A 144,179-nucleotide genomic window follows, 5' to 3' on the forward strand; every position below is an offset into this window, starting at 1 on the left:
TTGGGAGAATTGAGGAGCCAAAACTCGAAAAGGTTTCCGGCGAGATTCCGACCCCGTCGGGTCCGATCACCGGAAAGTAAGACCGAATCCGTGATCCTCATCACGCGAGCTTCGATTCGGTATATAACTCGTAACCCTTTAGATATCGTTTGGTGTTCGCTCCCCGGGTATCCATTTGGGAATTACCCGAATAAAATATTAATATTTTTGGTTGGTACTCTGTGGTTGTTTAGGTGCGCATACGAGTGGTGGAGTTGATCCCGAGGAGGATCTTAGTTGATTTGCGTGCTCAAGGTGAGTGACCCACCTTCAAAAATTATTTTGGGCAATTAATTATATTTAATTGGTATTTAAATTATGCTCATGTGGTGTGGTTTAATTATGGTTTTATTGTGGTTTAATTTATTTATTATGCATGAGCAAGGTGTATTTTGGTAGTATTTGTATGTGGTTTTAAAATAATTTTCCGGGCATAATTGGGTTAAATATTTTACGAAAATATTTGTTTAAATTTTATAAATTATGCACGCGGTATTTTTATGGTTGCATCTCGTACTTCGAGGAAATTGTGGTTTGTTGGTTATCAATGTTTCGTACCGGGTTATTAAATAAAAATATGTGGGATGGTAAGTGTGAGAATTTAATGTATTTCCCACGGTAATTTTGGAAAACGGTACGGTTGGTTATTAATGTTTATTTTTAGACGCACTCATACAGTATTGGTGTTCTGGTGTATGGTGTATGGACACGTGGTAGCGCGCGGTTATTACTTCACCCGTGAGTTGCCATTGGACCGTGGGCAGGCAAGGTTATTGTTGTGCACAGCCGCCCCCCTCCTTGGCCGGGTTGATGGTTTTAGCAGCGGTACTGTCGGGACGCCGAAATGACCGTTGCAGGTTTCTCTCTTTAACCCCCCGCCAGTCGGTGCTCGGGACGCTGGGTATCGGAGGGCATCACCGGTATATGGTGTGGTGCGTCGGTGTAAATTGCAAATAATGTTTTAAACCCCAAAGGTGTTCAAAATTATTTACTAAAATGTATTTAATTATATATTGGGGTATGTATTTATTTAATTATTGTTTATCGAATGGTTTAATCCCTTGGTTTTCGGGAGGCATGTACATTGGGTTTTGCGAAAAGGTTTTAAAAAGGGAACATTTCAAACGGAGCGATTGGTGAGAGTTTTGAGGGAAATTATTATTTTCCAACCGCTATTATTATTACTTATTTATTAATTGTTGGTATGTGTTCTATTCCTTAATTGCTATTACTATTATTTTTATTATCACAAAAGGTGTTCAGTAGTTCGGGTTACTCACTGCGATGATTAGCATCTCACACTCTTAAATTTCGTTCGCTTAGGTGCAAGTGGTGGTAGACGTTCTTCCGGAGCGAACCAAGTTTTCCGCTGCTGTTGTGTTTCGAGAAGTACTTCTGTACTCTTTCATTTCAGTGTATTATTTCTTTCAGCCTTGTTGTATTTCTGTTGTTTAGCACTTCTTAAAGCTCTGTATACTATTGGGATACTTCTGTTTTATTTATGCACTGGACTGTTGTTGTTTTTGAGAAGTGCTGAAATTTGTGGAACAATTTGTAGTTTGTGGGAGGAATAAGGGGATATTTATAGAAGTGTGTTTTCAGTGCAGGTAGTTTGTGGTAAGTAAATCCCTTAGGGGAGACTCTGCCGGATTTTCCGTTGGAGGGTCCGGTAGGGTTTCCCTGGGATCAGAGCTGGTCTAAGGTTCCGGAGGAGGAATTCTGGACGGGTCCTGACAGTTGGTATCAGAGCCTAGGTTCTTGTAATCCTAAGGGACTGTGCATTGCTGTACAGCCCATCCGTAAATTCCTTCCTTTCGTAATCGTGCTTAAGTGTCCCTGTTTCTAAACTCTTGTTTGTTTCTTCAGAATCTACTACGATGAGTCAGCGGGACACACGTAGAACTCGGGAACGCTCAGCTGAGAGTTCCGGAAGTCGTTCTAGCCTTAGAAATCTGGTCTAGATACAGAAAGAACCCAAAAAAAAAAAAAAACTGACTAAACGGGAAAAAAAAAAAAACATGTATATCTGGAAGATTCAGAATTTTCAGACAGAGCTTCCTCTATGTTTGGAGCTTGTGACACAAAGTTTGTAAAAAAAGACCCTTTTTGAATTTTAGCATGATTCTTAAGACAAAAAAAATTAAAATTTGTTTTTTGGGGTTGGATATCTAATGGGTTGTGGGTGGATTTTTTGGGTTTTGTTTTCTGGTTTCTTTTCGTTTTTTTTTTTGGCAGCCATTAGAGGTGCCGATCAACAATTGTCGGAGACGACAAGGGAGTACTTGCACGGACAATCAGAGTGCTGGGGGAAAACTTGAAGTGAAGGCCATGAATTTTGAGGAATTTCACTAATTTTTCGCACGTGAATTTGCAATTCAATCGGAGCCGTCCGTGATTGTTGTAGAAAATCCAAAGGCTGCGGTATTTTGCACGTTTTTGGTCAGGAAATTAAACATAAGGACCGACCACATTCTAGACTCCCTCTATGTATATGTACATATATATATATATATATTGGGAGCTGGAGGATTGGAATTTGGGTCATTCCTTGAGGAAGCAGTGATAAAAACCACTGTGAAGGGACAATTATTGCATACATTAAAATAGCAAAACAAATGCATACATTAAAATAGCAAAACAAACATGTCACATCAATTTTTATTTGAAACAGAGTGATAGAGTGATAGTAGTACCCAATTTATTCAGTACTACAATTACTTCAGGGTACAACTCACTCATTCATACATATAGTGGCAGATCATTTAAACATGGACATAATCCAAAATAGCAGATTTTTAAAACTAACATAGTTTATAATGAAAGAACTGTAATTACTCAGAACATCATAATACCTAGACCATATCATCACACCTCCATACTTTGATGTAGTTTTTATAACGGGAAGAACTTGACTATTCAGCACATCAGGCGGGAGGTACCCCCCACTAGATTCAGCATCTGGTGACTCCGGCAACCCAAGAAACAGCTTCCCTGATGTAAGAGACGAAGTCCATAAAGTCCATGAACTTAAAAGTAAACTGACACCAGAGTCAGCACTATATTGGCAAGGAGGATTGTTATAGAACTGGATCCAAACGAAATCGAAAAGCCCCGTGTTAATGGCTGTCCCAAGATAATAATCTGGATAAGGACACTGAGGAGTAGCTGATAAATAGTAAGTGTTTGCTGATTGTTGGCTGTATAATTCCTTCAGGTAAGCTGCAAGATTGTCATAGTAGAGTGGGGATCCACTCTCTACGTCGAAATCTACACCGTCCAAAACAGCATCGCCAAGAGGCGTACAGCAGATGAATCATTGCCACCCAGATAGGAATTCCATATTTGGTCTGCAACCGTTTTGGCATCCTCAGCAGATGATAGATAATAGTTTCCTCTAGCTCCTCCAAGGGAGAGTAAGAGCTTAATACCCAAGCTCTGGCAGGTCTTTATTTCTGCTGCAAATTTGGTGCAAGTATTGGACGCTTGGTCGCAGTGACCTGCAAGGTTGATACTGAGTTGTTGGCCACCACCAAAATAGTTAACAAAGGCAATGTTTATGTAAGTATAGAGCCCAGTATTACAGGCCTCTGCTAGAGTCCCTTCGTAGAGGTTTTGACCCCAGTAGGTGACTATGCCACCATCAGCCTTACATGTCTGGATTAAGGCCAAGCTTAGGAGGAAAGCTACTACAAGTTTTCCTACAGGAACCATTTCTTCTTCTTTTTTTTTTTTTGGAATTTTGGAATTTTGGCTGCAATACTACCAATCAATCGCCCAAACTATGTTGTCTGACTGATGGGTGATATGTTATTTTGCCAAGGTTTGGCACCCTTTTATAGAGAAGTTTTGAGTGCCGAAATTGTAATATTATTGAAATGTTAGGGTCAATTAGAAGGAAACAGAGCTAAAACAAGGACCCTTTGGTGATCTTCCTGGTGGATCCCATGAATGTGGAGAATGGAAATTGAAGAAGTACAGAGGGATAAGGTAAGACATGTGCTTAAGTAGTTGGACTTCATATGCATTGCATATAACGGAGACAGTGTCCTAATTGATTATTGGACTATATATATCAATAAATATTATATTTAATATCCACTTCAAAAGATATATGTATTTAATATCTTCAACAACCCTTCTGGTAGGGAAATTCCTTATTCTGTACTATTAATTAAATTCCCACTAAACTACTGTCAGTGTGCCATTTTTCATCCAGTTCTCTCTTCTTCTTCTTTTTTTGTCTTTTTATTTATTTATTTATTTATTTTTCCTTTTGGCTTTTCTTACAGAAGTAATAAATTTATTCTACGACTGTCTAATTATATATATTTATGAGGTCAAATTAAGTATTTTCTAATTAAATTTCTAGATATTCTTATTTCTTATACATGCTAAAAGCGCTAAAATTGACCTTTATATGCTTGTCTGAAGAGTACAATACATGTGAATGCGGAGAAAGGCTAACTCACAGGTGGGCGGATGTCTCAGTTTCATTGGGCTAGCTGAATTGTTTAAGGGGAATTTGGCCCAATACTCTCATAGAAACGAGGTTAATGATTTTTGCCCCCTCACTTGATATCTTTTTTGTTCTACCCCTCAATATCCATCGTAACCTTCAAACAAAAAAAAATTACTTACATATCCTATTATATTTTAAGCAAAACAAAAATCAACTTTTTCTAAACGTCTTTACACGAATACACACAAATACAAAAAACCAAACCAAAGTTGCCGTGGAAAAGCCAAACATTAGGATCTCATCTCAGCACTGTCCGAGGTAATTGGTTGAATATTTTTGTTTATTTGTTGCCGTGGGACCGGTGTGGGTTGTTTTTGTGTGGATTTGTCTTTGTGTTTATTTGTTTCGTTGCCGTGGAGTGTGCGTTTTTATTTTTATTTTTTGTGGTTATTTGTTGCCTTACCTTACCGTTAAATACTTACAAATTTAGTACAATGAGACATTGAAACTTGTGATTTGTGTATAGTGTTTAGAACCGGTTTAAAATGTGGAATTTTTGAAGATTTAGGTTTTCGTATGGAAGTGATTATAACCTAGGTTTTAGGATAGATTGATATTGGGTATTAGTAGGAAATGAAGAGAGGAAAAAAATGGGACCGGTTTGGCCTTGAACGGTGGCCGGAGGTGGAAGAAATAACCGGGTCAAGAATCGGATCGGGACTGCTTTATGCGGGTTCGGGTCGACCCGGACAAGGGTTGAAGATGGATTGAACGACATGTCGTCTAGGATGAACGACACCCGACGACAAGTCGTTTTTAATATTTTAAAATTTTTATAAATTTTTTTTTTTCGGTTCCATCGACAGACATCCCTGAGCATGGAAAATAAATAAAGGATGAAGGCAGGGAAATCAATGAATTTGATGAAGAATAATGTTAGTTTATAATAATGTTAGTTTGTAATAAAAAAAAACATAATATATGTATATATATATGTATTTGTTACAACTTAGGGATATCAGGATTTTTACCCTGATCAAAGTTTAAATCCTTAAGCTAAAGGTGTTATCTCACTAGTGCATGATACTCAAACTGATGTGATTCCGCCCGAGGCCGCTCAACCGATAACCCGTTGGGGTGCTGACTCGACACGGATGAAGACTAGGCCAAACCCAAGAGCTCAAATTAAGAGATTTAAGGACAACCTGGGAGTATATATACAGGGGATAATCAATCTCAACAGAGCTTGCCCATACGTGAAGATACAAAGCCTATTCTAAGCATCCAAGTGGTGGAAGCCGATACGGACCCGGGTGATGGTTTTGGTACATTTTTGGAGTCCGGGAAGTATGAAATGGTTCCAATGATTTATGGGTTCAATACATATGCCTAAGAGGTCATGGAATCAAGTTAAAGCAGCCTCAAATGCAATCAAAAAGGGCTTGTACGGACAGCATCAACAATTTGGCCGAATTTGCTGTATTGCTTGCTGGCTTTACTGTATTTTACTGTATTAGCCTTTTCTTATTTTTCCAAGCATGGGAAACGTGTGGGACTTCATATTCAGCTTATTTGGCATCCTAAAAAGAATCTAGAAGCTGATTTGAAGCTCAAAGAGGTCAAAGATTGATCAAAGTCAACTTGATAAAAAAGGCTAGCTTTTTTAGTTTCCTAATTTGTTTTTACTTTTTGTTTTAGGAAACTACCATTACTTTTTGGCTTTTATTTATTTATTTTCTGGAAAAATAACTTTAGGAAGGTTTTTATTTTATTCTTTCCATTGTAAATTAATTAATTCCTAATTTAATATAAAGGAATTAATTAATCAAACTTAGATTAGGAAAGGAAGTATAGTTTCAGCCAACTAGGTTTCTTTATGTGTGGTGGCTGGTTTTTCTTTATTTTTAGGGTTTTATTTCATGGCTTTGTAGCCTATTTAAAGGCTTATTTTTCAATAAGAACACAACTTTGATTGGATTAAGAAAATACTTGTGAGATTAATTATCTCTTTGTTCTTTGAGAACACCTAAAACACCATTAGAGAATTGGTTGTTTTAGCTTGACTTATCAATAGGTTTTCCATCCCCTATTGTGGCGTCTACATTATACCAAGGTTTCTAACCACAGGTTGGTTAGGGGTTGAGGTCCATTCCATTAGAACTTGAACTTAATTAGGATCCTGGCTAATATAATACGGGTTTAGGAGCAGGTCGTCCTAGGTTCGTATCATTTGGTATCAGAGCTAAATTTTGTTCAGGTTTGATCTATCTTTATTTGCTTTATTTGTTTTTGTGTTATTCTGCAATTTTAGCATTAGGTTAAGGTTGCTTCTATCCCCATACACGTTCTGCATTTTTTAAAAAAAATAAAATAAAATAAAAATTCATTCTTAGTTGAATTAGGTTTCCTAGTTTTACCGTATTTTTTTTTGTTTCCTAGTTTGTTGGTTGTCTATTATCATTGTTCTTGTTAATTTGGTTTTTGTTGATTTTTCTTTGCTGTTTTAGTCTTAAATATTTGCATTCATATATTCAAAAAAAAAAAAAAGAAAAAAAAAGTTTGCGGCAACATTTAAAAGAAAAAAAAAAAAACTGCACATTTTGTTTATTTGGAGGTCACGGGTTTGGTGTTTGTTTTGGATTTGGAATTACAATTTTGGTACTTACTCTTGCTACTGCAGTGTTTATGTTCTGTGAGTGAAAAAAAAAAAAGAAAAAAAAAAGAAAGAAGAGGTAAAGCTGAATATAAAAAAAAAAAAAAAAAAAGAAAAAAAGAAAAACAAATATTTCGGTTTGTTGGAGTTTGATTTGGTTGCTGGAAATTTGTTGGAGCTGCTGGGTTTTTTTTGATTATTTATTTGAGTTGCTGGGGAATTATTTTTGCTGCTGGATATTTGGATTTTGGGTGCTTAAATTATTTGGATTAAAATTAGTTAAAGGAATTGATACAAAACTGGAATTACAAAGAACAACAACCAACAACTTTTCTATATTTTTGTTCTCTTTGATTCTTGTTCGTATTTGAATTTCTTTTTCTGGAATTTTATTCTTGAACTCATAATCTACTACCATCTAGTGCAGTTTTCAAAAATTCCAATATTTTCCCATTATTTTGTGTTTTCTTGTCTAGAAAGCCGAAAAATTAGGATTTGTTGGATTCTTTCGGTATTGCCTACTTTTTGCTACTGTTTTGTTGATAAGTTTAATTAAAACATATTAGTGATCTAATTGCTGTTTTGTGGGTGTTTTAATTAGAACTTTGAGATAATTCATTGAGTGGAAAAAGGCAAGAGTGTGTGAGCTTAAAAGAGGGTAAAAAGCCGAAACAAGTGTGCAAACACGAGTGTCGAGTCTTCATTTGAGTGAAACACGTAAGGGAGTGAAATTGGTAAGGTCCTATTTTATTTTTATTGTATTCTTACACTAACATGACAGAATCAAGAATGAGGAGAGGAGATCCACCTTTGAGGATCAACGAGGAGGAATCCGTAGCATTCCATGGCGATGCCCCAGCTACCAGGAGTGGAGACCAAGTGGACATGAGAGCTATTTTGGAGTCAATACAGCAGGTTAGTGCTCAAGTTGAGCATGTGAATCAAAGGATGGGAAGGCTAGAAGTTTCCCAAGGAATTCCGAACACAATAAATAGGCAAGAATTCCATGGAGGACGAGGCCGAGGACGAGGAGGTCGCGAGAGACCGAGAGAGGAATTTGAGGAGGAGCCATTCGGTGGAGACTATGAGGAAGGTCTGGATGAAACTTTTGCTGTCCAAGATAGATCTGGCCATGGAAGATATAAGAGGGAAGAAACAGATGACAATCATAGCAATATCAAGATCAACATCCCACCATTCATGGGAAAAAGTGATCCCGAGGCATATTTGTAGTGGGAAGAAAAGATGGAGATGATATTTGACCGCCATAATTATTCAGAGGCTAAGAAGGTGAAATTGGCAGCAATGGATTTTGGCCATTATGCCCTCCAATGGTGGACCAATGAGCAAAACACCCGAAGGAGAGTTGGTGATGACTTGATTACTACATGGTGACAAATGAAAGGAGCCATGCGGAAGCGATTCGTACCATCACACTATCATAGGTTGCTGCATCAAAGACTTCAATCTTTATCTCAAGGACATGGATCCGTGGAGGATTATTACAAGGAGATGGAGATGCTTATGATGAGATTGAACTTGAATGAAGATAGGGAAGCAACCATGGCAAGGTTTCTTGGTGGTTTGAATCGTGAAATAGCCAATCAACTAGAATTGCAACAATATGTGGAATTGGAGGAGATGTTGCATGTGGCTATTAAATTATAGCATCAATTCAAGAGGAGGGGTGTAAGATCATGGTTTGGAGCTGTTTCCAACAGTGGAAGGTCCAATTCTAGTGGCTGGAGGAACAATCCCATCTATGAAAGCAAGCCAAAGCCGAAAGTCAAAGAAGAAAGTTCAAACTGGCCAAGGAAGGAGTCTAGAACCAAATCTGTCCAAGCACCAAAGAATGAGGTAAAATTAGATCCTAAACCTTCTAGAACTCATGATGTTGTGTGTTTTAAGTGCCAGGGAGGAGGACACATTGATAGCCAATGCCCGAATAGAAGAATCATGGTGTTAAAGGGCAATGACGAGCTAGAATCGGAATGTGAAGAAAGTGAGGATGAAGCCAAGCAAGAGGAGGAGGACTTGAAGGATGAACCCGAAACCTTGCAAGCATCCAATGCTGAAGTAAACTTGCTTTCTAGGAGAGTACTTGCTGCATACAAAGATGAGGATGAAATTCAAAGAGAGAACATCTTCCACACCCGATGTGAAATTCAAGGTAAGATTTGTAGTATGATTATTGATAGTGGAAGTTGTACAAATGTAATTAGTAACATTGTAGTTGATAAATTAGGCTTAATAACTATTAAACATCCAGAACCTTATAGATTACAATGGCTTAATGATGGTGGTGAAATAAATTGAATAAACAAGCCAAAGTAAAATTTAATATAGGTAGATATGAGGATGTAGTTTTATGTGATATTGTACCCATGATTGCTGGACATATACTATTAGGTAGGCCATGGCAAATTGATAAAGATGCTACTCATTTTGGTCGAGAAAATAGTATTGTTTTTAGGTTTAAAGGAAAGAAGGTCAAACTGGAACCATTATCTCCTAAAGAGGTTTACAAAGACCAATTGCAAATGCAACAAAGGAGAGAAGCCGAAAAGCTTAAGGAAAAAGCAAGTATGGCACCAACGGCTTCACCATCCTTTCAAGAAGGTAAGAATGAGGTTGCTGATCAAGGTAAGGTTTCTAAAACTCATATTGAGTGGAAAGATCAAGGGAAAGTCGAAAGAGAGGGGAAACAAAGTGGCAAACCCGAGAGCTTGGAGAAGGAAGGGAAATCCGACGCTTTGCGCCAATCCAAGGGGGAAAATAAAAAAGAAAGAAAAGAAAGGTTAAGTAGCAATTTTTATTTGAGTTTAGGGGATATTAATAAGGTTATTGAGTGTAAGAAACCTTTGCTGGTCATGATTTATAAAGAAAATTATTTTAATGATCAAACTAACTTTGAAGAACTTGAATTGCCAAGTTCAATGATTTCTCTTTTGAAGGAATTTGGAGATGTCTTCCAAAATGAAATTCCAAGTGGACTACCATCCAATCAAGAGGGAAAAGGTGAGCTTGCTGTCCAAGGTAAGTCTTCTAATACTCAGGTTGTGTGGAAAAATTTTAATAAAACCAAGAGTGAAAAATTTGGTGCAAAAGCCGAGAATGAGGAAGGTGAGATGACCGTGAGTGAGAAAGGAAAAGGAAGACAAGAAAGGAAAAATATAAATTTTTATCTTAGCTTTGGTGATGTTAATAAAGTAATTATGAATAAGAAATCATTGCTGACCATGAATTTTAAGGATACTTATTTAAAAATGTCTTTATTGCATAGAACTTTATCTGCATTGTTGAGAGCTTTACTTAGTGGCAATTTGAAAATTTGGGAAATATTGTTTGCTAACTTTAAAAAGTGTAATTTTTACCATAATGAGCATGTATTTCTAGATTTTGTTGTAATAGTGTTTGACCCAGGAGAATTGGTTTGGTTGCACTTACGAAAGGAAAGGTTTCCTAAACAAAGAAAGTCAAAGCTCATGCCGCCTATGGATGGACTTTTTCAAGTTTTGGAGCCGAATAACAAGAATGCCTACAAGCTTGATTTACCGGGTGAGTATAACATGAGTGCTGCATTTAATGTTTCTGATTTAACTCCTTTTTATGCAGGTGATGATCTTGATTTGAGGACAAATCCTTTTCAAGAGGAGGGGAATGATGTGATTCCGCCCGAGGCCGCTCAACCGATAACCCATTGGGGTGCTGACTCGACACGGATGAAGACTAGGCCAAACCCAAGAGCTCAAATTAAGAGATTTAAGGACAACCTGGGAGTATATATATAGGGGATAATCAATCTCAACAGAGCTTGCCCATACGTGAAGATACAAAGCCTATTCTAAGCATCCAAGTGGTGGAAGCCGATACGGACCCGGGTGACGGTTTTGGTACATTTTTGGAGTCCGGGAAGTATGAAATGGTTCCAATGATTTATGGGTTCAATACATATGCCTAAGAGGTCATGGAATCAAGTTAAAGCAGCCTCAAATGCAATCAAAAAGGGCTTGTACAGACAGCATCAACAATTTGGCCGAATTTGCTGTATTGCTTGCTGGCTTTACTGTATTTTACTGTATTAGCCTTTTCTTATTTTTCCAAGCATGGGCAACGTGTGGGACTTCATATTCAGCTTATTTGGCATCCTAAAAAGAATCTAGAAGCTGATTTGAAGCTCAAAGAGGTCAAAGATTGATCAAAGTCAACTTGATAAAAAAGGCTAGCATTTTTAGTTTCCTAATTTGTTTTTACTTTTTGTTTTAGGAAACTACCATTACTTTTTGGCTTTTATTTATTTATTTTCTGGAAAAATAACTTTAGGAAGGTTTTTATTTTATTCTTTCCATTGTAAATTAATTAATTCCTAATTTAATATAAAGGAATTAATTAATCAAACTTAGATTAGGAAAGGAAGTATAGTTTCAGCCAACTAGGTTTCTTTATGTGTGGTGGCTGGTTTTTCTTTATTTTTAGGGTTTTATTTCGTGGCTTTTTAGCCTATTTAAAGGCTTATTTTTCAATAAGAACACAACTTTGATTGGATTAAGAAAATACTTGTGAGATTAATTATCTCTTTGTTCTTTGAGAACACCTAAAACACCATTAGAGAATTGGTTGTTTTAGCTTGACTTATCAATAGGTTTTCCATCCCCTATTGTGGCGTCTACATTATACCAAGGTTTCTAACCACAGGTTGGTTAGGGGTTGAGGTCCATTCCATTAGAACTTGAACTTAATTAAGATCCTAGCTAATATAATACGGGTTTAGGAGCAGGTCGTCCTAGGTTCGTATCACAAACTCTGTCTAGAAAACTGCTTTTGTGGGTTGAAAAGAAGAATTTTTTTAAAAACGTACTTGACCCTTAGGAAACTAATTATATTTCTTTTTGGATTTGTATACAGATAAAATAAATATGAAGTGAATGATTTGTATAGCATATATAGGTGTCGGTAGGTCTAAGCTTTTATAACCAAATCAGGTTAAACACAAGCAGTATGGGGAAGAGATGTCGCTACATTAGTTGACATACTCATATAGAAGTGGTGGACATGTTGCAGTCCAGCTTAACCTATATGTTCAGATTATAGTCTGCAACTTTCTGTGCACATTTTTTAGACATATATTGTATGGTAAGAAATAATTAAATATAACATGAATATGATATGTATATATACAGTCTAAGGACTGCTTTTGATTGGCTTATAACAATCTGTCTGTTGCGTTGCTTCTATCTAGTCTTCCACCTCTATACTTCACTTTCTTGTTTTTCTATTTTGGGTGAATTGACTACTTCCTCTCCAGTCATTTCAATATTTCACTTTATCTGCTTCTGCATGTAGCATCATAATTGGCCACAATTGTGGGTTGCTCTATTAAAACCCCACTTTAGACTATAGCTGCATTAGAAATCTTAGTTGCTTTTCAGACCTTCTTTTTTCTTTTAAGTTTTTTCTTCTTCCTTTTTGCTAGGGTAATTTATTACTAAAAATCTGTACATGGAGATAAGAGAAAAATACTTTATGATTAATTAGAATTGAAGTTGAGAATTCCAGAGTTAGTACTTTCTAAAGGTATAGATATATATATATATAGAGAGAGAGAGAAGATCGATGCATAAAATTTTAGGTACATGGTTAGCTAGAAGCAAACACGCAAACACTTTATCCCCAAAAAAGAAAAAAATAAAAAATTAAAGAAGAAGAAGATAGAAAGATTTAGAAGTAAACACACTGCTATACAGTAAATGTTCAATAAATGTTTTGTAGATGGCATACACAATATCCTTAGGAAGAGAGCGTATGAAATTGAGGATTACGGATATTTATATATGTATGTATACATAGTTGACAATGTTGTTAAAGGTAGATAAAAGTTTATTAATGTTGTCAATGTACATTTGTAGGTTGTACTTTATAATGGCACCAAAGAGGAACTTGCGACGTCAACCGAAGAAGGAAGTTAAGAAGGTGGAAAGTAAGAGACGCGGTGGTAGCACAGCAACACCCGACTCTAAGCGTCGACGAACTACTAGGCAGAAATCCAAAGCTGAGACGGAAAGCACCAAACTTCGAGGGCACGTTCCATTTTCCTCTCCCCCATCTGATATGGTAAGTTTTATATTCATTTATGTTGTTTTGTGCGGTAAATGATAAGACATCTGTCAGTATTTATTCATGAATGTGAAAACTCAAGAAAAACTTCACCCGATGGCCATCGGTAATTGCCGATAGGCCATCAGGCTTTTTTTTAGTTCATTGTAGGTTGATTACCGATGGTTTCATCGGTAATTACCACCTGTGCAAAAATGTGAACCCATATGTCTTAAGATTTAGTTGGAAATTATTATTATCAAGTTAGGGTGGAAAAATAGGGTATGATTAAATCGTTGATGTCAGTTCCATTTATGTAATTCATTTTGCAACCCATCGATGCTCCAAAGGAACGGATCTTGCAGGATGCTGATATAATTAAAGTTAGGGCACATTCATTCGGGAATCCAATAGAAGCGAACAAAGTAATTACAAGTGTCCTCACAAGTGAGCAGCTGGAAAAGTATAGACAAACATGTTTTGGACACTTACTTGACATGAAGAACCTCCGGTTCTCTGGTCAGGTAGTGCATCACCTACTTTGCAGACAAGTTATGTCCAACAATCCAGAAGTACTGGAGTTTAACTTCGGCGAATCTGCAGTGCGGTTTACAAAGTGGGAATTCGCACTCATTGGTGGCTTAAAGTTTTGTAGGTACCCTTCGATGTATGATATGCAAATTTCCAAAGGAAATGAGCTGCGCACGAGGTTGCTAGATGACAGGAGTGATTTGAAAACGCCCGAACTGGAATGAATATTCAAGGATACACTTTTTGTGGATGATTGGGATGCTGTAAGAATTGCGTTACTATATTTCTTAGTTCATGGTGTACTCGAAATGGATCTGAAGGTTCAAATAAATAAAAAATTCATTGATTTGGTTGCTGATCTCGACATATTTAATTCCTACCCTTGGAGCATTCTGAGCTACAAGGAGACGATCAACTCATTCCACAATGCATTCCAGCAACGAGGACGAGGACGTGCAGTAAAGAATAAATCACAGTATTATTACCTAAAAGGTTTTCCATTGGTGTTTCAGGTACGGTAATATATTTAATACATGTAGCGTTTACTCAAAAATTATATTTAATAACCTATAATTTATATTTTGTAGCTGTGGGGGTTTGAAGCAATCCCTGATTTTGGTAACCAATTTGCCGACCGGTTGGAAACCCGTTGTCCGAGGATCCTTGGATGGCATACTCCAAGGCAACCGAACCATTTTGCTGTCCATAATTGGTTCACCTCAAATAGCAATGTAAGGCAAATTTTTTTTAGACTACATGGTACGACTACATTCAAGTTACATTACCATAGTCAGTTTCCAAATTTACTTTTTTTTCCTTTCTTCATTTCATGTAGTATGTTGTGCACTGGAGGTTAGATGCTACCGATGAGGAGAAGACTATGGATTACTGGCGAACAATAGCAGTTGACATACATGAAGTTCGCTACACGTCACCTCCACTTGTAGCACCAATAGTTGGCGCTAAAGATGAGTCCAAAGCTGAGAAGCATTCTAATGGCCCTCCAGGTGCTAATTTCAGGGTATGTAATTGTTACTTGCACGCAAATTTGTATTTCATATGTTGTACTAATATATGTTGACTTATGTTTTGGATATTGATATTGATTAGCTTGCTTGCTTGGAGGCAAAATTTGATGAATTAAATAAAGAGATGGCAGCGTTAAGGAAGATGCTTAGTTCTGTTATTGACCAATAAAAGCATCAGGTATCATTTAGACAACTTAGTATACTTTACTTTAGTGCTTCAGCATTATTAAATTATATATTGTAATTCAGCAATTATTTGTTGTTAGAGTTTGGGAACTGCAAAAATAACCATTGTGTTTTGCAGGCCGAGCATCATATGCACAGCCATTCACCGTCATCTTCGGTTAGACCATCATCCCCTGTGGCACCGTCTTTTGGAGAGCAAGCCGAAGAATTTGATGCACCCATAGATGGTTCCAATGGTAGGAAGGAGGATGATGATTGTACTACACCATTTGAGCCTATCGTACCTGGAGGACCCTATGTGGAGGATTCCTGGGCTTTGGTGCCATATCGGCCTTTGCATTTCGGGTGGGATATCGGTGCTTCAGCTCAGCTGACAGTCCACATCATGACCAATCAGCTGAGATTGAGGTGGAAGATCGGACGCATAACGTTGGTGATACAAGCCGATTCGGTCGAGTTTACCACCAGTCACATCACGTCATCTCTCCTTACACCGACCCGTGTAAAAAGAAGGTCAAATTTAATCTTAATCGACCTATTGATGCATCAAAGGAGAGGGCGTTCGATGAGTGGTATAGGGTGGCACCGAAGGAAGCAACCGTGTGTACATCTTATATGACGGTGGGAAAGAAATTTTTTGCTGAGCTACTTACCTCTGAAGGATGGTTGAATTCCAATGTAAGTTATATGCTTTATGTTCTTGTAAAATCATTGTGTTCCTACGTTTGGAATGATGTTTTATTTATCACCTCGCACTTGTTACTTATTTCCTTTAATGTGGTTTTGCAGCATATTGACACTATTTTGTATTTCATACGAAAAAGGCGGTTTGATAATGAGAAGATGTTCACCAACACCTGTGCCATATTAGACGTGTTATTTTGGGTAAAATGATGGGATGTTACTGCGTTGCTTAATGTTATATTGATGATATTTTATATTGTATATATTTCATTATTTGGCAGTCATCCATCAAAGGGCGTTATCCCATATGGAGGGCATCTCATAGCACATATTCATGTGATGCGACCCTTTGTAGCTATGTGCGTGGGAAGTCACCCAAACCAAGCGTGTCGTGGCGGATATGTGATTATGTAAGTCCCTACATATATTGAAAAAAATTCTCACTAAGTTTCCCATTTTGTGGATAATGAGGTTATGTTCTAATTTACAGGTGTACATCCCTATCAACAATGGAGGCACGCATTGGTTGGCAGCATGTGTGGACTTGAAGGCCCGACATATTGATTTATACGATCCAAATATGGGAAATAAATATGTTCAGAATAGAGAGTTGAAGAATGCGGAATGCCTTACGTATATGCTGCCTTACCTATTGAGGGATGCGGGATATTACGAGAAGAATCCAGACGTGCCTCCCACTTTAGATCCATTCACGATGACCATGATCAAAGATGCACCCCACCAAGATAATGGGTATGAATGTGTTGTCATTTCAAACAACTTGTATTGCTGCTGTTTTATTGTGGTTACGTGTGAAAATACACGTGGTTGGTTTTCATTAATGCTAATCATTAATGCTATTCTGCAGGGGTGATTGTGGCGTCTACGCTTTGAAATTTATTGAATACATGAGTAGTGAGGAGAATCCTTCATTTGGTCCGCAAGACATTATGTTTTTTAGAAAAAAATATGCTATTGATTTGTACTTTAATAAACTTTCAATGTAGATCGTATGTTTAATGTTATGACACTCTATACTAATGTTATCTTAATATGCTGAACCTATCTTTACTAATGACAACCGTTGAAAAAAAAAAAAAAAAAGAAAAAAAAACCCTCAGTTGTGGTAAAAATTAAAGCAAACACTCAGCTAATGGAGTGTTTCCGGCAATAACATGCAAATTATACATTCATCAATGCCCCCAAATGTTTCGAAAACGTTCTCCAATTGGCAAAAATATTTAATTACCGAAAGTTTCGTCGGTAATTACCGAAATCCTATGGTAATCACATTTTACCAATTTTTTGGGCCCCACAAGTCCCATAACGTGTGTTGAATGCAAAAACATGCAAAATATGGATTGTCAAATTATACTAAGGAGAGAAAATCCCAAAATTTCATAAAAATGTCTCAAATTTTCCAAAAAAAGAGGATGACTGTACACCCTCGGTAATTCCCGAGGAAACCATCGGTAACCAACAAATACCCCCTGAAAAAATTACCGACGGTTTCATCGATAATTACCGAAACTGTACAGTCAATCACATTTTACCACTTTTTTAGGCCCCACAAGTCCCATAATGTGTGTTGAATGCAAAAACATGCAAAATATGGATTCTAAAATTATACTAAGGAGAGAAAATCCCAAAATTTCATAAAAATGTCTCAAATTTTCCAAAAAAATAGGATGACTGTACCCCCTCGGTAATTCCCGAGGAAACCTTCGGTAACCAACAAATTTTCCCTGGAAAAATTACCGACGGTTTCGTCGGTAATTACCAAAAGTGTACAGTCAATCACATTTTACCAATTTTTTGGGCCCCACAAGTCCCATAATGTGTGTTGAATGCAAAAACATGCAAAATAGGGATTCTAAAATTATACTAAGGAGAGAAAATCCCAAAATTTCATAAAAATGTCTCAAATTTTTCAAAAAAATAGGATGACTGTACCCCCTCGGTAATTCCCGAGGAAACCATCGGTAACCAACAAATTCCCGCTGGAAAAATTACCAACGGTTTCGTCGGTCATTACGGAAAGTATACAATCAATCACATTTTACCAATTTTTTGGGCCCCACAAGTCCCATAACGTGTGTTGAATGCAAAAACATGCAAAATGTAACACCCCGTCCCGAACCATGTCGGAATTTTTGCACGTTGACCGAGGTTGACTGTTGACCGTTGACCCAAGGGGTCAAAAGTTGACTTTTTGACCCCGTTGGAATTCTAGGTTGACTGAGGTACCGTTACAAAGTACACATTGGCACGAGTTCGTAGACTGGTAGCACGTCGAAAACGGAGCTACGGTTTGAAAGTTTTGAGCAAAACAAGTTGAGGTCCAAACTGTCCAAGGGGTGCCGGGGTTGACTTTTTATTCATGCAAGGTTGAGCGTTGACTCATGCATGGTTGTGAAGTGCTCGTCGATACGAGTCCGTAGACTAGCGGCACGTCCGATTTGGACATGTGGTTTGAAAGTTATGGACCTGTAAAGTTTTTCAAATACTGTATTATTTTAATATTATTTTTAAACGCGTAACGAGGTGCCACGTGTGACTTAATGAAGGTGACCATGTGTCACCATGTTGAGAAGCCACATGTCAACCATGTGTTTTATCAAATTATTTTTATTATTATTTTAAATAATAATATTTTTATTTAATTAATTTGAATTTATTTGTTTTATTTTCCCTTTTCTTTTTCTTTTTCTTTTCTTTTCCCCACGTGGGAAAACACCATTTCTTTTTTTTCTTTTTCTTTTCTTTTTTCCTTTTTTTCCTTCTTCTTCCCCGAGCCCGTCAAAACAAAATGCAGAAAATTTTTTCTCCCTTTCTCTCTCCTTTGACTCTCTCACCCTCTCCCTGTTGACCGACCGGTTGGCCGGATTGCAGTCGCCGGAGTGCCACACGCACTGGCCACCGGTGTAGCCCGTCCCGCCGCAACCTCAGCCACCAAATGTCCCGGCCAGCCGCCACCAGACGCGCCCAGATCGGGCCGGCGAAGTCACGGCGGCGAGGTGAAATTTTTCCGGCGATTCTCACCGTTTCCGACCAACCCAGCCCGTCCCATACCTCTATCCCACTATTTTCGACCCCTCTAAGTCCATTTCCGGGGTTAGATTGCGCAAAATCCCCACCATTTGAAAGATCCCTCAAGATCAAAACCGACCGAAGCTTCCCGACCAAATTCCGGCCACCTCCGGCGGAATTGGGGTCGATGGAGACCGGATTTGTGATCCTCGTTCCACGAGCTTCGATTCGGTATATCATTCGCCTATTTTGGTTAAAGTTTGTGTTTGACCCCCCGGGTACTGGGTATTATTTACCCGAATAAAATATTAATTTATTTGACTGTCTGTGAATTTTGTTCTAGGAGCACCGGTGAGTCGTAGAATTGATCCCGTGGTGGATCATGGGTTAATTGCGTGCTCCAGGTGAGTGACCCACCTTTAAAAATATTTTTGGGGTAATTAATTGTATTTATGTGGTATTAATTTGATATCTGTAATTGGTGCTATTGTGGTGTATTTTAAATATAATCGGGAAAAATATTATTTTATATATATATTTATCCATTGGTAATAAATGGAAATTTTGGGGTCATTAAGAAATTCCCGATTATTATTTTATCGTGATTAAATAGTATTTATTACACATGAGCAAGTATTTTTCAGAAATTAATTGTGTCTGGATTTTATATCATTTTTGGGCAATTAATTATGTTTAATTGGTATTTAAATTGGTATTTAAATTATACTCATGTGGTGTGATTTAATTATGAATTATATTGTGGTTTAATTTATTATGCATGAGCAAGGTGTATTTTGGTAGTATTTGTACGTGGTTTTCAGTATTAATTTTTTTTCGGGCATAATTGGGTTAAATATTTTATGAAAATATTTGTTTAAGTTGGTGGTTTAATTTTATAAATTATGCCCGCGGTATTTTTATGGTTGCATCTCGTATTTCGAGAAAATTGTGGTTTGTTGTTATCGCTGTTTCGTACCGGGTTGTTAAATAAAAATATGTGGGATGGTAAGTGTGATAATTTAATATATTTCCCACGGTAATTTTGGAAAACGGTACGGTTGGTTAATAATGTTTATTTTTAGACGCACTCATACAGTATTAGTGTTCTGGTGTATGGTGTATGGACACGTGGTAGCACGCGGTTATTATGTGGTTTAGCGTGCGGTTATTACTTCACCCGTGAGTTGCAATTGGACCGTGGGCAGGCAAGTTTGTTTGTGCACAGCCGCCCCCCTCCTTGGCTGGGTGATGGTTTTAGCAGCGGTACTGTCGGGACGCCGAAGTGACCGTTGCAGGTTTCTCTCTTTAACCCCCCGCCAGTCGGTGCTCAGGACGCTGGGTATCGGAGGGCATCACCGGTATATGGTGTGGTGCGTCGGTGTAAATTGCAAATAATGTTTTAAACCCCAAAGGTGTTCTGAAATTATTTATTATAATTTGTTACAGTTTATTTATATTTGGGGTATTTATTTATTTATTTATTTATTTGTTGTTTATTAAATTATTTGGTCCCTTGGTTTTCGGGAAGTACGAATATCGGATTTTGTGAAAATGTTTTAAAAGGGAAACATTTCCAACGGAGTGAATAGTGAGGGTTTTGAGAGAAAATATTACTTCAATTGTTTATTTATTTATTTATTTAATTGTTCGGTATTGCTTAATTAAATTCTTTTATTTTTATATTATTATTATTAAAGGTGTACAGTAGATAGGGTCACTCACTGAGATGATTAGCATCTCACACTCTTAAATTCCGTTCCCCTAGGTCCAGGTTGGAGAAGTTGATTGTCCGGGGCGAGTCCAACGTCTCAGTTCGTTTGCCGAAGGTTCAAGAAGTTTTTCTTCCCTTTTTCCTCTCTATCTTGTACTGCTTCTTTATCTATCGTTGTATAAATTCCGCATGTATCTGTATAATGCTCTGTATACTGTATTGGACGTGTAGTTTTTATTTATGCACTGGACTGTTGTTGTTTTTGAGAAGTGCTGGAATTTGTGGAATCAATTTGTAGTTTGTGGGAGGAATAAGGGGATGTTTATAGAAGTGTGGTTTCAGTGCAGGTAATTTGTGGTAAGTAAATCCCTTAGGGGAGGTGCTACCAGATTTTCCGTTGGAAGGTTCGATGGTATTTCCCTGGGATCAGGGCTTGTCTAGGGTTCCGGGGAAGGAATTCTGGGCTTGTCCTGACACAAAATATGGATTCTTAAATTATACTAAGGAGAGAAAATCCCAAAATTTCATAAAAATATCTCAAATTTTCCAAAAAAAGAGGATGACTGTACACCCTCGGTAATTCCCGAGGAAATCATCGGTAACCAACAAATACCCCCTGGAAAAATTACCAATGGTTTCGTCGGTAATTACCGAAAGTGTACAGTCAATCACATTTTACCAATTTTTTGGGCCCCACAAGTCCCATAATGTGTGTTGAATGCAAAAATATGCAAAATATGGATTCTAAAATTATACTAAGGAGAGAAAATCCCAAAATTTCATAAAAGTGTCTCAAATTTTGCAAAAAAATAGGATGACTGTTCACCCTCGGTAATTCCCGAGGAAACCGTCGGTAACCAACACATACACTCTGGAAAAATTACCAACGGTTTCGTCGGTAATTACCGAAGGTGTACAGTCATCAAATGTTTTTGCAAAATTTGACACTTTTATGAAATTTTGGGATTTTCTCTCTTTAGTATAATTTTAGAATCCATATTTTGCATGTTTTTGCATTCAACACACATTATGGGACTTGTGGGGCCTAAAAAATTGGTAAAATGTGATTGACTATATACTTTCGGTAATTACCGACGAAACCGTCGGTAATTTTTCCAGGGGGAATGTGTTGGTTACCGACGGTTTCCTCGGGAATTACCGAGGAGGTACAGTCATCCTATTTTTTTGGAAAATTTGAGACATTTTTATGAAATTTTGGGATTTTCTCTCCTTAGTATAATTTTAGAATCCCTATTTTGCATGTTTTTGCATTCAACACATGTTATGGGACTTGTAGGGCCCAAAAAATTGGTAAAATGTGCTTGACTATATACTTTCGGTAATTACCGACGAAACCGTCGGTAATTTTTCCAGGGGGTATGTGTTGGTTACCGACGGTTTCCTCGGGAAGTACCGAGGGGGTACAGTCATCCGATTTTTTTGGAAAATTTGAGACATTTTTATGAAATTTTGGGATTCTCTCTTTAGTATAATTTTAGAATCCATATTTTGCATGTTTTTGCATTCAACACACATTATGGGACTTGTGGGGCCCAAAAAATTGGTAAAATGTGATTGCCTGTACACTTTCGGTAATTACCGACGAAACCGTCGGTAATTTTTCCAGAGGGTATTTGTTGGTTACCAACGGTTTCCTCAGGAATTATCGATCGTGTACAGTGATCATATTGTTTTGGAAAATTTGAGAACTCTTTAAGCAATTTTGGGATTTTCTCTCCTTAGGATAATTTTAGAATCCACAGTTTTCATTTTTTTGCATTCAACACACATTAGGGGACTTGTGGGGCCCAAAAAATTGGTAAAATGTGATTGCCATAGGGTTTCGTTAATTATCGATGAAACCTTCGGTAATTTTTGAATGAAAAACAAATTGAACGTTGTCATTTTTTAATGTTGTTTGATCACTTACTTTGTCAGAATTTATCATTAATAATGCTACATTTAGCATGTTATTGGTTGGAACACACATGATTGATGTCAGGACCCGTCCAGAATTCCTTCCCCTGAACCCTAGACAGCCCTGATCCCAGGGAAACGCTACCGAACTCTCCAACGGAAAATCTGGCAGAGCCTCCCCTAAGGGATTTACTTACCACAAATTGACCTGCACTGAAAACACACTTCTAAAATTGTCCCCTTATTCCTCCCACAGTACTACAAGTTGGTTCCACAAATTTCAGCACTTCAAAATAAATACAGTAATCCAGTGCATAATAAATACAACAAGAATGAAAGAAATAATACAACTGCAATAAAGAAGAACAGGGTACTTCATGAAGTAAAACAGCGAGGAAGATCAAGTCCGCTCCGAATGAACACCGACAACCTGGAACCTAGAGGAACGGAATTTAAGAGTGTGAGATGCTAATCATCTCAGTGAGCGACCCTACTACTATACCATATAATATCACAGTAATAAGTATAAATAATAATTACTTGGAAATAATAATTTCTCTCAAAACCCTTACAATTCTCTCAGTTGGAAAGGTTTCCCTTTTAAAACATTTTCACAAAACCCTTTATTCATATTCCCCGAAAACCAAGACATCAAATAATTAAATATCGGAAGCAGTAATAATTAATTTTATTTTTCCAATACAGTTTCCAAACATTTTATTTTTAAAACACAGTTCTGAAAATCATTTGATGCACCCACTATATACCAGTGGCGCCAACAGTACCCAGCGTCCCGAGGTACCGCCAGACAGGAGGTTATAGAGAGAAACCGGCATACGGTCGCGTGGCGTCCCACTGCGCCGCTGCTAACCTGGTGTCCCGGCCAAAGGGGGGTGGCCTACCCTCTCCGATGGCATCCACAAGACACCCTCATAATATCAACCGCGCGCTACTCACACCCACCTGCGCGCTAATCACATCACCTGCGCGCTAATCACACCCACCTGCGCGCTAATCACAACCGTGTGCACACTAACCATATCACATATACCATATCACATAATCAGAACACCAGTACGTGCACGGTGCATCTAAAAATCATAAAATCCATAAATTTAAATCATAAAACAAATTTCACATTTTTCATAAACATAGCGGGCATAATCCATCCGCTTGAACCGGGAAATTCTCCACAATTTCTTTATAATCAATGCCATAAATCCCATGATTTCCAAATCCACCAACTCCCAAATCCATCAATTCAAATATCCACATTTTTTCCAAGCATAAATAATTCTCGAATATAATAATCAAATCTCAAAATATTCCATGGGCATATTTTATAAAAATTGAAATCACCAACATAACCAAATATTTTCCTTGAAATATTTGAAATTCAAATCGTGCCCAATTTAACATTAAAACCACACCAATTTCAAAATCCTCAAAACCATAAATTAATTTCACATGGCATAAATTTGTAGAATTCGCATTTTCTTAAATCCAATAAATTCATAAATAATTCTACAATAAATCCAATAAATATTTGGCACATAGAAATTAAATTCCAAATATTTAAATCACACATTATATATTCACCAATTAAATTCCCAAAATTAATTTGAAGGTGGGTCACTCACCTGGAGCACGCAATTAACCCACGATCCACTACGGGATCAATTCTACGACTCACCGGTGCTCCTAGAACAAAATTCACAGACAGTCAAATAAATTAATATTTTATTCGGGTAAATAATACCCGGTACCTGGGGGTAAAACACAAACGTTATCTAGAATTTACGAGTTATATACCGAATCGAAGCTCGCGTGATGAGGATCACGGATTCGGTCTTACTTTCCGGTGATCGAACCCGACGGGGTCGGAATCTCGCCGGAAAGCTTTTCGAGTTTCGGCTCCGCAATTCTCCCAAACCGTCGCGAATTGGCGAAAACGGAAGTCGGATTTGGGTTCAGGAGGTCGAACACTGCGGACTGGAGCTGGCCGGAATTTCGGGTACTCGCCGTAACAGTATTTTCCGGCAGGCCGCCGCGGTCACCAGCAACCGTCGACGGCGGCGCGTGCGTGCGGTGGCCGTTGGCTGTGAAATTTTGCAGACTTGTAGATCGTGAGGAGAGCAATCCAACGGGACCGGCGGTGAGCAAAGCGGAGGTCGAACGGCGGAGAAATCACCGTTTGAAGATTTCCGACCCCTCGCCGGAAAACGCTCCGATCCCGGCGCGTCGGTGGTCCGATGGCCGTGATTTTTGGTGGGTAGGCCGGACTTGAGGAGAGGATCAAGGCTGTCAGGTGCATGTGGCCGGAAAATGGCCGGAACAGTGCCGATTCGCGGTGGCCGGCAGTGGAGGGGGAAAAATCGCCGCCAAACTTCGGAAGTCCGATCCGGGCGCGTCCGACGGCCGTTCGCCGTGAAATTTGGAGGCTTTGCCGGAAATGAGGTGGGCAATCTGGATGGCCGGCGTATGTACAGTAACTAGACCGGAAAATGTGAAAATGACCGGCGGCCGGTGACTCTCTCTCTCTCTCTCCTCTCTCTATTTCTCTCTCCTCTCTCTCTTTCTCTCTCTTCCCCGAGTGTTTTAACAAATAAAACCCCTGTGTGACACTGTTCATGCCACGTGGACCAATCAGAAGCTGACACGTGGCGTTTCACTGTTCACCGACCCAAAAACATTAAAATAATACGGTATCCGGTAAACTTCAAACGTCCATAACTTTTTAACCGGATGTCCGTTTTGAGCGTGCCGCTAGTCTGTGAACTTGTATCGACGAGCACTTCACAACCATGCATGAGTTAAAGCTCAATTCCCCATAAACAAAAAGTCAACTCCGGCACCCCTTGGATAGTTTGGACCGCAACTTGTTTCGTCCATAACTTTCAAACCGTAGCTCCGTTTTCGACGTGCTACCAGTCTACGAACTCGTGGCATCGTGCACTTCGCCACGGTACCCTAGTCAACTCAAAATTCTCACCGAGTCAAAAAGTCAACTTTTGACCCCCTTCGGTCAACGGTCAACCTCGGTCAACGTGCACGGATTCCGGTGCGATTTGGGACGGGGTGTTACAGCCTTCCCCCCTTACAAAAATTTCGTCCTCGAAATTTCCGCGTGTCACTGGAACAAACAAGGGTTCTGATCACGCACCTGCGCTTCGGGCTCCCATGTCGCTTCCTCGACTAAGTAGTTCCTTGCCAACCAATCCATGCCCAAAACTTACTTCAAGTCCGGATAGATCCAACAGGATCAGGTCCGCTTCCATCACTTGATCTTCGATGCAGAAGAAACATTCCTTGATTAACTGGCTAGGCCACAAGGATTCTCCTGTAAAATCGTCGGGCGTAGTCCTGGCTCCCTGCTGCTTCATAGCAAACACCCGGCCTTGACTTGTCTGCTGGAGTCTCCTTCCTCTACCTCGACTCGATCCTGCAGATGGCTGAACTGATCCCGAAGAAACTCCTACTGGCTGACTCCCCTGGGAACTCTGTCCTGGAAATACCCTTGTATGATGTGTCCGTCGACCTGCTTCTAGCACACTACCACTACCATAAGGGCAATCCCTCCTTATGTGACCTGGCTGCCCACACCAAAAGCATAAACCATCCATCTGACACTGCCCAGAATGATTCCCCCTACAAAGTGGACAAATCCGCGGAGAACCAATGCGTGACTGCTGATACGAGCTTGCATCCACACTGATCGAATGGCGAGCTGGCTGGGGCATGCGATAACTATCTCTCCTCTGGAATCTGCCTCGTGGGCTTAACCCATCACTGTCTGAGCCTGAGCTATGGCTCTTCTTAGCTGCCCCTTGTCGAGGTACTCCGCTATACGAACCTTCGAATGATCTGCGCCTCGAGGGTCTGTGTATCTTCTCCTGTCTCTCTAGCTCGAGCGCTGCATCCCTGGCGGACTGATAGGTGGGATGTACTGATCCAGAAAGGGTGTAGCCGATACTCTCTTTCAATCCGTCTATGAACCTCACCTTCTTCGTGTGATCGTCGGGAATTAGGTGCATGTAGAATTCTGATAGTTCTCGGAATCTCCTCTCGTACTCTGTCACCGTCATGTTCCCCTGTCGTAGTTCCTCGAACTCTCTCCTTCTTGCTTCACGGTAGGCAGGAGGACAAAACTCAGTAGAGAGGCCATCTTGAACTGATCCCACGTATGCCTTGCACGAACAACTGGGCTAACTTCTCGGGTGAAAAACGTTCTCGTACCGGTAGGAAGTGTGCCGACTTGGTGAGACGATCAATGATTACCCAAATGCCGTCGTACCTTCTAGGTGTGGAAGGATGCTTGAATACGAAGTCCATGTTGAGTTCTTCCCACTTCCACACGGGAATCGGTAAAGGTTGGAGTAGTCCCGAAGGCTTCTGTCTTTCTGCTTTCACTTGTTGACAAATCAAACACTTTGATACGAAGTCTGCCACTTCTCTCTTCATACCAATCCACCAATAATACTTAACAAGCGTCCGGTACATCTTGGTACTCCCAGGATGCATCGCATACATCGAGCTGTGCGCCTCCTCTAAAATCTCCTTCTTGAGTCCTGGGGTATCCGGAACACAAAGTCGTCCTTTATACACGAGGGCTCCATCCCTCCTTATGGAAAATTCCGGATCAAGACCTTCTTGTAGCTTGCCCTTAATTGTCCTCAACTTAGGATCTTCCATTTGGGTCTCTACTATACGATCCACCAACACCGGTCGTACCTGGAAGCTAGCCATAAGAACTCCTGAAGGGTGCATATGCATTAACACCCCCATCTTCTTCAACTCCACCATGAGAGGTAGTTGGACGACTTGGACGTGAGCAAGGGATCCAGTAGCCTTCCTACTCAAAGCATCTGCCACTACATTCGCCTAATAGTGACTTTAACTTCCCTCTTGTGCAACTTTCCTTCTCATGCCCACTAATTAAGGATAGTCAAATTGGTCCACGAGAACACGATCTGCAAGTCTTGGTCATAGTCGAACGCTAACCATAAGGTGCTTCTAAAGCATGCATCCTTAAACCAACAACCAACTCTCGTGACTCGATCAGCACTTTAAAAGGTTAGATTAGAACTTAAGTCTAATTTCCTCAAATACTGGTATCACCAAGTTAAGGTTGAGATTAATTCACTTGTCTTCGATTACCCTCTTAGTACTTACAATTATAAAACCCTTGCTCCTCATTGATTAACCAATAGTCTTAACCTCGACAAACATCAATCTTTCTTTTAACTAAATTCATCAAGGTCATGAATAAAATTCTCAACATCCAAATACCATTCTTGAAAACCCTAAGTTTCCCTCATTTCAAATAAATTCCATGAATCCACACCTCAAGCAATAAGGAATTTAAATCTTAATTCTAGCATCACCACCAATACTATGAACAAATCACTAGATCCTTAACCCAATAAAGTATTCCACACTTCTTAAATTCTAACTCCGTCCCAAAAATCATACTCCTTATCATTGTAAATTATCACCAACAATATCAACCACCTTGAATCGATAAAGCACCACCAATACGAACCTTAAATCTCCAAGGAAATAAGATATCAAGATCTTAGCTTCTAGAATGAAAGTAACCATGCTTAAACATCCAACCATGCCTAAGGAATCATCCTCATCTTATTAACCTCATCAACCACCAAGTAGAACTTTAGTCGCTATCCGGAGCTTGCTTGATTCTCTAAACGCTGTCGTACCTTCTCTTTGTGAATGATAGTTTAAGCACGAAATCCATGTTTACATCTCCCTACTTTTACTTATCGGTGACCTAAGTACCTTTATTCGGATCTTGCAACTTCCTTTATCGTGCCAAACCACCATGTCATCCAGTGAGCATTCCATACGTCTTTATACCCTTGGGGTGTATCGCATACATTGAATCACATGCTTCCTTTAGGATCTCCTTTTTGAACTCAACGATACCCTGCTTTGGATTCTCGACTGGCAACACTTAACCTTAAGTCGCTTTTGGAAAAACCATAACATAAAACAAATCATAAAATATATTTTTCAAATATACCTAACTTGCATAGGCAATTGTTAAAACTCCACATTGAAATTCATATCTTAAAATCCATAGCATAAAATAAAATATGCACGCTTGTAATGGAGGTACGTACGACACCTTCTACATGTTACGTAATCCATGATTCCAACTGTCGCTGACACTCTGCTACCAATACAAACCAGGGTGGTTGCCTATATTGGCCGTCCAATTCCCCGGGCTCGTAGGCAACATGATCATGGGGCTAGCTCTACATGGACCACATTGGTTCGCCGCCTCCATATGGTGCAGTATAATATCAAACAATATAACATACAGATACATGTATGAACACAAACCAAAAATACTTGAATAAAACACCTTGAAAAGCATTTAAACTTTGATAATCGATCGGGAAAATATTTTGACGCCTTGAAATCGATCGACACACATCCTTAGGCAATCATCCTTCTTCTCCATGAACGAAACGGATACCATTCACAATGATAAGCTTGACCTTCAAAAAGAAAAGGCATCCTCGACCATCGACTAGGCCATAGGAATTTCCCGTTAGGCTAGATGATCCTAATTGACACCCTCGAAGATTAGAGTTATTCAAACTCGGGCAACAAATTTACTTCGAGACAAACAGAAAGAACGCTTCCACGCGGGTAAAACGAGAGACTAGACATGGATGGGACACACAACAATGCACAGTCCCTTCGGAATACTAGAACCTAGAACTCTGATACCAACTGTCAGGACCCGTCCAGAATTCCTTCCCCGGAACCCTAGACAGCCCTGATCCCAGGGAAACCCTACCGAACTCTCCAACGGAAAATCTGGCAGAGCCTCTCCTAAGGGATTTACTTACCACAAATTGACCTGCACTGAAAACACACTTCTAAAATTGTCCCCTTATTCCTCCCACAGTACTACAAGTTGGTTCCACAAATTTCAGCACTTCAAAATAAATACAGTAATCCAGTGCATAATAAATACAACAAGAATGAAAGAAATAGTACAACTGCAATAAAGAAGAACAGGGTACTTCATGAAGTAAAACAGCGAGGAAGATCAAGTCCGCTCCGAATGAACACCGACAACCTGGAACCTAGAGGAACGGAATTTAAGAGTGTGAGATACTAATCATCTCAGTGAGCGACCCTACTACTATACCATATAATATCACAGTAATAAGTATAAATAATAATTACTTGGAAATAATAATTTCTCTCAAAACCCTTACAATTCTCTCAGTTGGAAAGGTTCCCCTTTTAAAACATTTTCACAAAACCCTTTATTCATATTCCCCGAAAACCAAGACATCAAATAATTAAATATCGGAAGCAGTAATAATTAATTTTATTTTTCCAATACAGTTTCCAAACATTTTATTTTTAAAACACAGTTCTGAAAATCATTTGATGCACCCACTATATACCAGTGGCGCCAACAGTACCCAGCGTCCCGAGGTACCGCCAGACAGGAGGTTATAGAGAGAAACCGGCATACGGTCGCGTGGCGTCCCACTGCGCCGCTGCTAACCTGGTGTCCCGGCCAAAGGGGGGTGGCCTACCCTCTCCGATGGCATCCACAAGACACCCTCATAATATCAACCGCGCGCTACTCACACCCACCTGCGCGCTAATCACATCACCTGCGCGCTAATCACACCCACCTGCGCGCTAATCACAACCGTGTGCACACTAACCATATCACATATACCATATCACATAATCAGAACACCAGTACGTGCACGGTGCATCTAAAAATCATAAAATCCATAAATTTAAATCATAAAACAAATTTCACATTTTTCATAAACATAGCGGGCATAATCCATCCGCTTGAACCGGGAAATTCTCCACAATTTCTTTATAATCAATGCCATAAATCCCATGATTTCCAAATCCACCAACTCCCAAATCCATCAATTCAAATATCCACATTTTTTCCAAGCATAAATAATTCTCGAATATAATAATCAAATCTCAAAATATTCCATGGGCATATTTTATAAAAATTGAAATCACCAACATAACCAAATATTTTCCTTGAAATATTTGAAATTCAAATCGTGCCCAATTTAACATTAAAACCACACCAATTTCAAAATCCTCAAAACCATAAATTAATTTCACATGGCATAAATTTGTAGAATTCGCATTTTCTTAAATCCAATAAATTCATAAATAATTCTACAATAAATCCAATAAATATTTGGCACATAGAAATTAAATTCCAAATATTTAAATCACACATTATATATTCACCAATTAAATTCCCAAAATTAATTTGAAGGTGGGTCACTCACCTAGAGCACGCAATTAACCCACGATCCACTACGGGATCAATTCTACGACTCACCGGTGCTCCTAGAACAAAATTCACAGACAGTCAAATAAATTAATATTTTATTCGGGTAAATAATACCCGGTACCTGGGGGTAAAACACAAACGTTATCTAGAATTTACGAGTTATATACCGAATCGAAGCTCGCGTGATGAGGATCACGGATTCGGTCTTACTTTCCGGTGATCGAACCCGACGGGGTCGGAATCTCGCCGGAAAGCTTTTCGAGTTTCGGCTCCGCAATTCTCCCAAACCGTCGCGAATTGGCGAAAACGGAAGTCGGATTTGGGTTCAGGAGGTCGAACACTGCGGACTGGAGCTGGCCGGAATTTCGGGTACTCGCCGGAACAGTATTTTCCGGCAGGCCGCCGCGGTCACCGGCAACCGTCGACGGCGGCGCGTGCGTGCGGTGGCCGTTGGCTGTGAAATTTTGCAGACTTGTAGATCGTGAGGAGAGCAATCCAACGGGACCGGCGGTGAGCAAAGCGGAGGTCGAACGGCGGAGAAATCACCGTTTGAAGATTTCCGACCCCTCGCCGGAAAACGCTCCGATCCCGGCGCGTCGGTGGTCCGATGGCCGTGATTTTTGGTGGGTAGGCCGGACTTGAGGAGAGGATCAAGGCTATCAGGCGCATGTGGTCGGAAAATGGCCGGAACAGTGCCGATTCGCGGTGGCCGGCGGTGGAGGGGGAAAAATCGCCGCCAAACTTCGGAAGTCCGATCCGGGCGCGTCCGGCGGCCATTCGCCGTGAAATTTGGAGGTTTTGCCGGAAATGAGGTGGGCAATCTGGATGGCCGGCGCATGTACAGTAACTAGGCCGGAAAATGTGAAAATGACCGGCGGCCGGTGACTCTCTCTCTCTCTCTCCTCTCTCTATTTCTCTCTCCTCTCTCTCTTTCTCTCTCTTCCCCGAGTGTTTTAACAAATAAAACCCCTGTGTGACACTGTTCATGCCACGTGGACCAATCAGAAGCTGACACGTGGCGTTTCACTGTTCACCGACCCAAAAACATTAAAATAATACGGTATCCGGTAAACTTCAAACGTCCATAACTTTTTAACCGGATGTCCGTTTTGAGCGTGCCGCTAGTCTGTGAACTTGTATCGACGAGCACTTCACAACCATGCATGAGTTAAAGCTCAATTCCCCATAAACAAAAAGTCAACTCCGGCACCCCTTGGATAGTTTGGACCGCAACTTGTTTCGTCCATAACTTTCAAACCGTAGCTCCGTTTTCGACGTGCTACCAGTCTACGAACTCGTGGCATCGTGCACTTCGCCACGGTACCCTAGTCAACTCAAAATTCTCACCGAGTCAAAAAGTCAACTTTTGACCCCCTTCGGTCAACGGTCAACCTCGGTCAACGTGCACGGATTCCGGTGCGATTTGGGACGGGGTGTTACAATTGAAGTTGCCGGATGGAATTTTCGTGAGTCTTTTACGACGGTGTACAAATGTCAATTACCGATGATGCATTGGTCATTACCATTGGGCAGTAAGATCATCCATGCAATAGTAAGAAACATACAAACAACTGAACCAAAAACTGAAGACGGAATGATATGTTATCAAAACAATGCGACAGATGAATTTGACAATAAAAGAACACATAAAGCCAACGTCTATTACGCCAAAACACATGTTACGCGATTAAGCAACTAATTGCATTCCTGACTACATTTCATACACACGCATACCACATAACATGGCCCCATTGTCTGAATATAGCATCATGCGATTGATGGGCCTTCGTTTCAGTGGTGCTGTTGGTTGTTAGTGCTATCAAGAGGTACAGCGGCGGAGCATGATCGGCTGCTGTGACCAACCTGTTTGCACCTCCCGCATCTATATTGATGACGCTCCTCTCCTTGAGATTGAATCCTCTTCTTTCTCGGTCTTCCTGACTGTTTGCCAATTTGAGGTGGAAGTACAACCTGGTTTATGACATCATCTGGAGCATGCCACTGACATTTATCTCCAAGTGGATATATGGTTTCCGAATATGCATCACGGAGTGAGTCAACTGAGTAATGCGCCGAGCAAAGGAAATATGGAGAAATATGTCGATGCTTACATACTGCAATTGCATGGACACAAGGAAATCCATCAATGTCAAATTCCTTGCATGAGCACGTCTTATTTTCTAAGTTAACAACTCCAACGAACATGCCATGGCCAACAACTTGAAACTCATATAAGTTCATTGGCATAACACGTAAGCCTCTGCCATTATTTGAGCGGTCCTGCATGATTTTTTCCAACCAATTAGTAACAGGAGTTTGCATTGCAGCAGCGTTAGTTCGACGTTCATACCACCACCTTTGCAAGACATCACGAATGTGATCTAGTAATGGCAAAACAGGTTTATCCCTAGCATCAATAAGCACAGAGTTCATGCTCTCTACAATGTTATTTGTCATTATATTGTCTCTATTGCCCGAAAAATGTGATCTAGCCCATTTTGAAGGACTTGCATCCTTGAGATATTGTACAGCTTCAATACTAACCCCTTCTAAAAGCTGCATGGCCTTATCAAAATCCTCAACAATATATGCTCTAGCTGCATCATTAAAAGTTGATATAATCGCGTTGACATTACCTTTAAACTTCTTAGCACGTAAATTTGTACCAAGATGATATGTGCAGTGGCCATGGTGATTATTAGGGAAAACTGTACGTATTGCTTTTGCAATGCTCTTGTGTCTATCTGATATAAAAGCTATATTCGGATCATCCTCAAACGTTTCTTTAAAGCTCTCAAAAAACCACGTGTAAGCCGCATCCGTCTCCCCAGGGCCTATTCCATAAGCAAGTGGATAAATTTGATTGTTCCCATCCAAACATGATGCAATATATAACAAACCTCTATATCTATTCTTCAGTGTAGTTCCATCGACAGCTACGACTCTTCGCATATGCTAGAACCCTCTAATGCTAGCTCCAAGTGCCATGAAAAAATATAAAAATCTGTTTTGATCATCTGTTTCAATTCGAGTAAACGTGCCCGGATTTTTGCTCTTCAAAACGTGACTCCATAAAGGAAGTTTTGCATATGAATCTTCTGGCGTGCCCCACAAACCTGATAGTGCAATTTCCTTAGCGGCCCATGCTTTGTTGTAGCTTATGTTTACTCCGTAATTAGAGCGAATGTCATGCACAATATCTCGAGGTTTGTATTGCCTTGAAATCCCATCAAACATTGGCTGGATGATGTCTCCGATAACTGAACTTGTTGCTTGATGATGATCCCTTTTCATGATATTTAAAGAGCAAATATGCTCATCCTTGAAGGCCCTAATCATGAAGGCCTCTGTATTATCACCATGTAGTTTGGTAGCACGCATTCGCCACATGCAATTGTCGTTTGCACATACAACCTCATATCGGACTCTATCCGACTTCTTGACCTTGAATTCAAAATTTCTCCTTAGTGCATAAAGACTAATCTTCTTCTGTAGCGCATTCTTACTCGCAAAGATTTGGTTGATTCGAATGATTTCATGGGCATTGACAGATGAGAAGCGATGGTTAACCCTAAGTTCAGCCATGGTTGCGGTAGAATCCTGTCGAATGTCCAAATGGTTTTCGGTACAAGGAGAGGCAAGCACATCATCATTCACATTATCAATTGGACTACTACCATAAGGAGACTCACCATGTCAACTATCACCAGCTGAAAGTCCCGAATGTTGGGTCCAACAAATGTCTCGTAACCCATCTTCACTACGATCAGTGTTGACCTCAACCTCAAATTGTTCATCTTGATCATAATCATGTCCACAATATTCATTCATATCATTAATGTCGAAGCGCTCATTATCATGATCATGTTCCACAGATTGCACATTGTTTTCACAAATTTGATTTTCAGAGAATCCAGGTTGAGTTTCCGGCACATGATGTTCGGTCGCTGGGGACTGCATGTCGGCATCAGAGGTACAAGTAGCTGTCTCGGGAACTGCAGATAGTGGGGCAGTAGTCATAAATCCTGAACTTGTAGGTATCCTATTCACAACACATCCAGCAGTATTAATACTCTTTGGAACCCTGGATAACACATCACCAATAATTGGAGATCTGTCTTGAGGTCTGTGTGAACTATACTCTTCTATAAAACTTTGTAGGTCTTCATCATTTTCCACAACGTACGGCTCACATGACAAACACACATGGTATATGAACTTGAAGATTAATTGATGTTGTGTAGAATCTAAGTTGAGAGCGTTGTAGACAACATCTTCAAGTTCGGCCAACGTACAATTCCTTTTGATACGTATAATCTTCGTTCTTTGACGTCGGTATCTCCAGGTAGCTTCAGAACATACACTCCATGTTCCATCGTAGAACAGTAAAACTAAAATTTGTGACATTGAGCACAAAGAGTTTACCAATTCAAAAAACACTAAGTATCTACTTCTGCAATCGTAGAATCTTTGCTGGAAGGTTTAACTATAATCCTGAAGCAAAAGTAATGAAAAAATACAAATACATTTTTAGTAAATGAGTACAGAAAATAAGCCAAACAATTATGTTATTAATGCCTAGTGGAATAGCATTTTAAATACAAATACAAATGCATTTTCAGTAAATGAGTAAAGATAAAATACAAATGCATTTTATGTAAATGAGTACAAATGCTGTTTAAGGGAAAAATGTTGCCATATATGTACACATATTTATATTTATAACACACCCTGTGAAAGCTGATAGAAGGTACTAGCTGCTGAATAGAGAAGACAAACGAGTTTTCATAGTTGGTCAATATTTTCCCTTTCTAACCATGTAAATGTTATTTTTTTAATACAATATTGACTAATTAAATTCTTATTCTTAGGCTAATATATATATATATATATTTATTAATTAAATCGATCCATTGAAAGGTCTAATGCTCTAAATTTGACCTCGATATCATCTTTCTATGAATTCAAACAAAACATTTTTGATTCATTTTTATAATATTATATTTAATTTTTTGTTTATAGTTTATAACGCGTCCTTTGTTCGTACCAATTCATACTTTTTCCTCACTGCTAGTATTGTTCTAAGGCTAAGTCATTATTTGATTTTGACTTTATCTAGCACCTATACGTAAAGTATATTTTAGGAAATTTTTTTCGTAAAATCAATTAACAAAATTAATATGAAGTATATTGTATTTATTTTTTGGCTTAGTTATTAAGCCATTTATGTTTACTATTGGGAGATCATGATTTCAAAACATTAAGATGGAAAAAAATTATTATAAATGATAAAAAAAATTATGTAAAGAAGTAGCATAAAGCCAAATTATGTATATATATATATATATATGTATATATATCCACATACCAGGTAATCGTTAACTCCGATCTGAAGAAACGTACAATTTAATTACATCCTTTTGAAGTGTATGGGCTCCACAATGAAGATTTTCAGATGATGCAGGGAGAGTGAACTGAACTGAAGAGATTTTGGGATTTTCTGCAATGTTCGTCAATGCAAAGAAAGGCTGAAAGGTACCTAACCAACAAAAGAGAAAGAGAGAGGAAGACACAGTATACATTTAATGTGGTAGCAGGGACAGTAAGAGAGAGGGACAGAAGTTAATGAGGGTAGATGAGAAATGAGGGATGGTCAAAAAAATTGTTTTAATATTTTCACCTGTATTCGAGACAGTCAATGAGAAATGAGGGTAGAGGAGAAATGGAAAACTGTTATTTTTATTTTACACTTTCATATCCATGTATTTAAATAGTTTACAAAAGCCAGACAATTAATTCCCTCCTAACAAGTCTCATTTGGACATACTACCATGGAGCCGTTCATGTAAAAGTGATTGATACCATCCATTTAAATTATCATCCTTCTTATTTATTGCTTCTCCACATATCAAATAATATGGAGAATTTAATAATGAAATTGGATCCTTACACATCATATTGACACGAGAATCATGTACAAAAACTAAAAACAAAATCTGAATTAGCAAGAGGAAATTGTACAAGTGTTTTATGAATAAAAACAATAGAATATTACACCTCCTAGAGAATATTACAGCTCCTAGAGAATATTACAGCTCCTAGAGAATATTACAGCTCCTACAAAAGCCTCTGTTGGTATCAATCCCGAATTGACCCAATGTTCCCCATCAATGTCAAAATCTCGAACACCCACTGGCACCACAATTGGTATAATGCCAAACTTTAGTGACACTATTAAAAGCATATGGGGCACCTCCACTAAAACGGAGACAGATTTGATACCTGGATGAAATCAAACGAAATATCTGCAGTTAGTTACAATATTTAGCATACAAGTTTCAAAGAAAATAATTATTGTAAATAATTAAGGAAAATTACTAAAGCATTTTGTTTTAAATCTCAACCTAAAAAAATGACTAACTTTTTTTAATACTTGACAAAAAAGCATCTCTGATTTAATAAAATAAGGGATTCCCTCAAAAAAATTTTAAATAAATATAATGAGAACTGAAGACCTTAGCTGTCCTCATATGCGATAAATGCTATATGCAAACTGTGAAGAGTAGAATTATTGGTCTAGACATCAACAAAGGAAGAAAAATATCACAAAGCGAGTCATTATCAAACTGTCTTGTAAGTAGTAAGTATGCATGTAACACCCCGTCCCGAATCGCACCGGAATCCGTGCACGTTGACCGAGGTTGACCGTTGACCGTTGACCGAAGGGGTCAAAAGTTGACTTTTTGACTCGGTGGGAATTTCGAGTTGACCAGGGTACCGTGGCGAAGTGCATGACGCCCTGAGTTCGTAGACTAGTAGCACGTCGAAAACGGAGCTACGGTTTGAAAGTTATGGGCAAAACAAGTTGAAGTGTAAACTGTCTAAAAGGTGCCGGGAGTTGACTTTTTCTTGTGATGTAATTGTGAGTTGACTCTTGTATGGTTGTAAAGTACTCGTCGATACGAGTTCATAGACTAGCGGCACGCTTAAATCGGACATCCGGTTAAAAAGTTATGGACGTTTGAAGTTTACCGGATACCGTATTATTTTAATGTTTTTGGGTTGTGAACAGTGAAACGCCACGTGTCAGTTTCTGATTGGTCCACGTGGCATGAACAGTGTCACACAGGGTTTTAATTTTGAAAAACTCTCGGGGAAGAGAGAGAAGAGAGAGAAAGAGAGAGAGGAGAGAGAAAGAGAGAGAGAGAGAGCCACCGCCGGCCACCGGATTTTGCCACTGTTCCGGCCGAGTTACTGTACACGCGCCGGACAGAAAGCTTGCCCACCTCATTTCCGGCAAAACCTCCAAATTTCACGGCGAACGGCCGCCGGACGCGCCCGGATCGGACGTCCGAAGTTTGGCGGCGATTTTTCCCCTCCACCGCCGGCCACCGCGAATCGGCACTATTCCGGCCAATATACAGTACACGCGCCATACACCCAGCATCCTCTCCTCAAGTCCGGCCTACCCACCAAAAATCACGGCCATCGGACCACCGACGCGCCGGGATCGGAGCGTTTTCCGGCGAGGGGTCGAAAATCTTCAAACGGTGATTTCTCCGCCGTCCGACCTCCGTTTTGCTCACCGTCGGTCCCGTTGGATTGCTCTCCTCACGATCTACAAATCTGCAAAATTTCACAGCAAACGGCCACCGTCGGAAATTACTGTTCCGGCGACGGTTGCCGGTGACGTGGCGGCCCGCCGGAAATTACTGTTCCGGCGAGTACCCGAAAATTCCGGCCAGCTCCAGTCCGCAGTGTTCGACCTCCTGAACCCAAATCCGACTTCCGTTTCCGCCAATTCGCGACGGTTTGGGAGAATTGCGGAGCCGAAACCCGAAAAGCTTCCCGACGAAATTCAAACCCCGTCGGGTACGATCATCGAAAATTAAGACCGGATCTGTGATTAGCATCACTCGAGCTTCGATTCGGTATATAATTCGTAAATTTTAGTTATCGTTTGTGTTTTGACCCCCCGGGTACCGGGTATTATTTACCCGAATAAAATATTAATTTATTTGACTGTCTGTGAATTTTGTTCTAGGAGCACCGGTGAGTCGTAGAATTGATTCCGTAGTGGATCATGGGTTAATTGCGTGCTCCAGGTGAGTGACCCACCTTCAAATTAATTTTGGGGAATTTAATTGATGAATATATTATGTGTGAATTAAATATTTGGAATTTAATTTCTATGTGCCAAATATTTATTGGATTTATTGTAGAATTATTTATGAATTTATTGGATTTAAGAAAATGCGAATTCTACAAATTTATGCCGTGTGGAATTATTTTATGGTTTTGAGGATTTTGAAATTGGTGTGGTTTTAATGGTAAATTGGGCACGATTTGATTTTCAAATATTTCAAGGAAAATATTTGGTTATGTTGGTGATTTCAATTTTTATGAAATATGCCCATAAAATATTATGGGATTTGATTATGATATTTCAAGAAATTATTTATGCTTGGAAAAAATGTGGATATTTGAATTGATGGATTTGGGAGTTGGTGGATTTGAAAATCATGGAATTTATGGTATGGATTATAAGGAAATTGTGGAGAATTTCCCGGTTCAAGCGGATGGATTATGCCCGCTATGCTTATGAAAAATGTGAAATTTGTTTTATGATTTAAATTTATGGATTTTATAATTTTTAGATGCACCGTGCACGTACTGGTGTTCTGATTATGTGATATGGTATATGTGATATGGTTAGTGTGCACACGGTTGTGATTAGCGCGCAGGTGGGTGTGAGTAGCGCGCGGTTGATATTATGAGGGTGTCCTGTGGATGCCATCGGAGAGGGCGGCCACCCCCCATGGCCGGGACACCAGGTTAGCAGCGGCGCAGTGGGACGCCACGCGACCGTATGCCGGTTTCTCTCTATAACCTCCTGTCTGGCGGTACCTTGGGACGCTGGGTACTGTTGGCGCCACTGGTATATAGTGGGTGCATCAAATGATTTTCAGAACTGTGTTTTAAAAATAAAATGTTTGGAAACTGAATTGGAATTAAAAATATAATTGTTACCGCTTCTGGTATTTAATTGATGTCTTGGTTTTCGGGGAATATGAATAAAGGGTTTTGTGAAAATGTTTTAAAAGGGGAACTTTTCCAACTGAGAGAATTGTAAGGGTTTTGAGAGAAATTATTATTTCTAAATAATTATTATTTATACTTATTACTGTGATATGATATGGTATAGTAGTAGGGTCGCTCACTGAGATGATTAGCATCTCACACTCTTAAATTCCGTTCCTCTAGGTACCAGGTTGTCGGTGTTCATCCGGAGCGGACTTGATCTTCATCGCTGTTTTACTGCGTGAAGTACCCTGTTCTTCTTTATTGCAGTTGTACTATTTCTTTCACTCTTGTTGAATTTATCTTGCACTGGATTACTGTATTTTTGTTTTGAAGTGCTGAAATTTGTGGAACCAATTTGTAGTTTGTGGGAGGAATAAGGGGATATTTTTGAAGTGTGTTTTCAGTGCAGGTAAATTTGTGGTAAGTAAATCCCTTAGGGGAGGTGCTGCCGGATTTTCCGTTGGAAGGTTCGGTGGTATTTCCCTGGGATCAGGGCTGTCTAGGGTTTTGGAGGAGGAATTCTGGACGGGTCCTGACAATGCAAGTGGATATGTTGTCCCAAAGATTGAATTGGATAATCAAAATAATTAAGTCTTCCATCTAAATATCCTATTTCCATTCACTGACTTCGTATCAGAAATTCTAAGGAAATTTCAAAAATCATGAAAGCAACAAAGTATTTAAAATGTCTATAAAACAGATGAAATCAGAAATGGAAAGGCTTGAAATTGTCACAGCAATTAAACATCAGCCATGGTAGTCAAGGATCACCTGCTGACAACACGATTAACTGTTGGTTGAACAAATATATGAACCCTGCAGAAAACAAATAGCTGTCAATAAGCAAAAAATACTATCTAGTGTACATGAAAAGAATCATGAAAAGGAAACTCCATATGAATGATAAACTTTCTAAGTACCATTTTCCAGGGAATCATGAAAAGGAAACTCCATATGAATGATAAACTTTCTATGTACTTTCATGATTTTCTTCATTTGGAAAATTCTCCTTCCGTGTATCAGACTTCTTATTTGCAGAAACCTATATGAACAACATAAAATAAAAGTGAAAACTATAATGAGCACTGGGAAATAAAAACCACCATAGCTGAATATATTACCCTCGGTAGAAATGGAGGTTTCTGTTAACGTATATAATGTGCAACCATGGAGTTTAAACAGTAAATTTCCCTTATGATTCTCATGTTGATAATGAAGTAAATGCAATAACTGACAGTTTGCATTAAACATTAAGGAAAACAAGAATTATACATGACAACAATAACTGATAACAACGAAAGCAGTTATATTTAATCACCAACAGCAATTATAGTAATAAAATAACTATAACTACAATTATATTAAAACACAAATAAGCGTGCAGACAATTAAATTTAATAAATAAGCAGCTTTCAATAATGGAAAACACACAAGACCCAAAAAAATAATAATAATATAAAACACACAATTACCATCTTTAGAATAACCTCCACAGCACCTTTGCCATCACCAAGAGCTCCATCTATTTCATCAATCACCTAGAGAAAAAGTAGTAACTTGTTTCTTCTGCATACATTCTAGAATAAGAAGGGTAACCATAAAAAATAATGCCAACCAAGCACTTTAGCCTCGAGTCAACAGTGACAGAGTTCATCTGCACTACATCAAGAAACTAAATTGTTGTATAAAGTAACCTATAACACAAAGCAATACATTGTAATAGCTAAGGAAAAAAAAACACAAAGTAACTTTATACAAAATTTCCAATCTTGAAAGAATCTAATAGTCAGCAGATAAGAATTAATGCAGATCCATGTGAAAAAAAACAAAAATGAAAAAAAAAAAAAAAGAAGCATATATATACAAATACATACATCAGGGACCAAACCCATGGATTTCATTTGGTCAGAAAAGTAGAAAGCGTCCTACAAGCAAGAGCTTTTCATGGTTCCAACGATGACAGAATGGAATGTATCCCTAGTTGGCTGTACTCCATCCAGCATCATATCATCATACATATCTCTCAGCAAGAAATGCCTACCAACACCGTTATTAAAAAAAAAAAAAAAAAAAAAAAAAAGAACACAACTTTCACAATTTCTCCCAAAAAAAAAAAAATCCCAAAACCACTAAAAGAAAATCAAAATTAGAGACACTGCTTGCGTAGTTCCTCCGTCCCAATAACAATCTAAAATATATTATTTATTTTTAAAAAAAACTATTTCATTATCAGCGAAACAAGTAAGAAAATGTCTGGGGAAAAGCTTAAGAATTTGAAAATGGAGAGGAGAAGATTACCAGTGATTGATCGAATGAGCCTCATGCTTTCCTACTTCGCTGTTGCCTACCTGTTGCTTCTGCTTCTGCTCCTAGGGCTCTCTAAAACACTGCAGTTTTCTCTCTGAGTCGCCTCTTCACCATATCCTTCAAAACGCACAGTCTCCAAGCTTACAATCCGACCGATGCGAAAGGAAACAAAGGGCTCCTAATGGTCTGGATATTGATTATAAGGAGGAGAAAAGTCGGAAGAAGAAAGGAAAGAAAAAAACATAAGGGTATTTTGGGATTATAAAAGATTGAAGGGGTAGAACAAAAAAGATATCAAATAAGGGGGCAAAAATCATTAACCTCATCCTTATGAGGGTATTGGGCCAAATTCCCCATTGTTTAATTATCTCTTGATTCTTCTTAGTTTGGGCCCCAAACACACTTTTTTGATAAGGAAACTTGGACAATATCCTATTTTGGTCCAATAAATAAATAAATAAGCAAAATACACTTCATCTTCCCAAGCTTGACATGTGTTTTACTTTACCACCTAAACTAAAAATTTTCACATATTACCACCTATATTATTATTTTGTTGTCATTTTGGTCCAATTTGAAACAGTATTAAAAAAAAGTTACAAAATACCAATTTTTTTTTTCTTAATAAAAAAAATGTTTCATGTAGTATCATAAGCATCATACTATAGTCCTGCATCATTCAGCATGGAACCATCCAAAACAATAACCGGATTTGCCAAGACTTGAACCTCAAGTTCCAAAACCACAAATGTGAAAGTTGCGTGGCTTCCTACCACCCTCGGTACCAACTCAGTGGCAATTGAGAGAAGAAAAATAATTTAGGTTTCCATGCTGAGAAGTAAAATAAAATACGTCGAAACAGAGTCATTTGGTAATTTTCCTTCCATGCATATAGTTTCTTTGACAGAAGATTTTCAAACAAAGGATTAGAATAATAATTTCTAAACTAATAATCGGTTTTTGATTTATTTTGTTATTTTATTTTCATTTTTTTAATGTCTGTGTTGTGGATTACCATATATAGCATGTTATACAATGTTATGCGAGAGAGATTCCTTTAGATTCGTCTGCCAAAAGCTATGTTCTGAATTTTTGATTTTGCTCCAAAAATTATTATACTTTAGCTTTCAAAGCTCCTCTCTTTTGAGTAATCTCTATGGATTTGTTGCTTATTTTTCTTTTCCTTTTTCATGAGCTTCTTTGATTATAATTGATTACTGTTTTCGTTTTCTTAAAGCAACCAATGAATTTGTTGAAGATGTTAGAGTGTTTGTAAGTGATATTCCAGTTTTGCATTTCCATTTATGAAATTCCTTTCAAAAGTGAAAAGAGAATTCAAATAAAGGATTTGGATATCCTCTCCTCTGTTAAAGAAAACATGAGCAGGGGAAGGAAAAACCAAGATATTTGTTGGTAAATACCCAGATGCTGCAGCCATGGAAGCTGCTGGAAGCCCCAAAAAAACCCTCCCTGTGTCTTTAGCAAAGCAATCCATCTGTTACATATACTTATTCCCACCATTATTACTAGCTAGCTACTAGCATGTAGGTATTTGAATGAAGGATTGATGTAGAACTGTATCCAAACGAAGTCAAAGCCACTACGTGCTTAGGGCATATTCCCGAGAAACCCATCAGGAAATGGACATTGAGGAGCAGCAGTTAAGGAGACAGTTCTTGCTGGACTGCTTTATGTTTCTTGCAAGGTCTTCCCAGTAAATTGTTAAGCCCAAGCTCTATCTTGAAATCTATGCCGTCCAAAACGGCTTGCCTAGCTAAAGGACGTGAAAATGATTTCCCACCCAAGAAATTGTTCCATAAAATAATCTGCTATTCCCAACTTGTAGAGATGCTAAGAGAGAGTAGCTCCTGATCCCTTCTCCAATTGAGAGCATGACCTTGATTCCTCGGCTTTGGCAATACCTTATGACATTGCTGATAATGGTGCAAGTGCAACCATTGGACCGTGGGTTGTAATTAATGGCGGGAGAGATTGATTTCAGGGATTCTTCCATTGCCAAACATAACGAATATTTTCCAGTAGCACATGCTTTTGTTAAGCTTCCCTCTAGCCGGTTTGGCCCTAGTAGACCGCTACGCCACCAGCTTTAGAGGCTTCAACTAGGGTTAGGACTAGAAGAAAATAGGAGTGCTGAAAATATTGTGGGTTTGGAGTATTTTATTGCCATCCAATTTTTTGTCAGTAATTTGAAGCTAATTATTCTATTTTCTTGAAAGGAGTTGGCCCTTTTTATATAGTATGTCACAATTCACATGTAGAGGGCCAAGCAGGGCACAGAAGGTTTATCAATTAATTAAGCAGCTTCGGAGTACTTGGGGTTAATCATAAAATATGTAGTAAATTTAGTGTTTAATCCTCCAAAAGAAAGAGAAAATTTTTAGTGAACCATAAAATTTTGTTTTTCAATTCCAAATACGTATGTATGGAAAGGAACTTACTTCAAGTACTCTTCCCATATAGTATATAAAACTAGCTAGATAATTAACTTAACTACTATATTAATTGTTCGCTTGGTTAAAAAAAACAAAACAAAACAAAAACTAATATATTAATATATTGAAGCTTAATTTGTTATCCAGTTATCAATATTCAATAATTATTTGACGTGCCATTACCTTCTCGATCACTAATAAAAGAGAAATATGTATAAATTGAGTGCTGAGATTGATTTCCAATTATGGCATTTATTATTATTATTATTTTCAAACCCTGACATACAGTAACTAAGACCAGCCATATATACCGGCGGCCAGGCTAGTTGGTGGTTTGTTTGGAACTTTAACTCCACTTTTACAAATAAATAAAAATAAAAAAAGATGATCGATCGAAATCGATTTTAAATTTTAAAACTAGAGGGTTAGCTTAGCGGTCCAGAAAATATTTCTTCATCACAATAATATTTTTACCAATCTTGAAAGGTAAAGATCACCAACTCCTATTCCCCAATTATTTACTCTTCTAATATTAGACCTTGTTTCACATACAAGATTGAATTGTATGTTATTCAACCAAAAACAAAAAAAGATTGAATTGGATTTTATGTGAACACAATAATTTGATTGAGCTGAATTGAATATTATTAACATTATCATGCTTTTCATACAGTGCAGGATTGGATTGGATTCCAATTAGTAAATTTATAATTTAATATAAAAAAATTAAAAAGATATTTAAGCAATAGAATATTAAATATGATATGAAAATCCATAGCAATGCTAAAATAATTAATATCAAAATATTTTATAACTCCATGTCGATGCCCATAATTAATTAATAATTTTTTAACTAGTTAACTACACATAAGAATTTCAGCAGTCGAAAAGGGAAAAGAATTTCTTAATAGGCTTGAGAAGGTTGATGTTGGAGGGGTTTAATTTGTGTTGGCCCATGGAATTTTCTCAATCATGTGGAAAGTAAAGAGGATTAATAGATCCTGCGTATCCCACTCAAAAATAATAAATAAATAGGTTTACATATCCCACGTTCACCGCATATCCTAGAGTAACCAGCACCAAACCCAATATTTGGGTTGAGCCCAAACTAACCCCAGGTTTTGATTCCCTTTAAAATGTTGAATTAAATTGGATTAGAATAAGTTTGAAATGTTGGATTAAATTGTCAGGATCCGTCCAGAATTTCTCCCCGGAATCCTAGACAGCCTTGATCCATGGGATCAGGGTTTGTCTAGGATTCCGGGAAAAGAATTCTGGACAGGTCCTGACAAAATTGTACTACTTTTTTATTTTTGAGTTGGACTGAACTTGAAATAGTACAATGTAGTCCAACTTCCCAGACAAGTTAGTCCCCATTCATAAAAAGATTTCATAATATTTAGTTAGGTCGTCGCCTCTTTTTCATTTTACTTTTAACACTATACACAATTTCATATTATCTAATCCATGGTTTATCAAATTAATTTAAACATGAGATATATTTAAATGAATAGGATGGAATCATTCTTATAAAAATTAAAAATTAATAAAATTCCGCATAAAAAATGTACATGAGATGCAAAAGTTGTAATTTTTTAAATTTAAAATAAGAATGAATATATATATATCCCCTCCCTTTTAATTTAGTATATATAATAATTAATATTTGTCTAAGAGAATAAGAATGAGAAAAAAAAAAAAAAGGAAAAATTGGATGATAATTTTTATTTTTTTGGGTCAAAATTTGATGACAATTTGATGAGGCAAATGCAACAAGTGCTGCTTCTTAATTAATTTGACGATTTTTTAATTTTTTTTAATTTTTAGAGTAGAGATGTAATAATGAAAGACTTTGACCATGACCTTCCAACCCTCACCAATAATGACTTAGTCCGTGTAGTTTTTATTTTCCAAACCAAATTATTTTTATTCCACTAGATTGTTTATTATTTTTAATTTATTTCTTCTTTAAATAAGAAAATGTTAGAAATTATGCGTATACTTTTCCGAACCAATTGAGACTTTCTTTAAATTAATCTACCTACTATTCCGGACAAAATACAATATTTAGTGGATATAACGACTTTACTGCAAACAGTGAGAATCGAAAGAGATGGATCGAGCCATATATTTCCGGTATATACAATACATGTATCGGTATTCAAATTATTGGTCTGCAACTATAATTAGATTAAAAAAGTGAAAACAAAAAATATATGCGTTCTTATATAGTTTTTTTTTTTTTTTCTTGGACAAATTAATTTTTGTGTTTTGTTTGAGATATATGCAGAAGTAAAAATAGTACCATTTATAAAAATAAAATTAAATACCACGAAATTAAATATACTCAAAAACAATAATCATGCTTTAATTTTTATTTAGTATCATAATGATTCATGCTGCAATTTTTATTTGGACACTTCCTTTAATGGCGTTGCTATAGTCAGTATCAAACTGTTTGCTCCAAAGCATAATTCCTCCATACTTGGGAGAGCTCTTAATGGTTGGAAGAACTTGAGAGATGAGAACGTCGGAATGAATAAATCCACCACCCGGAGTCGCCTCAGGCGCCGCGGGTAGCCCCATGAACAATTGTTGGGTTGGGGGAGAAGTCCATTGGTACCAATAGCTTAAAAGATTGTTAGTGTCTCCACCATATTGGCATGGACCGTTGTTGTAGAACTGAACCCAAATATAATCAAAAAGCGCAGTTTGGATGGCTCCGCCAAAGTGGGCATCAGGGAAGGGACACTGTGGTGCTGCAGACAAATAAACTTTACGTTCGGTGTGACCCCATAGGGACCTAGCCAGCTCATCCCAGAATTGCCCGGAACCCGCCTGGATATTGAAATCGATTCCATCCAATACCGCATCACCGAGCGGACGGGAACCGGACTGACCGCCGAGGAAGTTGTTCCAGAGGTAATCGGAGACCTGCTTTGCGTCCTCGGCAGAGGAAAGAGAATAGTTTCCTGCACCGCCTCCGATGGAAAGGAGGACTTTGATGTCTTTGTCTTGACAGGATATAATGTCGGAGCTTAAACCGGTTCACGCACCGGCGCTTGGATCGCAATGCCCAGCTAGGTTTAGCACTGGGGTTTGGCCATTGCCGAAGGTGGTGAGGAAAGCTATGTTCACGAATCGGTAGTTACCTGAGTTACAAGTATCGGCTAATGTACCTTCGTTGCCGTTTTGGCCCCAATATATGGCGATTCCTACAGCTTGAGAGGGCTTGAAAGCGGAGAAAACAATAAGGAAAAGGAATAAAATAGAGGAATATTGTGTTTTGGTTGCCATGTCGATGGTTGAGCATATACTAATACTGTAATTGGTTATTGACTAATAGGTGCGGGAGTCAAGTGAGAGCAGGAAGAAAAAACTATACAACTACCATATGAAAGACGTGTTTGGCGTTAGAAAAATGAAGAGTTAGAAAATTATTGTTGCCGTTGTCTCTGGGATTAGAAAAGAAATGAAGAGCTAAATATTCCTTAGTTCAAACCTAATCAGATATTCAATTACACGCGTAATCCCGTCAAACACGCTAGAGCCCAGGCAGATTTGAGAGAAAGCAACAAAAAGATATTTCTATTTCATTTGAGTTTTAATACAGAAAGCAAAGTGATGATGGGAGATGATGTAAAATTACTATGAATCTACTCCATATTTTTCAACAAAAAAACCTTTATAATATCGTTAATTACTTTGATTGATAATAGAATACCCTATTAAAAAGTAAAGGATTAACGAAAATTAATACATATTCTAGTTCACTAAGATTAAATATAAAAGAAAATAGTTTGGAAAAGAAAACTTAACACAGAAAATTTAAAATTTCTTTATGAAATGGAATGTAAGATAACCGCGTTAAAAAAAATAAAATTTAGTAAAGTTAATTTATTTTAGTAAAGTTAATTTTATTTTTCAAGTAAAATGATATGTTATTTTATTATTATTTTTTTTTGTCCAAATGTTAAAAATTCAGTGGCTATATGTACTGTGATGTGGTACACTTTTTGACCGAAGGATTCCTCCAAAAAGAGAGAGAGGTGTTTGATATATTAATTAATTAATATATACTATTTAGTTTTTTTCGATCACGTAGAAAATTTTTTTTCTTTCTCTTTCGATTGTGGATATTCTCATATTATCTCCTCATCTATATTTTGTTTATCAAATTATTATAATAGTTGCACTTCGTTAAACTTAATATCTGCAATTGGTTAAATTACGAAATATATGGGACTAATATGACTAAAATGACTAATTCAATCGTATTTACTTTTTGAACAAGAGTGGACCAAATTAATAAACGCGAGCGAATTTGACCTTTTCTTTTCTTCCAAAATAATTAAATATATAAGCACACACGGCTTTAGCTGGCAGTTTGACTAAAGTTCATACTTTCCATACACGAGTACCCCAGCATCTGCGTACTATTGCTATTTGGTTTCCGATACGTACGTGGCATTCGAACATTGGTTACTTTCCATTACTCATCCATCACAATTTCTTAATTTTCGAAATCCAATAATCATAGATTTTGGTCTGGAGAAATCCATATCCATCAAATTAAAGTCTACTTCTTTATTATTAATATATATTATATTATTTTTAATTAAACAATAGGAAAAAAAAAAAAACATACAAGTAAATTTAATTCTTTTTTAGCTAGTCCATTTGAACTTCTAATTTCTTTTTTATTTCACCGTCACGATAATTAATTCCAGCAGAGGTATCTTTCAAGAATTAAAAAAATAATAATTATAATTTAAATAATATAGTCAGTGAAAGATTTAATTAATCAAATATAATGGCAGCAATGAAATCTTTTATTAATGTATAATGACTATTTATACAGTAACAATTAGATAGTAAAGCCGACATACACGAGTTGACAGACATACGTAAGAAACAACAATATGTGATAAATATTTATCTAAGAGTTGGACTCTTACAATTATCAAAAATAAACAACCTGAGATATCATAAGAGACTAACCTAGGATTATTCTATACTTCTCTAATAATCAGAGGTATATAGACATGAAGTGTTCCTAGCCCAATAACTACCAATTGATCTGATATGTAATATTAAAACATCTAAATCTTGGGCTTCATAAGAGGATAATCACTCGGTTTGCTGCATGCTAGTTGATTATTAGAATTTTATATGGTGTCACGTCTAAGAAAGTTTATTTAACCCAAAAAAAAAAAAAAAAAAAGAAAGAAAGAAAAAACAAGCAACAGACACTATGATGGATGTTTAATGTCATGTTTAATTTTATTTGTTGAAAGATTAAATATAACTTAAATATGAATTATTGATAAACATTCATATTCATATATATATATATATATATATGTATATATAAAATATTAAATTTACATTCTAACATTTAAGCTTTTTGAAACAGTAATAATAACCTAAACAAGTAATTATTTGGAAAGTCTTGTAACAAAACACCCATTTAATTGGAATTTGAAAATTGATAACCATGAGCAAGTTGAAATTGATAGTAGATCTTAGTTTGTTGTAGCGGGTAATGAGGGCTTGGTCCTTCTACATTGGCATCTGTTGGTTGCGGGAAATTACTCAAACAGAGTCAATAATAGAGGAATTGTACCTACTTAGAAAATCATAACCTTTTCCATAAAATTACATTTTCATACTTTGGCATCATTTTCATCATTGGAAAAACTTGCTAGACCAACGGATCAGCCAGGATGAACTCGCCGGTCGGGGCAGCATCTGTTCTTGGACACCAGCCGGTCCCGGAAACAGCTAATGTAGCGTTAATGAGAAGAAACAAGGCCATAAATAATGAATGTGGACGTTGGTGGCCCTCCATGGTCTGGCGGATCCAAGGATATGGAGATGAGAGAGGCTACGAGGATCACAAATTAAAACACAAGCTTATTAATTTGTTGATATGACAAAAGCAGTGGTCCTTAATTAATTTTATACGTATACCACGAACATTTAATATCTCGATAGCAAATACTATATTTTTTTTGTTTTCTTTTTTTTAGTTCTTATTCTTATTGTTACTGAGTTCCTGTTACTGTTACCATTATTATTATTATTGCTCTTCTAGGGATGAAAGGAATTCTAAATAAATTCATTCTACCAATTTCTAATTATATTTATAAGATAATTTTTTTATTCTTTTAGACAAGTTAAAAATACTAATATGAAATTTTAGTCTTGGCACCTAACTATTAGAGCCTCTCTGGTACCATTATCCAGGTTCATGGCCCCAATTATAATCAATAATATTTATTTATCCATTATTAAATATTAAATTTATATAATAGCTTAGTTATTTAAATAAAAGTATTTTAAAAAATTATATGATATTAATAATATGAATAAACAACGTTTGCTATTAAACTCATTTGAATCAAAAAATGGTAATCCTAAGCAAGTCTTGCCCATATCAATCATTAATTAGTTGAGGAAATTAACAGTAGATCTACTAAATATTGCTTTGCGAAACGAGGAAGGTGTGGTCATTCTGGCTTCAGTTGTATTGGTTGTGGGAAACTTGCCTATGGTAGAAGATTGTGCATTTTGCATAGAATTTTGACAGCAAATAGTTTGGGAATTAGACATGCAGTAGATTCAATCCGATTGTATTGCTTATAAGATAAAATAAAATAAAACAAAATACCACTTAGCTATATTAAATATTATTGAGCAAAAACTTATGTACATCAGTTGAATGCACGATATGGTGCAACCAAGCATTTATAATCGACATTGAACAATCATTTTATGTCAGGACCCGTCTAAAATTCTTCACCGGAATCCTAGACAGGTCCTGATCCCAGACCCTACCGGATCCTCCAATGGAAAATCCGGCAGAACCTCCCCTAGGGGTTGGACTTACCACAATTTTCCTGCACTGAAAATACACTTCTATATACACCCCTTATTCCTCCCACCTTACTACAATATATTTCTACAGATTTACAGCACTGCCAGTAAATGACAGGGAATCAATATATGATTCAATAAATATATGTCCAATCAGTATACAGAGCATTATACAAATAATTATGAAATTGATACAATGATAGATGAAGCAATACAAGATGGAGAGGAAAAAGGGAGGAAATGCTTATTGGACTTTCGGAATGAACTGAGAGGTTGGGCTCGTCTCGGACGATCAACGTCTCCCAACCTGGACCTAGGGAAACGGAATTTAAAAATATGAGATGTTAATCATCTCAGTGAGTAATCCTATCTACTATACAATTATAATATTAATAATATAACAATAAAAGAAACTTAATTAATCAATATCAAACAATTAAATAAATAATTATAATAAATATTTGAAATAACATTTTCTCTCAAAAACCCTTACAGTTCACTCAATTGGAAAAGTTTTCCTTTTAAAACATTTTCACAAAACCCAATAATTGTACCCCAAAAATCAAGGAATAATTAAGTAAATAAATTATAAATAAAATACATTAAATTAAAGATCTAGAATGTATAATAAGAAACAAGAATAATTTTAATAACAATTATTAAATTGTACACAAAATGTCATAAATAAAATAAGCAAAATCACAATAAAATTTACAAAAATTAATCAAGGAAATATCAAATTAAACAAAATGCAATAATTTAAAATGCACATAAATACAAATATTAATTTAGAACTCAATATATACATTGAAAATATTTTAAAAATCCAATAATTAAATTTAGAATAAAACATCACTAGATAAAATAAATAAAATCGTAAATAAACTTATATTAAAGAAATTTGGCATAAAACAAAAATAAGCTCAGTATATAAATTATAAAATTGATTGTTTAAATCAATGAAATAATGAAGGAAACATTTTAATAGATTTTAAATCTCAATTTAAAATAGATAAAAGAATACAATAAAATTCATGTTAAAATCTCAAAATTTAAATAAATAATATCAACATGGTAAAATAAAATTCTAAAACACCAATTTAAAATAATTGATAAAAACATGAGTAAATACATTTTATAAAATACTAATTGTAAATAGGTGATAAAACAAGTTAAATACATTTAATTCAAATACGACTTTAAAACTTTAGGATTTGAAATTTATATATGAGAAACAATACTTGATACACCACACTATATACCAGTGATGCCCTATGATACCCAATGTCCCGAGCACCATCTGGTAGGAGGTTAAAGAGAGAAACTTGTATACGGTCGTTTCGATGTCCCAACAGCACCGCTGCTTAAACCATCAACTCGGTCATGGGGGGAGGGGGGGGGCTTATGGCCAATATCAAACTTGCCTGCCCTCGGTCCGATGGTAACTCACGGGAGACATTATAACATGCGCGCTCATCCACATACACAGTACAGAACACTAGTACTGTATGAGTGCGTCTAAAATAAATACCATATTATTTTAAAAATAACATTTTTTTCAAAACTTACCGTGGGAATTATATCACTTTTCAAATTCATATTCCCACATTTTTCTTTAATATCATCGGCATAAATCCATCGATATAAATTCCATCAATTTCAAATCCGTCAATGAAATCAACAATAATTTAAAATAAATCTTCTTCAATTCTTCAAATTTCAAAATATAATTAAATCACATGATAAACATAACAATTATAAAAGGAAATTGAAATCACAATTTCTTTTAATTCCTAAATATATTCTTTTGGCATCAAAATATATATTAAAAACATTATAAATTGGCAATACAATTCTAGATAGAAATTCTCATAATATCGAATACATAAACATATTTTTGAAATATTCAATTATGAAATATTCCAACAAATTAATTTAATAATTAATGATTTCGATTTCAATTTCATAAAATTCTTTAAATCAAAATATTTTTTAATATATAAATATTTTGATTCACTCAATTGGGCATCAAATTTCTACATATAAATTCACTAAGTATTTGACACATAAAATATCAATTTCAAATATTCAATTCACATAAAATATTCATAAATTTAATTTCCGAAATTAATTTGAAGGTGGATCACTCACCTCGAGCACGCAATTAATCCAAGATCCTCCATGGGATAAATTCCACGATGCACACATGCTCCTAGAACAACAATATTACATAACTCAAATAAATTAATATTTTATTAGGATAAATAATACCCGGTACCCGGAGGAGCTAACGCAAACGGTATCTAAAATTCACAAATAAAGTATCTATGGAAAGCTAAGGAGACGAGGATCACATTACCGGCCTCCATTGACCCCAATTCCGCTGGTGGTGGTCGGAATTTGCCCGGGAAGTACCGGCCGAACTTCACTTCCTCATAACTCGCGAACCACTTCGAATTTAAACAATTGGAGACCATATTTGAACTCAGAAGACCCAAAATAGGAGGAAAGGGATGGAACATCGGACTGGACTGGCCGAAAACAGTGAGAATCGCCAGAAAACTCAAACCCACCGCTGCCGACTTCACCGGCCAGATCTGGATGCGTCCGGCGGCGTTTGGTCGGGAAAATTGGAGGTTGGCATCGTCAAGGAATGGGCTCCTTCCCTAGCCGGCACGTTTTGCCATCCGGCCATTGAAATCTGACCAAAACGATCGATCAAAGAGAGAAGGGGAGAGAGTCAAAGGAGAGAGAGAGAGAAATCCCTGTGTATGTTTTGCTGGTGCTTAACGGGCTTGGGGAAGAAGGAGAAGGGAAAGAAAGGAAAAGAAAAGAAAAGAAAAGTGTTTTCCCACGTGAGAAAAGGAAGGAAAAAAGAAAAAGACAAAAACAAAAAGAATAAATAAATAAATAAATATTAAAATCATAAAATAATAATATATAAAATAAAGACAAAATAATATAATATAGTATTTTCTTACTGCTGACATGTGTCACTTCTAAAATATTACACATGGTGCATCCCACTTGGTGACGCGTGGCACAACTATTCACATTTTTAAAAATAATATTAAAATAATATTGTATTTGAAAAATTTTGCAGGTTCATAATTTTTCAACAAAATATCCAAATCAGGTGTACCACTAGTCTACGGACTCGTATCGGCGAGTACTTCACATCTGTACATGAGTCAAAGCTCATATCCCCAAAAATAAAAAGTCAACCCTGGAACCCTTGAACAATTTGGACCTCAACTTGTTTTGCTCATAACTTTCAAACCGTAGCATCGTTTTCAACATGCTACTAGTCTATGAACTCATGCCAATGTGTACTTCGTAACGGTGCTTCAGTCAATGTAGAATTCCATCCGAGTCAAAAAATCAACATTTGACCCCTTCAATCAACAGTCAACAGTCAAACTTGTCAACCTCGATCAAATTTGAGAAATTTCTAGTGTACTTTGGGATGGGGTGTTACATTTTATGTGATTAATTAGTGATAGAATCTTACTTCATTTAAAAAATAAATAATTATTTTACTTTAATTAGTAATTTTTTATTTCTTTGTTAATTTCTTTAAATGATATGGTATCATATTAATAATAAAAATGGAATAATGGAGATAAGAAAAAAGACAAAAAAAAAAAAAGTTTAATCCATTTTGTATAGCTTGTATTTGTCCAGATGGCATAACTAGGATAAGATCTCCTATCCTATTATTTTGTCTCCATTTTCACATGTCCTAGTAAGTCTAATTATACTCAGTACACATATAATTGTTTTAGCATTCTCCCACTTGAATCACATATATAATTAAAGATAAACAATTACTCACCTGTCACATAATGTTTTTATATAAGATGACATTTTATTACTATAGACATAAATAGGAACAGAAAAAATGATAACAAGATATTCGAATATGCCTATCTATCTCTTATTAAATAACATTTGCAGTTTCATTTACTTTCATTTTGATTTATTTTTGTCGATATTAATATAAGTTATATGTAAATCAAATACATACTTTTTTTGTCTCTCTATCTCTTTTTTTTTTTTCTTTTTTTTTCCCTAAAAGGTTCTTTGTTGAAATGATTTTTTTTTTTTTAATAAAATACTTACAAACATTTGATAGTCAAAAACTTCAAAGAATTATGGCTATATTTTTATCTGTATTAATTTTTTTTTTTTAATCCTTGGTGAAATATGTTCTCCAAAAAATAATTCAATTTATATATAATAGTATTTGTTACTCAAACTTTAAAATTTTATTATTTTCAAAAATATATTTTCATAATTTGCTTACTAATTTCACAATGTTTAGGACTTTATTTTATTAATAACCATATTTAAATGGAGAGAATAGATCTTGGTCATACAATTTGTCAATGTCATATGTTAAAAGATCTTGAAAAAATTAGGTAAAGATTATATGAGGAAATGATCCTTCTCCTTCAAATAATCGCTAGCAAAGGGAGAATTTCAATAGAAACAGCAAACTGAAATGGATACTTATTTAATTCCACACATTTTATTCCATGGATCATTCCATAAGAAGTAGAAAATTCAATTACCTTACCCACCATTTTGGTGTTTAAAGAAGAGTGATGGTAGTACCTAATTTTATTTAGTACTTAATCAGTAGTTAATCTAATAGTTACAGAGTGAGCACAAGTCACTTATTCATACATAGTCCACATGATGGTGGATTATGCATAGTTAGTCAGTTTTTAGGCGAATAAGTTCCAAATTAACATGGTTAACAATGGAGGAACTGTGATTGCTCTTAATATCATAATACCTGTTCCATAGCATCACACCTTCATACCTAGATGTATCTTTAATCTCCAGAAGAAATTGATTAATTAGCACATCAGCCGGGATGTACCCAGTAAAAGAGGCATTGGTGGATGCTGGTAATAAGGAAACTATTTCAAATATTTCAGCAAACAAGGCAACTATTGCAAATAAGGAACATGATCAAACACACAAGGAAAGCATTAATGGTCCAGTCAAAATAAGGACAGCATGAGGGGACAAGACTATATTAGGAAGCCAACATCATATCAGACCTATAGGAAGCCAACATCATATCAGACCTATAAGGCCTAAATAGCTATTATTCAGTCAACTTTCAATATTAAAAATTATTTATTTCATTTTCCTTATTTACTTTTCTTTCCTTATTACATTGTAAACGTTAGTCTTTCAATTCTTGTATAAAAGGATACTTTGGCATGCGTGAATAATAAGACAAAACAAAATATTCAATTGTATTCAAAACCTCTTTATGGTATCAGAGCTGCCATACCTGTAAGTTAAGCAAAACATATCTTCCTCCTCTATTTCTATCCGCAAAGAACCTGGTCTCACCATACAACCTTTCCATCAGTGTTCAAGTTTGATATCAATCAAACTGTCCATGACTAATTTCCTCCTTTGGCGATCCCAGATTTTTCCATTGGTTAGAAGCCTTGAAATTCTTCATCACTTAATAGATGATGGAAAAATAGAGGAGAAAACCGACCACAATGAAGAATGGATCAATAATGATGATCTTCTCATTACATGGCTTCGAGGAAATATGACTGAAGAAGTTCTAAATCTAATCATTGGGGCTGAAACAGCAAGACAAATGTGGACTTCACTGGAAGAGCAAATGATGCCTACCACCAAAGAAAGAGAAGCACAGCTTAAGAATATGTTGATAATTACCAAACGGGGATCAACATCTTTGGAGGACTATGTTCGCAGGTTCAAAAATATATGTGAGAACCTTGCAGCCATTGGACACCCGGTGTCAGATATTGACAAAGTGTTCCAATTGGCTTGTGGCTTAGGAACAACCTATCAAGACTTCCGTCTTGCTATGTTAACCAAGCCTCCTTATCCTACTTTTAGTGAATTCGTTCTGGCACTCCAAAATCATGAACAATCGTTATTATTGCAAAAAGAAGAAGAAAAGAACTACATTGATCATGCACAAGCTTTCTTTGGACAACGAGGACGAGGGAGAAATAACAGGGGAGGACGTAATAGCTTCAATTCACACGGATGAGGTTTTACACCTACTGTTGGCAGAGGAAACAACTCATCTCTGCATCAATCTCCACGACGAGTAACTAGCTTCAGCTCGCAGGAAAAAGGCCATCTGTGAAGTCCCACATCGGTTGGAAAGGAGAACGAAGCATGGCTTATAAGTGTGTGGATACCTTTCCTTTGTAGATGCGATTTAAACCCGTGAGGACTGGGTTGTAACAGGATTTCTCAGTACCAAAGCGGACAATATCTACATACGGGTGGTCTGGGCTGTTACAGTTGGTATCAGAGCCAGTACCCAGATCGGTGTGCCAGCGAGGACGCTGGGCCCCAAGGAGGATGGATTGTGAAGTCCCACATCAGTTGGAAAGGGAACGAAGCATGGCTTATAAGCGTGTGGAAACATTTCCCTTATAGATGCGTTTTAAACCCGTGAGGGCTAGGTTGTAAAAGGATTGCTCAGTGCCAAAGCGGACAATATCTGCATGCAGGTGGTCTGGACTGTTACACCATCGGTCTTTACAACAAGAACATAACAAAGTACAATGTCAAATTTGCTCAAAATATAACCATACTGCTCTAGAATGTTGGAACAGGTTTGATCATTCATATCAACCTGAAAACACTCCACCAGCTCTTGCTGCTCTCTCTCTCTCAATGAATCTCCTGATGATACTTTTTACGTGGACTCTGGTGCAACCACCCATATGACACATGATACTGGTAAGATCTCAAACCCATAACTTTATAAAGGATCTGATGTTATATATGTTGGTAATGGAGAAGGATTATCAATTTCACATATTAGAGATACTTATTTATCAACAAAGCATGGTAAAGTTAAATTAAAGGATGTTCTATTTGTTCCAAACCTTAAGAAAAATTTGTTGTTTGTAGGAAAATTAACCTCTGATAATATGTTTACTTTCGAATTTACATCCTTTGATTTTATCATTAAGGATCAAAACAACCAAATAATAGCACGGGGATTTAAAAAAGGACAACTCTATGCTATGGAGGAATCATTACACGAAGCACTTTCAGCAATAAAAGGTGGAGCTTTTTCTACCATGTGGCATCAATGGTTGGGGCATCCCAATTTTAAAATTTTAAACACACTCAAGGCAAGGAAAAATATTGATATTACTCATTGGATTTCCAAACCTTCTGTATGTGCTAGTTGCCAGATTGGTAAAAGTTGTAAACTACCATTTGAATTATCTAATAAAGCTTCAAAATTTCCTCTTGATAAAATTCATTGTGATCTTTGGGGACCGGCTCCAATTTCTTTTTCTCAAAATTTTTATTATTATGCTTTATTTATTGATGATTTTTCACAATATTCATGGTTGTATCCCTTGAAAAAGAAATCTAAATTTTTTAATTGCTTTATTTAATTTCAAAACTTGATAGAAAATCAGTTTGATCGGAAAATCAAACTCTTTCAATGCGATGGTGGTGGTGAGTTTAATTCCAATTTATTTATCTCACATCTACATGCTTGTGGAATCAAACGACAAAAGTCTTGTCCAAGCATTCCTGAACAGAATGGCGTAGCCGAAAGGAAACATCATCACATCGTTGAGACAGGTCTTACTATACTATTTCATGCAAATCTCTCTTTAAAATATTGGGTTGATGCTTTTTCTACTGCAGTTTTTCTTATCAACAGGTTGCCTTCCTCATCAATAGGAAATGATACACCATATTTCAAACTTTTTCAAACTCATCCCGATTACAAAAGGTTGCAGGTGTTTGGATGCAGGTGTTTTCCATCTCTTAAACATCAAAATCATAATAAATTTCAAAAGAAACCATTTCCATGTGCGTTTATCGGATATAGTCCTCTCCACAAATGATATAAATGTCTTCATCCTCCTACTAATAGAGTATATATATCTCGTCATGTTGTCTTTGATGAAGAGTTCCTTCCATATGTCTCTAAAAAATCTTCAAGTGATCATCACAACTTAGAACTTATAGAATTTTCAGATATTTATGATTGGACAGGATCTCATTCCATGCATTCTTCCAACTCTCCAAATAAGTATGTATCTCCTATTACTATTATGCCATCTGTTTTTTATTGTTGCACTAATAACTCATGCACAAACATCTTATCTTCTAAAAATCACTCAAACAGATCCATCACCTTCTAATACTCTTAGTGCAGGGATTTCTTCCTTACCAAATCCATCTTATGTAGACACTCCACCAGCTGACAGTTCTGTTCTTGAGATAGCAACTATATCTCCTGCAAATAATTTTGAATCATTTACTGCATCTCCTCACACCGCTTCTTCATTGTCCTCCAACGCAGAAACTGATTCGTTCGATATTTCACATAAGGTAAGTAATGTTGTTCCTCACACCAATAATGATTTAACTAACCAATTATTTGTCTATATTCCAGTTGAACAGCAACCACAACCAGCAACGAACACTCATCTAATGGTGACTCATCATAAGCTGCATCATGATCCTTCTCTTACCTCACATATGCTTCTTATGACCCACTCTTTTCCAACTGCACCGAAAACTTTAAAAACTGCCCTTAAGGATTCCCGTTGGGTAGATGCCATGACCGATGAACTTAGTACTTTATATAAAAATCACACTTGGACTTTAGTTCCACGCCCATCTAATATCAATGTGATTGGCTCTAAGTAGGTGTATAGGCTAAAACACAAAGATGATGGTTCCCTTGATCATTTTAAAGCTCGTTTAGTAGCTAAAAGGTTCACTTAAATTCCTGGACAAGATTTCTCTGATACTTTCAGTCCCGTAGTTAAGCCTACTACTATCAAACCACTTCTCACTCTATCTCTATGACAAGGTTGGCATCGTAATCAACTTGACGTAAAAAATGCCTTCCTGCATGGCACTCTCAAAGAAACCGTTTACATGGAGCAACCATCAGGATTCGTAGATCTTCAATATCCTGACCATGTTTGTTTTTTGCATAAATCCATTTATGGCCTCAAACAAACTCCTCGTGCCTGGTATGATCGTCTTTCCCAATTTCTTTTACATCGTGGTTTTCTATGTAGTAAGTCTGATCCTTCCTTATTTGTGTATCATTCCAATTCCATTATTATATTCTTCTCATATATGTTGATGATATTATAATTGTTGGAAATACTAACAATTTTACTCAGCAGCTCATACAGCAACTTAGTTATGAATTTGCTATTAAGGACATTGGGCAACTACGGTATTTTCTTGGTATCTTGGTTCAATATTTTCCAGGTGGTGCTTTTTTGTCTCAAAAACAATACATCAAAGATCTTCTTCAACGTGCAGGCATGTGCACTTGCTTTACCATTGCAACGCCAACCACCATCAAATTAAAATTTCAACCCACCGATGAAGGCCTAATTGATGTCTCTACTTACAGAAGTCTTGTCGGGGCTCTCCAATACATTACTTTTACTAGACCCGACATCACCTTTGCTGTAAATCAAGTCTATCAGCATTTCAATAATCTGACACCTCTCCATATGTGTGATGTCAAGCGTATTCTATGATACTTACAGGGCATTTCTGATTATGGCTTACGGTATCTCTCACACAGTCCTATTAATTTATATGGCTTTAGTGATGCCGACTGGGCAGGCTGCCAAACTACCAGATGGAGTACAACTGGTTTCTGTATCTATCTTGGTGCAAACTGCATATCCTGAAGCTCAAAGAAACAACCCACTGTGTCTAAGTCCAGTGCTAAAGTTGAATACAGGTCCATGGCCTCCACTACCGCTGAGCTTACTTGGGTTTCCTTCGTTTATATGATATGGGCATTCCTTTACATTAACCACCTCAGCTCTTTTGTGATAACATAAATGCCCTTCATATGACAGTCAATCCTATGTTCCATGCCGATACCAAACACATTGCTATTGACTATCATTTTGTTAGGGAGAAAGTAGCACTTAGCTCTCTCATCACACATTACATTCCCTCCACTCTTCAACCTACTGATCTCTTCACCAAAGCTCTACCCTGTTTTAGCTTTGGACAATTTCGATTCAAGCTAGGAGTCCACTTTGTTCCCCTCTCTAGCTTGAGGGGGCATAATAAGGAAATTATTTCAAATATTTCAGCAAACAAGGCAACTATTGCAGACAAGGAATGTGATCAAACACACAAAGAAAGCATTAATGGTCCAGTCAAAATAAGGACAGCACGAGGGGATAAGGCTATATTAGGAAGCCAAATCATATCAGACCTATAATGTGAGATCCCACATCGGTTGGAAAGGGGCACGAAGCATGCCTTAAAAGAGGGTGTGGGTACCTTTCCCTTATGATGCATTTTGACAAAACCGTGCGGGCTAGGCCCAAAGCGGACAATATCGCATATGGATGGACTGGGCTGTTACAGATGGTATAAGAGCCAGTACCCGGATCGGTGTGCCAGCGAGGATGCTGGGCCCTAAGGGAGGAGGATTGTGAGATCCCACATCGGTTGGAAAGGGGAACGAAGCATGCCTTAAAAGATGATATGGATACATTTCCCTTACGACGCGTTTTGACAAAACCGTGCGGGCTGGGCCCATAGAGGACAATATCGCATGCGGGTGGACTGGACTGTTACATATAAGGCCTAAATAGCTATTATTCAGTCAACTTCCAATATTAAAAATTATTTTTTTCCTTTTTCGTATTTACTTTTCTTTCCTTATTACATTGTAAACTTTAGTCTTTCAATTCTTGTATAAAAGGATGCTTTGGCATGCGTGAATAATAAGACAAAACAAAATATTCAATTGTATTCAAAACTTCTTTATGTTAGAGAAAAATATAAATGAAATGAAAGTCCACCTCCCATCAGCTTAAGCTTTTGGGATTAGTTGTATTTCAACTTGGTATCAGAGCCAGAGATCCAAGAGGTCCTGGGTTCAAAACTCAGCAACTCCATCCAAAATTTATAAAAAGACAAATGTAAGGACCCAGAGAAGCCCAAAAGAGACGGGCCTACATTCGAGGGAGAGTGTTAAAGAAAAATATAAATGTGATGAAAGTCCACCTCCCATCAGCTTAAGCTTTTGGGATTAGTGGTATTTCAACTGCTGGTAACCTTAGAAACAACTTCTCCAATCCCTTAACCGACGAAGTCCATGTATTCCATGTACTTAAAAGATTATCAGCTCCAGCCTAAGTATTATACTCACATGTAGCATTGCAATATGGGTAGGTCTGATAGAACTGAACCCAAACGTAGTCAAAAACCCCCGTGCCAATGTCATCCCCAAGATAATCATCAGGATAAGGACATTGAGGAGCTATAGATAAATAGATAGGTTTTGCTCCTTGTTCGCTATAACCCTTCAGGTATCTTGCAAGATAATCAAGATAGTCCGTATCATCACCGAACAAGTTGAAATCTAAGCCGTCAAATACAACATCCCAAAAGGACGTGTAGTGGATGAATCATTACCACCCAGAAAGGTATTCCATAACTGCTATGCAACACGGAAGGCATATGAAAAAGATGTTAGCTTATAGATTCCGTAAACTCCTCCAAGTTAATATGAACACCTTAACGCCAAGGTTCCGACAAATCCTTATGTGTTCGCCAACATGGGTACAATTAAATGTATCTGGGGTGCAGTGATTACTAAGGTAGATTTCTATGTCCAGGCCATTGCCAAATTGGGAAACTGAGCCTACGTTTACTATAGAATACAACCCAGTTTCACCAGTTTCTGCTAGACTTTTTTCATCGTAATAATCGCTGCCATTTTTACCCCAGTAGATGGATATGCCACCTTGAGCCTTAGAGATTTGGATCAAGGACGAGGTTAGGAGGCAAGCGAGTAGGAGGTTGGCTAGAAGACCCATTCTTTTTTCTTTTTTCTTTCTTCTTTTTTTTTTTTTTTTTTGGCTGCTACAATCGCTCAAACTATTTGTGGTCTAATTGTATGATTGATAGTTGATGTATATGCTTTTTGCCTAAGAGTGGCCATCCTTTTTTAGAGATGTTTTGAGTGCTAAATTTGATATGAAAATAAAATATTTATCTCTTACAAAATTATCGAACAGTACAACGTAAGTAGTGTTATGAGAAAAGAACATACATACACAGCTAAAACGAGGGCAAAACTTATGGAGGTGGTCCTCTATCTCTCGTGGATCTATGCACCACCACGTATAACAAGTGGTCCTTTTTTTTCCATTTAATTTTTGCTCCTTAATTATATATATGTAACAAAGAACAGTGGTCTTTATATAAAAGAGAATGGTGGAGAATAAAAACAAAAGGAAATTATTTCTTGTCTATTGTTTTGGACTACTTTACTGTTTCATTTTTTTCAAGATCATATATTTAGTACTCCCTGTTTTCATTCATTTTTTTACCATTTTTTTGAACGTTTATTTTCTTATTTAATCCTGGTTTTCAATTTTTTTATTATTATTTGCAAGTTGTTTTCAATTTTCTTTCTACTTTTCAAAGTTTCCTTTATTCACTTGTTTTCAACCTTTTTTGTTTTATCAAACATTTTTTAAAATTTTTTTTTGTTTGTTGAATTGACAATAAATTAATTTTTTTCATATCATTTTTTCAACTAATGTTAGAGGTCCAATTTATGATAGCAAATCTAATAGGCACAATGACTAGTTCAACCTAAATTAAACTGCAGGATAGATCAAGTTACTTTAATGGGGTTCATAAATAGAGAATGCATTAAAGGCCTTTTTTAAAAAAAAAAAAATCAATAATACTTGACTTATACTAGAAGATTTCAACAACTTAAACCATATACTGAAATATATTATGGTAATGCATATTGTGTCATTAATCTGTAAGTTTCTAATAATATTTACAAGTTCATTTTTTTTTCTTATACAAAACCTAAAAATACTAAAAATGACAATTGATTTTGTCTAAGAGTACAGCATATCTAATAGTTTCTAGGACATCTAGATTGTAAAATGCAAATTACACAAGTTATCAAATACCTAGCTAGTTTCAAACACTGTAAATGATGAAGTTGTTGTGGCCAGTCATGTCATCAATATACTTTGACCAGAGCATTACTCCGCCATAGTCTAGCGACATCTTTATCCCAGCGACATCTTTATCACCGGAAGAATCTAAAAAGTCAAGATATTTGTTGGTAAATACCCAGTTGTTGCAGCCATGGAAGCTGTTGGAAGCCCTAAAAAAGCCCTTCCTGTTTCTTTAGCAAAGCATTAATCCATCTGTTCCATATACTTATTGCCAACATTATTACTAGCTAGCTACTACCATGTAGGTATTTGCATGGAGGATTGATGTAGAACTATATCCAAACGAAGTCAAAACCACCATTTGCTAAGGGCATATTCCTGAGAAACCTATCAGGAAATGGACATTGAGGAGCTGCAGATAAGTAGACAGTTTTTGCCACACTACTTTTAAGTTTCTTGCAAGGTCCTCCTCGTAAATTGTTGAGCCCAAGCTTTATATTGAAATCTATGCCGTCCAAAAAGGCTTGCCTAGCTAAGGGACATGAAAATGATTCCCCCCCCCCCCCCCCCCAAGAAATTGTTCTATAAAATAATCCATCCTCCAACTTGTAGAGATGCTAAGAGAGAGTAGCTCCTAATCCATCCTCCAATTGAGAGCATGACCTTGATTCCTCGGCTTTGGCAATATCTTATGACATTGCTGATAATGGTGTAGATGCAACCATTGGACCGTGTGTTGCAATTAACGGCCGGAGAGATTGATTTCAGGGATTCTTCCACTGCCAAACTTAACGAATATTTTCTAGTAGCACATGCTTTTGTTAAGCTTCCCTCTAAGCTGGTTTGACCCCAGTAGACGGAAATGCAACCAGCTTTAGAGGTTTCAACTAGGGTTAGGACTAGAAGAAAGTAGGAGTGGTGAAAATATTGTGGGTTTGGAGTGTTTTGTTGAAATCCAATTTTTTGTCAGTAATTTGAAGCTAATTATTCTGTTTTCTTGAAAGGAGTTGGCCCTTTTTATATAGTAGGTCACAATTCACATGTAGAGGGCCAAGCAGAGCAATGAAGGTTTATCAATTAATTAAGCAGCTTCGGAGTACGTGGGGTTAATCGTAAAATATGTAGTAAATTTAGTGTTTAATCCTCCGAGAGAAAAAGAAAACTTTTAGTGACGCATAAAAAATTTTTCAATTCCAAATACATATGTATGGAAAGGAACTTACTTCAAGTACTCTTCCCATATAGTATATAAAACTACCTAGATAATTAACTTAACTAATATATTAATTGTTCGCTTGGTTAAAAAATAATAATAATATATTAATATATTGAAGCTTAATTTGCTATCCGATTATCAATATTCAACAATTATTTAACGTGCCATTACCTTCTCGATCACTAATAAAAGAGAAATATGTATAAATTGAGTACTGAGATTGATTTCTAATTATTATTATTATTTTCAAACCCTGACATACGGTAACTAAGACAAGCCATATATACCTGCGGCCAGGCTAGTTGGTGGTTTGTTTGAAACTTTGTAACAGTCCAGTCCACCCGCATGAGATATTGTCCGCTTTGGACCCAGCCTGCACGGTTTAAAAGGCCTCTCAAGGGAAAGGTACCCACACCCTCTTATAAGGCATGCTTTGTTCCCCTTTCCAACCGATGTGAGATCTCACAATCCTCCCCTCTTGGGGCCCAGCATCCTCGCTGGCACACCGATCCGGATACTGGCTCTAATACCATCTGTAACAGCCCAGTCCACCCGCATGAGATATTGTCCGCTTTGGGCCCAGCCCGCACGGTTTTAAAAGGCCTCTCAAGGAAAAGGTATCCACACCCTCTTATAAGGCATGCTTCGTTCCCCTTTTCAACCGATGTGGGATCTCACAACTTTAACCTCAATTTTCACAAATAAATAAAAATAAAAAAGATGATCGATCGAAATCGATTTTAAATTTTAAAACTAGAGGGTTAGTGGTCCAGAAAATATTTCTTCATCTCGATAATATTGTTACTAATCTTGAAAGGTAAAGATCACCAACTCCTATTCCCCAATTATTTACTCTTCTAATATTAGACCTCTCGTTTCACACACAAGATTGAATTGTATTTTATTCAACCAAAAAACAGAAAAAAAAAATGAATTGGATTTTATGTGAATAGAATAATTTGATTTAACTGAATTGAATATTATTAACATTATCATGCTTTTCGTACAGTGCAGGATTGGATTGGATTACAATTAGTAAGTTTATAATTTAATATAAAAAATTAAAAAGATATTTAAGCAATAAAATATTAAATACGATATGAAAATCCATAACAATGCTAGAATAATTAATATCAAAATATTTTATAACTCCATGTCCATGCCCATAATTAATTAATAATTTTTTAACTATTAAATATATTTGATAACTAGACATAAAAATTTCAACAGTCCGAAAAGGAAAAGAATTTCTTAATAGGCTTGAGAAGGTTGATGTTGGAGGGGTTCAAGTTGTGTGTGTAACAGCCCAACCCAGACCACCCGCATGCAGATATTGTCCTCTTTGGACCTGGAGAATCCTCTTACAACCTAAGGGTTTAAAACATGTCTGCAAGGGAAAAGTATCCACATGCTTATAAGTCATGCTTCGTTTCCCTTTCCAACTGATGTAGGACTTGACAATCCTCCCCCCTTGGAGCCCAGCATCCTTGCTGGCACACCGATCCGGATACTGGCTCTGATACCATCTGTAACAGCCCAGTCTAGACCACCCGCATGCACATATTGTCCTCTTTGGGCCTAAAGAATCCTCTTACAATCCAGCTCTCAAGGGTTTAAAACACGTATGTAAAGGAAATGTATCCATACGCTTATAAGCCATGCTTCGTTCCCATTTCCAACCGATGTGGGACTTGACAGTGTGGGCCCATGGAATTTTCTCAATCATGTGAAAAGTAAAGAGGATTAATAAATCATGCATATCCCACTCAAAAATAATTAATTAATTAATTAAATCCTGCATATCTCAATAGGTTTACATATCCCACGCTCACTACATATCCTAGAGTAACCACCGCAAACGCAATATTTGGGTTGAGCCCAAATTAAATGCATTTTTTGAGTCCCTTTAAATAGTGAACTAAATTGGATTAGAATAGATTTAAAATATTGGATAAAATTGAGCTACTTTTTATATTTTTGTTGGACTAAACTTGAAATAGTCCAATTTAATTCATTGTAGTCCAACATCCCAAACAAGCTAATCCACATTCATGAAAAGATTTTATAATATTTAGTTAGGTCGTCACCTATTTTTCATTTTACTTTTAACACTATACACAATTTCATATTTATCTAATCCATGGTTTATCAACTTAATTTAAACATGATATATATTTAAATGAATGAGATGGAATCATTCTTATAAAAATTAAAAATTAAAAAAAATTCCCCATAAAAAAATGTACGTGAGATGCAAAAGTTGTAGTTTTTTTAATTTAAAATAAGAATGAATATTTATATATATATATATATATATATCCCCTCCCTTTTAATTTAATGTGTATTATAATTAATATTTGTCTAAAAGAATGAGAAAAAAAAAAAAAAAAAGGAAAAATTCGATGATAATTTTTATTTTTTTGGGTCAAAATTTGATGACCACTTGATGAGTCAAATGTAACATGCGCGGCTTCTTAACTGCTTTGACTAAGGCTTCTTAACTGCTTTGACTAATTTTTTTTTTTTTTTTTTTTTTTTTTTTTAGAGTAGAGATGCAATAATGAAAGACTTTGACCATGACCTTCCAACCCTCGCCAATAATGACTTAGTCCGTGTAGTTTTTATTCTCAAAACCAAATTATTTTTATTTCACTAGATTGTTTATTATTTTTAATTTATTTCTTCTTTAAATAAGAAAACGTTAGAAATTATGCGTATACTTTTCCGAACCAATTGAGACTTTCTTTAAATTAATCTACCTACTATTCCGGACAAAATATAATATTTAGTGGATATAATGACTTTACTGCAAACAGTGAGAATCGAAGGGATGGATCGAGCCCATATATTTCCGGTATATACAATACATGGATCGGTATTCAAATTATTGGTCTGCAAATATAATTAGATTAAAAAGGTGAAAACAAAAAATATATGCGTTCTTATATAGTTTTTTTTTTTTTTTGACAAATTAATTTTTTATGTTTTGCTTGATATGTATATATGTAGAAGTAAAAATAGTACCATTTATAAAAATCAAATCAAATACCACGAAATTAAATATAATCAAAAACAATAATCATGCTTTAATGTTTATTTAGTATCATAATGATTAATACTGTAAATTGTTCAGCAAGCAAGACAATACTAGCAATACAAGCTTAGACGCTTGCTTTAATGGCGTTGCTATAGTCAGTATCAAACTGTCTGTTCCAAAGCATAATTCCTCCATACTTGGGAGAGCTCTTAATGGTTGGAAGAACTTGAGAGATGAGAACGTCGGACGGAATAAATCCAGGAGCCGCCTCAGGCGCCGCGGGTAGCCCCATGAACAATTGTTGGGTTGGAGAAGCAGTCCACTGGTTCCAAGAGCTTAAAAGTTTGTTAGTGTCTCCACCATATTGGCATTGACCATTGTTGTAGAACTGAACCCAAATATAATCAAAAAGCCCAGTTTGGATGGCTCCCTTAAGGTTATCATCAGGGAAGGGACACTGTGGTGCTGCAGCCAAGTAAACTTTCCGTTCGGTGTGACCATTTAGGGACCTAGCCAGCTCATCCCAGAACTGCCCGGAACCGGCCTCGATGTCGAAATCGATTCCGTCCAATACTGCATCACCGAGAGGACGGGAACTGGACTGACCGCCAAGGAAGTTGTTCCAGAGGTAATCGGAAACCTGCTTTGCGTCCTCTGCGGAGGAAAGAGAGTAGCTTCCTACACCACCTCCGATGGAAAGGAGGACTTTGATGCCTTTGCCTTGGCAGGATGTTATGTCGGCACTTAAACTGGTGCACGTACCGGCGCTTGGATCGCAATGCCCGGCTAGGTTTAGCACTGGGGTTTGGCCATTGCCGAAGGTAGTAAGAAAAGCTATGTTGACGAATTGATAGTTACCCGAGTTACAAGTATCGGCTAAGGTACCTTCGTTGCCGTTTTGGCCCCAATATATGGCGATTCCTCCAGCTTGAGAGGGCTTGAAAGCGGAGAAAACGACAAGGAAAAGGAGTAAAATAGAGGAATACTGTGTTTTGCTTGCCATGTCGATGGTTAAATTAAGCATATACTAATACTGAAATTGGTTCTGTACTTATAGGTGCGGGAGTCAAGTGAGGGCAGGAAGAAAAAATTATACAACTATATGTGAAAGGCGTGTTTGGCGGGTAAGAAAATTAATTGTTGCCGTCTCTCAGGAGTTAGAAAAAGAAATGAAGAGTTAATATTTCTTAGGTTAAACCTAGCTAGATATTTAATACACGAGTAATCCCGTCGAACGCGACCAGGCAGATTTGAGAGAAAACAACAAAAAGATATTTCATCTGAATTTTAAAACAGAAAGCAAGGTGCTAAAGCAAGGTGTGAGGTGGTGTAAATTAATACGAATCTACTTCATATTTCCCGCATAATATAGTCAATTATTTTGAGATCAATAAAAAAAAATTATAATAAAATACCATATTAAAAAGTAAAAGATTAACAAAAATTGATACATCTTCTACTTCACAAAGGTTTAATACAAAAGAAGATAAGTTGGAAGAGAAAGCTCTATAAAGGAAGATTAAAATTTCTTGATGAAATGGAATGTAAGATAACCGCGTTAAAAAAAAATTATACTAAAGTTAATTTTATTTTTTAAATGAAATGATATGTTATATTTTTTTTATCCAAATGTCAAAAATTCAATGGCTATGTGTACTATGATGTGGTACACATTGTGCATTGAAGAATTCCTCCAAAAAGAGAGAGAGAGAGAGAGGTGTTTGATATATTAATTAATTAACAAATCTATATAGTATTTAGTTTTTTTGGATCACGTAGAATTGTTTTTCTCTCTTTCGGTTGTGAAAATTCTCATATTATCTCCTCATCTATATTTTGTTTATCAAATTATTATAATAGACAATGCAATTTATTAAAATTAATATCAATTGGTTGAATTACGAAATATGTGAGACTAACATGACTAATTCAATCATATTTGATTTTTGAACAAGAGCGGACCAAATTAAAATACGCGGGCGACTTTGCCCTTTATATTTTCTTCCAAAATAATTAAACAAAATATAAGTACACACGGCTTTAGCTGGCAGATTGACAAAGTTCATACTTTCAATACAAGCGTACCCCAGCATCTGCGTACTTTTGCTCTTTAATTTCGGATACATACGCGGCGTTCGATCATTGGTTACTTTCCATCACTCATCTGTCACTCGGTTCATGAATTTCTTAATCTTCACAATCCAATAATCATAGAAAAAGCATACACCTAGTATATTTCTCATCGCAACAAGACACTTTTTGTTTTTTAATCTCAAAATATAGTTTATATCCTTTATTCTTATTTTGGATATAAATTTATATCTTTTGTTTTTTAATACAAATAGAGCGCTAAAGCAATAGCAGTCACAATTCTTTTTTGTTTTCTTCTAATAAATTTTTTGGCAAAAATAGCATTCACTAATTCATCGATTATTAATGGGTAATATATGATTAATTATTTAAAAAATTGATATTAATTCCCGTGAACATATTTAATAGAGTCTTGCTATGATGGCCATGGATGCATATATTATTATTGTCAGCTTTATCTAATTTTTATATTAGAATATTATTGTAAGATTGGTGTTAAATTATATGTAATTCATAAAAATATTTTGTGCATTTTACTCTAGTTATATATAGTTGGATGCGGACCAACATTATAATGTGCACATTACATGGATGCGCATGGTAGTAAAATTATATATATATATATATATGCGCGTCTATATATATATATATATATGTTTCCAAAAAAATTATTCTATTGCGTGAAGCAGCTTCATTAGTCTATTGACAATAACAGACTGCTGGTTGTATATATCTATATTATTAAAAATAATAATAATAAAGCAATGTATTGTTGCCTATGTACTATTGGAGCTCAAGATATCTTGAGCTCAGCCGTGCAGATATTACTGATTTTTTCAAATATAGGAACGATTTTATATATATATGTGTGTGTGTGTGTGTGTGTGTGCGCGCGCATCATAACATGCAGGAGATATACCATGCATGCATTCAAAACGGAGAGACTGAATTTAAGCAATAATAATAATAATAATAATGCTTTATTTGTCATCAGAACAACTTATTATACTTACATAGCGAAGCATATAATTATCCTTACAGCAACAGGTAAGGATTGGTCCCCTAATCCCCTACAACTTATTCAAAATCATAATAAAATCTAGGGGAACAACATCTACGGAGATATCGAACTTAGATATCGCCTTTAATGGCGGTGCTATATCCATTATCGTGCTGTTTGCTCCAAAGCATAATTCCTCCATACTTGGGAGAAGTCTTGATTTTGGGAAGAACTTGAGATTTAAGAACGTCTGGAGGAATATATCCGCCTGCGGGAGCCGCCTCAGCAGAAGCAGGTAATCCCATAAACAACTGTTTGGCTTGGGAAGAGGTCCACTGGTTCCACGACTTTATCAGGTTGTCCACATTTCCAGCATAATGGCATGGAGGGTTGTTGTAGAACTGAACCCAAACGTAATCAAACAAGCCCGTTTTGATGGCGCCGTCGAGATGAGCATCAGGGATGGGACACTGAGGAGCCGCAGCCAAGTAAACCTTCTTCTCAGTGTGACCGCTGAGTGACCTCGCAAGCTCATCCCAGAACTGTCCGGAACCGGCTTCGATATCGAAATCGATGCCGTCCAACACCGCGTCGCCGAACGGACGAGAATCTGACTGTCCACCGAGGAAGTTGTTCCAGAGATAATCGGAGACCTTCTTTGCATCGTCGGCGGAAGAGAGAGAGTAGCTTCCAGAAGCACCTCCAATAGAAAGGAGGACTTTGATGCGTTTTGCTTGGCAAGCTTTGATGTCGGCGCTCAAGCTTTTGCATGTACCTGCACCGGGATCGCAGTGACCGGCGAGGTTTAGCACTGGTGTTTGGCCGTTGCCGAAGGTGGTGAGGAAAGCTATGTTGACGAATTGATAGTTGCCTGTGTTGCAAGTTTCGGCTAAAGTGCCTTCATTGGTAAACTGGCCCCAGTATATGGCAATCCCTGCAGCTTGAGAGGATCTGAACGCAGAAATAACAATGAGGAAAAGCAGCAGAGCAGAGGAATATTGTGTTTTGTTTGCCATGTTGATATATTGCACAGTTATGTAGTAACTGATATAGGGTAATTATTCTGAGCTTTGTTGTTGCTGTGTGCTCAAAGTGATGGAGCGAGCTTGCTTATTTATAGTTGTGGGAATTCATGCAAGGACAAAAATGTCCAAAGGAGAAGAAAAGTATGTACGAAAGACGTGTCTTGCAGGTAATTACTTGTTGCCGTTTTTCAGTAGAAAACAGAATATTTTAGCGCCAAATTTTGTGGAAAATCAAAGGTCGGTTTCTTGAATTTTTGTACAATGTTCAACGCAAAATTAAAATGAAAACGTTATCGCGTCAATCAAGCTAGAATAGAAGGTACTAGTTTTGAGAAAGATAAAAAAGACATGTTAAGATAATATAAATATATATATATATATATTATCTCTTTTCAAATAGCTTAAGTTTTTTCAAAGGGTATGACAATTCAACTTGTTATTATATTTATGGATAAAAGCTAAAGATCTAAGTCAGCCTATATACATGAGAGGAATGTTGCTAAGATAGTAAATATAAAGATGACACACTTTCAAATAACCAATGGTTAAGCTCTGAGATTACGGATAATATAAATATATATATATATATATATATTATCTCTTTTCAAATAGCTTAAGTTTTTTCAAAGGGTATGACAATTCAACTTGTTATTATATTTATGGATAAAAGCTAAAGATCTAAGTCAGCCTATATACATGAGAGGAATGTTGCTATGATAGTAAATATAAAGATGACACACTTTCAAATAACCAATGGTTAAGATCTGAGATTACGTGATATAATGATAAAATTATTAATTTGTCTTACTTACGGGATTTTGTTATGGAAGAATTGTCTTTTGGTTACTTCTTAATGATTCTAATTAAAGATTTATATGACAAAACTATATTTAATAACTAACCTCTCTACTTTTTTTCTTTTTTTCTAGAAGTTGTTGCTTTGAAAAATGTTACAGGACATAGCTAATTTAGGAGGAAAAATGCGCAAGGTTATTTACTGAGGACACTTGTCGAAATTTAGAGATGATATTTCAAATTGGATAACGGTCTAACTAGGACAACCATGTAATAAAGCCATCGAGTTTGAAATAAAAACCACAAAAATGACAAAATGGTCAAGGTCCAGTAACGAAACGATTTCTAGAACTAGCTACTAGCTTAGCAAATAAGGAATACGAGGAGAACATACAATGCCTTATCCTGGGATGTGGAAATTGGAAGTTCGTACAAGATTCAATGGCAAATGATCTTCAAGTGTCGTAAAGTCCAATAATATCAGAGAATAAGACAACTTTGTCCTGGCTGCTAATTATACTGTGGATGTATTAATTATCTGTTGTCTCTGTTTGGGATGTGTTATGAAATCAGAGAATAAAACTAAAACAAGTCTAACACAAAGACACCAAGATTTATCGAGGTTCGGCAAATTGCCTACGTCCCCGTTGCTCCGGTGAGAGCCTCTGTTTTTCTTATTGAGTTGCTGGTTTTTACAAGCCTAGTTTCAGATCTATAATGGTGGAATCACAAAGATACCCAAAACCAACCCAAGTCCCTTTTTACACCCTCTCTATTTTGTTTCCCAACTCGATTCACTCAGAACCTCACAAAGAACAACAATAAAGAACACAAAAGAAGAGAAAACAATTTTCTGGAACTTTTTCTCACTCTCCGCAACTCTGAAGGAAAAATAAAATCCTTATATTTTTTAAGAAGAAGAAGACCACCTATATACCACGTATACCACGAAGTGCACCGTTTTGTCTTCAATCAGCTTCAATTTCATTATTCTTCGCACCAGCTCGTGTAAACCAGCAGCAAAACAAAACAAAACACCAGAATTTGAGGATTAATACTTCACAGGATGCCTACTGATTTTGACAGTCCATATACGTAAATTAAGCATTTGAAGCATTTGAAATGCATAAATATAATCATTAACTATTTTTTGAAACTTTCAATCGACATCTTTAAAATATTCATACAACTATAGAGATAAGATATTGATGAAAGGACAGGTATCAAAAATTCCTCCAATAATCTTCCATCCGATAACAAGATTAATACGACATGATTCATTATGTCGGTGGTGAGGTATAAACTATGTATGAACTTTTTCCTGTAGTCATTTGTGGAGAAGACGATACAACCAAACGCCACTGTTATGTGTGTTTTGCTCTTAATAAAAACGATGTCGTTTTTTCTAGCTGTTGCAGATGGCATTGCTTTGTTTTCTAAAAGAAGATATGCCACCAGAAACCCAAAATATAATGAGCAAGAGAAGTATCAAAAGTGCTATTAAAAAGAGATTCAAATTTAAGAGACAATGTTTTAATGAACAAAAAAGTATTGAATTCCCCCATCCAATTTCAGATGTAAATGATCAGTGACTACCTAGTGGATCAATTGTCTGATGCTAATGGCAGGCCTAGCAGAGTAAACCCAGCACGAACTCACCCATTGCAAGAGTTTGATCTTGGGTTGAATTTGAAGCGCCCACAAACAGTTGCCAAACCCCATGGCACTTCAGACCAAAATCAAGATGATCATATTATTATGGTCCTTACCCAGGAGCAGAACATATCATCAGTAAGACAGGAACTCATTGGTAACCATTGCAAACGATCCATGTCTTTCACCTCATTTGAAGGTCCAATTGTCCAAACAAAGTCCTAAGCATGGCAATATGCATCGAGTGAGGGTTACTAAATGAATAGGGTCACCAATAATCTCCACAAGAGCAGATACCCTTTGTGAAATGGTGGAAACGATTAGTATCCCTAACAACAATTTCACGTTCAGCTATTTTGGAGATGAGTTTTGCAGCAATATGGCAATCCCCACAAACTCGAAGATTCTTTGTAATTCTGATTGGTGTTCCGGGCTCTGTATTCAGAATTGCAAAGACAATAGCCAACTTCTCACTATGAACTGCTAGATGGCATTCCTTATCCTCCTCTTCCACATCATGAAGAGCAGAATCAGTCTCAGGCACATAACCCAACTCCTTCATTTTCCCTACCAATACATCTAACTCTTCATATATCTCATTGGACTGAGGATGTGATCTGTCACCAGCAAGGAAAGTGTGAACCCTATGATTGAGCTCAACATTGCTGACACCAGGCAATTTCATGATTCCTCTCCTTTTCATAGTTGACCGGACAGCTGTCACATCCTGCCACCTACCAGCCTTTGCGTAAATGTTGGATAGCAAGACATAATAACCTGACTGCTTTGGAAACAATTGAAAAAGTTGATGAGCAGCTTCAAGTCCAACATTCATGTTAGAGTAAACCCGGCAAGCACTCAGCAGTGCCCCCCAGACTCTTTCATTAGGCTTTATTGGCATATTTTTGACGAAACTATAGGCCTCGTCCACTCTCCCAGCACGGCCTAACAAATCGACCATGCAAGCAAAGTGTTCTATAGTTGGAACTATCCTATACTCCTCCATCATCAATCTAAAGTAGTACTTTCCCTCCTCTAATAATCCAGCATGGCTGCAAGCAGAGAGAACTGGGACAAAGGCAATGGAATCTGGACTCAAACCTGAGTCTTTCATCTTTGCAAAGAGTGCAACAGCATCACGGCCTCGCCCACACACACCATATGCAGAAATCATTGAAGTCCATGATACAACATCCTTAGGCACCATTTTGTCAAAAACTTCCCTTGCATCTAGTAAACATCCACATTTAGCATACATATCAACCAATGCATTCTCCAACAACAAATTAGGCATAAGTTTCATTTTCCTGGCATATTCATGAATACGCCTTCCCAGCAACAGAGCAGAGAGGTCTCCACATGCAGGAAGAACACTTGCAATTGTGATGGCATCTGGTTCTATTTCACATGCCTCCATCTGTAGAAACAGATCAACTGCTTCACCAGGCATTGAATTTTTCACATATACTGCTATCATCACATTCCATGATACCAAACTTTTCCTAACCAAGTTCTTGAACATCTCCTTAATGTACGAAACATTCTCAGATGATGTATTAGAAACGGCTGGCAAGAGGCTAGCCATTGTACCAGCATCTGGTTTCAACTTCATTGCCTCCATTTCCCTACAAATTTCCAATGCATCATCAAACAGAGCATTCTGTGCATAGCCAGCAACTATTGAATTCCAGGAAACCACATCTCTCACGGGCATTTCATCAAGAACTTGCCGAGCATCCACTAAACGACCACATTTCCCATACATTGCTACTAGACCATTCCCAATATATAAATTTGCGTCAAGCCCAACTTTCACAACAGCAACATGAATCTGCAATCCAACCCACAAGTTACCTAATCCAGAACATGCCTTTAAGATACAAGGATATGTGTAATTATCAGGCTCGAATCCATTGCCAGGCATTGTTTTGTAAACTAGAAGAGCGTCAAAATACATATGATTGTTTACATAGCTCCTGATCATTACATTGAAGAAGATGACATTCTTGTCAGGAATTTCGTCGAATAGGTGGCGCGTGATCCTAGTTTCTCCACGAGCAGCATAAGCTCTCATGAGTTTAATACTAAGCGATTGGTTTCCGCGAAGACGTTGATCAACAAGGATTCTGGAATGAAGTTTCTTTAACGTCTTGATATCTGGGTACCCGTCCAATGTTTTACCAAAGGACTCTTCTGCAAGAGCTGGGTTATACTTATATGAGGCAATTGATGGAACCAGCAACTGCAGTTTAGTGGTTGAGAAATGGCGGGAACCACGAGCGATGGCTTTCATGAATCAGAGCGGTGTTACCGAAATTGGGTCTAGGATCAAATATATTTCTCCTTGGACTTCTCTTTAGGTTAGGCTATGGGCCCTAAATTATATGAAGCGGGAAAGAGGGGCCCAACTCAATCCGTAATTAATTAGCCTAGCCCAAACCTTATATGAAAAAATAAAAATTAAAAATTACAACAATCCTTTTATTATATCTATCATTGTCAACAATACTAAGATACATGAAATGAGCAAATAATCTAACCAAAAAAACAAAAACAAAAAAAAAAAAAAAAGGGTTTTGAATTACAGTTGAAAGAAACGTATAGTGGTTAGGATGAGTGAACCAGTATTTCAAATTTGCCAGTTTGAAGAATGCCTGGCACTAACTAAGCTTGTATGTAATCTTTGTGAAGGTCGCCCCTCTCATTCATAGTAGATCGAAAAGTGTTGGGCGGTTAGGCTGCTCCAGTTTAGCAGGGGTCTTGAAACAGGGCCTTGGAAACAGAGGAACATGGCTGATGATTATTATTATTATAACCTTGGTAATCTTCTTCATCATCAATACAGCTGCGACGTCGGCTTGAATTTTCCTTCCCTGTCATTGGGGTCTCACATACTGTGTCATAGCTTGCCACTCCACGGTCCTTCTTCCTCTTTGAGTGCTTTCGGAGAGGATTCCAGTTTGGTTTCATTACCTTCGGCTGTTTTGGTGCCCAAACTCTTTGCAAATCAGGCACCCAACTAGTAAAAGAAGAGAATCTCCGAGCCCTCTCTCTTCTTTCTCGAGCTTTAATTAATTTGCGAGCATGGTCATCTTTTGTGATCATTTTGACACTTGCATTGTCATCTTCTAGCGGCTTATGGGACTCACCATCTGCTGACACTGGTTCAGTAATTCTATGATTTTCACCCAGTTCATCTCTTGCTGGATTTTGTTTCCAGGACTGATTGCTATCTTCACTGTTGAGTAATCGATTTGGAAGTTCATCCTCATCTGCGAACAGCAACAGATCCATTCTTTTATAGATTTTGTTAACTACATCTCCGAGGGTGTCACAATACCTGAAAATTTGGGCATTAAAACATATTAGTCTTTTAGCTTCTTCCTCCCTCTTTGTCTATAAGTGTGCATTTGGACGTTTATTCAGGGTACACTCTTTTCAATAATCAAATTAACATAACATGTATAAGATGCATTAGAAGCCTAAATCTTGCATGCCTACAGTAAAAAACCAATGCACTTTCTTTTGAGTTTAAGCCTTGTAGAATTGATGGCATAAGGATGGGATTCCATGTTAAATCAGATTCCAAAGACGGAAACGAATAGAAAAATCTATATGTGTATTTTATAAAGCTTTAAACAACAAACTGAACTATGACTTTCCAATAAACCAGTACATCATCGACCAAACGTTATTTACAAGAACCTATTCAATCATCTGTGTTATTAGATATATCATACCTCGCTTTTATTATCTTTCCCACATAATTATCTAAGCTCCAGTCACCAAAAAAGCCTCCCTCCAGATGGCACTGGATGGTCTCTAAGAGCGAGCAAATCTGTTTCACAAACTTCTGTTTCATAGACTCTCCAATATACTCTGCAACCTCTGATTGTAGTATTTCCATCCGGAACAAAATCTGTAATTCATATCTTTGTGCATATCAAGGAAAATATAGAAGAAATTGAACCAGAATTCACATTATATGATTAATAATTAAACTAGTGCACGGTATACAAATATAAAAGATAGCTAAATTAGAATGCAATATTAACAAAAATAGCAGGAAATGATAAGGATACTCTCTAACTATTTTTTCTGAAGCAGAACCGGGGTCAGGTGCCTGAAAGGATGGATCATTACTTTTGTTCTTTGCAATCAAGTCCTTGGGATCTCTAAGTAAGAGCTTAAACAATTCAGCAGTAAAAAACCCTCCATTATCTTTAGTTTTACCTGAAGTTTGACTCTCTGAATTAGTTTCTATCTCTAATTTTCTACTTAGCCAATATATAGATGAACTAACAAGTCGCTGAGCAAAAGCCCTCAAGTCTACTCCTTCAGATTCAAGTCCTTGTATGATCTTACTGGATAAATTACTGAGAAAAGCTTCTGGATTCTCTGCCCGAAATTCAGCAGCAGCTTCATCCTGAATTCTAGAATTCTCAGTCATGAAATTTTCTCCAGCCGAAGCAGATGAAGAAATTGGCTGTTCGTTTTCTTGGTGCAACTCAGGCAACCTGTCATCTACTTCCTCTGGAAGATCGGGATGTGGCTTTGAATTTTCCTCTAAAATTGGGTTAGAGCAGCTAGATTTCTTAGTCTGCCTCATCCAGCATTTCAGAAATTTCAACTTTTTTGAGCTAGTGCATCCCCCGGCAAAGTAAACTTCTTCCAATTTTAGCTCAGAATGTTTAAATGCAGCCTTACAAAAGGCAGTCCACGTGATGTCCTGAAGTAGTTTCTGTTGTCTTTTACCTTTCTTTTTTCCATCCCGGTCTTCAGAACATTTTGCCGATGGCGATGGCCCATATGATGGCTTTAAATCTGTGTTGGGTTCGGAAATCTCAAGATTCATTTTTCTACAAAATTGAGAATCTTTTGCTCCATCCAACTCATGCAGCATCATCTGAGAATCGAATCCATCATCTAAAATAAATAGCAGAGCAGAAGACACAGTAAAAGGCTTAAGGATTCCCAGACGAGAATCACCACAGTGATTTGAAAGAGACACCAAGGCCCAGTAACCTTCCCTATAAAGAAAACTCAAAAGAATCTGCCAAATGGGTGTAGATTTTCTTGGCACGAATTCACCTAATTCAATAGCTAGCATTTCAAGAACCTTATCTGCTAAATGCTCACTAGAACTTCCTTTCTGATCTTTCCCAGTTTTTCCCAAACATTCACGGACAAGAATAGGATCAGAGAGTTGCCCCTTGAATTTCTCAAATTCAACACACAATCGCAAAGCCTTAATTTGGAGCTTTTTCACACCATCACCAAAAGTTGACCACAATGTTTTCTTCAATTCATTACCAACTTTTCCAGAACTCTTCATTTCTGGGATTACCATAATATAATCATCTTCAGATCTATTATTTCTAGGCAAATTCAAATCAATAAATTCAAGATCACCGCACTTACATTCCAAAGGCTTCTGAGTAACATCTAATATCTCTAGACTCAATTGCACTTGAAGTTTCTCAGAAAAATTACCACCAAAACAAAAAATGTTTGACGAAATCAGAATCTTTGGATAAATCAAACCAAAAGGAACAAGACTAGAACCAAGAACAATGGAACTGGTGGAGCAAAACCCCCATCCCAAACTGCTAATACCACCCTTAAGGAACCCAAAGCTCGATTCAGATTCATGAATCCCAATCTCGTCCTCCCCACACTCAATTCCATATCTAACATCAACCCAACTAAATTGAATATCTCTACTAAGAAAAGCATCATTCACATTTGAAAACAAAGCACAAAAACTCTCATTGAAAACACTCGCATTTTCCAAGCATTCATCATTCATTCCCACATTCAAGAACTCAGACAAACACTTCAAAGACCTACAACACTGCGAAAACAGAACAACCAAGTTAGACCTCACTAAAACGGTACCGGCTATACGATCGTCGTCGATTACGGAGTCCCACGCGTAGTCGTGCAGAAGCTGGCGCATCGAAGCGGCGAGGCAAGAAGCCCGAGGCGAAGAATCCGGCAATGGGTTCGCATGGAACGATGGTAGAGAATTGAGGGTTTGGGATAGGGAATTGAAAGTGGGGATGGGTCGGTCAAAAGAGAGAGAGCGCGATGAATGAGAGAGAAAAGGGTGGAGCTTGGAGGAAGAAAGCAAGGGAGAGAGAGAGGAGAAGAAGAGCTTGAAGGCGAAGAGAGAGGATGAGATGGGTTTAAAGGAGAGGAAGGTTTTTGTGGAAGAGAGGAGGCAGTTGATGAATGGAGCTGGGTTTTGGAGATGGAGAAGTGGGTTTAGGTCTATGAGAAACACTATTCGCTGGGTTTTGTGGTAGTCCGTAATTAGATCAATTGGGTTTTGATCATATTCCATTTCAGAGGGAAGAGAGAGAGAGAGAGAGTAGAAGAAAGAGAAAAGAAAACGATGAGGGTTTGTTGCAGAAAACACAGGAAGGAAATAATTAAGGAAGAAAGGTTGAAGAAGAGACCAGAAACGTCGACGTTTTTGGAAAAGCATGGGCGGGAAAACAAAATTGGCGCTACCATTATAACAAAAGCATACCTGATCTGATTTAAAGTGAATAAGTGCAAACGACAAAACGCAGCAGCAGAATTCACGTGCTTAATCATAAAACTCTTAGACAACAGCCCTTTCAAAACGACGACGGTCTACTGAAGATCTCAAAATGATTTTTGTAAAACATTTTGAAAGATTAGACCTTTTTGAACTAGTTTTGACTTTTGACAATATTAAATCCTTTTTAAACATTAATTTTAATTTATTTGTTCCAGAGTTTGGAGCCGTCACATGGCAACTCAAACATACTGCTAGCATTTGGCCCAAAATAGAGCTCCCTCGTTAGATTAATAGAATATATTTTTGAACATTGGCTTTTTTTATTATTATTATTATTATTATCCAAAATTAAACTTTTTTTGGCTGCTTACTAAAATGACATTTTTTTTTTTATTTGTCTTGCTTAGTAAATGAACTAGTAGGCATATTTAAAGAGTTTTTATTTTGTGTTATGGTTGTAATTTAACATCCAACCATACTTCTTCCTACTCATAGATTTTACAGTCACATAGTGAAGCAACATAACAAAGTCGTTGCCATTATCAATGTGATTCTGCAGATTGCAAATGAGACCAGTATTCCTTCACCAGCTTCGCAAAAAGTGAGTCTTCCCTTTTCATTAACTTCATTGGTTCATCATATTCAACTAGTTTTCCTGCCAAAATACCAAAAATGAAAAAACTAAAAATAAATATATTTGCTACAAAAACATTTATAAAAGTTAAAAAGTCTTTACTTTAGCATTAAAGCAACTATATAACTCACCATCACTGATGGCAAGAACCATTGTGCAATCCATCACAGTTGGTATCCTGTGAGCTACTGTGATTACTGTAGAATCTGCAAATTCACTTCGGATCGTTTTCTGCAGTATCATATCAGTTGCATTGTCGATTGATGCAGTTGCTTCATCAAGCACCAACACCCGACTTCTCCTTAAAAGGGCACGTCCTAAACAGAACAGTTGCCTTTGTCCCATACTCCAATTTGATCCATCATCCACAACTGAAGAAACAGAGTCATGTTTGTTGTTAATGGAGATCACAAACAATAGTTCATGTCACACACCAACACATCAAGCAATATTAACATTTTTAATACCTGAGGAGTCTAAGCCATCTCCTTTTTCCTCAACGGCTTCCCGAAGCTGACATTTTTCAAGGACCTTCAAAATCACAAAGAAATTATTACCACATTTGATGTCTCAGCGTCTCTTATAAACATCCCCATTTGTAAAAAAATCCAAAGTATTACCTCCCATATTTCCTTGTCGGAATGTTGAGACAAGGGATCCAAATTGTATCTCACAGTCCCATTGAAAAGAGTAGGATCTTGAGGTATTATTCCGAAACGTGACCTCAGGTCATGAAGTCCAATTGTACAGATGTCTATGCCATCTACTATAATCTTCCCTCCAGCAGGCTCCACCAGACGAAACAGGGCCCCAGTTAGAGTAGTCTTCCCGCTGCCAGTCCGACCAACTATACCAATCTTGTGTCCTCCGACAAATGTGCAACTGATTCCGCATAGAACAAGTGGTGCATTGGGTCTATACCTGATCTGTTTTGACATTAATATGCTCATTTCTCAGTACCTAGTTATTATTTTTTCAAATTATGTACCTGGTCTTATATTATGTTATACAATATTTATACCTGCAAATCATGAATCTCTATTTTGCCAAAAGCTGGCCAATTTGCTGGGGGACGGTTTCCTTCAATTACTTCAGGAGCTTCACTAGGTATGTACATGTATTGATATAGCCTTTCTACTGAGATGATGTGATTTGCGAGAGTGCACTGATGCTGAATCGAAAAGACAATAGCTATGTTTAATGACAGACCATATGAAAGAGCCATTCCAACAAAGCCTACAATAGCACACAAGCACTTCTCATTAAAAAATTTGTATAGATCACTTTCTTAAATGCATAGCCAAGACTATTAGAGGTGTCAGTCAATGGAAAATAGCAAAATGAACGTCAACAATGAAAATGTTAAATACAAACCGGAGCTAAAAGTGTTCGGAGGAAGCAGGACCATACAGAGTGCTGCAGATGCCAGAACTGTTGCACTGAGTATTTCTAACCGTTGGATCAACCACTCATTTGCTGCGAAACTGTGAAAGAATGGGCTAGCATTTGTGTCAATGAGGTCTAGATTCTTTCTGAAGAATCGTTCTTCCTCCTCAAAGGCTCTTATCGTTATAGCTCCTGCCACAGACTCGGCAAGATGATTTGCCACTAAGGATTTTGTTGTGCCATTGATCCTCATCAATGCTTTGGCAGTGGAAAAATAATATCTCTGCAGAAATATGAAACTTATTATATTTACTTCTCCATAGTCTTCAAACAGAATAAAATCAACTTCAATGAACATTGTAAAAAATCCAAAATTGCATAATTTTTCTTCAAGCAGATATGTAATCCAAATGGGTAGCAGCTGTATGGAATTGAGTTACAAAAGAAGAGTCGAAGCATTGAATGGAAAACAACAAACAGCTTTCTTCCTAGCTTAAATTACTTGGTGGTGTTTTCTAAGTTCTGCTAATATGATGCAAAGTGATTTAAACATTCAAGATTTGTGAACATATGCTCAACTAAACTAAAAGTAACAACAAAGCATGACAGTTATATTAGTTAGTAGAGAATCATAAAAGAACTGTGTACATCACTACCTGTAATCGCAATGCCAGATAAACTGTAGGTAATGACACAAACAAGACTTGCCATGTGATAACAGCCAGTACTCCAAGATTGGAACAAGCATTTAGTGAAGCCACAACAGCAAAGACAAAGCAAAACGGGATATCAAGATCAACAATACTCAGATCAGAAGAAACCTATAACAGAACAAACAATGCATTAAAAGGTTAGTTTTATTAACCAGTCTTATAGCTGTGTTATAACCATTTCTGCTTTTCCTGATGCATACCCGACTAAGTATCCTTCCCAAAGGCGTGGAGTCATAAAAGGACATTGGAGCACGGAATAAGGAGTTGAGTAGTTGTGAAAATATAGACTTTGATGATTGAAGGCCCAAAGCAACTGTAGAAAGAGATCTAAAAAGCAAAAATATTGTTGAGGCAATTCCAATTAACAAGTAAACCATGATCAATCGCAATTCACTGACTTGAGGATTGTCAACGTTGGCAGCCATCCAAGAGTTCTGCAATATCTGACCAATCACAAATGTAAGATGCGCAAGGTTGGCCATGAAGAAATTTGTGAACCCTTTATTCTGACACAGATACTGTTTATATGGCTTTAAACCTATATCTCCTACTTCTCTTTCTTCTTGCTTAATCAACTGATCACCTTTAGACACTATATTTTGCTTCTCTACGTAACTCTGCCTAATCTCCCTCTCAGATGTTCCATGTTTTTTAGTAGAAGTGATATCTGCAAGCTTTTCAGATCCAGCAGTCTCTTTGTGTGCATTGACAAGGTCTTGAAATTCAAGGCTAGAGGATAATAACTGATGGTAAGGAGCTGCTTCTAGGATCTCTCCGTCCAACATTAACTGTCAACAAAATGAAACTCACCATAACTGATAGACATTATCAATGAACAACAAACTGCATAACAAGCTTAGTACAATTATCTCTGCAAGTTTTTGAAGAGAAAAACAAGTTTCACTGAATTTGAGAGTATATTAACAGAAAAAACAAAACCTACTTTACCGCCTTTTAATGGTATGAAAGTGAAGAGTGTCATTCAGTTCTGTTTCACATTATTAGAAATGATAACAAAAGGCTGGAAATATATAAGGACATAGACAGATCACAGAAAATTAACAAATAAAAATTTATATTAATTATGTAAACAGTTCCAAGGAAACAACAAGGAATGCTGGAGAAAATTCCTGGAATTATAAGTTCACTAACCAGAACAGAATCAAATGCAGGCAGGAAATCAACTTGATGGGTCACCAGTAGGACTGTCTTCCCTGAAAGTGCTTCCATGACATATTCCTGCCAAATTGTAAGGAAAGTGAGCTTCCATTTAAAACTAAAACAGAAACAAAATGACAATGCCAGTATTAGGGAAGTATAACGACATTAAATAAGTTTGTAGCAGTATGTGCATCAACAGCACTGAACGGGTCATCCAAGAGATATATGTCAGCGTTCTGATAAAGAGCTCGAGCAAGTTGGATTCGCTGCTTCTGACCGCCACTTAGATTGACTCCTCTCTCCCCTATTTCTGTTAGATCTCCATAGGGAAGCAAGTCAAGATCCTTTACTAGTGAACATCTCTCAAGTGTTTCATGGTATCTTTGGCTTTCCATGGCAGAACCAAATAAAATATTTTCCTGTATTGTGCCCGTTTGGATCCATGCTGTCTGAGAAACATATGCAATCTTCCCATAAACTTGAATCTGTTAAGTCAATAATTAAAACAAAAATTAACTTATGATAACTTTTAAATTCTTAAGAAGCTAGGATTTACTCCATTCACAAGAAAGATACCTAGGCAGATAGAAAACAATTTGCAATTATAAAAGCAACAAAAGGAGCAGAAACAACTTACACTTCCTCGAACATTAGGAACTTCTCCAAGAATCGCTGCTAGAAGGGTTGATTTTCCAGACCCAACTTCTCCACATACAGCTACCTTTTCACCAGGAGCAATCTGTAAATTTATGTTTCTGAGTGTGGGCTTTGTTAAAGTCTCTTCCCAAGAAAAGTCAGCTGAACTAATAACAACAGTGTGATCCATACTGTCAGAATTGTACTTTCGCCGGACTCTTGCAGACTGCAGTTCTGGTGCCTCAAGAAATTTGACAATACGTGTAAATGCAACCCTCGCTTGAATGACAACCCCGATAACATCAGGGATTGATCTGATGGGCTCCTGAACGAGGCGTAAAGTGGCCACGAAGGTGAAAACATTACTTGCATGCAGAGGAATTTTGAGCAAGTAACATGCTCCAAAGGTTGCTGCGGAGACCAAAATAGGTGATGACCAAAACAGAAAGCCATTATATGTTTTCCTTAACTGCACTGCCGATAGCCATTTATACTCTGCATTCCTCAAATTTTGTATTGCATTCTTAAAATGAGTTTCCCATGCATATAATTTTAACACTTTCATGTTCACAAGAGCCTCGGAACAAGCCTTCAGTCTTTCATCTTGTGCTGCCATAAGCTTGGACTGAAACTTATGTTGTAACTTTGCAACCGGAGTATTGCAAAGCACGGTGAGAATTATTACAACCAAAGCTGCTATTGTAGCTAGCCCAACTGCTCGATAAAGAATTACCAATGCAATACAGAGCTGAAGGCTAGTCGTCCAAGTTTGATGGAACCAGTATGGGAATTCTCCAATTCTATAGGCATCTACTGTAACATAATTCATTATCTCACCATTGGAGTGAACCAACCTGGAAGAATTAGACAATCTCAGTTGCTTCTTGTATATGGCAGCTGTGAGCAAAGACCTCACTTTCATGCCAATAACTCTGGTTTTGAAGTACCACTGCCTTTGTGATAAGGATTCAGTGCTTTTTGCAAGGAAAAGTAACAAGGCCAATACATAACCCTCATACTTGAAATTCTCTTTTCCTTCAGCAACCAAAATGAATGCGTTAAGGAGCAGAGGACCAGCCGAGATAGTGATAATCTTCAGCAAGGCAAAAAGCCCAGACACGAAAATCTCTTCCCAGTGGCAGAATATTATTGTCTTCAATATTGATGGCTGAAAAGAAGGATCAGTTCGTTTCTGTTTCTCCAATTGCTCCAGGAATGACAGATAACAACTTTCTGCTCTATCTACTTCTCGCAATTCAGGTATATCTTCATCATTCAGAGTTTTCTCCCTGCCCCTTTTCATCAGTGAATTCAACCACCAAAATGACATCCTACCAAAAAAACCAGCTTTGGCAAATGGAGTAACCGAATCCCGTTTAATGATGCCATTGGCCTCATGCAAAGGTGTATAGAGACCATTCTGGATGGCATTTTCATCCCTTTCTTCATCTATAGAGCCCTTATAAACACAAAACAACAACAATATGGCTCCTGGGAAAGACAATACATCTAAAGCCAACTTTACCGACACTTCTTTGCTCCAAACAGCGGCGAACAGAGAAAGAACACAAACAAATCCAGAAAATAAGAAAGCTAAAATGGACAACATTCGAACTGGTGCTCTTGGAAGCTGCTTCACCTGGATACTCACTGTTAAACCAACTAGCAACCATGTGAGCCCTTGAAATAAACTTAGCAACCACCAACTCAAAGGCAAAGCAGTATGGGTCTTCCTCAACCTCTCTTCCAAAATCCAGATACCCAAGCACAAGTAAGTCAATCCAACACAGCCATTAAAACCAGCAGACACTTTCTGCAGATTCGAAAACCCCAGAAAGCGAGCTTGATTTTGAGCAAATTTAGAGGGTGGTTTCTGAATCATATTGAATAAGAGCATGACAAGAAGCAAAATATCAAACCCAATGTACAATGCATGATCAAGGCATGAGGAAGGATGACTCAGTAACTCAAATGTAGAACTGCAGCCGCTTGTATCTGAACACCCAGATTCACCACAGAAAACGGTCCATAAATCCTTCATCATCTTTTTATTCCTTTTCTTCTCTCTTCAAAACTCTTTTACTGCTGCATTCAACAACAACAACATATATATATATATATATATATATATATATATTATATAAAAAACTGATTAGTCAGTTCTTAGTAAAAGGAACCTGAAAACTACAGATTTTAGAGGGCAAAGAGGAATTTAAAAAACAACACTTTGTAATCATAACAGAAACCACGTTCGAAATAGTTTAAAGCTTCAAATAGATATGTGCCCACTAATGAGCTGAATTAGTCACCCAAAAAACAAAATCAAAAAAATCAAAAAGCTCATAGTCTTAAAAAGACATACCTCAGAATATGACGCCCCAGCTTCCAAGCTCTTCATCAATACACTTCACTGCTATATATAATCAAAAGAGGGATCGATTTTTCTTCTTTTTTTTTTTTTTTTTTTTTAATGTTGATCATTAATTATAGGTCGTAAATCCTACTCTCTTTTTTTCGTGTAGTAAAAGAATATATGTATTTTTAGTATACATTTCCATGTAATGTAAGAATCAACCACTACCATTTAACTGCTCAAAAAATTAATAAATCCAAATTGCAACCATCTCTTGTGAGTGTAATTATAATAAGTTTTAATTAAACTAACCCGTGATCAGCAAAAATAAAATATAAAAAATTAATTTATAGTATTGGATTAACGAGAAATAATATATTCTCCAAAATGTTGAATGATGGATCTTTTAAAACAGCCTAATTGAAAATGACTACTTATAATAAATCTATACTCTATATATAAAAGACCAACAAAGTGATTTTTTTTTTTTTTGAATAAAAAAAAATATTTTTTAATAATATCATAGATATTAAATAGTAATTTTACAATCATATATAGTACTGTAATACGAAATCATTCAAAATAATAATAAAACTTATTAAAATTTAAAATCCAATTTTCAAACTTACAAATATAAAAACTGAATTTTTTTTTTTTCATTAAACTATCACACTCGATGACGCCAATAGTCAGTAACCAAAAAACATATAATAATAATAATATTACAGAAAAAACATAAAATAATTCCATCAACTTAAACTTTTTGGAAGAATAATTCAACTTTCTTTCGTAGTGCATGGCAGTTGGTCTTTCTTTTCCGTCATATTTCTTTGTCGTTTCTTTCCTTTTCAACAATATCCTGTCCATTTCTGTTGGAAGGAGAATTTAAGGTCTTCTTATTATTTTCTGACAATGTGAAGTTAATTACGAAAAAAAAAAAAAAAAAAGGACAATCTGAAGCTATTATTACGTATTTTTATTTTTATATAGTCTATTATTTTATTTCATTTTGCTTGGTGTGGAACGTGGAGATATTAATTATGTGGTGAATGCACACATGGCATGTTAGGCTTTCAAAGTCAGAAATATAAACACACGTAAGCTTTCTATGTAAATTGTTTTTTTTTTTTTCCTAGATTAAGTTAAAAGAGAATAATTATAAAATTTTATAATAGACTAAAAAAAAAAATTGAAATCATACACATGTAAGGTTTAGTTGCAGTTTGGACCTTTCATTATAAAGTATTATAATGTTGCATATAGTAAATTAGTTTTAATTAATGAACGTGATTTGGCTTTATTATCACGTCCTATTAACTATTGTAGTAGTTAATTTAATGAAGTGACTGGAATAAAAAATACCAAATTTTCAAAAGCCCCAATATGGTCAACAATTAAAGAACTCCACCAGTCAGGTTTGAATCACGTCAACTTTGAATATTTTTTTTGGATAAATATATAATTATTATTAAAACAGAAAGTCTGAAAGAATCTCAGAATGCATATTATTTATTAGATTTTATAAATATACTATATTTATCCAATAAATTTTATTATTTATCATTTTCAAAATTCATATTATCTATTATTTTATAGATATAGTATATTTATCAAATAAATTTTATTATTTATTATTATTAATGATGATTATCAGTAATTTATGTAGAACTAATTTTATATTTTTATATTAAAATTAAAAAATTAAATTTTTTTAATTGTAATTGTTTAAATTCTTACATAGTATTCAGGTTTTACTAATAATCATTTAGCAGTGATAACAAATAATATTTTTTTATCATATTTATATTTAGAATTCAAAATGATTATTTAAGAAAACAATCAAACATATTTAGAGCATCTCAGGAAAGAGTGATTTATTGTTAAACTCTCTCCGTAATCTTCATCAACCTCTTTATTTTTTAGTTTCCAATAAATATTTAATATTCACTTTTTTTTTTCTCTTTTTTCATCAATGACTTCGTTTTTTTTTTCCAATATGAAATCAAATAAATTATATTAATTGTGTATAGAAAATTGTTGGTGTAGTAAATATATGCACTAAAAACCTTTTACATTTAAAAAGTCTCATCCTATATTTAAAGTTTTTATTTTGTAGAGTCTACTGAAATTATTCAGAGTAGTCATGACTTTTTAAAATAAAAAAATTAGACTATAAAAGTATATTGAAAATGCTTTTAGATTTTAGATGTATCATTATACTAGAAAACAATCATATCATACATTTATATATTTACGGATATATACATTCAGTCTCAAATAAGGTCTACTTCATTTTATTAAACTAAAATTCACATTTGATAACTATTCAATTATATTAAAGGTGATTAATAAATGAACCCTATTGGAAAGTGGTCAAATATGAATTTTAATGATATACTAAAACTTTGGAAAGTGAATTCCATTTGAAAATGATGATTAATAAATATAATTTTAAATCTCATCTATTAATGCAATCTGGAAAAAAAAAAATCTTATTTGAGCCTCATTATATATATATATATATAACTTTAATGTGATTTAAAGGTTAAAAAAATAAAAAATAAAAAAACTCATGTTATTTCTCATATTAAATAGTTATGCTCAAATAACATGCTTAATATGAGAATTAACATGGAAATTTTTTTTTTCAACCTTGGATTAGATTAAGGGTTGATATTTAAAATTATATTTATTAATCATCAAATTCTGAAATAGTTTATTTTTTCTAAGTAAGATTTTAATACGTACTAAATTTATATTTGATAACTTTTTTAATTTTAAATTCTAATCCTTTATATAATTCAATGGTTAATAAAATAAATTTTACTTAAAATTAACTATATATATTAAAATAATAAATAAATTTCCAATGACAAATAGGCTTTTTTATATTAAAATATGAGAGTTTGAACTCTAATAAGAAAACAAAGTTTTTTGTCGGTTGTTCCTTTACAAATAAAAAATGACACCTGATAAACAACCTCTAATTCTCAATAAAATATCATAAATTAGATAAAGTTAAACAAATAAAAGCAAATGAATGCATCAAGAACATTATCATTTTTGTTTTGTTTTTTTTTATATAAAAAAAAAAAAACACATTATCATTTTAACTTTATATGTCCATTATTTAAATCCTTACAAGGACATTTCAGTGAAAATTAGTGAAAATTATAGTCTAACAATGCTCTTGAAATTCTTTGTTCATCAAAGAATTCTATAAAATAAAAAGTAAACTTTATCTTTATAAATTCTTTTATACAAAATGAACTCTGTATCGTATATATAGATATGTTTAGTAAAAACAGTACCAAAAAGAAGGAAAAAATATTACATAAACCATATGTATATACATTATTATTATACACTTGTAATGACTAAAAAAAAACTGTGCAAGATCGTAATAGCACAAAAAAATTAAAAAAAAAAAGATTAACAGCAAATTATTTCATTTATTGGGTTAATTACATCGGATATTCTCGATATTTTTTTTAATTACAATCATATGACATGATATATGTGATAATTGCAAATCAATCCATGCCGTTATCATTGGTGTTAAAGTGAAGGGCATAATAGTCATTTGACACATATTATATTAATTTTTCTAAATATTAATATTTTATTATTTTATTATTATTTTTTAATTGTTTTAATTCTTTTAAGAGATTTTTTGACTCTCCGCAGCACCAATTTCACGCCAGCCTCTTGTCACGGACTTGTTTGTTTACTCTTCAAGCCGTGCGGCCTTAGTTGCTATTCTGACCCTTTGTTGCAACTAAGTAAGCCTTTTGCCCACTAAAAGAGAAAGCTAAGCAAAGAAAGCTAGAGCACAAAGAGAGTTTGGGAGAATGAAAGTATATTGCTTAAGAGAGAGCTTTACAAGTGAATGTGGGAATTCTTGGATGGTTGGATGGTTTAGCCAAATGAGGCCTCCACCTATTTATAGGCACACAAAGTCTAATCCTACGGCTATAATTGCTTTGATCCTACGGTGGAGAATGGGTGTCTAGATCCTTCCCACCTCCTTTACATAAAATATCTAAAGAAGCATCTAGAATGGATATGTATATGGCTTGACCTAGAGTTCTCCACAAGGTTCTAGAGAATTCTACACTACTCTAGGTGTTTGGCCCATTGTAAGGCCTAAAATAGGCCCAAAGTGGATTATAAGGCCCAAAATGGAGAGAATGCTCACCAAGTGTTTGATGAAATGTCCCAACCGTAACACTCTGCTCCCTTGCTGCTGCAGCCGAGGATTCAAATACAAATTCTGGCTCAGCGCAGCCACCGCCGTTGGCCGGAATCCCAAACCAATTGGAGATGAGGTGGCCACAGCGGCTGCGGCGGTGGAGGCTGCAGCAAAGGAATTCAGAGACTGTTCGATAGTGGCTTTCACAGCAGGATTGGAGAAACTGGCTTCGTGCATGACTCGGTTCACACTGGGGTCGTCAAGTATGGATATGATGAGCTATTCAAGCTCGACCTTGATGGCTAAAAGAGGCTGCTGCTGCTCGGGGCATCCACGGCGCTGGTGAGCCTGAGCTCGCTCGAGGGCCGCCATGAGAGCATTGGAGATAGGCGGTTCCACTCCCGAGCTCATGTTTTGTGCGGTAGGGAGACGCTCCAGAGCAATGCTGAAGCAGAGCTCAAGAGCTTTGCACTGGAGTGGGTGTGACGAATTGGGATGGGATTTGATACATGCTTGGCGAAGGAACCCAGAAGGCAAGGCCAACAGCGTCGCCACCACATGGAGTGGCGTTATCTGGCCCTGATTCCGACGACCATCCTCGGCGATCGATTGGTTCAGTACACTGGCCGCCTTCGACGTCAGGGTTTGCTAGATCGTACTCAAGCCTGCTCTCATTTCACGAATAGGAAATTTTGTTTGCAGGAATTTTTCTAACAAACCTAGATGGAAGAAACAAATAAAAATTATAAAAGAAAAAAAAATCTCCTGCTATGTACCCAAAATGAACCTCCTCTTCATTTTTCCTTTTTCTTCATTTTTCTATTTTTTATTTTAATCTGTATCTCTCTCTCTCTGTATGTCTTTGTTGCTTTTAGTTTCCAATTGGGTTATAAGAGCAAAAGCTGGAAAAAAGATAATCGAGAAATTCAGGACGTTATTTGCAAAATACCCCCACCAAAGCAGCAATTGAAAAATGGTCAAGGTGTGAATTCGGTGCCATGAATTTGTGGGAAAGGACCACCCATGCTGGTTTTTTATTTTCTTTTTTTAATTTTCTTTTTGAGTGATCGGGGAAGAAGGATGAGCAGGAGTAGGGCAGAGTCAAATGACTATTATACCTCTTTTTCCGTCAACTTTAACACCAACGTGGTAACCATAAGAACTGATGTATAATTATCACAAACACCAAATACACGGTTGTAATTAAAAAAATTTTAAAAGGTGTCCAATGTAATTAATCCTCAGTTTTTTTTAATCCAGTGGATTTGTTTTACATTTACGTTTTAGTGAGAGACGTTCTACTGTCATATCACTTGTCGATTGTCCCACTGATCCCCAGGCACAAACCTTTAGGAATAATCTTTACCCAAATTAAAAAAAATAAAAAAAACTTTTTCGGAATAAAATACACATTTTTTAATGAAATAAATATGAGGTCATGGAGATCATGTTGACCATAGGACCCATCTGGATCTGTCTACGAATTGTGTAATCTCATCTGTATAACACTTTTCAACTCCCTCTCGTAATATTATTTTTCTAATATAAATGTTTAACAACATTGTTATTTCTTAAAAAAAAAAAAGAAAAAAAGAAAAAGAAAAGATCGTTTTTCATATTTTATTTTTTACATTGGAAAGGGAGATTTGTACTTTCCTGGAAGGAGAGTACCTTTCGTTCCACTTCTAGCTCTCTTAAAACAGGATTATTTATGTGTAATCGAGCTTTTTGTTAATACAATATTCCATTAATATTCCTTATTGTCCAAAAAATTAATAAAATTGCAGTCGAATACACTAATCATCGCTTTATACTCTCAACTTAAAATTTGTGTTTATTTTTTTATGTTTCACAAAAATTTGATAAATAATTTTGTTTTTAATTTTTTGGAAATTACTAGATGAGAAGAGGTTTATGTAGATTCCTATTCCGAGAAGCACCTTTCATATTATTTTCTATTTATGAGGAATATTTCTTGAGTTTTACTATTCCATATAAATTTTGAAATTTATGATGACAAAAAATTATGCCAAAAAGGTACATATTTTTATCATAATTAAATTTAGATACTCACGGCCTTCGTTCGAACATAATATATGTATATACCATCAGAACAACCGAATGAGACGAAATAAAACAAATACCAGAAATTGCAGTTTCAATATCCGGGAAGAAGGAAGATGACACAGGGACATTAATGATTTGTTGTTTTGAAAACAGAGGATTTGATATTGTTATACGTTACACAAACACAACACATTTTCCATTGTAATCAAGCTCTGCATGTAATAGATTAAGCAAGAATATATGTTATATTATTTTGCTATACATCTAATAATATGTAGCATGAGTAACATGTAATGTAATGGCACTTAGTATAATATTTGCTTGCAAATCTATTATAGAATGACGATATATATAAATACAGAAAGAGCCATTATGGCTAATAAGGATCTTGAATTTTCTTACTAAACTATTCAAAATATACAGTTAAAAGCATAAACAGCTCCAAATAGATGTGCCTATCGACTATTGAAAAAAGAGGGAAAAAAAAAAAATCAAGCCTCAATGGCTTAACCTCAAAACATGATGCACTTATTAATTACTTGTTAGGGCATTAACAACGTATATATAACATTCCATATTCAACATCACATTCACGATGGAAAAAAAGAAAAGAAAACGACTGAAATTATTAAAAAAAAAAAAAAAAGAAGATAAATTAAGCCTATAAGATAATATAAATATTATAGAGAACTAGAAGATTAATGTTATTAGTAAAAACTAACCATGACTAATCACAAAGTCATATTCGAAAGAAGCAAATTGGGTGTGTGACACCTGTCTATGTCTCTATCCACTCTGTTGGAGCGACTGCATGGTCCTTCCCCTTCCTTTGTGGGTGCTTTTTATATGGTTTTAATAACACAATGGATATGTAAAGCTGTTAAGTGGTTGTGACTTTACAATCAATTATCAATGTTTCACATTTTTTAGGTTATTAATACTTCAATACAATATTAAAACTTAAAAAAAGAAAAAATATATTAGTCCGTTTGGAAAAAAGAAAAAAGAAAAAAGTAATTAAGTCGAATTTTCTTGTCCCTATTGGAAACAATTTTCTCAAACAGATGCCAATTCAAATATGAATTCTTTACCTCAAATATCAAAGGAAAAAAAAAAAGATTGAATTTTTCTTTTATTTTGTATCTGAAATGTACTCATAAAAATCCCATGATCCACATATATATCTGATAATCATTTTAATTAAACATGTTTATGAGTATTTACTTAATGTTATCCATGTTACTTCTACTAATTACGTGCAATTTAAATTTAAAATGTTTTTAATCACATAAAATAAATTAAAACATATAAACCAGTTATAAATATTTTTAAGTATTTAATAAAAAATAATTTATTGTATCACATTATCCATAAAAATATCTTTTAAACCAGGAAGATGGTGCTCCGATTGCGATACATGAGAGGGCATATAATTTTAGTTTTAGTTTATAGGTTTAAAATAAAATACAATAGATAAAAAAAAGAAATCCATTATTATTAATAATAATTCTTTCCCTCACAAAATAATATTTTTGTGTATTTTTGTTACTCCCAAATATTACTATTGCGAAACATGCAAATATTGTATTAGTTTTTTTTTTTTTTTTTTTTGGATTAACAAATATTGTATAAGTTCGATTGATAATGTTTACACCCTAATTTGATTTTAGCTTCATTTTATACCAATGTTGTATGCCTCAGTTTCGATTATCCCTAACATCTAATTAATAAAATCTGTACACGAAAAATATTTTATGAATACGATTAAATATTGATAATCAATAAAATAATTAGATGCAAAACCACCAGTCAATCAATCCCAAATCAATTATTTGCTTCTGTCAGGCTAACTAAAATGGTTAGATTTAGATGTAAAGCCACCTGTCAATGCGAGATCAATTGATATATGCCTCTACGAGGCTAGCTAGAATGGTTGCAAAATCATCACTCAATCCCAAATAAAATCATAAATATAATCCAATATTAATAAATAAATAAAAAATGTTCGTTTCATAGCAGGCTTATTTAGTTTATTTCAAATCGACTAGTTTTTTCATTGTCAATGTAGAAGAAATTTTATACTATATGGTTAAATTAAGGTCACATTTATATTTGTCTATAAGTAGTACCCATTCCAAAACTATTATAATCGTTCGTCCTTAAAATAATTAATCGAGCCAATAGAAAAAGCATCATATGTCCCTTTTCCAATCTTCTCAATGCATCTTAAGAATCATTTATGTATATAAATGTGTATATATACAGGATTCACTATTACCAAAAAAATTTATACATGTCACATGATTCACGCCAACCTAGAAAACATGTACTATAATATAATCGAAGCAAGTGCAAGATACTCTCGACCGACCAAAACCATATATCTGGACAGTTGGTGTTTTGACTTTGAAGTGATCAACTAAGACGATTTATCGGAGCACAAAAGTTTTACTTGGTCAAGATTAGATCCCATAAGTTACTCCATTTTTTGTAATAATTCATCTTTTAACAGTTTAAATTTATAAAATAAATAGTAATTTAAGTAAATCATTCTAATCAAGTGCATATATATATAATTTATTATTCTTTTTTTAAAAAAAAAGGGGGAATCTATGGTATATCATATCTGTATTAGATATACGGTACTTAGAATTTGTTGTTGTTGGAGAGAGTTGTAGTTAACAGTGTACCAATATTTTATCCCGCTAGGTTTATAAAACAAACAATTTAATGAAAAATATAAGAAAGAACAAAAATTTGAGGTCATTACTTTTCCTTTTAAAAGTGAACTACGAGACAAATGGGAGTATATCTTATACTTTTGGTCCATACATATATGAAATTATGAACTTCATTGCCTTAAAAAGACGAACGCACCAGGCTCCCAATTTTTTTTTTTTTTGTTTGGCTGAAAACGACTCGTCCTATTTCATATCAATAATTTGCACGCTTATGAGGTAATAGCTTCAGTGGGACCCGCGCACAATCTGATGTGGTCATCTGTCCACTCAGGTTTTGACACCTTTTGTAATAGGTTTTTTACCTAACGTTTTACCACATGGCAAAAGTTTTACCAATAACACAGTTTTTTTTTGCCATGCTAAAAAATGATGTGGATCCCGAACCACATTGTTCCTCTTCACAAAAAGTAAAATTTATATATGGAATTTGTGAATAGAAATCGTGCGGTCCAGATTTATGGTATTCTTCCTTTCTTCACCGCATCACCGCAACCTTATGTCTCATCTCATTTTTCTATTTCAATTTTTTTTTTTTATGTATAAAATAATAAATTAAAATGTTGGCTGACTGAGATGAGAATGAGGGGAAGATCTTGATGCAGCAGGTTTTTTACTGGGAAATCCGATAGACAGACGTAAAAATGGGAGAAAAACAGTAAAATAACCCATTTTAACAGGTGTCAAAACTTGAGTGTACAGCTGGACTACATCAGCCACTGAAGCTTTTGTGCTTATGAGGACGTTCTAACTTATTACTACCATTATTATCCAAAACTAAAAATCTTTTAACCATTTCCTTTCCCTACAAAATAACATTTTTAAACTTTGCTTCAGTGGGATAAAAATATTAAAAACAACTAGTAGTTTTCACTTTACACCACCGAAAAAAAAAATAAAAAAAAATTACACAAATTCCTATTCTAGTTTTAAATTTTAGTTTGTGTAATTTATCTTAAAAAAAAAATTAAAAGTTAAAGAATAGAAATTGAAATACTTTTACAATTTATAAATATATTTATAGTACTACGCATAAGGTTAAACTTACAATCTAGATAATAGTGGAACTTGAACCGTTTAACTCTCTTGATTCAAGTCAAGATTTTTTATAGTCTTTTAAACCCGAGGTATATTATCCACTTTTTAAAACATAATTTTTTAAAAAAAATTAAAAAAAGAAGAAGTGAAATTAATACTTTCATCCTTTCCAAAGAAAATCGTGTTGGTTTATCACCTTATGATAAGGAGGACAAAAAAATATCATGAAAAATAACTTTTTTAAAAAGCAAAGAAAAAGACAAAAGTTACTTTGAGAACATCACCATGTTATTATATTATTATTTTGACATCATTATTTTCTGATATCATCATTATGAATACAAATATGCAAATTATTGATACTGATGTTGACGTGGCAGTACGCCAAAAATGGAGCAGTGGTCCTCTTATATAACTTTTTTTTTTTTTTTTGGGTTCCTCTTCAAGAACTGAGAGTAGATTTTATTCTTATTATCAAAAAGAGATTAGATTCTATTTTTCCCCGACCACTACCAGACCCACATCGGAACTTGAGGTACTGAAATAGCGGGCCACGTTGCAAGCGAAATAGCCCAAAAGTCCACTGAAACTGGGCCTCCTAAAGGTTGAGCGTTTTATTGGGTTTTATGGGCCAATAAATTGTCAACGCTTTGCCTTAGAGACTTAGGCCCTATCGATTTTCATTATTTAATTTATCATGTATATGATTAATTGTATATGTATTTTTAGAGAAATATTATTTGTTATCATCATCATCACCATCACCAACTGGATCCATAATTTATTTATAAATTTACATGACTAGAGAAATATTTATTTTTTCCAAATTAAAATTTTAAAATAAGAAAATATATAATTAAATGCTACTAATTAATAATTGCTATATTAATTATAATTTTAATGATAATTATTATTACTGGTGATCAATAGTGAAGTTCAAATTTTTGAAGTCTAACAATCTATTTGTCATTCTTTATTAAACTGCTAAAAAATCAAAATGCATTTGCTCCTTTTTACTAAATAGTGGTGTTACAACTATCAAATTGTTAACAAAATATATTTATAAAATGGTACACAACTATTAATTAGTGAAAAAAAAAATTCACATAATTTAAAAATGGATAACTAAAACATAATAAACATCTAGTTAAAATCTATTGAGTCATTTACCATGTCATATGGCAAACAATTAGACATATAGTATTATTGCTTTTCAAATTCAAAACTTTTTTTTTTTTTTTTTTTTTTTTTACCTTTTAAAACATTACCGCTTGGCCAGCATCATCAATTAACTCATCCTACCATTTAAATTAACTCATTCTCAATTCCAACAACATTTTATAATATTTGTATTCATAACTATACTATTTAGACAAGCAAAAATCACATTATCAATAATTATATTATCTAATTTTTTTACTTTTAATTTTACAAACTCTCAATGATTCAGGACCTTTCTTTTTTTTTTTTTTTTCCGTTTGTACAGAATAAACAAATAAATATAAATAAAATTTTGACATTAAAAATATTCACTTTTACAAAATTTTCCAAGTTTTTCCACACACAAGCCAACCCTCCAAAAAAAAAAAAAAAAAAAAAAAGAGGTTATGTGGGAAGTACCGCACAAACCCCCAGATGCCCAATACCGTATGTTCTCCCAACTCCCGATTCCAACTCAGAAGACGAAGAAGATAGACCTGTTTTTTCCTTTTTCTTCTTGTTCTTGTTCTTGTTCTTGTTCTTCTTCTTCTTACTTGGACCCTTCAAAACTAGCCAAAACCAAAACAAGAAATCTGCTTATAATTGAATTAGAATTTGAAACATGCACGCCATTTCTTTCTCTAAGCTCTCAAGCATTGATATTTTCTCCTCCACAACCTCCTTAACTCCTCAAAACTGTCCTAAATTTCCCACTCCTTTTCCTTCCCTTTTGTCAAATTTCCCTTCTTGGTCTCACCCTCTTAGTCTCTCCGCAAGGAAATCCTGTATCTCGGTTTCCTCCAAGTCTTCCGAGGCAGAGGAGCTCTCGCCGCCGGAAGACGAGTGGCTGCAGAAGCTTCCCGACAAGAAGAAGCCTCTTTACTCTCACAGCCTCCCTTGCATTGAGGCTTGGCTGGGGAGTTTGGGGTTTTATCAGAGCAAAGACGACAGGGCCGTTTGGTTGGTTGAGAAGCCCGATTGGCACGCCCAGCTCTCACTCGATGTCACCGACCTCTATATAAGGTTGGTTTTTGGAATTTATTTATAAATTGATTGTGTTTTTGATACTGGGTTTTGCTGTTTTTATGAATTTATGCTCTATTCTTGACCCGGCTGTTAAGATTATGTAGATTTTTTTAAGCACACGCATAAATGGATGGACTAGTAGATTGAATAAGATGATTGTGTGTGTTTGTGTGCCTATATATATTCATGTTTTTTTTTTTTTTTTTTTTTTGAATTTTACATGCAAGTCTATCTACATTTGTGTTGAAGTGGGTTGTGAGATGGTGGCTCAAGAATTGTAATTGCTACTAGAAATTTGTGGGCAGATAACCTCAATGAGGCCCTTGAACCATGCTTAGTTGTCTGTTTGCTTTGCATCTGAAAAGGGTTACAGTAGCCAAAAATGGATCACTGGTGGAGCTTAACGAAGTTGAACAGGCAAAAAAGTAGATTGGATACATTATCCCGAACTTATTTGATAATGGAAATAAAATTGAATTAGTATTCTTTTTTTTTCCCCCGATAATTTACAATAATTTTTTCCTACTCACCCGCTGTGTCTGGAATCCACAGCCTTCCAATAGGTGTGGGTGGCTTATCAATCGAGCCAACCTCACTTGACAAATTATTATTCAATTGATTGCCGAGTTTTGGTAGCCTTTTAAGGTCTTTATAATCAGTTTGGTTCACTAGTTGCTACGTAAGTCTGCATTTTTTTGACCCTTATGGACGTGGTGATGAGTTGGTGAGAGTAGGAAGATTCATCTTGCTGGCAATGGTGGCCAAGCATGAAAGATGAATGGTAGTTATACATTGAGGGCATTGACGATCCCCTGTTAAGATAAAGGGTACAAATTGTAATATTTTAGCTCTTATGTTAAAATGACAAGAGAAGTGAAGGGTTTACTAATTCACCAATGATGAATATGCCTCTGCGTTTTCCTTAATTCTATGAATGGAGCATTTATTTATTTTTTATTAAGCTTGATCTACGAGTAAGGCTTTTGACACAATCTAGAAAGTAAAGGGAAATAGGAAGCTTTGAGCTTGTATTGGACAATTGAGGTTAAGACAGTAGTGGGACAGACGCATCTAAAAATTGGAGGTGCATCAGCTGCCTAAAAAGTTTTTGTCAAGAAGTAGGGTTTTGAGCTGCAATTGAACACTGCCATTCCTATAATATTTCACTTCTTATCATCTTTATTTTGAGACGGTTATTCTTCTCTCTTTTAAGATTTTACTTTTTACTCAACCATTTTGCATATCTTGAAGATTGTAGTTATTTGCAGGTACCTAAAAAGTGGACCTGGTAATCTTGAGAAGGATGTGGAGAGGAGGTTCAGTTATGCGCTAAGCAGAGAGGACATTGAAAACGCTGTGCTTGGAGGACCATAAGGGACAAAAGGGTCGAAATTTTAATTCTTTGGTCTGCTTTGCTAAGTTTGTCAAGCTGCTTGAGAGATCAGAGATCCTGATTGACTAACAATTGTTTGATGAACTCGGTTGCAATGTGAATAGATAAATTTTTGATCCCTTCAATGCCGACTGATGATATAACTTGAAGTTCTGGATTTAGGTCTATTCATGTAATATTTATATCTTTAATTATGCTGTCATAATTAATCATTTATTTCGGATTATGCTTGAAAAATTCTAGAATAATCAGGCAAATAACACAGTGGCACTGCGGATCAGAAGTGGAGCTACTTATATGGCTTTTTACTTATCAATTTACAGTGTTGCATACTAGGATGGCCTAAGCAGCCAATTGCATTACATAACAAGGAATATTATCATACATGTTATTTCCCCATCCTTTTCTTGGCCTGCACTACTTAGCATGTGCTATTATTGCTATTCACATCCATAAGGCTTCCTCACTATCAGAGTGGTGAGGCTACTTGAGAAGTAGCGTCGGTATCAATGTGATTCGGCAGACTGGAAACGGGACCAGTATTCCTTCACCAGCTTTCCAAAGAGCGAGCCTTCAGTCTTCATTAACTTCGTTGGCTCATCATACTCCACAAGTTGTCCTTTAAAAAAAAAAAAAAAAATTATATAAATATGAATATTTTAAAATTCTCATACATTTAGGAACATCTCCAACAGTACTTTGCATTTCGGTTCCCTAATTTCATCGCTCAATGGTTGTAATTTTAAATAATAAAACTAAAATAACAATGCATTTAACTCTAATACATTTAGCAAATCAAAATTCCGTTTTTATATTCTCAAGTCCAAATAGGAACGTGTTTAAGTATATTTATTAACCCATTTACCCTCTAAAATAGAGTTGCTATAAAAAATTAAAAGTGTTTACTAGAGAAGCTTTAATATCGACATTGTTATAAGCAGAAAATAAAAGATAAAGTTGCAAAAAGATAAGGGATGCTTTAGATTAGCACCAGAGCAACTATACTCACCATCCCTAATGGCAAGAACCATAGTGCAATCCATCACGGTTGGTATTCTGTGAGCTACTGTGATTACAGTACAATCTGCAAATTCAGTTCGAATGGTTTGCTGCAGAATCATATCGGTTGCGTTATCGATCGATGCAGTTGCCTCATCAAGGACCAATATCCGACTTCTCCTCAGAAGGGCACGCCCCAAACAGAACAACTGCCTTTGTCCCATGCTCCAATTTGATCCATCATCCACAACTGAAGAACAATTAATCATGGGTTAGTATTACGATCACAAATGCATCGCAGGTATAAAATGTCAATAAAACATGGATTACCTAAGGAATCTAGCCCATTTTCTTTCTCCTGAACAGCCTCCCGAAGCTGACACTTTCCAAGCACCTTTAAGATCACAAACAGTTAATACCCCCATCAGTTCACTTGTACAAAAAAATGAAGAAATAAGCCAAGAAGATCATCTTGTATTAAAGAATTACCTCCCATATTTCCCGGTCAGAATGCTGCGATAAGGGATCCAAATTGTATCTCACGGTCCCATTGAAAAGAGTAGGATCTTGAGGTATAATTGCAAAACGTGACCTCAGATCATGAAGTCCAATGGTAGAGATGTCAATCCCATCTACTACAATCTTCCCTCCAGCAGGCTCCACCAGACGGAACAGAGCACCTATTAGAGTTGTCTTCCCACTGCCTGTTCGACCAACTATACCAATCTTGTGCCCTCCAACAATTGTGCAACTGATCCCGCGAAGAACAAGTGGCGTATTTGGCCTATACCTTATCTGTTTTGTTACATGAACTTTCTCATTTCTGAGTACACTTCAACTTCTAAGTTTCATGAAGTTTTTAACATTGTGCAAAACATATTTTACCTGCAAATGTTGTATCTCTACTTTGCCCACAGCAGGCCAATTTTGTGGGGGACGATTTTCTTCAATGACTTCAGGGGCTTCACTAGGAATGTACATGTATTGATTCAGCCTTTCTACTGAAATTATGTAATTTGCAAGAGTGCACTGGTTCTGAATTGAAAGGACAACGGCCACGTTCAATGAAAGACCATAAGAAAGTGCCATTCCGATGAATCCTGCAGCGACACAAGTAATTGTCATTCTCCAAAATACACAGCCAAAGATAGTCCTAATAAATAGCATGCAATACGGTACTAAAAGTGACAACTTTAGATACTAACCGGAGCTGAAAGTATCAGGAGGAAGCAGGACCATGCAGAGTGCTGCAGATGCCAGAACTGTTGCACTGAGTGTTTCCAGCCTCTGAATCAACCACTCATTTGCTGCAAAACTGTGAAAAAATGGGCTGGCGTTTACGTCAATGAGCTCTAGGTTCTTTGTGAAGAACCGTTCTTCCACCTCAAATGCTCTAATTGTTACAACTCCTGCCACAGACTCAGCAAGATGGTTTGCTACCAAGGACTTGGTTGTGCCATTGATCCGCATCAACTCTTTTGCAGTGGAAAAATAATATCTCTGCAGATAGAAGGATGATATCCTATCAAATTTTCATGTATAGGGATACGCCAAGGTAAAATAATGTAAAAATAATTATTCATATTTAAAAAAAAAACTCCATATCATTTTAATCTTTCCTCTGGCATGTTTAATCCAGATAGGTACTAGGGAGTCTGAAGCACAGAATCATGCACAATATTTCTATATTTCCTCCCCAACAACATCAAACACTCTTCCTCAAATCACTTGGCGTGCATTTACATCCTGGGAGTGGCAAATCATGTAAGAAATGTGTATAACCGTACCTGTAATCGCAAAGCCAAATAAATTGTTGGTATCGAGACAAACAACACTTGCCAGGTGATAACAGCCAGCACTCCAAGATTGGAAAGAGCATTCACAGAGGCTCCAACAGCAAAGATTAAGCTAAATGGGATATCAGTATCAACAGTACTCAGATCAGATGAAACCTGCAGATGAGTGAGCAATAAATGTAAGTATTAGTTTTATGAAAATCATCTTCTATTGTATTGTAAGCCATAACCATATTTTGAGTCTCTGATGCATACCCGACTAAGTATCCTTCCCAATGGTGTGGAGTCATAAAAGGACATAGGTGCACGGAAAAGGGAGTTTAGAAGTTGTGAAGATAAGGACTTGGATGATTGAACACCCAAAACAACCACACAAAGAGATCTAATAAGCAAAAAAATTGTTGAGAAGACTCCTATCACCAAATAAACCATGATCAGCTGTGATGAGCTAACATGAGGATTATCAACATTAGCAGCCATCCAAGAGTTCTGTGCTATCTGACCAATCACAAATGTAAGGTGACTAAGCGTGGCAATGGAAAAGTACAAGAACCCTTTGTTCTGACTTAGATATTGTATGGAGGGCTTTAATCCCATGTCTCCTTCTTCTCTTTCTTCCTGCTTTATCAATTGATCACCTTTTGATGGTTTTAATTGATTCTCTACATAACTCTTTCGGATCTCCTTAGCTGAAGATGCCTCATGATTTCGGGCAGGATTGATGTCTTCAAGCCTTTCAGAACCGGCAGTCTCTTTGTGTGCATTGACAAGGTCTTGAAATTCTGGGCTCAAGGACAACAGCTGATGGTAAGGAGCTGCTCTTAGGATTTCCCCATCAGACATCAACTGCCAGCAAAATCAGTTATAGTTAACAACTGACAAAATAAATCAATGGCAACAAAATCAGCTATTGTTAACAACTGATAAAACAAATCAATGGTAACTTATAAAAATGGCCTAGTTCATAAATCAAGTTGAACTTCAATTTGCACTTCATGCAAACACAGAGACTAGCTGGTATCACTATGAACTTACATTGTGAAAGTAGTAAAATACTGAAGTTCCACCAAGAACATCACATGAGCATATTCATAAACCAGAATATCCTTCTTCTTCTTCTTCTTCTTCTTCATTTTCTATTTATTTTTTATTTTTTATTTTTTATCATTTTACCTTTTAGGAATGGTTCCTGGATGTCCACATATTCAAAGATTGTTTTAAAGTGTAAGCATGGAGTCTTTAAAAGTTTCTCTAGTTGAGGTCAGTTATCAGGTTAGTCTTTGTAACGGAAAAAAGTTACTGGAGCATTATCACTAATAACGAAGTTTTTGTTTGACTTAGATGAGGGCCAAATATGTGTTGTATCCATTGTTATCATGCGAAAAATTATTCAGCAAGTCAATAGCAAAAGAAAAAATCTCTATGGTTTAATGTCAGGTTTCTTGCCGACTATTAAGACAACAAAACGAAAAGGCACCTAAAATAGCATGAAAGAAAACAACTTCCTCAATAGCTGTGCAGACAAAGGGAGAATTTCATCCTCTTGTATTTCATCTCTAGAGAAATTTTAAAAACACAACTACAAGCCAGATGCATGACAGCCAAAGAGACATCACGAAAATCAAACGACTCATGCAGGAGCAATTTCATGGAAGTGGAATTAGACTAACCAAAACAGAATCAAATGCAGGAAGGAAATCAACTTGATGGGTCACAAGTAGGACTGTCTTCCCCAAGAGTGCTCCCATTACATATTCCTGCCAAAGGGGTAAGTAACCTTCAATTGAAAGCTAGAAATAAACAAAAAAAGACTATTCTAATGTCAGGAAAGGTGTGATTATTACATTAAATAAGCTTGTAGCAGTATGTGCATCAACAGCACTGAATGGATCATCCAAGAGATATATATCAGCATTCTGATAAAGTGCACGTGCTAGTTGGATTCGCTGCTTCTGACCACCACTCAAATTCACTCCTCTCTCCCCTATTTCAGTTAGATCGCCATAAGGAAGCAAGCGAATGTCCTTTACAAGTGAACATCTCTCAAGTGTTTCATGGTATCTTTGACTATCCATGGCAGAACCAAATAAAATGTTGTCCTGTATTGTTCCCATCTGGATCCATGCTGTCTGAGAAACATAGGCAATCTTCCCATAAACTTGAATCTGAAGGCAGTAAAAAGAGTATTAGGTTATGAGATAAATCTTTACTTCTTTAAAGATGGAATGGGAATAGGCTGACCCCATAATTAAGACCGCAGCATGCAAGATAAACTGTATTTGTATATTTGCTATTATGAAAAAAGAAATAGGACAGACGGTAAGAACATACATTTCCCTTAACATTTGGAACTTCTCCAAGAATTGCTGCTAGAAGGGTTGATTTTCCTGAGCCAACTTCCCCACATACAGCCACCTTTTCGCCACGTCCGACCTGCAAATTAATGTTTCTGAGTGTGGGCTTTGCTAAATTCTCTTCCCATGAAAAATCTGCTGACTTGATATTAACAGTGTGACTCACAATCTCCGAATTGAACTTCTCCCGGGGTCTTGAAGTTTGTAGCTCTGGTGCATCAAAGAATTTTATAATACGTGCAAATGAAACCTTTGCTTGAATAATCACCCCTATAACATCAGGGATAGATCTAATAGGCTCCTGAACAAGGCGCAAAGTTGCCACAAAAGTGAAAACATTATTCGCATGCAGAGGAACTTTTAGGAAGTAACATGCGCCGAAAGTTGCAGCAGAGACCATAATAGGGGATATCCAAAAGAAAAACATATTATGAGCTTTACTTAACTGCACTAAAGATAACCATTTATTCTCCACATTCCTTAATTTTTCTATCACATTCTTGAAATGGGTTTCCCAAGCATATAATTTCAACACCTTCATGTTCACTAGAGCCTCAGAACTAGTCTTCAGTCTATCATCCTGCGCCACCATAAGCCTAGTCTGAAACTTATGTTGCAGCTTAGCGAGGGGTGCATTGCAAATGACCGTGAAAATTATTACCACCAGGGCTGCAATTGTAGCTAGCCCAACTGCTCGATAAAGAATTGCTAACGAGATACAGAGCTGAAGACTAGTCGTCCAAGTTCGATGGAACCAGAATGGGAATTCTCCAATCCTATAGGCATCCACAGTCACATAATTCATAATCTCACCATTGGAGTGCATCAACCTAGCAGCATTAGATAATCTCAGTTGCTTCTTATATATGGCCGCTGTGAGCAAAGACCTCACTTTCATGCCGATCAATCTGGTTCTGAAGTACCACTGCCTTTGTGATAAAGATTCAATGAATTTAGTAAGGAAAAGTGGTATGGTCAATACATAATCTTCATACTTGAAACTCTCGTTTCCCCCAGCAACCAAAATGAAGGCATTAAGTAGCAGAGGACCAGCCGAGACAGTGATTATCTTAACCAAGGCAAAGAATCCAGACGCCAAAATCTCTTTCAAGTGGCACAAAATTATAATCTTCAAAATCGATGGCTGAGAAGAAGGATGAGTCCGTTTTTGTTTGTCCAGTTTGTCCAAGAACAACAAATAACAACTTTCAGCTCTATCTGCTTCACTCAACTTGGGTATATCTTCGTCCTCGAGAGTTTTCTCCCTTCCCCTTTTCATCAATGGATTCAACCACCAGAATGAAAATCTATTGAGAGTTCCAGCTTTGAAAAACGGAGTAACTGGATCACATTTACTGATCGCAGTAGCCTCGCTATTCAAAGGTGCATAAAGACCATTCTGAATGCCACTTTCATCGCTCTCTTCATTACTGTAACCTCTATAAGCACATAACAACAGCAATATTGCTCCTGGAAAAGACAATACATCTAAAGCTATCTTCGCTGATACTTTTTGCCTTAAAATGGCGGCAAACAGAGATAGAACACAGACAAATCCAGAAAACAAGAAGCCAAGAATAGACAAGAGCCGTACTGGTGACTTTGGGAGGTGTTTGACCCGGATACTCACTGTTAAACCAACGGACAACCATGTTATCCCTTGAAATATAGTTGACAACCACAAGCTCAAAGGCAAAGCAGTCTGGGTTTCCCTCAACTGCTCTTCTAAAATCCAGATGCCGAAGAACAAGTACACCAATCCAACACAGCTGTTGAAAATGGCAGAGACAATCTGCAAAATGGAAGAGCCTTGAAACCGGGAGTTTTTGGACCAAGACTTCTGAATCATCGTCCAGATGAGCATGACCAAAAGCAGAGCATCAAAGCAAACGGTCAATGCGTGGTTGATGCAAGATGAAGGATGACCCAAAAACCCAAGTTTAGAACTGCATGGATTACTTCCTGTAGAGTCTGAACAACCAGATTCCGTACAAAGCACAGTCCATAGTTCCTCCATGATGTTTTATCACTTTTCTTTTAAATCTTCAAACCCTCTACAGCATTTGGAGAAAAGCTGTAAATAAGAAAAACATGTTACGGAATTGGGAGAAAAAACAAATAGCAACGGAAATATAGAAAGCGAAGAACAAACACACAATTAACGTGGAAACCCTTGACGGGAAAAACCACGGGCAGGGAGAAGCAAATCCAATATCGAAAGATTGGTACAAAAATGAGCTTGACTGCGCGATACCTTCTAAACCTTAATTTCAGCCGAAAACCAAAAATATATAGTACATAAGAAACCCTAAAATTGAACAGGTCCATACCACGGGGGCGCTGCCCCCGCACCCCCGTCGGGCTCAGTGGTGGGCTACGGTCTCGGGCCTATCGGCCTGAGACCTCCGCTTCCACCATAGAGCCCCAAATTTTTCTCCAAAATTTAGTTTTACCAAATGGGTCGCACCGCGAGCTTTTCGGGGTCGGGTCAACAAGAATTCAGGTCACAAACTCTAACAATCTCCACCTTGACACGAATTCCATATAAGGAATGAAAAACATACAAAACTCCAATCTTCGATAAAAGTTGCCATCCTCTTCCACAAAAACCCCTAAAGGCAAAGCTCAACAACAAACACCAACCAAGTCCAAGCAATGCTCAAACTTGGCTACTGGAAGTGCCTTGGTCATCATGTCAGCAGGATTATCATGAGTACTCACCTTGCTGACAACAATATCTCCACGAGCAATAACATCACGTACAAAATGATACCGAACATCTATATGTTTTGTCCTCTCGTGAAACATCTGATCCTTAGTGAGATAGATAGCACTCTGACTATCACAATTGATGACCGTACTCTCCTGCTCAGAGCTCAACTCACCTATCAACGCCCTTAACCAAATAGCTTCTTTCACCGCTTCAGCTATAGCCATATATTCAGCTTCTGTAGTTGATAGTGCAACTGTTGCTTGCAAAACAGACTTCCAACTGATAGAAGTATCTCCAAGAGTAAATACATAACCAGTAGTGGACCTCCTTCTATCAAGGTCCCCAGCAAAATCTGCATCAACATATCCACGTACACCCTCCTTACTTCCACCAAACTCTAAACAAGTGTTAGTAGTGCATCTCAAGTACCTTAGAATCCACTTGACAGCTTGCCAGTGTTGTTTGCCAGGATTAGCCATATACCGGCTCACAACACTAACAGCATGTGCAATGTCAGGACGGGTACACACCATAGCATACATCAAACTACCAACAACACTAGAATAAGGAACATGTGACATATACTCAATATCTCTATCCGAATGTGGTGACATATCAGCAGACAATCTAAAATGAGTAGCTAATGGAGTACTTACAGGTTTAGCGTTCTTCATTCCAAAACGCTCCAGAACTTTCTCAACAAAAGATCTTTGAGTCAAGAAAAGTTTACCTGCAGATTTATCTCTCTCAATCTCCATACCAAGAATCTTCTTTGCCGCTCCCAAATCTTTCATCTCAAATTCACCACTCAATTCTGCTTTCAATCTGTTGATATCGGATTTCTTCTTGGCCACTATCAGCATATCATCAACATAAAGCAACAAATAGATAAATGAGCCATCTTCCAACTTCCTAAAATACACACAGCTATCATATTGGCTTCTAGAATAGCTATGGCTAAACATAAACCCATCAAACCGCTTGTACCACTGACGAGGGGATTGCTTCAAACCATACAAAGACCTTTTCAACAAACACACATGATCCTCTTTTCCTTCAACCTCGAAACCTTCGGGTTGCTGCATATAAATTGTCTCCTCAAGCTCACCATGCAAGAAAGCGGTCTTCACATCTAGTTGCTCCAACTCTAAATCATGCATAGCAACTAGCGCTAACAAAGCACGAATAGAAGTATGTTTAACGACAGGGGAAAATATATCATTAAAATCAACTCCCTGTACCTGTGAATACCCCTTCGCTACTAAACGTGCTTTGTACCTCGCATCTTCAACACCAGGAATGCCTTCTTTCTTTTTGTAGACCCACTTGCATCCCACAATCTTCTTACCCTCTGGAGGTAATGCTAACTCCCAAGTGTGGTTCTTATGAAGCGACTCCACCTCTTCCTGCATAGCAATTAACCACTTTGCAGAATCCTCACATGAGATGGCTTCATAATAGTTGCAAGGATCACTGGGACTTTCGATCTCTTGTGCTGCAACACAAGCAAAAGTGACATAGTCTGCTAAACTAGAGGGCTTCTTGATCTCCCTGCGAGGTCTATCCTTGGCAATCGAATGCTCCTGCACCTCCTCAATTCTCTCTTCTTCCACATGAGTGGGTGTCTCAAATGGGCCTGAAACTGAACCATTCTGTGAAGTACTTACTTCCTCCACCCTAAACTCCACCTGCTTTGGCATACTGTCTGAAACAACGAGCTCCTTTTTCGGATGAAGCATTGCCATCTCATCAAACACAACATCCCTGCTAATCACAACCTTAGATGACTTTGGATCAGGAAGCCAAACTCTGTATCCTTTTACACCCTGCGGGTAACCAAGAAATATGCCCTTCTTCGATCTAGGCTCAAGCTTACCATCATTAACATGAACATAGGCAGGGCATCCAAACACCTTCAAATCTAAATAATTAGCAGGTTTTCCAGACCATACCTCTTCAGGAGTCTTGCAATCGATTGCTGCCGATGGAGAACGATTCACCAAGTAGCAAGCTGTAGCAGCTGCTTCTGCCCAAAATTCCTGTGCTAACCCAGAATTCGACAACATGCATCGCACTTTCTCCATAAGAGTTCTGTTCATCCGCTCAGCCACACCATTTTGCTGCGGAGTTCCTCTAACTGTGAGATGTCTAACAATCCCTTCGTTTCTACAAAACTCATTGAAAACACCATCACAGAACTCCAATCCATTATCTGTACGAAGGCGCTTCACCCTTCTTTCCGTCTGCTTCTCTACCAAAGCTTTCCATTGCTTGAAGATAGCAAATACGTCATTCTTGTGCTTCAAGAAATATACCCAGACCTTCCTGGAGAAATCATCAATGAAGGTCAACATATTTCTGCCACCACCCTTAGAAGCAGTACGTGCAGGTCCCCAAAGATCTGAATGAATGTAGTCTAGAGTACCTTTGGTTTTGTGAATTCCAGTACTGAAGCTAACTCTCTTCTGCTTCCCAAACACACAATGTTCACAAAACTCCAACTTCGAGATACTCCAATCACCAAGCAAACTCCGTTTGCTCAACATCGCTAAACCTTTCTCACTTATATGGCCCAATCTCATATGCCACAAACGAGTAACATCCGAATCTGACATGCATACTGAAACAGCAGCCGACCCCATTACCACAGAACCTTGTAGCCTGTATAATGTACCAACCAGGCTAGCTTTCATCACCACCAAAGCACCCTTCATAACCCTCAAAACTCCACCTCCACCAGCAAAAGAACAACAAGACTTGTCCAAAGCAGATAAAGAAATTAAATTTTTAGACATATCTGGAACGTGACGTACCTCAGATAGTGTTCTGATAATTCCATCATGCATCTTCACCCTTACAGTTCCAATGCCGATGACACAGCAAGGATGATCATCTCCCATCAGCACAACACCTTTATCCACCGGAACATAAGAAGAGAACCAATCCCTATGGAGACAGATGTGAAACGAACAGGCTGAATCCAAAATCCATCCCTGCTTGCCCGAACTATCCTCAGTCACTGAATAAACATCTCCATCTTCAATTTCCTCATGTGCGACACTGGCTTCGGCATGTTCCTTACTCTTTTCATTATTTTTATTCTGAAGCTTACGACATTCAGTTTTGATGTGCCCCTTTTTCTTACAGTAGTGACAAATAAGGTTTCTGAACCTTGACTTCGATCTTGGCCGACTACCACCATTGTTATTTTGATCTCTAGATGATGTTCTACCTTTAACAATCAAACCCTCTCCTCCGGAACTCCCAAAATTATTGTTATCCGAACTGCTGGTCAACTCCTTATCAAACAACTCCTTAGAATATAAAGAAGCTTTCACGTCCTCCAATTTTAGGGTTTTATTACTGTAAATCAAAGTCTCCCTAAAATTTTTATACGATGGAGGTAAGGAACGCAGTAGCATTAGGGCCTGATCTTCATCATCATATTTAATGTCCATGTTCGCCAGATCCAACAAAATAGTAGAAAAGTCATCTATATGTGTTTTAATAGATGTACCTTCAACCATAGAAAGGGTGTATAGACGGTGCTTCGCAATCAGTTTCGTTGTGAGATTCTTTGTGATGTACAAAGATTCCAACTTGTCCCATAAGTCCTTTGTTGTCTTCTGATCAAGGACCTCTCTCAAAACTTCATTGGACAAGCATAGCTGAATGGTGGATAGGGCACGCTCATCAACCTCGGCTTTCTTTTCGGCATCCCACGAAGATGGCATCTGCTCCTTGCCAACCAACGCCTTGTGTAAACCGTTCTGTGTCAAAATCGCCTTCATCTTGACTTGCCACATGGAGAAACTCATGTTGCGCTCAAATTTCTCAATGTCGAACTTTGTTGCCATGATCGAAAAAGAAAAAAAAATTCCCAAATAGATCGATGCGGCTCTGATACCACTTGTTACGGAATTGGGAGAAAAAACAAATAGCAACGGAAACAAAGAAAGCGAAGAACAAACACACAATTAACGTGGAAACCCTTGACGGGAAAAACCACGGGCAGGGAGAAGCAAATCCAATATCGAAAGATTGGTACAAAAATTAGCCTGACTGCGCGATACCTTCTAAACCCTAATTTCAGCCGAAAACCAAAAATATATAGTACCAAAAATTTCAGCCTAATTTCAGCCGAAAACCAAAAACCCGAGACCTTCGCTTCCACCACAGAGCCCCAAATTTTTTTCCAAAATTTAGTTTTACCAAATGGGTCGCACCGCGAGCTTTTCGGATCGGATCAACAAAAATTCGGATCACAAACTCTAACAAAACACTTTGCCAATTACTGTAATAACAAAGACTGTTTGGGAAGACCAAAAACTTATTAATAGACTCAGACACAAAGACTAACCAGTAGCAAATGGTGCATGGTCGTCGGAGTCAAAAATGCTTGGCCACCACACCAGCAGTTTAAAAACCACAAAAAAAAGAAAAAAGAAAAAAGAAAAAAAAACCACAGAAATTGTATTAAAATTAATTAAAAATGATGTGTCACATTTCCGGATAAGTCCTAAGGAGGTATTGGCTGTCGAATGTGATGCGAAAAGGGCGACGAAGAGGCCTCATTAGTTTTGACGCGGACAGCGAAGACCAGCCATGGCCCAATTGTGTGGGATTTCCAACTTCCATGTCGCCTCTCTCTCTGTGTCTCTCAGGCGGACTCAATGACTTCATTTCGACACGTGCTTTTCTCTTTTTATTTTATTATTATTATTATTTTTCTCTTCCTTACTATCCGTTGCTATAAGCTGATAAACGTTTAATATGATGGATTTTGTATAATAGTTTTTTTTTAAAAAAAATTATTATTCAAAATTTAATAAATATTTGGTTGTAAATGAAAAATTATATTAAATATTTAATGAGATTTTAGAAGTTAAAAAAATTATGTTAAATGCTTATTAAATTTTTATGTTATCAATAAATATTTGTTGATTTTTGTTAAATATTTTTATTTTTTTAAAAAATAATTTTAACCTTGAAGTAAAGATTTTGGTTAAAAAAGAAAAAAAAGAAAAAGCAGGCAGTTGATCTTCCTTCCATTCTCAGCCGTATGACTTTTGGAAAATTTGTTTGTTTTTTTTTTACGACCGGTTTTATCACCCACGTGCCAGGGTAAGGCAATTTCTCTATACGTGCATTGCATTTAATCATCTTTTTATAAAATCAAAAGATGGAAAAGAAAAAAAATAAATAAATAAAATATTTGTTTGTCTCTCTCATATATATATATTTTTTTGAGTACATTTTGTTTCATTTTCAATATTTCAATAAAAATATATTAAATAATTCTATTTTTTATTTTAGTATTAAATTAGGTGCAGGTATTCCTGTTATTGTTGAATTAAAAGGACGTGTTTTTCCCATAACACTCACAGAGCTAATTATATATATATATATATATATAGTATATGGAAATTACATGCTAAAATTATTGTTATATGATTATAATAATATAGATCTTTTGATGATATTTATAATTATTAGGGCAGTATACTTATATTCATATGTCATTGTTTACACCTATATTTAAGAAATTATGGTTGGAAATGAACCCTCCCTTCTAGAATGAAAAATAGGGGTGGAAATGGATTTTATTATTTTCAAAATGAATTTCGCCCAATATCTAATTATTTATTATTTATTTTTTTTAAAAAATATTTTTTTAATAATTTAAATTTAATGCTACTGTTATTTTGAAATAAATTATTTAATTATAATAAAAATATTAAAAATTACATATACATATATATAGATATGTATGTATGTATCTTCAATTCGCTTAGGTTTGGATTAAAATTTATTTAAACCGAATCCAACTGTGGATTAAAAATAAAATCAAATCAGATTTGGTTCGGTTGGTATGAATCAGTTTATGCCCACCCTATCGGAAAGGTTATTTTAATCTTGTTATAAAACAAATATCGTTGTTTACATGTTTAATTAAATTATATATTAATTAATATGGTCTTGAGGCTTCACGTTCAAATTATATAAGAGCTCAGCTAGCAGGAATCATACCCCGGTTGACAAAGTATGAAAGGAATTATTAAATTAATTCATGGAATAAAATAAGTCAAAACACTAGCAACTTAAGTATTTTTATTTTATTTTATTTTTCTACTTTGAGATCTTCTTTCTGTAATTTAATGCTTATTTATTTGTTTGTTTTGTGACTGGGATTGATTATTATTATCATTATGTTGGATAACTAATGATTGTGATTTTTTTTTTTTTTTTTTTTTTTTGGGGTGAAATTTGTGATTGTGAAGTTGTGAACTAGATGGAATGGCGCCTGATTGGATAGCGATTCTTCATTTATTTATTTAGTTGTTTATTTATTTTTTGGTAATTGAAGATTCTTCATTTATTGTTGTGTCTACATGTACATGAAGTTTTTCGTATTTTTTTTGGGGACAGCATAATCAAAGTACATGATACACTGGAGTTTTTATTTTATTTTTTTATTTTCTTGGCTGAGTAATGGGTTATAATAAGAGTTGGCATCACGGGCAATATCTTGTAGAACAGAATCCACAAAAACAAGAGGCATTACCCCAAGGTCTGTGACCCAGAAACAGAGTTCTCAAAGGCCCAATTACAGACGAAGTGAGCAACGGAGTTGGTTACTCAGGGGTTCCAAACAAAAGAAATAACATCAAAGTTAGAAGAAAGATTCAAAACATACTATTAGACCAGTATGGATAGACAATTTGGCAGTGTCATTCAGGCTTTTCACAACAACGTCGGCAACACATTCACAACAAATTTTCTTCCAAGCTTGATCCTTTGCCAACAGAATGGCCTTTATACACAGCACAACCTTTGGCAACAGGGAATTAAGCAAAGCATTTGGATCATAAGCACGTCCCCATTATGGTCCCTAGCCACTTCCAAAAGCAATACCCCCTTAATTAACACGTGTCTTATTTTTCCATGTCAGCAACGCTTGCTGTCATCTCCGTTTCACGCCGTTTGTTCCTTCACTTTTCTGCTCCCTTTTACTCTCTCTCTCTCTCTCCCTAATCGTTTCCTCATTACCTCTCGTGGGTTTTATTCTCTGTCCCTATATATATATATATATATATATATATATTGTTGAATTTCTTTGTTCGTTTTTACAAATCAAACCCCTTAAAAAAATAAATTCAAGCTTTGGGATGAAATCAGTGTGACAAAATGATTATGCAGAACATTTAGTTCACAATCCTTGCAAATGGACACCATATAATAAAAACTGATATAATAAATTTTTCAAATACAATATTAATTGTTTATAATTCAAAATAAATAGAACGTTAATAGATATTTAAATGGTGAAATCAACAGATATGATAAAATTAAATCCTCAAACACAACAACCCAGGTTTTTAAATTGTTATCAATCGAAATTCAAATATTTTGTAGTAGTAAAATTATATCTAATGATTTTCCGATTGGAGAAAATTGAATTTTGATCGGAGGAAATTTTTTCCGACAAACGAAAAATTTTCTAGACACTGGTACCGTTTTGCACCTAAGGGGATTGTACAAAAATGAATCCTAATAAAAATGTCACTTTTTCAAGAAAGTGAATTAGTTATTTTTACATAAAAATCCATCATTATCTTTGTTAAATGAATATCAAAATCCATCATCATAACTGATATGGAACTATAGAATACATTCTTACAAAATTCAGCAAAAATGTAACTTATACACATCAAATTTAGCAAACACATATGGGCCAATAAATATAAGAAGTTGATAATTTATAAGCTTAACCAGTTAATGTACTCAACAAAAATTGCATATACTTAATGATAATAAGAATTCTGACATTGGCAAATTGCAACATGAAAAATGTACAAAAAATTCAGCCCCATACAATATAATAACAAATAAATTGTGCAAAAGTTGCAACTCTAACCAGTCTTATCCACTGGCTGTGACATTTCAAAGTGAAATTGTGAGCCACACTATTTTTCAGGCCATTGCCACCCACAACCTTTCCCTTTCCTCTTCCAATTTCCGCACATGATGAACAAATTCTTCAAAACCCAGGCCCTCAAAATATAATAATAATAATAACAAACAAGTTAAAAATAGTAATAATAATTAATATAAAAAAAAATTGAATTTCGATAAACAGTGCAATTTCATATCTTCATACCACCATCATCGGAACTCACCTTTCCCTTCCCACTTCCTATAGTTTTAAGTGTTGTTTTGTAAAAATCCTTGCCACATTCAGCAAAACTATACCCCAAAAAAAAAAAAAAATCCACATTTAGCAAGCTGAAACAAGGAAGTAAGAGATACTTGAAGATCAAGTACTGACATTGATAAGTGACTTTTAGCTCACTTATTTAATCTTCTATAACTTAATTATTTGTGGAAACTCAAGCATTTATGATTAGTTGGATATATTTTTGTGTACTTGTGTAGTGAACTTTAAAGTGAAATTAAATGTAATTTTCATGGTTCTTGAAGCTTTGGGAGTCATTTTGGAGAGGAAGAAGGCTCACTATACCTCAACCAAGTTAAACATGCCACCAATTATTGAAGTTTTTCAAAATGTTGACTTTTCATGTCTTAATTTTAATTTTGACTTTTATTGATTTTGGTCAAATTGAAGTTTTAATGAGAACATGTGCCTTTAGTGTAGAGATTTGTATGTGCAAATTATATGACTCATTTAAATTAGGCATGTGAAAGCTGTGTGCACATTTAGGACTCTTTGATCTTACTCTAAAGGTTGGATTTAAGACTAGGGTTTTAGAGATGATTGAAAGGGTTTTATTTGGAGTGGTTTGGTAGGAAGAGAAAAGGGTGGAAAGAAAAAGAGCCACCATTGTAAGAAGCTTGGAGAAGAACAAAAGAGCGACACACTCAATGTAGAGAGAGAAGGAGCAAAATCTAGAGAGAGAAAGCTTGGGCTTAGAAGAAGATTGAAGATTGAAGAGATTCCTCTACAAGATTCCTCCTCCTTTGAGTTTTCTCTATCTTTTATCACTCTCTAAATTGTATTTGTGTATATATATATATATATATATATATATATATATATTGTGTTTGACACGAGTTTAATGATAAATATACATTTTATTTTGGATTTGGTTGATATTTTGTACATGAATTGCTAGATTTACTATCTAGGGTGTTGATGGAACTTTTATTTGGATTGTGATTGAATGGTAGGTTGATTATTGTGCAATTCTATTATTTTCTTGTGTATTCCTTGGAATCAATGTTATAACAGGCCTAATTAGAGTGGAAATCAATTGGGTATTGAGTAGATTTACAAATTTCTCCTTGGGAAATTGTTATTTATTAGATTTGTCATTAGGATTACATAACCCATATTTTAATTAGAATTGGAAAGCTTAATTAGGAAGTGGGTAACCCAAAAAAGGGGAATTAATGCATGGCTTTTAGGTTAATTTAGGAAGGGATTCTTGAATTTTCACTAATTATCCATAAATTCTAATTTTCCTAGGGATAGGAATTAGATGTAATTAGAAATCCTTTGGTTAGAATTAAGAATAGAAGTCCAATAATAATCAAGCAAAGTGAGTTCAATTATGGGAATAATAAGAGGGAAATCAATATCCTAGAACTTTAGATCATAATATTTGCCATTTCCATTATTTGTATGTGTTATTACTCTTAATTTCTTGTCCCACTACCTTAGTTTAATTATAATATTAGTTTTAATTTACATTTACACTAGTATTTTAGTTAAATTGGGTGCCTAAATAAAAAAAATTAATCAATAATTTTGGTATTCAGCAAAGTTTTGAACATAAATTTTCGAGGGAATGATGTTCACTCATCATTTTATTACTTGTACGACCCGTATACTTACAGAAATAGCGCATCAAACATCCTAAAAGCAACTCATTCTCTAAAAACCCATTAAACAATAAAAAAAGAAGAAGAAGAAGTTAAAATTAAAAACAAAAACCCTTACCCTAACCCCGAATCCTAGAGAAGCAAAAGCATCCATCCCTCAATCTGTCCAGACCAGAGAGACTTAGAGGCAAAACCTAAAGGACCCCCGGACCACGGTCTTCCTGACTGAATACTAGAATGAAATAATAATAATTTAAACTCTAAATGAACAAAAACAAGCGGAACCAAAACTACAAATAAATTAACTAACCATACTAAACTTTTATTAACCAAAACAATTTTGATTTGAGGTCAAGGAAACTTTAAAAAAAATAATTGGAAAATAAAAATCCCTCTAAAGTTGCCAATATTGAGAGTGAGCTACAGATTCAACGGCACAATTTTGAAAGAAAAGTAGAAAAAAAATATATTATCAAAGGGTATTTTGGTCAGAATATGTAAAAATGTGTTTATTTTTTAAAAAATAAAAAATTTTGTTATTTTTCAATTGTTGATTTATACTATAGTCATTTTTCAAAAAAACCATCGATCTATAATTTAAAATAGAGTTTGTTTCGCAATTTTTTTTTTATAATTTATAAAATGTTAATAATGATAACTTTATAGAAACAAATGCAAATTTATATACATATATATATATATATGCTTTGAGTAAAAAAATTATATATATTTTAAAAGCCAAAAAAAGAAGAAGAAAAAAGTAACCTATTTAAATAAAAAACAACAATAAAAGTAATAAAACAAAAAAAAAAGGTGAATTATGCGTAGTTTTTTAAAAGCAAACTTGCTCAACGCTTGCATCATTTATTTCCTTTTCTTTTTTGTTTTTTTTTTAAAGTGTAGAAAAAAAAAGAGCTATTAAGAAATTATAATTTTTTTTTAAACTTATGCTAAATAGAATTTTGTTATTTATCACCACTCATAATGATCATCAAATAACAAATTTTAATTAAAAATTTAATTTTATTATTTTTATGCTAAAATCCTAAAAATTAACCATTTAATATTAACTATTTAAATTGTGATAATATAAAGGTTCCATTCTAATCCTCACCCATCATAAGAAAGCATAACGTCAACAACCTCAATAAAAGCCAAAGTAAATGAATAACGCACCATAGCCTCAACAACCTCTAATCATATTTGATAATATATATACCACATAAAAGCATTCAAAACTGTAAATTAAACATAAACACTAAATGTTATTCAACAAAAAAATAAATAAACGCTAATGTTTTATTCTTTTATTATTATTATTATTTTGTTTTAAGGATAGTTAGTGATTGAGCACTGTAGTGATCCTCTTATTGAAATAGTCATAGGGTTTTGCTAATTTGCTCACACTACTCTAGACTAACTAAAACTCTTCTGTTCCCAAAACATAAACAAACTGACAAAGATCTAGTCCTACTTAAAAGAAGAACAAAACCCACCCCATATAAACATATAGATCACTAATGAATTCACACGCTTGAAACGCCTGGATTTGGAGAAGCAAATGCAAGAAAATTAGGATCATTCTCCAACGCAAACATTAATTTCTCTTCCAAGGTCACCCAAGCTTCAATCCCATCACCCCATTGTGTGTCAACAAATATGATCAGATTCCTAAAAGCAGCACCAACTTCCTAAAAGCAGCACCAACTTTCCCCATAACTCCTAACCAAAATGGTTTTCCCCATCCGAAATCAATGCCTTCGAAGAAACTACTATTCCAACTAGTGAATGCAAAAATGTCTGGCTTTTCGGACTCCAAGGAAAGCATTGCTTCCAGCTGGTTCAGGAACCCGGAAATGGTCAAAAACCCATCTTCTCCTTCCAAACTCTCCAAGAACTCGTCGTCGAACAAACCCAGTGCTTCTCTGAAAAGCCCCACCGACTAGTTCAGCTCCAACTCTGTTTCTGAAGAAGGGTTAGCGACCACTGTTCCCCACCAGAACAAATTCCCCGTACAAGCATCCAACGACTGCGGCGGCTTCATTCTCTGCCTCAAATTCACCGCGTGTACCAACACCGAAGTCTTTGGCGATCCTGATATCGACCAAGAAGCAGCCGTGGCGTGCTTCCAAATGAAACAAGTCAATGTCTCAATCCTTGATGGTTTTGGGACTCTTTGGCTTTTTGCCTTGGTCCTCAAGTTACTTATGGATTTCGCATTGAACACGAACCTTCTAGTGATGTAATTGCTTTCTTTGAACCACAAATGATCCATCAAATCTAACTGGTTCTGAGGCCAATCTCTCGGTGGAAACGAGGATGATGATCGAGGAAGATCGGGATATATCACTCTTTTTGGATGCCCTGAAAATTTAGCAGCACGCCTATCTTGTGGCAAAATGAAAGCCCAAGTGCCATTCCACCACAAGCAAAAATGTTTACTTGGAATGCAATTTGGGGAAGATTGGTTTGTTTTCCTTGCAAAAGGGATCCAGAGGAATGAAGTTGTTGATGAACTCTGTGTCTTTGAGCTTGAAATACTCTTGACATTTTGCAGTTAACTTTGGCTTCCAAAAATGGAACACCTACGTGGAAATCATGGATAAGAGTATTGTTTTTGGTCCTTCCAGAGAATGGATAGAACAGAGTGAGGGTCTCAGAGAGTGAATTTTTGAGATGGGTTAAGGTTTTGGGGAGGTTGAAGTTTGGATGTTCAGCAATAATGGGGTAGAAGAAGACCAATGAAGGATAAGTGACAGGAGTGAGCTGATCGAAGAGACAAAGTTTGTATGGTTTGAGATGGTGAAGAGACTGGGAAGACGGTTTTACAATTTGCTTTGAAATGATGGTGACCTCCATGTTGTTCACCATTTTTTGCCTTAAAACGAAGTGGGTTTTGGTCTTTCTGAGCTAGAATGATCAAGAAAAGAAGGGAGTAGAGGTTTATATACAAGGGCTTTTTTTTTTTTTTTTTTTTTTAAATAATAAATTTTTTTTCTTTCTTTTTGGAGAAGAAGACCCTAGTAGTTATTTTAGGAAGCAAATCTGCAACAAATTTATTACTGGAGTACCACCATTGGATACACCTCTTAGGAGAAAATCTTCTATGACATTGTGGTAATGGTACCATTCCAACTAGTTTATCAGCTTTTGTTAAAATTTATTTCATATTTTAAAATAATTGTCATGTCATTTTACATTATTCCGTTCACCAATTTTTTTTTTTCTTTTAAATTTAAAAAAATTTCTTTCGGACGGCAAGAAAACCTTACTGGTAGCGGAATTATTGTTTTTATTCTATTACCCTTATTATTATTATTTTTTAACAAACAATTTCCAATTTCAAACAACAACAAATATGGAAGATATTATTCATCAAAATAATAAGAATTGATAAAAAAAGACATGGAAGATTTTTAATTAGGGATACCAAAACCAAAAGCAAAGAAGAGTTTTGCTTGTGGGTTGGTAGAGTCTCAAGCTAATCGATCTCATATGGAGACAACTAGAGGAAAAGAAAGGTTGTTTGTGGTGGGTGTGTGGAAGAATAAGAGAATACAGGCCTAAGTTCTAAGACCACCTCTCTAGATGATTATAGAAGAATATCATAGAACTTTTGGGTTGGGTTTCTTTCCCGTCGCTTACTTAAGCCGTCTGAAAAGCATTCTACCTGCTGTTTGGTATGAATTGAACTTCAAAACGGCTTGCACGGTATCTCCACTACATGAATTTGGCCAACGACATATGTCTTTTGAGCCGAAGCCCCTACTGTAGGTCGACAAATGGGCGACCAGCGCATGCATCGCTTTTACTCTGGATTCTGACTTAGAGGTACATTGCAAATATTTCAATAGATGATAATAAATTAGATGACGTTTATCACGGTGATATACAAAGATTTTCTTCTCTCTTAGAGATTATATCATTAAATGTAGTATGGGGAAATGGATTGGTGCTCCCTATGACAATAGATTGACCATTCTACATAGGTGATATTTAAGACTTTCACATGTCACCTAATTTCCTTCCAATCATCAATCTCATATGAGGATTCCCTTGACTTCTTGTTTTGTTTTGTTTTTGAGATGGTAGAGACTAGACTGCAGTGTTCTTAGTAACAAACGAAAGTAATGGCGTGTTTACCTAGACTTATCAAAACAAGTGGACACCACCATTTAATACTGGCTGCCCCATATGTTATCAACCGGAAGAAACTCTAATACTCCCGGAGCCGTGAGTGAGTGGTTACTCCTGTGTGTAGATTCATGCCACGTCGAATGATTTCCACATCAGCAAATACTAGGCTAAACAACTTTTTCTTTCACAATCAACTCTCCTCAACGTAAATCCAAAAATCTGTTCCTTTTCTTTTAAAAACTAATAAGTATATCATAATTAGAGTTTTATAATGTTGTAATCTTTTTCGATAAATATTATATAGCAAAGCTATAAAAAATAATATATATATATATATATATATAATGACTTTTTTTAATAAATAAATTATTTTTTTAAAAAAAAAAATCCATATATTTTTTACGAGATTGAAGGTTCAAAATATGAAATTGATTTAAACTAAAGGATTTTTTTGAAAATCACAGAACAGACCAACAGTTGAAAAATAACAATATTTTTTTATTTTTTAAAAAATAACCACGTTTTACATATTCATACCAAAATATCCTTTAACAATATTTTTTTTTTCTACTTTCCTTTCAAAACTGTGCCGCTGAATTTGTAGCTCACTCTCAGACTCATCTCTCCTCTCCACCTCCTTTTCAATCTGTCTCTCTCTCAAATTTTCGCATTAAAAGATTTCTGGCTACGATTTTTTCTCAGTGTTGGCAACTTTAGAGGGATTTTTATTTTCTATTTATTTTGTTTAAAGTTTCCTTGACCTCAAAAACAAAATTGTTTTGGTTAATAAAAGTTTAATGTAGTTAGTTAATTTATTTATAGTTTTGGTTTCGCTTGTTTCTGTTTATTTATAGTTTAAATTATTATTATTCATTCTTGTTTTCAGTCAGGAAGACCGTGGTTCGGGGGCCCTTTAGGTTTTGCCACTAAGTCTCTCTGGTCTAGACAGATTGAGGGATGGTCGCTTTTGCTTCTTCTGGATTCGGGGTTAGGATAAGGTTACGGCAAGGGTTTTTGTTTTTAATTTTAATTTTTCTTATTGTTTAATGGGTTTTTAGAGAATGAGTTCCTTTTGTTGGTTTATTCCTTATAGAAAGCATGTCAGCACTTGATCTTCAAGTATCTCTCTTCTTCCTTGTTTCAGCTTGCTAAATGTGGATTTTTTATTTTTTTATTTTTTGTATGGTTTTGCTGAATGTGGCAAGGATTTTTACAAAACAACACTTAAAACTATAAAAATTGGGAGGGGAAAGATGAGCTTCGATGATGGTGGTATGAAGATTTGAAATTGCACCGTTTATCCAAATTTAATTTTTTTATATTAATTATAATTACTATTTTAAATTGTTTATTATTATTATATTTTGAGGGCCTGTGTAACACATCGTCCCGAACCATGTCGGAATTTTTGCACGTTGACCGAGGTTGACCGTTGACCAAGGGGTCAAAAGTTGACTTTTTGATCTGGTTGGAATTCTAGGTTGACTGAGGTACCGTTACGAAGTACACGTTGGCACGAGTTCGTAGACTGGTAGCACGTTGAAAACGGAGCTACGGTTTGAAAGTTACGAGCAAAACAAGTTGGGGTTCAAACTGTCCAAGGGGTGCCGGAGTTGACTTTTTATTCATGCAAGGTTGAGCGTTGACTCATGCATGGTTGTGAAGTGCTCATCGATACGAGTCCGTAGACTGGTGGCACGTCCGATTTGGACATGTGGTTTGAAAGTTATGGACCTGTAGAGTTTTTCAAATACTGTATTATTTTAATATTATTTTTAAACGCGTAACGATGTGCCACGTATGACTTACTGAAGGTGACCATGTGTCACCATGGTGAAATGCCACATGTCAACCATGTGTAAAATCAAATTATTTTATTATTATTTTACATAATAATATTAGTATTTAATTATTTTTATTTTTATTTCTTTTATTTTCCTTTTTCTTTTCTTTTTCTTTTTCTTTTTCTTTTCTTTTCCCCACGTGGGAAAACACTTTCCTTTTTTCTTTTTTTCTTTTTTTTTTTCCTTTCCCTTTCCTTCCCTTCTTCCCCGAGCTCGACAGATAAACAAAACACAGTTTTTTTTTCCCTTTCTCTCTCCTTTGACTCTCTCCCTCTCCCTGTTTGACCGGTGTTTTGCCGGATTTCAATCCCCGGAATGCTACACGCGCCGGCCACCGTCCAAGCCCGCCACCTCGCGACCTCAGCCACCAAATTTCCCGGCCAGCCGCCGCCGGACGCGCCCAGATCGGGCCGGCGAAGTCGCGGCGGCGAGGTGAAATGTTTCCGGCGATTCTAGCCGTTTCCGACCAACCCAGCCCGTCCCATACCTCTATCCCACTATTTTCGACCCCTCTGAGTCCATTTCCGGGGTTAGTTTGCCCAAAATCCCCACCGTTTGAAAGATCCCTCAAGATCAAAACCGGCCGAAGCTTCCCGACCAAATTCCGGCCACCTCCGGCGGAATTGGGGTCGATGGAGACCGGATTTGTGATCCTCGTTCCACGAGCTTCAATTCGGTATATTATTCGCCTATTTTGGTTAACGTTTGTGTTTTGACCCCCGGGTACCGGGTATTATTTACCCGATTAAAATATTATTTTATTTGATTGTCTGTGAATTTTGTTCTAGGAGCACCGGTGAGTCGTGAAATTGATCCCGTGGTGGGTTGTAGGTTAATTGCGTGCTCCAGGTGAGTGACCCACCTTTAAAAATATTTTTGGGATAATTAATTATATTATTGTGATATTAAATTTATATCTGTAATTTGTGCTCAAATAGCGTATTTTAAATATAATCGGGAAAAATATTATTTTATATATATAATTACCCATTGGTGCTAAATGAAATGCTGGGGTCATTAGAAAATTCCCGATTATTATTTTATTGTGATTAAATGATATTTATTACACATGAGTAAGTATTTTCAGTAATTCGTTGTGTTTGGATTTTATATAAATTTCGGGCATAATTGGGTTAAATATTTTATGAAAATATTTGTTTAAGTTGGTTGTTTAATTTTATAAATTATGCTCGTGGTATTTCAATTGTTAAATCTCGTATTACGAGAAAATGTATGGTTTTATCTGTTATCGATGTTTTCGTACCGGGTTGTTGAATAAAAATATGTGAGATGGTGTTTTGTGAAAATTTGGTATACTTTCCACAGTAATTTTGTAAAACGGTACGGTTGGTTGTTAATGTTTATTTTTAGACGCACTCATACAGTATTGGTGTTCTGGTGTATGGTGTATGGACACGTGGTAGCACGCGGTTATTATGTGGTTTAGCGTGCGGTTATTACTTCACCCGTGAGTTGCCATTGGACCGTGGGCAGGCAAGGTTATTGTTGTGCACAGCCGCCCCCCTCCTTGGCCGGGTGATGGTTGTAGCAGCGGTACTGTCGGGACGCCGAAGTGCCCGTTGCAGGTTTCTCTCTTTAACCCCCCCGCCAGTCGGTGCTCAGGACGCTGGGTATCGGAGGGCATCACCGGTATATGGTGTGGTGCGTCGGTGTAAATTGCAATTAAAGTTTAAAACCCCAAAGGTGTTCAAAAAATTATTTATTATAATTTATTACAGAATATTTATATTTGGGGTATTTATTTGTTTATTTGTTGGTTATTAATTTGTTTGGTTCCTTGGTTTTTGGGAAGTACGTACAAGGGTTTTGTGAAAATGTTTTAAAAAGGGGAACTTTTCCAACTGAGAGACTTGTAAGAGTTTTGAGAGAAATTATTATTTTCCAGTTAATTATTATCTATCTACTGTATTACCGTGGTATTATATTGTATAGTAGATAGGGTCACTCACGGAGATGATTAGCATCTCACACTCTTAAATTCCGTTCCCCTAGGTCCAGGTTGGAGACGTTGATTGTCCGAGGCGAGCCCAACGTCTCAGTTCGTTTGCCGAAGGTTCAAGAAGTTTTTCTTCCCTTTTCCTCTCCATCTTGTATTATTTCTTTATCTGTTATTTTTATAAATTCCATATTTATCTGTATAATGCTCTGTATACTGTTTTGGACGTGTAGTTGTTTTTATGCACTGAGTTGCTGCTGTTGTTTTCTTTTGAAGTGCTGAAATTTGTGGAACCAACTTGTAGTTTGTGGGAGGAATAAGGGGATGTTTTTTTTTTAAGTGTGTTTTCAGTGCAGGTAATTTGTGATAAGTAAATCCCTTAGGGAAGGCTCTGCCGGATTTTCCGTTGGAGGGTCCGGTAGGGTTTCCCTGGGATCAGGGCTGTCTAGGGTTCCGGGGAAGGAATTCTGGACGGGTCCTGACACCTGGGTTTTGAAGAATTTGTTCATCATGTGCGGAAATTGGGAAAGGAAAGGGAAAGCAGTGAAACAAATATCGCCGAGACAGGCAATAAGATAGACAGGCAATAAGTTCGCAACAATATCGAGTGTCAGAGGCCGTCGACATCGATTGAGAAATGTCGCTGGAGTCGAATGATGTCGCCTGAATCGTCGAATATTGGAGAGAGTTTCGGCTTTAGGGTGGCAAATGGTGGAAAACGAAGTGGAGAAGCCGGTTGTTGGTGGAATTGTCGATGGAAATCTCGATCGGCCCCCTCTCATGATCTGCGAAGAGATCGAGGTGTGTGTGTTTGTGTGGGAGAGGAGCTGTTCGAGACTCCGAATAGGTGAAGAAGAAGCCCAAAAAAAAAAAAAAAAAAAAGAAAAAGAAAGAGAACGAGTGGGAGAGAAATGCAGAGAGAGAAAGAGAGGAAGGAAGAAGACGAAGGGAAGAGAGAAAGAAGAAGAAAGGAGAACCAAAATATCTTTCTTCCCACGTGGGGGAAAAAGAAAAAGAAATAAAAAATAAAATAAAATAAAATAAAATAAAAAAAGAATAATATAAAATAATAATATGATAATATTATATTCGACCTCTTCGTAGGCTCTTCATAACTCAAATATCCAACTTATGGCTGATTAAGTTGTAGTTTCGGATCTTTTTAGAAAATCTAAAGTTTTTAAAAATTATAGGATTGTAATATCTCAATACACATCTTTTTATCCTTTTTATCTTTTTGTCTACTTTTTTAGTATTTAATTTGATTTTATCTATTCAAGAAGAAAATAAATAAATAACCTTATTAGTTTTTGTGTTGTATAATATATAGGATTTTAGTATATATGCCTAATTGGATAAATATTTAATTATCATTGTATTTTAATTATTGTATTTTTTATATTATTTTACTATACTAATGATCTCATATGTAAAAATTTATATTCTAAATTAAATATTTACAGTTTTTATAATTTTATCGACATTTCCATCGATATCGATATTTCCATCGATATTTCTATAAAATCATATCCTTGATATTTTGTTGATACTGATATTTTCATCACTGAGGAAAAGGATGAGGGTGGCAATGGCCTGAAAAATAGTGTAGTTCACAGTTTCAGGTTTGAAATGTCACAGCCAGTGGATAAGACTGGTTAATGTTGCAACTTTTGCATAATTTATTTGTTATTATATTGTATGGGGCTGAATTTTTTGTACATTTTTCATGTTGCAATCTGCCAATCTCAACTTTCTTATTATCATTAAGTGTATGCAATTTTTGTTGAATATATTAATTGGTTAAGCTTATAAATTATTAGCTTCTTATATTTATTAGCCCATATGTGTTTACTGAATTTGATATGTATAAGTTACATTTTTGCTGAATTTTGTAAGAATGTATTATATAGTTCTATGTCAACTATGATGATGGATTTTGATGTTCATTTAACAAAGATAATGATGGATTTGAAAAAGTGGCATTTTTATTAGGATTCATTTTTGCACAATCCCTTTAGGTGCAGATCGGTACCAGCATCTGAAAAATTTTTTGTTTGTCAGAAAAAATTCCTCCTGTCGAAAATCAAATTCCGTCTGTTGGAAAAAATTTTCTCCTGTCAGAATTGAATTTCCTCCAGTCAAAAAATCATTTCCAATAGAAGAATAAATTAATATTGGGGTTAAAAAAATGAAAATGAAAGTGAAGATAAAATATGTCATGTATTCCAAAAAAAAAAAAAATTATTAAACTAGAGTTTCTAAATACGTACTACACTATTATCAAAACATTACCATCGAGTAGAATATATATCTATAATACAAAAAAATTCATTTTCGTCTATTTCAATAGAATTAAAAATGTCATCCTCTAACTCTGATTTTATGCATATTTTACCAACGGAAACCATTAGATTTCTACCATTTTGATACTCCTAATGACAACCATTATTTTGCACCAATGTTCCATCGTATAAAATCGCAATTACAATATCATCACTATTCATTTTACTACAAAATTAAATAAATAACATTAAACTAAATTAATAAATATATAAAAATATAAATAATACTAAACAAATATATTAACAATCTCAAAAAAACCAATTCTGTTTTTTTTCCACCAAATATATTGTTTTCCCACTGGTGAAAAACTAGTAGAAAACTGACAAACTGGTGAAAAATAACAGAAGTTCATCTTTTTTATCAATTTTCCTCCGTTTTACTGTTTTTCGTGATTTTTCAGTTTTATATAAATTTTCTTCCATTTTTACACCATGTGTCACCTAAATATCTTTAAACTCAAACATAATAGCTCATAAACTAATTTATTACATATATATATTAAAAAAAATCTTAAAAAATACAAAACTAAGAAAATACAAGGTGGGCACATTAGTACAATGTTTCATGTGAAAATACAAGAAAAACAGAAAATTTTTATCTGAATTTATCTTTAAAGGTGAAAAAATACAAGAAAAAGAGAGTGAGAGGAGATGAGATGCCAAGGACAACAAGAGGGCTGTTAAAGAATTTTTTTTTAAAAGGTGAACGGGTGTTTAGAGGAAAAAGGAAAGGGTAAGACATATTTCGTAATTTTCAATTTAGTAAAAGGTAGTTTTATCACAAGTTGACTAGTTTTTTTTCAAAAAATTTCTTTTGCTATTTTTCAAATCTTAATTTGTACGGTAGCTATTTTTCAAAAAAAGACCTCCAAATTAAATCTCTCACCTTCAAGAGCACATAAGGAAATTAGCAAAGGAATTTTGACCTACATTTCTTCATAAATAATTTGTTTTCCATGTGGTTTTATACATGTCTTTATTTTTTTTTCATTTTTTATTCAAAAAATGGAATAAAAAATAATTAAAAACTATGAACTAAAAGGACTTGTTTTATAAAGAAATGAACTAAAAAAAGGTGTTATATTGCCATTTGAATTTTTATTTTTATGTCATTTTAGTGTAAATTTTTAGTTTTTTAATAAATATGATAAAATTGGGTTATAATTATCAGTTAAAAACGAAGAAAAATATAATAAAACTGTTCTAATAGAATGCCGTTAGTTGTATATGATTAATTTCATAAAATTTATTTATCGAAAATAACTAATCAAATTAAATGATATAAAAATAATATTAAAGATAGTAATATAATACTTTTTGAAATTGAAATAGTAAAGTGTTATATATATATATTTTTTTTTGCTATGCCCCCAGACATTTCTTGTCCTCCGCTAAACTCGAAGTCAGCGTATTAAGCGTAGGTGGTGATGCTCATATAGTTCTAAGGATTAAGTATATTTAACCTAAAAATGTATTAAAAAATCACATTTTGATAGATATGGGTGACTGCATTTGTGTTATTATTCTTGTATAATTTAACCTGAGACCGTACGTCATTTATAATACACCTTTTTTGTAAATAAATATATAGTTTGGGTGGAAAATTGACCATGTATATATAATATATTGCTGAATATTAAATAAACATGAAAAAGACAAACGAACTGAGACAGACTTAATTAACCACATATACCATGAGAGGTCTGTCTTTTTTATTTTTTATTTTTTGGGTAAATCATGAGAGATATCTCTTGCTAAAGCAACCTTTTACCATTCATCAATTAGAGTAGACATTGATTAACTTATTTTTCGTATGTAATTTCCATATACTATTTTATTAATTCCATCATTCACCAAAAAGGGAAAAATAAAAAATAAAAAAAATGAGACCACGACGTGAGGATAAAATAAAGATCGGATTGTATTTTTTATTAGTGTTATTATTATTATTATTATTTTTAAACATGCTAATGAATGTTTTGACTTGTGATCATATGGACTCCGCTTCTATTAATTGATAACGTACTGTTTGCTTTGGCTTTTCATTGGTTTCGAACCTAGCTACCCAATTAGTACTCCAATCTCTTTCTCCTATCTTATTAATGCCCAGCTAAATAGTGCATATAAATAAATAATTGAAGAAAAGCACCTTTTAGGGGACAGATTGAATCAAAATAATGCATAAACATGAGGAAAAGGAAAATCTAGGAAAATGAAAGCTGCTTAATTTGACTAAAATATTAGGATGGCTCGCTCAGCCACAAAAAAAAAAAAAAAAAAAAAAAAAAAAAAAAAAAAGTCACTAATAAGCTCTCTTAATTTAGCCTTTTTTTTTTTTTTTTAAGTTATATCAAATTTCTCTTCAGTTAATATTACTTGTAATGAAAATTCTGATTCCTGGAAAATTTGTCAAGAAGTAGGGTTTTGAGCTGCAAATGAACACTGCCATTCCTATATTATTTCATTTCTTGTCATTTCATTTTGAGACAGTTATTCTTCTCTCTTTTAAGATTTTACTTTTTACTTCGCCATTTTTCATCTCTTGAAGATTGTAGTTGTTTGCAGGTATCTAAAGATTGGACCTGGTAATCTTGAGAAGGATGTGGAGGGGAGGTTCAGTTATGTGCTAAGCATAGAGGATATTGAAAATGCTGTGCTTGGAGGTGGAAATTTTAATTCTTTGGTTTGCTTTGCTAAATTTGTCAAGCTGCATGAGAGATCAGAGATCCTGATTGACTAATAATTGTTGATGAACTCAGTTGCAATGTGAGTAGATAATTTTTTGATCCCTCCAATGCCCACTGATGGTATAACTTGAAGTTCTGCTTTAGGTCTATTCATGTAATATTTATATCTTTAATTATGTTGTCATAATTAATCATTTTTATTTCGGATTATGCTTGAAAATTTCTAGAATAATCAGGCAAATAACACAATGGCAATGCAGTTCAGAAGTGGAACTACTTATATAACTATTTACTTATCAATTTACAATGTTCCTTTTGATATTAGGATGGCCTACGCAGCCAATTCCATTACATGACAAGGAATATTATCATATTTGATATTTCCACATCCTTTTCTTGGCCTGCACTAAGTAGCATGTGCTATTATTGCTATTCATCTCCATAAGGTTTCCTCACTATCAGTGATGAGGCTACTTGAGAAGTAGCGTCAGTATCAATGTGACTCAGCAGACTGGAAATGAGACCAGTATTCCTTCACCAGCTTTCCAAAGAGCGAGCCTTCAGTCTTCATTAACTTCGTTGGCTCATCATACTCCACAAGTTGCCCTGAAAAAATTTATTTAAAAAAAAAAAAAAAAAGTAAATAAACATAAATATTTTAAAATACTCATAAATTTAAGAACATCTCTAATAGTACTTTTCATTTCCGTTCCTAATTTCATTGTCAATGGTTGTAAATTTAGATAATATAACCAAATAATAATGCATTTAACCTTAATACATTTAGCAAATCAAAACTTCACTTTTATATTCTCAAGTCAAAACAGGAATGTCTTTAAGCACATTTCTTAACCCATTTACACTAAAAAATAAGGAGTTACTATACAAAAATGAAAAGTGTTTGTTGGAGAAGCTTTAATATCAGCATTGTTATAAGCATATAATAAAAGATAAAGTTGCAAAGATAATGTATGCTTTAGATTAGCACCAGAGCAACCGTACTCACCATCACTAATGGCAAGAACCATAGTGCAATCCATCACAGTTGGTATTCGGTGAGCTACTGTGATTACAGTACAATCTGCAAATTCAGTTCGGATGGTTTTCTGCAGAATCATATCGGTTGCGTTATCGATCGATGCAGTTGCCTCATCAAGGACCAGTATCCGACTTCTCCTCAGAAGGGCACGCCCCAAACAGAACAATTGCCTTTGTCCCATGCTCCAATTTGATCCATCATCCACAACTGAAGAACAATTAGTCATGGGTTAGAATCAGAAGCACAAATGCATCGCAGGTACAAAACGTCAATAAAACATAGATTACCTAAGGAATCTAGCCCATTTTCTTTCTCCTGAACAGCCTCCCGAAGCTGACACTTTCCAAGCACCTTTAAGATCACAAACAGTTATACCCCCATCAATTCACTTGTACAAAAAAATGAAGAAATAAGCCAAGAAGATCATCTTGTATTAAAGAATTACCTCCCATATTTCCCGGTCAGAATGTTGAGATAAGGGATCCAAATTGTATCTCACGGTCCCATTGAAAAGAGTAGGATCTTGAGGTATAATTGCAAAACGCGACCTCAGATCATGAAGTCCAATTGTAGAGATGTCAATCCCATCTACTACAATCTTCCCTCCAGCAGGCTCCACCAGACGGAACAGAGCACCTATTAGAGTTGTCTTCCCACTGCCTGTTCGACCAACTATACCAATCTTGTGCCCTCCAACAATTGTGCAACTGATCCCGCGAAGAACAAGTGGCGTATTTGGTCTATACCTTATCTGTTTTGTTACATCAATTTTCACATTTCTGAGTGCACTTCAACTTCTAAGTTTCATGAAGTTTTTAACATTGTGCAAAACATATTTTACCTGCAAATGTTGTATCTCTACTTTGCCCACAGCAGGCCAATTTGGTGGGGGACGATTTTCTTCAATGACTTCAGGGGCTTCACTAGGTATGTACATGTATTGATTCAACCTTTCTACTGAAATTATGTAATTTGCAAGAGTGCACTGGTTCTGAATTGAAAAGACAAGCGACATGTTCAACGAAAGACCATAAGAAAGTGCCATTCCGATGAATCCTGCAGCGACACAAGTAATTGTCATTCTCCAAAATACACAGCCAAAGGTAGTCCTAATAAATAGCATGCAATACGGTACTAAAAGTGACAACTTTAGATACTAACCGGAGCTGAAAGTATCAGGAGGAAGCAGGACCATGCAGAGTGCTGCAGATGCCAGAACTGTTGCACTGAGCGTTTCCAGCCTCTGAATCAACCACTCATTTGCTGCAAAACTGTGAAAAAATGGGCTGGCATTTACGTCAATGAGCTCTAGGTTCTTTGTGAAGAACCGTTCTTCCACCTCAAATGCTCTAATTGTTACAACTCCTGCTACAGACTCAGCAAGATGGTTTGCTACCAAGGACTTGGTTGTGCCATTGATCCGCATCAACTCTTTTGCAGTGGAAAAATAATATCTCTGCAGATAGAAGGATGATATCCTATCAAATTTTTTCATGTATAGGGATACGCTAAGGTAACATAATGTAAAAATAATTATTCATTATTTTTTTAAAAAACTCCATATCATTTTAATCTTTCCTCTGGCATGTTTAATCCAAATAGGTACTAGGGAGTCTGAAGCACAGAATCATGCACAATATTTCTATATTTCCTCCCCAACAATATCCAACACTCTTCCTCAAATCACTTGGCATGCTTTTACATCCTGCGAGTGGCAAATCATGTAAGAAATGTGTATAACCTTACCTGTAATCGCAAAGCCAAATAAATTGTTGGTATCGAGACAAACAACACTTGCCAGGTGATAACAGCCAGCACTCCGAGATTGGAAAGAGCATTCACAGAGGCTCCAACAGCAAAGATTAAGCTAAATGGGATATCAATATCAACAATACTCAGATCAGATGAAACCTGCAGATGAGCGAGCAATAAATGTAAGTATTAGTTTTATGTAAATCATCTTCTATTGTATTGTAAGCCATAATCATATTTTGAGTCTCTGATGCATACCCGACTAAGTATCCTCCCCAACGGCGTGGAGTCATAAAAGGACATAGGTGCACGGAAAAGGGAGTTTAGAAGTTGTGAAAATAAAGACTTGGATGATTGAACACCCAAAACAACCACACAAAGAGATCTAATAAGCAAAAAAATTGTTGAGAAAACTCCTATCACCAAATAAACCATGATCAGCTGTGATGAGCTAACATGAGGATTATCAACATTAGCAGCCATCCAAGAGTTCTGTGCTATCTGACCAATCACAAATGTAAGGTGACTAAGCATGGCAATGGAAAAGTACAAGAACCCTTTGTTCTGACTTAGATATTGTATGTAAGGCTTTAATCCCATGTCTCCTTCTTCTCTTTCTTCCTGCTTTATCAATTGATCACCTTTTGATGGTTTTAATAGATTCTCTACGTAACTCTTTCGGATCTCCTTAGCCGAAGATGTCTCATGATTTCGGGCAGGATTGATGTCTTCAAGCCTTTCAGAACCAGCAGTCTCTTTGTGTGCATTGACAAGGTCTTGAAATTCTGGGCTCAAGGACAACAGCTGATGGTAAGGAGCTGCTCTTAGGATTTCCCCATCAGACATCAACTGCCAGCAAAATCAGTTATAGTTAACAACTGACAAAATAAATCAATGGCAACAAAATCAGTTATTGTTAACAACTGATAAAACATATCAATGGTAACTTATAAAAATGGCCTAGTTCATAAATCAAGATCAACTTCAATTAGCACTTCATGCAAACACAGAGACCAGCTGGTATCACTATGAACTTACATTGTGAACGTAGTAAAATACTGTAGTTCCACCAAGAACATCACATGAGCATATTCATAAACCAGAATATCCTTCTTCTTCTTCTTCTTCATTTTCTATTTATTTTTTATTTTTTATTTTTTATCATTTTACCTTTTAGGAATGGTTCCTGGATGTCCACATATTCAAAGATTGTTTTAAAGTGTAAGCATGGAGTCTTTAAAAGTTTCTCTAGTTGAGGTCAGTTATCAGGTTAGTCTTTGTAACGGAAAAAAGTTGCTGGAGCATTATCACTAAAAACGAAGTTTTTGTTTGACTTAGATGAGGGCCAAATATGTGTTGTATCCATTGTTATCATGCGAAAAATTCTTCAGCAAGTCAATAGCAAAATAAAAAATCTCTTATGGTTTAATGTCAGATTTCTTGCCAACTATTAAGACAACAAAGCGAAAAGGCACCTAAAATAGCATGAAAGAAAACAACTTCCTCAATAGCCGTGCAGACAAAGGGAGAATTTCATCCTTCTGTATTTCATCTCTTGAGAAATTTTAAAAACACAACTACAAGCCAGATGCATGACAGCCAGAGAGACATCATGAAAATCAAACGACTCATGCAGGAGCAATTTCATGGAAGTGAAATTAGACTAACCAAAACAGAATCAAATGCAGGAAGGAAATCAACTTGATGGGTCACAAGTAGGACTGTCTTCCCCAGGAGTGCTTCCATTACATATTCCTGCCAAAGGGGTAAGTAACCTTCAATTGAAAGCTAGAAATAAACCAAAAAAGACTATTCTAATGTCAGGAAAGGTGCGATTATTACATTAAATAAGCTTGTAGCAGTATGTGCATCAACAGCACTGAATGGATCATCCAAGAGATATATATCAGCATTCTGATAAAGTGCACGTGCTAGTTGGATTCGCTGCTTCTGACCACCACTCAAATTTACTCCTCTCTCCCCTATTTCAGTTAGATCGCCATAAGGAAGCAAGTGAAGGTCCTTTACAAGTGAACATCTCTCAAGTGTTTCATGGTATCTTTGACTATCCATGGCAGAGCCAAATAAAATGTTGTCCTGTATTGTTCCCGTCTGGATCCATGCTGTCTGAGAAACATAGGCAATCTTCCCATAAACTTGAATCTGAAAGTCAGTAAAAAGAGTATTAGGTTATGAGATAAATCTTTACTTCTTTAAGGATGGAATGGGAATAGGCTGACCCCATAATTAAGACCGCAGGACGCAAGATAAACTGTACTTGTATATTGCTATTATGAAAAAAGAAACAGGACAGACGGTAAGAACATACATTTCCCTTAACATTTGGAACTTCTCCAAGAATTGCTGCTAGAAGGGTTGATTTTCCTGAGCCAACTTCCCCACATACAGCCACCTTTTCGCCACGTCCGACCTGCAAATTAATGTTTCTGAGTGTGGGCTTTGCTAAATTCTCTTCCCATGAAAAAGCTGCTGACTTGATAGTAACAGTGTGATTCACAATCTCGGAATTGAACTTCTTCCGGAGTCTCGAAGTTTGTAGCTCTGGTGCATCAAGGAATTTTACAATACGTGCAAATGAAACCTTTGCTTGAATAATCACCCCTATAACATCAGGGATAGATCTAATTGGGTCCTGAACAAGGCGCAAAGTTGCCACAAAAGTGAAAACATTATTCGCATGCAGGGGAACTTTTAGGAAATAACATGCTCCGAAAGTTGCAGCAGAGACCAAAATAGGGGATGTCCAAAAGAGAAACGTATTATAAGCTTTTCTTAACTGAACGGAAGATAACCATTTATACTCCACATTCCTTAATTTTTCTATCGCATTCTTGAAATGGGTTTCCCAAGCATATAATTTCAAAACCTTCATGTTCACTAGAGCCTCAGAACTAGTCTTCAGTCTATCATCCTGCGCCACCATAAGCTTAGTCTGAAACTTATGTTGCAGCTTGGCGAGAGGTGCATTGCAAATCACAGTGAGAATTATCACCACCAGGGCTGCAATTGTAGCTAGCCCAACTGCTCGATAAAGAATTACCAATGAGATACAGAGCTGAAGACTAGTCGTCCAAGTTTGATGGAACCAGAATGGGAATTCTCCAATCCTATAGGCATCCACAGTCACATAATTCATAATCTCACCATTGGAGTGCGTCAACCTAGCAGCATTAGATAATCGCAGTTGCTTCTTATATATGGCTGCTGTGAGCAAAGACCTCACTTTCATGCCAATCAATCTGGTTCTGAAGTACCACTGCCTTTGTGATAAAGATTCAATGAATTTAGTAAGGAAAAGTGTTATGGCCAATACATAACCTTCATACTTGAAACTCTCGTTTCCCTCAGCAACCAAAATGAAGGCATTGAGTAGCAGAGGACCAGCCGAGACAGTGATTATCTTTAGCAAGGCAAAGAATCCAGACACCAAAATCTCTTTCAAGTGGCACAAAATTATAATCTTCAAAATCGATGGCTGAGAAGAAGGATGAGTCCGTTTTTGTTTGTCCAGTTTGTCCAAGAACAACAAATAACAACTTTCAGCTCTATCTGCTTCACTCAACTTGGGTATATCTTCATCCTCGAGAGTTTTCTCCCTTCCCCTTTTCATCAATGGATTCAACCACCAGAATGAAAATCTACTGAGAGTTCCAGCTTTGTCAAAGGAAGTAACTGGATCACTTTTACTGATGGCATTAGTCTCGCTATTCAAAGGTGCATAAAGACCATTCTGAATGCCACTTTCATCACTCTCTTCATTTCTGTAACCTCTATAAGCACATAGCATCAGCAATATTGCTCCTGGAAAAGACAAGACATCTAAAGCTATCTTTGCTGATACCTTTTGGCTTAAAATGGCGGCAAACAGAGATAGAACACAGACAAATCCAGAAAACAAGAAGGCAAGAATAGACAAGAGCCGTACTGGTGACTTTGGGAGGTGTTTGACCCGGATACTCACTGTTAAACCAACAGACAACCATGTTATCCCTTGAAATATAGTTGACAACCACAAGCTCAAAGGCAAAGCAGTCTGGGTTTCCCTCAACTGCTCTTCTAAAATCCAGATGCCGAAGAACAAGTACACCAATCCAACACAGCTGTTGAAAATGGCAGAGACAATCTGCAAAACGGAAAAACCTTGAAACCGGGGTGGAATATGAACATTTCTGGACCAGGACTTCTGAATCATCGTGAAGATGAGCATGACCAAAAGCAGAGCATCAAAGCAAATGATCAATGCGTGGTTGATGCAAGATGAAGGATGACCCAAAAACCCAAGTTTAGAACTGCATGGATTACTTCCTGTAGAGTCTGAACAATCAGATTCCGTACAAAACACAGTCCATAGTTCCTCCATGATGTTTTATCACTTTTTCTTTTAAATCTTCAAAGCCTGTACAGCATTTGAAGAAAAACTTTAAATAAGAAAAACACTTTGCCAACTACAATTCTTGCCAACTACAATTCTTGCTTGTGTTTCAAATAAAAAAATGGGGAAAGCTTAAAAAGAAGAGAAAAGAAAAAAAAACAATGAAGTGCAGATACCACGACTCTCATGATTGGAGCAGGTGGCACAAAAAGGGAATACCTCACGATGAAGGTTGTCTGCCAGTGATTTTTCTTTTTTTTGTGTTTTTTAATCAGAACTATGCAAGGATTCCGTGAATACAGAGACTCTTAATGAAAAAGCACTTCATTTTTTAAAGGGAAACCAAATCCAATACCTGAATAGGCCTAAGAACAGAATGTCCCTATCTTAGGCCTCAGCCAATATACTTCCCTCAGAAGCACCCAAACAAATATGTTCGCTACAAACAATCTAAATTGGCGTTTAGCCCTCTGAGCCAAAAACACAGAGAAAAAAGAAAGAAGAAAACAAAAGAGAATGGAGAGTTTCAGAGAGAGACAGAGAATTTTTTATTAGAAAAAACAAAAAGTAAACCGTCTTAAACATAAAGAAACGTTACATTAGAATATTTCATCAAAATCCCCATTACATTAGAAAAAGAGGGAAAAAAAAAATGTAAGACGAATGTAAAATACTATAAAAAGAATCGAAAAAAAAAAAAAAAAAGAGGAAGCATTCAAATCAAATTAAACAACTAACAGCCATATCCGTACATATAATAATAATAATTACAAAGACTGTTTGAAAAGACCAAAACAATTATTTAATAGAGTCGGACAAAAAGACTAACCAGTATCAAATGGTAAATGGTCGTCGGGAGTAAAAAATGCGTGGCCACCAAACCAGCAGTTAAAAAGGGCCAAAAAAAAAATAATAAAATAAAATAAAAAAAACCCAGAAATTGTATTAAAATTAATTAAAATTGTGACGTTTCCTGATAAGTCCTAAGAAGGTCAGAGGAGTTCCATTGGTGGTAAGGTTTTGGCTGTCACATGGGGGAAGGAGTGGCCTTATGAGCAGGTTTACGCGGCCATGGCCGAATTATGTGCGAGTTCGTCATGGCTCACGTCTCTCTCTCCCTCTCTCTATCACACACGGACTCACTGACTTCATTTCGACACGTGGCCTTTCTCTTCTTCTTTTTTCCTTGCATGGATCTTCCTTCCATTCTCAGCCGTATGATTTTTGGATTTTTTTTTTTTTTTTAACTACCCGGTTTTAACTTTTTCCACCCACGCGCCGTTTCTTTGTCCGTTGGCCGCGCGTCTCGTTTAATACAAAATTATATTTTATAGTAGTGGTGGTCTTGATCTGTCTCTGCCATGCCAGAGTATGAAAGCTTCTTTATACGTGCATTGCATTTTATCAGCTTTTTCTAATATCAAAAGATGGACATTAAAAAATTCAAATATTTGTTTCTCTCTCTCTCTTTTTTTTTTTGGGCATAAATTTTGTTTCTGTCATTTTCAATAAAAAAAATATATTAAATAAATTCTAATTTTTATTTTAGTATAAAATTAGGTGCAAGTTTTTCTGTTATTGTTGAATTAAAAGGCCGTGTTTTTCTCATGGCACTCACAGAGCTAATTATATATATAGTATACGGAAATTACATACTAAAAGTATTGATATATGATTATAATAATATAGATCTTTTGATGAAATATATAATTATTAGGATAGTATACTTATATTCAAATGTTTTTGTTCACACCTGCACTTAAAAAAATTATGGCTGGGAATTAACCCTTCCTTCTAGAATAAAAAATAGGGGTGAAAATGGATTTTATTATTTTCTTATAAATTCTACTGAAAGGAATTTCCCCCAATATCAATTATTTATTATCTATTTTTTAAAAATATTGTTTTTTAATAATTTAAATTTAATGCTAGTGTTGTTTTAAACTAAATGGTTCAATTATAATAAAAATATTAAAAATTACACAAACATATATAGCTTGAATTTGCTTAGGTTTGGATTAAAATTTATTTAAACCGAATCCAACTATGGATTAAAAATAAAATAAAATCAGATTTGGTTCGATCGGTATGAATCAGTTTATGTCCACCCTATTGGAAAAGTTATTTTAAACTTGTTATAAAACGAATATCATTGTTTACTTGTGTGATTAAATTATATATTAATTAATACAGTCTTCAGGTCTCACGTTCAAATTATATATGAGCTCAGCTAGCAGAAATCACACCCCGGTTGACAAAGTAGGAAAGGAATTATTAAATTAATTCATGGAATAAGATAAATCAAACACTCGCAACTTGAGTATTTTTATTTTATTTTATTTTCCTGCTTTGAGATCTTCTTTCTGTAATTTAATGCTTATTTATTTGTTTGTTTTGTGATTGAGATTTATTATTATTATTATTATTATTTTCTTGGATAACTTGTGATTGTGAAGTTTTTTTTATTTATTATTATTATTTTTTAAATTTGTGGTTGTGAAGTTGTGAACCAGATGGAATGGAGCCTGCCTGGATAACGATTCTTCATTTATTGTTGTGCCTAGAAGTACATGAAGTCTCTATTATTTTTTGGGGGAGAGCATAGTCAAAGTACATAATACAGATGCAGTTGCTTTTCATTTTTTTTTTTTTTTTTGGCTGAACAATGAGTTAGTTATTTTAATAGTTGGCCTCACGGCCAATCTCTTGTAGAACAGAATCCACAAAAGCAAGAGGCATTACCGCAAGGTCTGTGACCCAGAAACCCAGAAACAGAGTTCTCAAAGCCCCAATCACAGACACAGTGAGCATGGTTACTCTAGTGGTCCAAACAAAAGAAATAGCATCAAAGTTAGCAGAAAGATTCAAAACATACTATTAGACCAATATGGATAGAGAATTTGGCAGCGTCATTCATGCTTTTCACATCAACGTCGGCATCACATTCACAACAAATTTTCTTCCACGCCTGATCCTTTGCCAACAAAATGGCCTTGAGACACAGCATAATCTTCAGCAACCTCGGGAATATCATCAGGAAAATAAGCATGGCATTTGGATCTTAAGCCCGTCCCCATTATGGTCCCTAGCCACTATAAAAAGCAATACCCCTCTTGCACAGAGGCGTCAGTGCAATTGACGTCTTTGATGATTTCCAACACCGTAAAAACAACCTCACACTGACTCCGAGAAATTAAAAAGTCTTAGTTGACACATAAGGCATCTCTCTGTTCAACGCCTTTTTTTATGCAGTAAATCTGTTTTTTTTTTTTTAACATGTTAATAAATTGATTATCGTCGTATTACATTTTAATATAATCAATCATAAATCCAGCTCCATTGAAACTAAGTGATAAGGTGGAAGCAAAATAAATAAATAAACTAAGTCCAAATTAATAAAACACACCACGTTCAGGGACGAAAAAGTTATTTGATTAATTTGTCTGGCAATATATATGCGGGACCCTGTGGAAAAGTTCCAAGTGAGTACCCAAAAATCTCTCACCTTCGAGAGCACACAAGCAAATTAGCAAATGCTTTTTGACCTACATGTCTTTGCATAATAGTTTATTTTCCATGTGATTTCATACATGTTTTATTTTTATTTTTTGATACTAAACAACATAAGGATATCGGGTTTGGTGGTTTGAAATTGATCATAATGTTATTATTAAATAAGAAAAGGGTTTCAAAGTTTCCAAAGAGTCTTAATGTAATCATGCATATTGTTTTGTTATCACGTAGTAATCAAATATATGAAGACGTTTTTAGCAAAAACATGTGTATATATATATATATATATATCTGAAGAAGTATTATTACTATAGCTTTTTTATTAATATTTCATTTTTAAGAAAAATGGGTTGAACGATCGCACATCTATATAGTGAGTAAAATAGAATAACATATCTTTTTTCTATCGACTTCTAGGAAAATAAACATTTTGGCCCACATTGTGGGTCAGTGGACGGGAAAACAAAAGATTTGTGGGCAAATAGACATTAGCTGTTTACCATCTTCTTTTGTTATTCAGGCGATTCAGGAGAGTAT

General features: G+C 35.9%; 10 protein-coding genes and 2 pseudogenes across 12 annotated transcripts; 1 reads left to right on the forward strand and 11 right to left on the reverse strand.

Moving 5' to 3' along the window:
- Positions 1-2,797: 2,797 nt before the first annotated feature.
- Positions 2,798-3,750, reverse strand: LOC107414529 (acidic endochitinase-like; annotated as a pseudogene).
- Positions 3,751-46,845: 43,095 nt separating this feature from the next.
- LOC107405549 (acidic endochitinase-like) lies at positions 46,846-47,954 on the reverse strand (annotated as a pseudogene).
- Positions 47,955-62,572: 14,618 nt separating this feature from the next.
- LOC107405546 (hevamine-A-like) lies at positions 62,573-63,259 on the reverse strand. The gene is made up of 2 exons (XM_060819887.1): positions 63,007-63,259; positions 62,573-62,802 (listed from the first exon to the last, which is right to left on the reverse strand). Exons 1-2 carry the CDS (start codon positions 63,257-63,259, stop codon positions 62,573-62,575), a joined length of 483 nt encoding a protein of 160 aa, XP_060675870.1.
- A 5,382-nt stretch (positions 63,260-68,641) lies between these two features.
- Positions 68,642-69,845, reverse strand: LOC107414535 (acidic endochitinase-like). The gene has a single exon (XM_016022673.4). The coding sequence runs from the start codon at positions 69,644-69,646 to the stop codon at positions 68,747-68,749; it is 900 nt and encodes a 299-aa protein (XP_015878159.1). The 5' UTR covers positions 69,647-69,845; the 3' UTR covers positions 68,642-68,746.
- Positions 69,846-71,674: 1,829 nt separating this feature from the next.
- LOC107414538 (acidic endochitinase-like) lies at positions 71,675-72,808 on the reverse strand. Its single transcript, XM_025069113.3, has one exon. The coding sequence runs from the start codon at positions 72,727-72,729 to the stop codon at positions 71,845-71,847; it is 885 nt and encodes a 294-aa protein (XP_024924881.3). The 5' UTR covers positions 72,730-72,808; the 3' UTR covers positions 71,675-71,844.
- A 1,345-nt stretch (positions 72,809-74,153) lies between these two features.
- LOC107414536 (putative pentatricopeptide repeat-containing protein At3g49142) lies at positions 74,154-77,505 on the reverse strand. Of its 3 annotated transcripts, none has more exons than XM_048471068.2 (2): positions 75,130-77,505; positions 74,154-74,525 (listed from the first exon to the last, which is right to left on the reverse strand). In XM_048471068.2, exon 1 carries the CDS (start codon positions 77,477-77,479, stop codon positions 75,455-75,457), a length of 2,025 nt encoding a protein of 674 aa, XP_048327025.1. In that variant the 5' UTR covers positions 77,480-77,505; the 3' UTR covers positions 74,154-74,525; positions 75,130-75,454. The 3 variants fall into 3 exon arrangements, with proteins under 3 accessions (XP_048327025.1, XP_048327024.1, XP_048327023.1); XM_048471067.2 differs by having other exon boundaries at positions 74,154-74,536; XM_048471066.2 differs by lacking the exon at positions 74,154-74,525 and adding an exon at positions 74,667-74,969.
- A 141-nt stretch (positions 77,506-77,646) lies between these two features.
- Positions 77,647-81,707, reverse strand: LOC107414533 (uncharacterized). Its single transcript, XM_016022671.4, has 3 exons — positions 79,269-81,707; positions 78,927-79,118; positions 77,647-78,526 (listed from the first exon to the last, which is right to left on the reverse strand). The coding sequence occupies exons 1-3, from the start codon at positions 81,674-81,676 to the stop codon at positions 77,935-77,937; spliced, it is 3,192 nt and encodes a 1,063-aa protein (XP_015878157.4). The 5' UTR covers positions 81,677-81,707; the 3' UTR covers positions 77,647-77,934.
- A 454-nt stretch (positions 81,708-82,161) lies between these two features.
- On the reverse strand, positions 82,162-88,784 carry LOC107414547 (ABC transporter C family member 10-like). Its single transcript, XM_016022687.4, has 12 exons — positions 88,629-88,784; positions 86,268-88,351; positions 85,795-86,115; positions 85,622-85,708; positions 84,670-85,257; positions 84,413-84,577; positions 83,745-84,039; positions 83,392-83,606; positions 82,991-83,296; positions 82,838-82,901; positions 82,502-82,741; positions 82,162-82,391 (listed from the first exon to the last, which is right to left on the reverse strand). The coding sequence occupies exons 2-12, from the start codon at positions 88,308-88,310 to the stop codon at positions 82,279-82,281; spliced, it is 4,437 nt and encodes a 1,478-aa protein (XP_015878173.3). The 5' UTR covers positions 88,311-88,351; positions 88,629-88,784; the 3' UTR covers positions 82,162-82,278.
- An 11,469-nt stretch (positions 88,785-100,253) lies between these two features.
- Positions 100,254-102,489, forward strand: LOC107407335 (uncharacterized). Its single transcript, XM_016014609.4, has 2 exons — positions 100,254-100,877; positions 102,149-102,489. Exons 1-2 carry the CDS (start codon positions 100,477-100,479, stop codon positions 102,252-102,254), a joined length of 507 nt encoding a protein of 168 aa, XP_015870095.1. The 5' UTR covers positions 100,254-100,476; the 3' UTR covers positions 102,255-102,489.
- A 147-nt stretch (positions 102,490-102,636) lies between these two features.
- Positions 102,637-109,466, reverse strand: LOC107407334 (ABC transporter C family member 10). Its single transcript, XM_060819950.1, has 11 exons — positions 107,400-109,466; positions 106,913-107,233; positions 106,739-106,825; positions 105,324-105,914; positions 105,060-105,224; positions 104,478-104,772; positions 104,158-104,372; positions 103,762-104,067; positions 103,603-103,666; positions 103,283-103,522; positions 102,637-102,892 (listed from the first exon to the last, which is right to left on the reverse strand). Exons 1-11 carry the CDS (start codon positions 109,437-109,439, stop codon positions 102,780-102,782), a joined length of 4,437 nt encoding a protein of 1,478 aa, XP_060675933.1. The 5' UTR covers positions 109,440-109,466; the 3' UTR covers positions 102,637-102,779.
- Positions 109,467-121,920: 12,454 nt separating this feature from the next.
- LOC125421619 (vinorine synthase-like) lies at positions 121,921-122,849 on the reverse strand. The gene is made up of 2 exons (XM_060819888.1): positions 122,564-122,849; positions 121,921-122,342 (listed from the first exon to the last, which is right to left on the reverse strand). The coding sequence occupies exons 1-2, from the start codon at positions 122,847-122,849 to the stop codon at positions 121,921-121,923; spliced, it is 708 nt and encodes a 235-aa protein (XP_060675871.1).
- Positions 122,850-133,200: 10,351 nt separating this feature from the next.
- On the reverse strand, positions 133,201-140,466 carry LOC107414544 (ABC transporter C family member 10). The gene is made up of 11 exons (XM_048470387.2): positions 138,066-140,466; positions 137,579-137,899; positions 137,405-137,491; positions 135,995-136,585; positions 135,731-135,895; positions 135,146-135,440; positions 134,826-135,040; positions 134,430-134,735; positions 134,272-134,335; positions 133,952-134,191; positions 133,201-133,551 (listed from the first exon to the last, which is right to left on the reverse strand). The coding sequence occupies exons 1-11, from the start codon at positions 140,115-140,117 to the stop codon at positions 133,439-133,441; spliced, it is 4,449 nt and encodes a 1,482-aa protein (XP_048326344.1). The 5' UTR covers positions 140,118-140,466; the 3' UTR covers positions 133,201-133,438.
- Positions 140,467-144,179: the final 3,713 nt, after the last annotated feature.

Source organism: Ziziphus jujuba, chromosome 8, assembly GCF_031755915.1.
Source record: "Ziziphus jujuba cultivar Dongzao chromosome 8, ASM3175591v1".
Lineage (NCBI taxonomy): Eukaryota > Viridiplantae > Streptophyta > Magnoliopsida > Rosales > Rhamnaceae > Ziziphus > Ziziphus jujuba.

What these genes read in the sequence shown, in the direction of transcription:
- LOC107414547 (XM_016022687.4), bottom strand. Translation starts at nt 88,310, where the DNA reads ATGATGAAGGATTTATGGACCGTTTTCTGTGGTGAATCTGGGTGTTCA. An exon ending in ATCTGGCATTGCGATTACAG is followed by an intron (nt 84,040 to 84,412) that starts GTAGTGATGTAC and finishes ATATTTCTGCAG; the next exon opens with AGATATTATTTTTCCACTGC. An exon ending in TAGAGATTCATGATTTGCAG is followed by an intron (nt 83,297 to 83,391) that starts GTATAAATATTG and finishes ATGTCAAAACAG; the next exon opens with ATCAGGTATAGACCCAATGC.
- LOC125421619 (XM_060819888.1), bottom strand. Translation starts at nt 122,849, where the DNA reads ATGGTGAACAACATGGAGGTCACCATCATTTCAAAGCAAATTGTAAAA. An exon ending in TATCCATGATTTCCACGTAG is followed by an intron (nt 122,343 to 122,563) that starts GTGTTCCATTTT and finishes CTAAATTTTCAG; the next exon opens with GGCATCCAAAAAGAGTGATA.
- LOC107414535 (XM_016022673.4), bottom strand. Translation starts at nt 69,646, where the DNA reads ATGCTTAATTTAACCATCGACATGGCAAGCAAAACACAGTATTCCTCT.
- LOC107414544 (XM_048470387.2), bottom strand. Translation starts at nt 140,117, where the DNA reads ATGGAGGAACTATGGACTGTGTTTTGTACGGAATCTGATTGTTCAGAC. An exon ending in CTGACCGGGAAATATGGGAG is followed by an intron (nt 134,336 to 134,429) that starts GTAATTCTTTAA and finishes GTGATCTTAAAG; the next exon opens with GTGCTTGGAAAGTGTCAGCT. An exon ending in GGTTCTTGCCATTAGTGATG is followed by an intron (nt 133,552 to 133,951) that starts GTGAGTACGGTT and finishes AAATTTTTTCAG; the next exon opens with GGCAACTTGTGGAGTATGAT.
- LOC107414536 (XM_048471068.2), bottom strand. Translation starts at nt 77,479, where the DNA reads ATGAAAGCCATCGCTCGTGGTTCCCGCCATTTCTCAACCACTAAACTG.
- LOC107414538 (XM_025069113.3), bottom strand. Translation starts at nt 72,729, where the DNA reads ATGGCAAACAAAACACAATATTCCTCTGCTCTGCTGCTTTTCCTCATT.
- LOC107407335 (XM_016014609.4), top strand. Translation starts at nt 100,477, where the DNA reads ATGCACGCCATTTCTTTCTCTAAGCTCTCAAGCATTGATATTTTCTCC. An exon ending in GTCACCGACCTCTATATAAG is followed by an intron (nt 100,878 to 102,148) that starts GTTGGTTTTTGG and finishes AGTTATTTGCAG; the next exon opens with GTACCTAAAAAGTGGACCTG.
- LOC107405546 (XM_060819887.1), bottom strand. Translation starts at nt 63,259, where the DNA reads ATGGGTCTTCTAGCCAACCTCCTACTCGCTTGCCTCCTAACCTCGTCC. An exon ending in CACCCCAGATACATTTAATT is followed by an intron (nt 62,803 to 63,006) that starts GTACCCATGTTG and finishes TTGACGGCTTAG; the next exon opens with ATTTCAACTTGTTCGGTGAT.
- LOC107414533 (XM_016022671.4), bottom strand. Translation starts at nt 81,676, where the DNA reads ATGCTTTTCCAAAAACGTCGACGTTTCTGGTCTCTTCTTCAACCTTTC. An exon ending in TCAGAAAAAATAGTTAGAGA is followed by an intron (nt 79,119 to 79,268) that starts GTATCCTTATCA and finishes ATATGCACAAAG; the next exon opens with ATATGAATTACAGATTTTGT. An exon ending in GGAAAGATAATAAAAGCGAG is followed by an intron (nt 78,527 to 78,926) that starts GTATGATATATC and finishes CCAAATTTTCAG; the next exon opens with GTATTGTGACACCCTCGGAG.
- LOC107407334 (XM_060819950.1), bottom strand. Translation starts at nt 109,439, where the DNA reads ATGGAGGAACTATGGACTGTGCTTTGTACGGAATCTGGTTGTTCAGAC. An exon ending in CTGCTACAAGCTTATTTAAT is followed by an intron (nt 106,826 to 106,912) that starts GTAATAATCACA and finishes CCCCTTTGGCAG; the next exon opens with GAATATGTAATGGGAGCACT. An exon ending in TGGGAAGGATACTTAGTCGG is followed by an intron (nt 105,225 to 105,323) that starts GTATGCATCAGA and finishes ACTCATCTGCAG; the next exon opens with GTTTCATCTGATCTGAGTAC.